The 122,142-nt window shown below is 47.5% G+C and overlaps 2 protein-coding genes and 1 pseudogene across 7 annotated transcripts in view; 2 read left to right on the top strand and 1 right to left on the bottom strand.

The window, feature by feature from the left end:
• Window positions 1–16,134: 16,134 nt before the first annotated feature.
• Window positions 16,135–73,218, top strand: LOC129562505 (choline/ethanolamine transporter FLVCR2). Its single transcript, XM_055435687.2, has 10 exons — window positions 16,135–17,311; window positions 46,714–46,855; window positions 49,569–49,709; window positions 59,622–59,689; window positions 60,918–61,021; window positions 66,947–67,057; window positions 67,800–67,905; window positions 68,056–68,167; window positions 68,729–68,784; window positions 73,001–73,218. Exons 1-10 carry the CDS (start codon window positions 16,535–16,537, stop codon window positions 73,076–73,078), a joined length of 1,695 nt encoding a protein of 564 aa, XP_055291662.2. The 5' UTR covers window positions 16,135–16,534; the 3' UTR covers window positions 73,079–73,218.
• A 16,434-nt stretch (window positions 73,219–89,652) lies between these two features.
• On the top strand, window positions 89,653–104,307 carry LOC129563295 (choline/ethanolamine transporter FLVCR2-like; annotated as a pseudogene). The gene is made up of 6 exons (XR_016038162.1): window positions 89,653–90,598; window positions 95,523–95,663; window positions 98,637–98,704; window positions 99,746–99,855; window positions 101,947–102,058; window positions 103,594–104,307. The product of XR_016038162.1 is annotated as a choline/ethanolamine transporter FLVCR2-like (transcript).
• Window positions 104,308–120,065: 15,758 nt separating this feature from the next.
• LOC129562508 (ergosterol biosynthetic protein 28 homolog) overlaps window positions 120,066–122,142 on the bottom strand; it is a 13,976-nt gene continuing 11,899 nt past the window's right edge. For 2 of the 5 annotated variants that reach the window (XM_055435693.2, XM_088840279.1), the window contains 2 exons: window positions 120,434–120,552; window positions 120,066–120,307 (listed from right to left, as the gene is read on the bottom strand). In XM_055435693.2, the coding sequence (XP_055291668.2) occupies window positions 120,228–120,307; window positions 120,434–120,552 (199 nt within the window). In that variant the 3' untranslated portion in view covers window positions 120,066–120,227. The remainder of the gene's footprint in view (window positions 120,308–120,433; window positions 120,553–122,142) is intronic. The other 3 variants (XM_055435691.2, XM_088840277.1, XM_088840278.1) reach the window with 2 other exon arrangements.

The following is a 122,142-nucleotide window of genomic DNA, read 5'->3' as shown; positions in this document are numbered from 1 at the left end:
CACAAGGCCCCTGCCTACATGAACATCTGTCCCCCACTCTCTTTTTTCTCTCTGTCTGCTTCAGCCACACGACCTCCTTGCTGTGCCTTGAACGTACCAACCAAGTTCCCACCATAGGGCCTTTGCACCTGCCAATCCCTGTGTCTGAGTTTGCTCGATACAGATATCGAGCTTGTGGCTTGTTTCCTCACTTCTGCTGAAACCTCACCTCCTCAGAGAGGCCCTCCACCTCACTGTCTCGCTGCCTTACATAATGTTATGGTCATGGTTTATCCACTGAGTGTCTTCCCCATAGGGCTGAACAGCTCAGCAGTTCAGAGAACTTGTCAGTGTGTTCCCATCACTTCCTCTGTGCTTGGACCAGTGTGTGGCACGTAGTCAGGGTTCTAAATGCACTTGTTGAAGGAAGACATGAGTGAGTGGATATCACCAGCCCCAGACCACCCTCCATCCCTGCCTCCCCAACCTCTCACTGACTTTCACAAAGAAGAGGAAAGGATTCCCGGATCTCTAGACCCCACAGATTCCTTGTGATGTCTCAGACTTTCCCAGGACCCTGGCTGGCTGCTGGGTTTTGATGACTGCGGAAATGCTGGGGACATGTTGGCTTCCAAGGGAGTGAGTGTCTGGGAGACAGAGGGAAGCAAGCTCCGTGACGGGACTTGGGGCCAGACCCTGAGGGGATGCTGAGTCCTGGCTCATGTACCAGGAAGGCTGTGGGGGATAGAAACAGGGTGTGTCAGCCGTTTCATGTGTGGTTACCTGATTCACAGAGAGGACGTGTGCTGGCACTGAAATGACGACCCGGCGTCACTGTGGGCGGCCCCTGGATGTTTCCATCTGGGTTTGCACCCGTCCCTCTGGCTCGGTGTTTCCCACACTGCAGTCACCCAGGCACCATAGCAGCACCCTGTTTCTGCAGCATCCAGGGGCTCTCTACCAGGAGGCGCTGGTGGCAAAGAGCCTGCCTGCCAACGCAGGGGACAATGTGAGAGATGCAGGTTCGATCCCTGGGTTAGGAAGTTCCTCTGGAGGAGGGCAAGGCCACCCACTCCAGTATTCCTGCCGGCAGAATCCCACGGATAGAGGAGACTGGAAGGCCACGGTCCATAGTTCAGTTGGGCACAACTGAAGCTACTTGGCAGAGTTGATTTACAATGTTGTGTTAATTTCTGCTGTACAGCAAACCAATTCAGTTTTACACATATATATGTATGCATATATATACGTTCTTTTAAATAATTTTTCATTATGGTTTATCATAGGATACTGGATATAGTTCTTGGTGCTATACAATAGGACCTTGCTGTTTATCTCTTCTATATATAAACCTTATATCTACTAGCCCCCGCCTCCCACTCCAACCCTCCCCCAAACCCCTCTCCTTTGGCAACCACAAATCTATTCTCTATGAGACTCTTTCTGTTTCATAGATAGGTTCATTTATACCATATTTTAGATTCCACATATAAGAGATCCAATACGGCATTTGTCTTCCCTTTTCTGACTTACTTTACTCAGTATGATAATCTCTAGTTGCGTCCATGTTGCTGCAAATGGCATTATTTCATTCCTTTTCGTCACTGAGTAGTATTCCATTACGTGTATGTACCAATCTTTATCCATTCTTCTGTTGATGGGCATTTAGGTTGTTTCCATGTCTTGGCTTCTGTGAATAGTGCACTATGAACATAGAGGCACATGTATCTTTCTGAATTAGAGTATAATCTGGTTATATGCCCAGGATGGAATTGCTGGATCATATAGTAGTAAAAGGCAATGACTACCCACTCCAGTACCCTTATCTGGAAAATCCCATGGACGGAGGAGCCTGGTAGGCTGCAGTCCATGGGGTCGCTAAGAGTCGGACACGACTGAGCGACTTCACTTTCACTTTTCACTTTCATGCATTGGACAAGGAAATGGCAACCCACTCCAGTGTTCTTGCCTGGAGAATCCCAGGGATGGGGGAGCCTGGTGGGCTTCCGTCTATGGGGTTGCACAGAGTCGGACACGACTGAAGCGACTTAGCAGCAGCAGCAGCTCTATTTTTAGTTTTCTGAGGAACCTCCATACTGTTTTCTATAGCAGCTGCACCAATTTACATTCCTACCAACAGTGTTAAGAGAGTTCCCTTTTTTCCACACCCACTTCAGCATTTGTTATTTGCAGACTTTTATGATAGCCATTCTGGTGTGAGGTGGTACCTCATTGCAGTTTCGATTTGCATTTCTCTAATAGTTAAGGATGTTGAGCATCTTTTCGTGTGCCTTTGTATTTCTCCTTTGGAGAGATGTTTAACTAGGTCTTCTGCTCCTTTTTCCATTGTTTTTGTTGTTTTGCTGTTTTTGTTGTTGAGCTCTATAAGCTATTTGTATGTTTTGGAAATTGAGCCCTTGTCTGTTAGACCATTTGCAAATATCTTCTCCCATTCTGTAGGTTGTCTTTTCATTTTTGTCTATGATTTCCTTTATTGTGCGAAAGCTTGTATGTTTAATTGGGTCCCATTTGTTTATTTTTGTTTTAATTTCAATTGCCTTTGGAGACTCACCTAAAAAAAAAAAAAGTATGATTTATGTCATGGGAATTCCCAAGTGGCTCAATGGTAAAGAATCTGCCTGCCAATGCAGGAGATGTAGGAAATTCGCGTATGATCCCTTGTTGGGGGGTGCGGGGAGAGGGAGATCCCCTTGAGGAGGAAATGGAAATCCACTCCAGTATTCTTGCCTGGAAAATTCCATGGACAGAAGAACCTGGTGGGCTCTTTATTGGTTTACATGCAGGTGTCCAGCTATCCCAATACCACTTCCCGAAGAGACGGTGTGACTTTAATTTTAAAAATCCACTCGCTTTTCTTGAATCCATGGATCTGAAAAGGAGACTCGCAGACAAGGGAGGCCAACAGGAAAGGTGGGAGCAGCCTGCTGGCAGGAGGAGCTGTCTGCCCCGTGGAGGCAGAGGGGCCTTGGCAGGGCAGACAGGGAGGGGCTGGGGGGTGGGGAGCTGGTCCCAGGGGCTGAGCAGAGTCGGGGGGAGGTGGAAGTGGGGGGCGTGGGTGGGGGGCAGGGGTGGAAGGGGAGGGGCCCGGGACCCTGGGAGGAGGGGCAGGAGGAGGGGGCGCCCTGGGACTGGGAGACAGGGTGGGGAGGCCGCTGGGGAAGCTGAGGGGCAGGGAGGTGGGGGCTGACTTTGAAGTGCTGTGGTTGTGGGGTTGCGGGGTGAGATGTGAGTGAGAGATGGGGTGGAGCTGCGGGGGAGCCTGGGCAGGGTGTTGGTGTGGGGGAGCCTGTGGGGGAGGCTGAGACAAGAGCAGGCAGAGGAAGGGGCTGCAGAGAGGGGGCCCTAAGAGTTAAGGGGGGAATGCAGAGGAGCATGTTGCAGGTAAGGGATCAAGTGGGGTAGGCCGGAAAAGGGGCTGGAAGAAGGGCAGTGATGGGGAGAGACGGGGCTGGGTGTCCCCTTCCCAATGAGCCTGGCTGCTGGCCTCGGCTGGGCCGCTGCCTTTGTATCGCTCCTGTCTGAAATGAGCTCAGTCACCCCTAGTACACGGCTCCTGCTTGTCCCTTCCCTGGTGGCTCAGATGGTAAAGAATCTGCCTGCAATGCTGGAGACCTGGGTTCAATCCCTGGGTTGGGAAGATCCCCTGGAGAAGGCAATGGCAACCCACTCCAGTACTCTTGCCTGGAAAATCCCATGGATGGAGGAGCCTGGCAGGCTACAGTCCATGGGGTCACAAAGAGTCGGACACGACTGAGCACTCTACTTTTACTTTCACTCTAAAGGAGATCAGTCAGCGAGTTTGTGCTCTCCCGCCGGGCAGGTAAAGGAGGTCTTGGGAGCACTGGGGACTAAGAAGCAGGTTAAGGAGGGAGAAAGGAGAGGGGAGGGACCAGGAAGGTGAGCTGTCACAGGGACAACTGTAGCAGCAGAGACACGGGGCTGTGCCTGGGCTCTGGAGGTGTCTGCAGTGTCCACAAGGCATCGTGCGTGAGAAACTGACACAGGCAGCCTCCAGTGTGGTTGTGGTCCTGGTCATTGCTCTGGAGTTTGTATTTAGTCAGAAGACCAGGGCAGCCTTTCTCAGGCAGCTCAAGAGGTTAAGGGGTAAAACAGCCCAAGGCAGAGAACTAGTCTTCAGGAAGAGAGACAGAGAAAGCCAATGCGCAGGATGCTGTGAACTTTGTGTCTCCCAAATGTCCATGCTGGAACCTAAACCAGAATGTGATGGTGTTGGGAGCTGGGCCCTTTAGCGGGTACCTGTGACATGAGGGTGGCACCTCCAGTAATGGGATTAGTACCCTTATTAAAAAAAAAAAAAGACCCCAGAGACACAGCAAGAGAAGCCTTCTAGGAACAGGAATTCCGTTCCGTTCCGTTCCGTTCAGTCGCTCAGTCGTGTCCGACTCTTTGCGACCCCGTGGACTGTAGCCTACCAGGCTTCTCCGTCCATGGGATTCTCCAGGCAAGAATACTGGAGTGGGTTACCATTTCCTTCAGGAACAGGAATTAGGCCTCAGCAAACATCGATTCTGCTGGCACCTAGAACCTGGGACTTCCCAGCCTGTAGAACTAACTGTGAGAAATAAGTTTCGGCCATGTGTAAGGTGTATTGGTTACGGCAGCTCAGAGGGACTGAGACACAGGGAGACGGAGAGAAGGAAAGAGTCCTGAGTGCGGTCCAGCCCTGGCTGGGGCAGTTCCCTGGGCATCAGCAGGTCTGACCTTCCTGCCACTTGCCTGGTCACCTCCTCCTTGAAGTCTGTGATCTCCCCTACTGCAGCTGAAACACATTCTCCTTGGGCCTAACCTGGTTCAAGTTGGGTGTTTGTCACTTGCCGTCAACGTAACAGTAAGAGAAAAAGGTGATTGGAAAAAGTGAGGTGCAGTCAGCATTCTTGGTCTCCATGCTTGAGACACTAGGAGGCACTTTCAAGGCTACTCGGAGCTCAGGGCAGCTGATGGCATCAACTGCAGGGATCTCACCCAGCTATTGACATGGGAGAACTGCGGGGAATCCATAAATCCTTGGGTTTCTTCTTGGACTTGCTTGTCTCTTTCTAATTATTCATTTACTCACAGAATTAAAGTGAACCTGAGCCAAGCGTCCCACCCTGAAGCCTTGAGGGCGTGTGACACTAAAGAGTGAAAAAGGAGAGGATTTACTTTCCATAAAATTTGATTATTGGCTTTTCATGGAAATTATACTCTGAACTTAGAGCAGCTGCAGAAAGGGGTGGGAGACCCAGTAGGGAAGCAGGAGAAACAGTAGGCACGGGGGTGTAATGCAGGCGCTTTTCCTATACAGCTTGTCTCTGCAAGATTTCCAGGAGGAGACCATCCCCTGCCTCCAAGGGCATCACCCTGAGTCCTCCCTGTGCCCCCCTTCCTGTCCAATCCCGTCCAGCCCTTACTCTCACTGCCCACTGCTCCCCACCCTCCTGCCGTTGCCCGTGCTCAGTTCACAAACTCCATTCTCACCTGGGTCACTCAGCAGCCCCGTGAGAGATCTCTCTGTCCCTTTGCACACAACCCGCCCCCCCCCCCGCCCAAACTGGCTTCTCCAGGAAGCAGCCAGAGAAGCCTCTCCCAGTGACAAATCTGACCCTCCTCTGCTTGAATACTCTCAAGCAGAGCTCCCCTCTGCTCTCAGGATAAAATGAAAAGCCTGTGATGGCTCCTGGACCACGAGCTACTGCCTCTCTCTCCAGCCTTATCTTCACCCTCTCTCTACTCCAGACACAGACTTTGTTTAACTCCTTGAAAGGCCCTGCTCCTTCCTGCCTCAGGGCCTTTGCATGTACTGTTCCTTCTGCCTGGAATGCCTTTCCTCTCTCTTTCTCTTACTTAGTTCCCACTCTTTCTTAAGACCTGCTTTAAGATCTAGCTCATTCATTCTTTATAAAGTCTTACAAATAACCCTCATAGTACTTATCCTAGTTTTACTTACAGGCATGACTGTTTGACTGATGGCTGTCCTCCCAGCTAGACCGTCAACTCTGTGCAGAAAGGCAGGCAACACATGTGTTTTGCTATCACTGAACCCCAAGTCTGCTAAGAGTTCGGCCAAGTCCTACCTGCCCCTCAAGATTCTGTTGGAACATCTCTCTGAGAAGCCTCCTTCCAGCTCCCTGTTTTGTCAACTGTGAACCAGCATGGATCTCCACCACACGTTCACGGCATTGCCCTGCAATGGTGGGTTCACAAATCTGTCTCGTGAGTCTGTGGATTCCCCGAGGGTAAGTACCACAGTCTTTTTGTTGTTGTTCATTTGTTTTGTTTTCTTTAAAGACTTTTTTTTTGATGAGAACCATTTTTAAAGTCCTGTCCGACTCTTTGCAACTCCATGGACTGTACAGGCCAGAATACTGGAGTGGGTAGATTTCTCCTTTCTCCAGCAGACCTTACCAACCCTGGCGAAGGGATAGGCCACCCACTTCAGTATTCTTGGACTTCCCTTGTGGCTCAGTTGGTAAAGAATCTGTCTCCAATGCAGGAGACCTGGGTTTGATATCTGGCTTGGGAAGATCCGCTGGAGAAGCGAAAGTCTATCCACTCTGGTATTCTGGCCAGGAGGGCCACAAAGAGTCGGACATGACTGAGTGACATAAGCATCACTTTTAAAGTCTTTACTGATTTTATTGCCATATTGCTTCTGTTTTATGCTTTAGTTTCTTGGCTGTGAGGCATATGGGATCTTAACTCCCTGACCGGGGATTGAACCCACACCCTCTGCATTGGAAGGCGAAATCTTAACCACTGGGCCCCTGGGAAGTCCCCTAGAACCATGGGCTTTGTTGTGTTGGTTTCCCTGACACCCAGCACAGCACTGGGTCTGTGGTGATGACTGTGAAAGTGAATGAAGGGCTGTGAAGACAGCTCCACAAGCCTGAGAGGATCTCTCTACAGCACGGGGATGGACCAGATGATTCCCTCTCTTGTCTACACTGAGGTTCCAACATCACAGAACACTGCCAGGTCAGCACCCCTCTGCTTTGTCACCCACGGGCTGTTAACTGTTGCCAGGCAGCGACAATTCTCACTGCTAATACAGTTCCTCTATTTCATTATGCAAAGAAAGCTTCACACCTCTGGGTTTTCTATAGATTATGCAAAAAAAAAAAAAAAAAAGCCATTTTAATATCTCCTTCCTCTTTGACTGATGTTTTTTTAGTTAGGGCTTTCCATGTTTGCGGAGTCATTTTTTTTGGTTTTCTAACTATTAGGAAGCACTCAGGACATAAAGAGGTATGAGGAACAACAGGGTGGATGCCCATGGACACAACCCAGTTGGTGCAGCTGAAAATAAAATGGGCACAAGGGCCTTCCCTTCAAGAAGGGCTGATACCATTTGCAGCCCCTCGAGGTGTAGCCTTGTGTTTCCAAGGAACTGAAAAATAGATTTCAAGCCTTGCGTCCAGGTCAGAGCCTGGTATCTCCACATCCAGACATGAAGCTCTCATGCCGTCCTCTTCTAAGGAGACGGCATCTCCCTCCTGCCTTGGGCCTCAGCAGGTTCTGCCTACATCCCCTTCGAGGATGGACTTGGAGACTCTCTGAACGGAAGGAAGAGGGGAAGGAATTCAGATTCTCCATCGGCGTTGGTGTGCCCCCCAATCATCCTGACCATGGGCTTCATGAGATTTGGGGTGCCGGGGCGCAGGATGGACCACACCCATGGGGGAGGCGCTTTAGGAAAGAAATGAGCAAACGAAGCGAACAGAGGAGATGGGACGATTCAGAACAACCTGGACCTACTTTCATTCATGCCAAAGCCTCTGGAGGGGGATTCGTCAGGAACTGCCTCTCAGAAGTCACTTCAGTTATGCCGTCATGTCCCTTCTAGGTCAGGACAGCAAGCTAGAGGTTGCAGTTTGAACATGAATAGGCTGCTAAGTCACGTAAGTCGTGTCCGACTCTGTGTGACCCCATAGACGGAAGCCCACCAGGCTTCCCCGTCCCTGGGATTCTCCAGGCAAGAACACTGGAGTGGGTTGCCATTTCCTTCTCCAATGTGTGAAAGTGAAAAGTGAAAGTGAAGTCGCTCAGTCGTGTCCGACCCTTAGCGACCCCACGGACTGCAGCCCACCAGGCTCCTCCATCCATGAGATTTTCCAGGCAAGAGTACTGGAGTGGCTTGCCATTGCCTTCTCCGATGAATAGGCTACTAACGCATATATATGGAATTTAGAAAGAGGATAACGATAACCCTGTATACGAGATAGCAGAAGAGACACGGTGTATAGAACAGTCTTTTGGACTCTGTGGGAGAGGTGAGGGTGGGATGATTTGGGAGAATGGCATTGAAACATGTATATTATCATATGTGAAACAAATCGCCAGTCCAGGTTCGATGCACGATACAGGATGCTCGGGGCTGGTGCACGGGGATGAACCAGAGGGATGGGATGGGGAGGAAGGTGGGAGGGGGGTTCAAGATGGGGAACACATGTACACCCGGGGCAGATTCATGTCAATGTATGGCAAAACCAATACAAAAATGTAAAGTAATTAGCCTCCAATTAAAATAAATAAATTTTTTAAAAAAGTAAAGATAGACATGTAGATTGAGAACTGTTAAAAAAAAAAGCAGAAATAAAGGACAAGTCTTCCTCCAAAAAAAAAAAAATGAACACGAATAGGCAAGATTCCTATGGAGGGACTTTGAGGGATTCAAGTAAGTGGATGACTTACTGAAGAAAGTAAACACTCATGCTACAGTAAGACAGGAGCTATCACAAAGGGGAATGTACAAGACATAAGGGAAGCCTCTGAACCACACTTGGGTGCTGAGGAAGGCTTCCTGGAGGAGGTGATGCTTGTCCTGCAGTGAGGCAAGTCACATGCTAGGCGTGATGAGTTCATAATGCTCACTGGGAATTACAAGCGGGCCCACCCTCCTGGAGCAAAAGGTGGGAGTGGGTGGTGGTGGGAGAGGTGGCCAGAGCAACATCACAAAGACCTGTGTGCTAAGCCAAGGAGTGAGAACCTTCTGCAAGCTAGGGGCAGCCACTGGAGGACTCAAGGCAGACCCGAGGCAGGGCGGAGGCCTGGAGAGAGGTGGAGAGCCCCGTGGAGCTGCGGGGTGGGGCCCAGGAGGCATAAGAACCACGAGGAGGGCATCACAGGACCAAGGGGAGAAGCCATGAGAATCCGAACCAAGATGGTGAGGAGGTCAGCTCCCAGTGGAAAGACTGACGGTGCTTCGCAGGGATGGGATTTGGCTGACTGGGAGCTGGCGGAGCTACTCATTGACTCAAGGGTTCAGGGCAGAGCAGACCTGGGCTTGGCCTTTGGATGCTGGAGCGGCAGAGGAGTCATAAATATTATAGAAGGCATCAGACCCCCATAGAGTCTACAAGCCCGGAAGTCACTAGAAACAGACAGAAAGTCAGAGAAGGGTCAAGACTTGAGTGCAGGTAACAGGGCCTCTGACCACACACCTGCTTTTTTGAGGTGACACCCAGCACAGGCTTCCCTGAGTCTCCGGGGCTGCAGCCTAGGTATTCGTTTTAGTCCCAACATTATAAAGTCCAGGATGGAATTGACCTCACCCCTGGACACACCTGTGGGCCTCAGTGAAGCAGCTCAATCTCTATTTAATTTGGTTCTATTTTAAAATTCTGTAGTTTTTTTTTTTTTAAACCAAAGTTATACATGGTTTGAAAATCAGTTATGTATCAAAAATATCACTGCTTACCCTGCTTTCCTGGTCCTCTGAGTCAACTATTTGCAGCACTAGCAGATGATTTTTTGTTTGTTTGGTATTTACCTTCCTAGCTCTAAACAACATCGGTATATAGACACTTCCTGGTTTTGTCCCCATCAGGCATCATCCATTGACTTTCCAGTGCGGCACACAGGGATTCAGCTCTGTTCTCCCCACCCTCATCTCCACCACACACATGTGCCCACTTCCCGTCCCTCCATCCTCCCAGTACAGTTGTCATATTTGGTTATATCAGTGTTCAGTCCTTGCATTATTATGGTTGGGTTCACGCTGTTCACAACTGAGTCACTTCAAGTAACCATGACTTTGTTCCTCCATAGCATTTTATATCCCACCAGAGTTCAAAATTGGGGCACTTAATTTGTGCTTATAAATACTCCAACCCCCCCCAGTTCTTTCCCAATTCTGTAAACCCTTCTCAGTATTTTCAGACACAGTCCTTGATACGTCATCTTTTTGACCAATCTTTCCTAGAGTCTTTGATCAGCTTCCATCAGAACAGGCCGTTTCTCTGACTGGCTCATAGCTGTCCACCCGGGATGTTCCTTTATCACAATCTTGGTGATTCCCATCACTTGCCGTCATGTTCCAGTTTCCTGGATCTTATGTCTTAATCTGTCTAGGTTTTCCTCCCTTGTTTTGGTGGAGCACTTCCTTTAGCAGCTTCCTGAGAAAGAGGATATGCAACTATCTTTTAAAAAACTATTCATGTGTGAAAATGTTTGATTCTTTTCCAATACTTTTTTGTGGATAGTTTTGAGTATAGGATTCTAGGCAGGAAATGATTCTCCAGAAGGCATTGTTCTACTGACCTCTAGTTTTCCAGGCTTGAGAATAACCTGGTGACATTCTATACCTGTTTTCTTTAAAATGTTTTTTTTTTTCTTTAAAATGTTTTGAGAAACCTATTCTTACTGCTCGGAAAACTCATTGGATCTCCTCTTTGTCCCAGTTTTCTGAAATTCTGTAGTGATGTGGAATTCAACTCAACTCCACCCATAGATATCAAGACAGTCCTGTGCAGTGGAGCTTCCCTCACTCAGGGTTTCAGGCTGAACAGAGACGTGCCCAAGAGTTTAGCGCTGGAATATATGGGTGCTGAGAGAGGTGAGGCAGACAGGGTGTGGGTGAGTGTGCTGTGTTACACATAGACGTTACTCATACAAGATGTGTAAGGGCAACATTTTTATAAATTCCACATGTCAGTACTTTTTAAGGGAGACTCATCCAGGGTCAACTTTGCCCTTGTGGCACAGTGGTAAAAAAAAATCTGCCTGCATGCAGGAGGCCTGGGTTCTATCCCTGGGTTGGGAAGATCACCTGGAAAAGGGCATGGCAACCTAATCAAGTATTCTTGCCTGTAGAATTCCGTGGACACAGGGACCTGGAGAACTACAGTCCATGGGGTCGCAGAGTCGGACACGACTGAGCTACTAACATTTTCGTTTTCATCCAGGATCACAACCTGATTCATTAGCCATTTAGTTTTCTCATGCCCTCTGCATGCTCCACATTTCCACATCTACAGCTCCAGTGGAGATGCTAGTAAGCTATCAAAAAAGATGCCACAGCTTGACTTCAAGTCCAGGAGTAGTTGCTGGCCTCTAGGGAGCAGGCTTCCCAGGTGGCGCTAGTGGTAAAGAACATGCCTGCCAAAGCAGAAGACAAAGAGATGCAGGTTCAATCCCTGGGTTGGGAAGATGCCCTGGAGAAGGGCATGGCAACCCACTCCAGTATTCTTGCCTGGAGAATCCCATGGACAGAGGATCTTGGTGGGCTACAGTCCATGGGGTTGCAAAGAGTTGGATATGACTGAAGTGACTTAGCATGCACGCAGAGGGATCAGACATTGCTAATTTTCTGTAGAAAGCCAGAAAGGCTTCAGTTCCAGGCCAGTGTGTCCCAAACCTCCTGGGGGTGTCAGCTGAAATAGAACCAGGACCCTTTTCAGGAAGCAATCCCTAAAATGTTCTTCTCCTTCACCCTGAAGGTGTACCTGTTGATACCGATAGGTAGATATACTGATAAATAGAACATATGGTAAGCTGCTCGGTTAATGTCTCCCCAGTGGATACATACAGAACAGTTCAATGTGAAATCTACCTGACATTTGTATACCTGTCCTCTCCCTGGTGGGAATCAGCCAAGAGACAGCACTACCCTGGAAGCTGCCAGAATATCATTATTGAAAACCATTGATACATTATCTTAATTATATCCCATAACAACCCTATGAGGCAAGTAGTTTTAATCCTCGTTTTACACGTTCAGACACTTAGCGCTAAAGAGGTAAAATAACTTGCCCAGGATCCCAAAGCTCATCGTTGTTCAGTCACTCAGTTGTGTCCGATTCTTTGCAACCCCAAGGGTTGTGGCACGCCAGGCTTCCCTGTCCTTCACCATCTCCTAAACCTTGTTCAAACTCACGCCCATTGAGTTGGTGATGCCATCTAGCCATCTCGTCCTCTGCTGTCCCCAGCTCCTCTTGCCTTCAATCTTTCCCAGCATCAGGATCTTTTCTAATGAGTTGGCTCTTTGCATGTTTCACTTCAGCATCAGTCCTTCCAATGAGTATTCAGGGTTGATTTCATTTCAGATTAACTGGTTTGATCTCCTTGCAGTCCAAGGGACTCCCGAGAGTAACTTGATAATAACAACTCTCAAGTTGTTATTCTCTAACACCACAGTTCAAAAGCATCGATTCTTCAGCACTCAGCCTTTTTTATGATCCAACACTCATATCCATGTGTGACTATTGGAAAAAACACAGCTTTGACTATATGGACCTTTTTGAAAAGTAATGTCTCGTCTTTTTAATACGCTGTTTAGGTTGGTCATAGGTTTTCTTCCAAGGAGCAAGCATCTTTTAAAGCTCATAATGCAGAACAAATCTTGAGTACACTGAATCCACAGTTCACAGTAGATCTGACTCCTTCCACACAAAAAGCAACCCCAAATATCACTTGAATCCCGGGTGAGATCCCCTGGGAATTCTCAGCAAACTGAAGCATTGCCCCAAGGAGCATGTGGGAGAGATATGTGGAAATGAACACAGGAAACCTATCTCATTGTTACTGGTTCTGATGCTAATCAGCTGTGGGACTGTGACAGCACTTTCTGACTCTGGACTTCAGTTTCCAGATCTGTTAAATGAAGTTAAGGCTGTATCTGTGGAGTTTGGGGAGAGGACCATGATAACCTAGGGCAAGGAACAGAGATCTCAGAAGGCTTTCCAAGAGAACAGTTCTGTGTTCCCTGGAGAAAGATGGGAAACACTATTGGAAAACTGAGAATAGTGAAAGTGAATTTAATGTATTAATACAAATTCTTAAATGGGTATGAGTTCTCCTTTCAAATACTGCATTATAATCCCAAGACTCCATGATTTCTACCCCCAAAATTGGGTGCCTTCAATGAGAACCAGTGGTTCTAAAACCACAAGAGTGCTCGAACTTGGCTGCACATTAAGATCACCTGGGCATCTTCAACCATACGGATGCTTAGGTTCCCTCTCACAGATCCTATGGAGAAGGAAATGGCAACCCATTCCAGTATTCTTGCCTAGAGAATCCCGTGGGCAGAGGAGCCTGATGGGTTGCTGTCCATAGGGTTGCACAGAGTCGGACATGACTGAAGCGACTTAGTATGCATGCACTGGAGAAGGAAACTGCAACCCACTCCAGTATTTTTGCCTGGAGAATCCCAGGGACAGGGGAGCCTGGTGGGCTGCCATCTATGGGGTCACACGGAGTGTGACATGACTGAAGTCACTTAGCAGCAGCAGCAGCAGCACAGATCCTAATCTGAGATGTGGTTCAGGTTTTAGGAACGTAGAGAGTTCCCCATAGGATTTTAACGTGCAGACCAAGCTGAGAATCTCAGCTCCAGAGCTTTAAATTGTTCATTTTGGGGGTGAAGATTAAAAGAGAAAACAAGGAAGCACAGGTACCCAATGGCCTTTTAATGTGCAAACAAATCACCTAGATGTCTTTTATTTATTTATTTATTTTTACTGGAGGCTAATTACTTTACAATAGTGTATTTTTTTTGCCATACATTGACATGAATCCACCCCAGGTGTACATGTGTTCCCCTTCTTGAATCCCCCTCCCACCTCCCTCCCCATTCCATCCCTCCAGGTCATCCCCGTGCCCCAGCCCCGAGCATCCTGTATCATGGGTCGAACCTGGACTGGCGATTCATTTCACATATGATAATATACATGTTTCAATGCCATTCTCCCAAATCACCCCGCTCTCGCCCTCTCCCACAGAGTCCAAAAGACTGTTCTATACATCTGTGTCTCTTTTGCTGTCTCGGAGAAGGCAATGGCAAGCCACTCCAGTACTCTTGCCTGGAAAATCCCATGGATGGAGGAGCCTGGTAGCCTGCAGTCCGTGGGGTCGCTAAGGGTCAGACATGACTGAGCGACTTCACTTTCACTTTTCACTTTCACACATTGGAGAAGGAAATGGCAACCCACTCCAGTGTTCTTGCCTGGAGAATCCCAGGGATGGGGGAGCCTGGTGGGCTTCCGTCTATGGGGTCACACAGAGTCGGACACGACTGAAGTGACTTAGCAGCAGCATACAGGGTTATCATTACCATCTTTCTAAACTCCACATATATGCGTTAGTATACTGCGTCGGTGTTTTTCTTTCTGGTTGACTTCACTCTGTATAATAGGCTCCAATTTCATCCACCTCATTAGAACGATTCAAATGTATTCTTTTTAATGGCTGAGTAATACTCCACTGTGTATATGTACCAAAGCTTTCTCATCCATTCGTCTGCAGATGGACATCTAGGTTGCTTCCATTAAAATGCACCCTCTAGTCTTCCCTGGTGGCTCAGACGGTAAAGCGTCTGTCTGCAATGCAGGAGACCCGGGTTCGATCCCTGGGTTGGGAAGATCACCTGGAGAAGGAAATGGCAGCCCACTCCAGTATTCTTGCCTGGAAAATCCCATGGACGGTGGAGCCTGGTAGGCTACTGTCCATGGGGTCTCCAAAGAGTTGGATACGACTGAGCGACTTCACTTTCACTTTCTAGTTCAGTAGGTCCAGGGTGAGCCTGGGCTTTGTAACAAGCTCCCAGGGCATGCCCACACTGCTCTCCCCAGACTCTGCCTGAGGAGCTAGGCTGTAGCTTGGATGAATATGAGATGAGAATTATGGCTCTTTAGGTCAGCTGAGACTTTACTTCTATGAGGGTCAGTTCTCTGATCTACAAAATGCCGACAAGCAGTAGCACTTACATCATAGAATTCTTGGATGCTTAAATGAGATAACATAGTATACATTTCTAGCACAATAGAAATGTTCAATTTTTTTAGGATATCTGACACTCTGGGAAGGCTTATCATCTGCCAGGAATGTTTCAAGTGCTTCAAACCTTAACTTATCCAAGCCTCAAAACAACACTGTGAGGTAGGTACTATTATTTCATCATCCCTGTTTTACTGATTTTCCAAGCTACTGAGGCACAAGAGGTGGGGTGTCTTAGTCTACTAAGCAGGCCTGGGAGCAGCTAAGTCGGTGTTTGAACCCAGGGAGGATCTGGGCCCTTATTCCTCCCAGGGCTGCAATCACCGCGGGCCTGACCTCCTAGAGGCCCTGACTTGAGGCTTCTCTGCAGAATGGGCTGTGCACCAGCAGGGGGCAGCATAGGGCTACATGCGTGCAGAGACCCCTTAACACCGTGCGCTGTGCTGGGCACCTCACCACAGAAAAGACTCTGAGCTGGATCTTCAGCGTCCCAGAACTCCCCTCTCTTTTCCGGCCTCGAGCTGTCGCCCAGGAGGCCGCCCCGAGGATCAATCGAGGAAGAAGAGTCCTACCGAACAGGTTCAAATCTGAGTTCCCAATGTAAGGCCAGGTTCGCAGGGAAAGCAAAGAGGGGAAGTGAGTTTGCGCTTCTCGCCTTTACCCCAGGAGCGCAACCAGCGCGGGAAATCTACAAATCTGTCTTTATTCCGAAAGTCCAGCAAGGTCTGGGGAGCCCAGCCAAGTGGGCAAAAGTCGAGAATCCGTCTTGGATACCACAGAGCCGTTTGGAGGCGCCGGGCATCCGTGTGGGCGCGCGGGGAATGCGAACTGACAGCGAGGAGACTCTCTTTAGAGGATTACCTTCGCAAAGGCGGAGGGCACTTTCTTGCAGAGTGCCCCGGGAGGGGGCAAATGAATTTGAGAAAGCAGTGCCAGGGTAGGGGGGTTAACCGGGAGGTTTCCACGGTGCCTGGGGCGTGGGGGCAAGGAATGCACCCGCAAGCGGTGGCGAAACAACTGCACTGTCCGGCCAGCGGCTAGAGAAGGCTGGAGGCTGTGGGGGCGGGCGGGGTGGGGTGGGAGGGTCGTGGGGGAGGGGAGCCGCGCGCGGCGGGGGCGGGGCGGTCACGTGTGCGGAGGGGGCGAGGCCGCAAGCCGCCGGGGAGCAATCGGAGTTCCAGCCGAGTGGCTGCACCGCCGGGAGAAAACTGTGACCAGGACCGAGGGGCTGAAGGTGGGCAGGACGCCTCCGAGGCACTCAAGGCACCAGCGGCCAGGACCTTGCTCAGGCCGGTCTGCAGCCGGTCTGGGGGACAGCTGTCAGGGACAGAGGACGCCAAGGAAAAGTGAGAGCCAAAGCTTGGGGCTCAGCGGAAGAGCCCCACTCACTGGCTTTTAAGCAGGCTGGGGACTCAGTTTATTCCTCCGGGGCAGGTTGGGCAAGTGCCACGTCAGCTCTAGCTGACCAGCCGACACCACTGTCCTTTAAGTCGACTCAAGTTGTCAGCACCTGCTTAGAGAGCCGGGAGAGGCTGCGGTCATGGTGAGTGAAGAGCCTAACCAACAGGACCAGGATGGCACCCCTTCGCAAACTTCGGCGCTCCAGGAGCACCCCAATCTCTCAGTCCACCCCAGCATCTCGATCCACCCCAGCGTCTCGGCCCACCCCAGCGTCTCGATCCACCCCAGCGTCTCGGCTCACCCCAGCGTCTCGGCTCACCCCAGCGTCTCGATCCACCCCAGCGTCTCGGCTCACCCCAGCGTCTCGATCCACCCCAGTGTCTCAGTATACCCTAGTAGTTCGGCCCACCACAGTACCTTGGCTCAACCCAGTGGCTTGATCCAACCCAGTAGCTCGGGCCCTGAAGATCTTAGCATGATCAAGGTGAGCAAACGCCGGTGGGCTGTGGTCCTGGTGTTCAGCTGCTACTCCATGTGCAATGCCTTCCAGTGGATCCAGTACAGCTCCATCAATAACATCTTCATGAACTTCTACGGGGTCAGTGCCTTTGCCATCGACTGGCTGTCCATGTGCTACATGCTGATCTACATCCCTCTGCTCCTGCCGGTGGCCTGGCTCTTAGAGAAGTTCGGCCTGCGGACCATCGCCCTTGCTGGCTCCGCTCTCAACTGCCTGGGGGCCTGGGTGAAGCTGGGCAGCCTGAAGCCACATCTCTTCCCAGTCACCGTGCTGGGCCAGGTCATCTGCTCCGTGGCCCAGGTCTTCATCCTGGGTATGCCCTCCCGCATTGCTTCCGTCTGGTTCGGGGCTAATGAGGTGTCAACCGCCTGCTCCATAGCTGTCTTTGGCAATCAGGTGGGTAGAGGAGTGGGTGGTGGTCACTGTGGGACTGAGGGTGTTCCTTGTACCGAACTGCTTCACTGTGTGAAGACTAGCTTTCTGACTTCAACAGTGTTTGTGACTCTGGCTGACTGTGGCTGGGTGTGACTGACTATGTAAGAGAAGTGGGGAAACGAAAGAAAGGGCCTTTGCTGTCACCCGCAGTTTCTCTTCCTCCAGCAGAAAGTGTGCTTCTGGAACACATGTTGTCTTTATGATCTCATTTCTGAACTTACTTCACCAGCTTGAACAGGAAAGCTCTTCTTTCTCAGGGAATAGCCCCTGGGCGTTGGACTATTCTGTGTCATCGGAGGTTGGAGGGTGTTTTTTGTCTGTCCAACCAGCTTTCTCAGAGTGCAGCATCTCCTGCACCACGTGGAAAGGCAGAGCAATGTTGGCGCTGCGCTCACCTGCTTTATACACAGCTGGAGCCAGGACAGTGGAAGCAGTGCTTGGTGTCAAATGCCTACCCTGAGGGTTAGAGTCGAGTCCAACAGGATGGAATGAAATTCTTGCTCTGAATTTCCAAGGCCTAGAAGCCGTGGGAAGGCCTGGAAAGTTCATATCTTAATTCTTTCTCTTTCCTCCTTTGGGGATTGAGAATATCAAATTCTTTGCATCTCTGTCTGAATATGACCCAGAAAGGTGGTCTTGTTGTGAGTCTGATCACTGTGTCCGAAAGGCTGAGGCAGCTATTTACGGGGTCCTTCTTTATCTGGACCACTGCCTGGGGGTGGTCCACTTCTTGCAAAGCACATGCAGCTGTGGCTACACATCTAACAAATGACCAGGAACCCTTAGTTCTTGAAGGCTTGTTTTCTCTTCCCTGTTTATTACATTTGGAACAGGGGTCTTCAACTTTTTGGCCATGGACAGGTACCTCCTGTCAGATCAGCGGTGGCGTTAGATGAGAAATAAAGTGCACAGTAAATATCATGTGCTTGAATTATCCCCAAAGCGTCCACCCCTTCCCAGTCTGTGCAAAAATTGTCTTTCACGAAACCTGTCCTTGGTGCCAAAAGGTTGGGAACCGCTGATTTAGAATGTTTAAGCTTTCATTTAGAAAGTTCTTATTTGGGTCAGAAATTTCCAAACTTCTGTAAAGGTAAATTGTCATTCTGTTCATCTTTACCACCAGAAAGGTAACTTGAGCTAATTTTTTTCAGGCCAGTGAGTCCTGCCATTTGCGTAATAGTGTAAGCAATCAGTGGAAGCAACAGACTGGCCTTCTCAGCACAAGCAGGCAATGTAAAACCTCTACGTGGTTTTCTTTAACCCGTGGGTTTGACCATTCAGAAGACTGAATGGACTTGAGGGCTGGGGGAGAAACCAGTTGGATTTTTTTGTTCAGGACAATTAAAAACTAGGCACTGAGGGTGACATTTTCAACTCCCTGTACTTAAAGGTGGTGTGACCACGGATTTGAACATCTCCATTGCAGCGTTGTTGGTGGGGTTGACGTTACTGGATGTTTTCTTTATCCGAGGGTGAAGCTGGGGAGTTGGGGGGCAGGATCTTTCATGTCTCCAGAGGGTTAAAGCTGTCTATTTGCAGCCCCAACAGGATTCAGACAAGGTCACTGCAGTCCCAAACCCATTGTTCGGGGAGGGCAGGAGAGAGATGCACCCTCAGGTGGCCTGCTGATATCAGAGAACCCAACACTTTTTTGGTTAACCATGGAGCAAAAGCTAGTTGGTTTTCAGACTTCTCCACACACACCTGTGAGGGAAAAGTTTAAGTGTTAGTCACTCAGTCATGTCTGACTCTTTGCAACCCCATAGATGGCAGCCCACCAGGCTCCTCTGTACATGGGATTCTCCAGGCAAGAATACTGGAGTGGGTAGCCATTCCCTTATCCAGTGGATCATCCAGACCCAGGGATCAAACCCAGGTCTCCTGCATTGCAGGCAGATTCTTTACCATCTGAGCCACCAGGGAAGCCCTAACTTAAAGCCAAATATATCTTTAAAATTTAGTATGAATGGTTAGCCATTCCCTACCACTACTCCTCACCAAGGTCAGAAAATGCTAAGAATTTCACACTGAAAGACACCCTAACAATCTTGTCATGGAGCCATCAATTTAGTGTGTTCTTTTAGGCTTAACCTACCTGCTAAGTTAAAAAAAAATTATGAAAAGCTGAATTGCTAATGCTTCCTCATGTAGAGGTGCCTTTGTTTGGCTCTTGACATGTGTTTTAACCTTTTTTCCTAACTAAAGCATGATGGAATGGTGGAGAAATATTAATAGAACACCTTGAGCTCTTTTTTTAGGGGAAAAAAAAAATTCCACGAAGCTGCCTAAACAGACTATAAGCGTCTTTTCAAAGAGTTACTCTTCGTGGCCACAGACTTCACACTGATCAGCCAAACTCCTGTTCCCTGGTAATTCTGACCTCATTCATTCCTTGACTCAATAGGCATTTACCCAGAACATGCACTGGCTCAGTTGGTAAAGAATCTGCCTGCAATGCACGAGACCTGCATTTGATCCCTGGGTGGGGAAGATCCCCTGGAGGAGAAAATGGCAACCCACTCCAGTATTCTTGCCTAGGAAATCCCATGGATAGAGGAGCCTGGCGGGCTACAGTCCTTGGGGTCACAAGAGTTGGAAACGACTTAGTGACTAAACTACCACCACCATGGTTGGTGTATTAGAATAGAAATGGATGCCTTAGCCAGGTGCTGTGCTGGGGCTACAGAGAATCCCTTGCCTTCAGAGTTCTCCTCCCAGGCTTTTAAATTGTACCAGGCACCAACATCCAGATTTTTAAAAAAACACACAAGAAGCAACCAGATGAGAGTATAGAGGATTTGTTTTCAGTTCTTCGCGAGGTTTTTACTGTCTTCTTGTCATTGCTAAGGGAAGATTGAAGGAGAAAGAAGCCAATATCTATCAAACACCTATGATAATACAAGGCACTCTTTCATCCATATGCTTTTTTTTTTTAGCCTCTGAGGTGGGTGGGATTGTCTCTGTTGTTACAGGTGAGAAACTTCAGACGCAATTAAATGGAGCAACCTTTTCCAGGGTCCTACAGGCCCTGAATGATAAAAAGGAGGTTTGAAGCCAGTTGCATTTCCACAGCCCCTGTCAGTGAGCCATTACTGGGTCTTCATGGGGGACAAAGCATATGTTTAAAAATAAAAAAGGCAAGATTCCAAGTTTCAAATTTTGTCCCTGTGTCTCGAGGTTTGCTGGTGGTGACACAGTATCTAGCAGTTTGTCTAGAATTTGTAAGCCAGCCCCTGCCTTCTATTCTGATGTTCCAGGCATTAGCATTGCCTCCTCAACTGATGGATTTCCCAGGTGGCTCAGTGGTAAAAGAATCCACCTGCCAATGCAGGAGACACAGGAGATGTGGGTTCAATCCCTGGGTTGGGAAGATCCCCTGGAAGAGGAAATGGCAACCCACTCCAGCATTCTTGTCTGGGAGATTCCATGGACTGAGGAGCCCAGCGGGCTATGGTCTGTGGAGTCGCAGAGTTGGACGTGACTGAGCAGGTACACTTCACCAGCTGCCGGCGGAGGGGCTGTTTCTGCCTCCCTGAGCCTCAGGAAGGGGAGTCCAGGCTCCAGGGCGAAGAAACCAGTGGCTCTGAGCTGGGGTGAGAGTGGACTGGGAGGTGTGGACCGCAGCTGAGGCACTTGCTGTGACCCTTGCACAGGTGGTAGCAGTCCCGCAGCGTTCGCAACACTGGTTCCATTGTCTCCAGGGAGAACCATCTGTGTGGGGTTTTGAGTGATGTGGACACATTGTTATTGAGCCAGGCAGGGAGGAAAACCTTGTGTGAGATCTGGTGACCCCTTGGTGGCATGGGGGCGAGGGAGATGTGGGAGCAGAATTAGATCTTCAAGGCGGCCCCAATCCCAATGAGGAGCCTCCAGCGCTGAGACCAGAAGGGATTTCCTCCGGCGCCCACCCGGAAAAAGACTAGAGAGAATCAGTTTGCTTTTCAACGTGAAGAAAATACAGTCACCTTACAGTTCTACAGCAGCCTTGGCTGTGGGTTATGGAGAATAGCCCTGTCCAATAGAAATATAATCTAAGTCACAAGCACAGCCACGTACATGACCAAATTTTCTAGGAGCCACATGAAAAACAGGTAAAATATAATTTTGTTTACAAAAGTAAACAGAACAGTGAAATTAGTTTTCGAACTATATTTTATTTAACTCGGTATATTCCACGTAGTATTTTGACATGTAATCAATATAATAAAATTACTGAGAGGCTGTTTTACATTCTTTTTCCATGGTGAGTCTTAGAAGTTGGCATGTATTTTAGACCTCCAGACTAGCAACATTTTCCACTATGTCTGGAATGATGATGCTAATTGTAGGGGAGGAAACTGTTTTCCTTGACTGTCTTAGAGTCCCCAGCTAAAAATTAAATGGAGAAAGTCAGATTAATAAAAGCAAATTATGCATAATTATTTACTATAAATATTAGGTGACACGGGAGTGTTTGTGAGGAAATGAAGCAATAGTTAGACCTATGCACTTCTTTTTTTTTTTAAAAAAAAAAAAGGTTTTATTTATTTTTGGTTGTGCTGGGTCTTCATTGTTGCATGGACTTTTCTCTAGTTGCAGCAAGCAGGGGCTGCTCTCTAGTTGTGTGTGGGCTTCTCGTTGCGGAGGTTTCTCTTATTGCAGAACACGTACCTTAGAGTGTGTGGGCTTCAGCAGTCATGGCTCCCAGGCTCTGGAGCACAGGCTCAGCAGTTGTGGCCCACAGGCTTAATTGCTCTGCTGTATGTGGGATCTTCCTGGATCAGGGATTGAACCTGTGTCTCCTGCACTGGCAGGCTAACTCTTTACCACTGAGTCACCAGGGAAGTCCAGATTTGTGCACTTCTGTGCCAGGTTTGATAAGAGTGGACACTCAGAGGAGTGTGATAGGATAGGTCTGAGATCATTGTAGATTGGGAGCACTGTCCCCCTGTCATCGTCAGGATTCTTTTCTGCAGTGTCCCTTTATCTTCAGAGACAAGGATGCTCCGTTTCTCTGGGTGCCAGGAGGGTACCTCCTACAGGAGAGTTTTAAGGCTTGTTTTGGAGAAGAATGGGGAGGAGGGGGAGGAGGTCAGAGTGACCTTCCTGCTTTGCAGTTCTCAAACTCCTTCAGCTTAAAATATTCACTATGCCAAGGTCCCATATTCAGGGGCATTGGGTCCTGAATCTCATCATATTTCAAGCATTTGGAAATCAGGCTCTCGTGGATAAATGTGTGCTCTAGGAAAGTGAGTCCCATTTTGAGGAGGTGGTGTTCACTGGACTGGCTGGTCATCTGTTGCCCAGGGAAACTGGGTGTTCCTGAGGCTGACTCAGGGATCAAGGTCGGAGAGGTGGCTGGCCAGCCTAGTCTTGTTCCAGACTCCCGAGTACATGGGTGGGTGAAAGTTCAGGCTTATCAGTCTGGCTGTTGCCATGTCAGAGAAACTCTCAAGGTCTGAGTGATGTCTGGGGGAGGTGAAGGCGAGCACCTGTGTGCTTCTGTTTGTGGTCATTGTCAAGGCATGTGACGCACCTGCCCACGTGGCTGGCTTCTTGCTGACCTCCCCTTCTGGTTGGGAGAGAGGCTGGGGCTGGGAGAGCCAGGGCAAGGCTTGTGGAGACTGACATGAGAAGGGGTAGGGCCAGGACCAACCCTCTAATGCTCATAGGGGCAGCCAGGTCATGGAAGGAAAAGTGACACAGGAGGGGGGTCACGGCATGTGTCCCAACTGAACTGGCAGCTGCTTCAGCCTCTGCCAACCATTCGTATACACGGCATGACCATCTCATGTTATCAGACTATCTCACTTATTGTTGCCTTTAAAGAAGCCAGAAACCAGATTTTTACTTTAAAAAAATTTTAATTGTGGTAAAATTATAACTTATTCATAATTTTAACCATTCATAAGTATACAGTCCAACGGCATTAAGTAGCTTCACAATGTTGTTTAAGAATTACCAGTATCTTTACCCAAACATTTCTTTTATCACTCCCAACAACTCTGTACTCGTTAAACAGTAACGCCTCCATAATCTCTGCTCTACTGCTACTCTGTTCCACTTTTTGTCTCCATTAATGTGCCTATTCTAGGTGCTGCCTGTAACCAAAATCATGCAATATTTTGTCTTTGGAGTCTGGCTGATGAAATCTGTTTTTTTTTTTAATTCTGATAAACTCAAAAATTATGCTGTTGTTGTTACTGTCCATGTTTTGAGATTGTGGGTCATATAAGACTTCTAGGGTGAGACTTCTAGGGAAGGTTAAGAGGAACTGAATTCCAGTTCTGGTTTCTCCTTTATCACAAAGTGCTCAGCAAAGATACAGGCAGGTGGGTGAGCTCAGAGGCTGGCCACTCCGGGAAGGAAACTAGACCAGTGCTCCCTCAAATGGTGCCCATTTACCTCACCTGTGGGTCCAGGACAAATATAGATGCCTGGGCCCTCACCTGGACTTCCTGATCAGATCCTCTAGGGAAGAGGCCAGGCGCCTGTGTTTCCACCTGGCTTCCCAGGTGAGGTTTGTGATCAGATGTGAAATCACCAGGAGAGAGGAGCACTGTGCCCTGGGAAGGCGCCCTGCTGCCTGGAGCCGGGGTCATGTCAGGGCCGGTGTGTCTGTGCTGCCTTAGGATGGGTCCAGTTCCCAGGTGGAGGAGGTGGGATCTCATTCACTCTCCAGATTGAGACAGGACGGTGGGCTTGGGTGGGGCTTATACTTCTGATTCACTTAAAGTTCTGAAAGTAAACAAAGCCTTGGGGGTTTGAGGGGGTGGGGAGGCCCTGCAGGCCTATGAGGTGGAACCACAGCAGAAGCTCCTAATCCTGCTTCTTTGACATTCAGCTCAGTGCACTGCTTGGGAGGAGGCTCTGGTAGCCTGGCCTGACTTCTGACTTGGCCGTGTTGTGTTGGCAGGCAGTCTTGAGGGTCTGATGATTCTGTGGAATCAAGTCTACATCTTCAGTTTAGCGTCCAGAGCCCCTCCTTCCTTGCCTTTCCTAGCCAGTGTGTCTCTTGTTCCCTCCCAGTTTTTCCCCTGCTCTGACCAGTCTGGCTTCTTAGTTCTGTCCTTGAAAATACATTGCTTAGAGATTAAGCCTAAAGCCTTGGAGAGTGACATCAGTAGCTGGTGGACCAGGAAGATCCACACGCTTCTTCTCCCACAGAAACATTAAGTAAATGAGAAATTGGCTAAAATAACCTTCCCTACGGGATTTCTGTACATCAGAGATCTACAGCAACCAAGGAAACACCCAACTGAAGAAAAAGTCACATTCAAAACGGTAGAAAGTTTCATGGCCATTTTGCTCAAGTTTGCCCTGCCCCTCTCCCTTCTCCTGTGCCTCCCTGCAAACAGCAGAGCACAAAGCAGACCAAACTTGCAACATTTTACATCAATTGTTTCTATACACTAACAATGAACAATCCCCAAAGGAAAGTAAGAAAACAATTCCAATTACAGTAGCATTGAAGAAAATACTTGAGTCATTTAACCAACAAAATGAAAGACTTGTGCACTGAAAACTGTAAAGTGTTACTGAAAAAAATTAAGTCACAAATAAATGTAAAAACATCCTGTGTTCATGGATTGGAAGACCTTAATATTGTTAAGATGTCAATACTACACAAAGCAGTAATATAAATCTATAAAGTCAGCACAATCACTATCAAAATCCTGATTTTTTTTTTTACAGATGAAGGAAAAAAATGCATCCTAAAATTCATATGGGGAAGTTTAAGGGACACTGAGTAGTCAAAGCAATCTTGGAAAAGAATCACAAAGTTGGAGATCTGACACTTCTTGATGTGTCTAATAAAAATAACAAAACTAATAACAAAGCTATAGTAATCATGACAGTGTAGTATCAGCGTGAAGACAGACTTACAGACCAAAGGAGTCCAGAGTCCAGATATGAACCCTCACATATATATGGTCAAATGATTTTCAAGAGTGTCAGGACCGTTTAAGAGGAAAAGGACAGCCTTTTTTTTTTTTTTTTAATAGACTTTGTTTTCTAGAGCAGTTCTAGGGTCACAGCAAAATCAAGAGGAAAATAGAGATTTCCCGTATGTTCCCTGCACCTGCTTCTTGCGTAGCCTCTCACACTGTCAACAACCCCCACTAGAGTGGGGCATTGGTTACAACTGATGAACCTACACAGACACGTGATCGTCACCAGTCTTTTCAACAAATGGTATTGTAAAAAGCTGTAAAACCCTTAGAAGAAAACGGGGAAAATCTTCACGATAACTGGATTTGGTAATGATGGCCGTGATTTCTTGGATGTGACCCTAAAAGCGTCTATAACAACAGTAGCATAAATTGGACTACATCAAAATGGAAAATTTTCATGGAAAAAGGACTCTCTCAATAGAATGAAAAGGCAAGCCGTGGAATGGAAGAAAATATCTGCAAATGTGTATCTGATATGCAGTTCATAGCCAGCACATGTAAAGAACTCCTGCAGTTGAATAACATCGAACACACAACCCAATTTAAAAATGAGCCAAAGACTTGAATAGAAATTTCTCTCCCCCAAAAGATGCATGGATGGTCAATAAGTATATGAAAAAAAGCTCAACATTAGGGAAATACAAATCAAAACGGCAATGAGATGCCAGTTCATTACCCCTTAAGATGATTGTCAAAAAGAAAAAAGTAATAAATGTAGGCAAAAATGTGGAGAAATTGGAACACTTGTGCATTGCTGATGGAAATGTAAAATGGTGCAGTCACATGGAAGACAGTATGGCACTTCCTCAAAAAATTAAAAATAGAATTACCATAGGATTTAGCAATTCTACTTCTGGGTATATACCCAAAAGAATTCAAAGCAGGAATTTGAACAGATATTTGTACCCATGTTTATGGCATCATTCTGCACAATCGCTAAAAGGTGGAAGCAACCCAACTGTTCTTCTATGGCTGATTGTTAAAATATGCAGTATACATATGATGGAATATTGTTCATTCTTAAAAAGAAAGGAAATTCTGATATGCTACACATGAATGGACCTTAAAGACATTGTGGCTGAGTTAAATACGGTAGTCACAAAAATAGATATTCTGGAATTCTACTTATGTGAGGTATTGAGCTGTCTTTTATTTCCTGACACTAACCAATTCTGACTTTCTCCAATACCAACTGGGTGTCCTGCAATTCAGTTCAACTCTGACACTAACTACTTGGAGTTAGTGTAGACCCCAGAAGTTAAGGGCTTGGACCCACTAGACTGTCTCCATTTGCAAGTCCTAGGGACCTCCTATAAGGTGGCGTCCTGTGAGCCCTGCTCAGGATCTGTAATTTGCTAGAATGGTTCAGGGAACTCAGATAAGCAGTTTACTTAACTGTTTTTCCTGGTTTATTATAAAGGGTACAAGTCAGGAAAAGCCAAGTGGAGGAGATTCCAGAGCTTCTGTGGGGTGCCGCCCTCTTAGCACTTTGATGTCAAGTGTTCACCAGCCTCCCGGAACTTTCCTGGTTCAAGAGTTTTTCTAGAGCTCAATTCCCAGCTGCCCTCCTATTCTCAAAGAGGGGGAGGGGTTTGCTGCTGCTGCTGCTGCTAAGTCACATCAGTCGTGTCCGACTCTGTGCAACCCCATAGACGGAAGCCCACCAGGCTCCCCCGTCCCTGGGATTCTCCAGGCAAGAATACTGGAGTTGTTTGCCATTTCTTTCTCCAATGCATGAAAGTGAAAAGTGAAAGTGAAGTCTCTCAGTCGTATCCGACTCTTCACGACCCCATGGACTGCAGCCTACCAGGCTCCTCCGTCCATGGGATTTCCCAGACAAGAGTACTGGAGTGGGCTGCCATTGCCTTCTCCGGGGATTTGCTGAAAGTTCCCACTCTAATCACTTGAGCTTCTGGGAACCAGCTCCATCCCAAGGTTCTAGAAGGGCCCCAGGCTAAGTCACCTTATAGCATAAGCTCCGGTGTGATGGAAACAGGATCCTTATGAATCACAAAGGATACTCCTATCACTCAGAAAAGCCCTGGGTTTAGAGCTCCATGCCAGGAACCAGAGATAAAGACTAAATAAATTTTTATTATGCCACAGGTACTGCGAGTAATCAAATTCATAGAGGCAAAATGTAGAATGGTGGTTTTGGGGGGCTGGGGCAGGAGGGTGTGAGGAGCTCATGTTTAATGGATACAGAGATTCAGTTTGGAGCTGAAAAGTATTGGCGATGGATGGAGGCGATGGCGGCACAATAATACGGATGCACTTAATGCCGCTGAACTGTGCAGTTAGAAACAGTGAAAATAGTACAGGTTAGGCCGTGTGTGTGTGTGTGTGTGTGTGTGTGTGTGTACTCTGCTGCCAAAGAAACAAGACGCACACTGCTTGGGAGGTGTTTCCTGTGGTTGGGCCTGATGCCTGCTCACCCCTGCCGCCACCTTGTCAGTCTCTGTGCTGGAGGCAGGTGGTCCTCGCCCTTCTGTGTAACTGCTGAGTGTCCATGGATACTGGCCTCTGTTTTCCCATGGTCTGTGCTTCCCTGCTTCCTTAATTTTCTCCTGTCCCCTTCCCCTATCCCTCCATCTCTCTAAATGGGAAACTTGCCCAAGGACTGGAACCTTGACTAATACATCTCTCCCGTGTCTCAGGGCTCTGGGCAGAACAGGCACTTATGAATGGTCAGACTTATTAGTAAACAAGTATTCTTTCCCTGACGGGACATGAAGTGACCACTCAGGTAGCTGAGAGCTCAGGTGGTTGTCGAAAGGGACTCTCATGCCTGGATTATCTTCCTGACATGACTCAATCTTATTCTTTCAGTGGAAAAATCTATTCAGTCCTTACAGGGCACCTTGAGCTCTGCTGGGCCCACAGTGGTTAGAACACCATCTTTAGCCTTGCTGTGTACACTCTTGGACAAGACCTTAACTTTTCTAACTTTTGGCATCTGCTTTTGTAAGATGGAAATGATATTGAAAGAAAGCATTGGTTACTCAGTTGTATCCGATTCTTTGTTACCCCGTGGACTGTAGCCCACCAAGCTCTGTCCATGGAATTCTCCAGGCAAGAATACTGGAGTGGGTTGCCATTCTTTTCTCCAGGGATTTCCCCGGCCCAGGGATCGAACCCAGGTCTCCTATATTGTGGGCAGATTCTTTACCATCTGAGCCATCTGGGAGCCCACAGGAGATAGTACTAGCTAATGGACATAACTTGGGAAAAGTTGGGGAGACAGTGAGGAACAGGGGAGGCCTGGAGTGCTGTAGTTTATGGGGTCACAAAGAGTCTGGGCAACTGAACAGCAACTGCAAAAGGTGGATGAGAGGAGTAATGAGGGCATTTAGTGAGCAGAGTTTATCTGCTCAATGAAGAACAGATGCTGTCACTATTATATCCTCAGCACAGATAATTGGCTGCTGATCTGGAAAGAGAGCTGCTGCTGCTGCTGCTAAGTCACTTCAGTCGTGTCCGACTCTGTGTGACCCCATAGACGGAAGCCCACCAGGCTCCCCCGTCCCCAGGATTCTCCAGGCAAGAACACTGGAGTGGGTTGCCATTTCCTTCTCCAATGTGTGAAAGTGAAAAGTGAAAGTGAAGTCGCTCAGTCGTGTCCGACCCCTAGCGACCCCATGGACTGCAGCCTACCAGGCTCCTCCATCCATGGGATTTTCTAGGCAGGAGTACTGGAGTGGCTTGCCATTGCCTTCTCCACTGGAAAGACAGACCAACTCTTAAATGCTCGTTATACCACTGTGTGGCAGGCTTAGGGGACCATGTCTACAGGACATTCAGGGCTCTCTCTGTGGGAGGACATGCTCCAGAGTGAATGTCCGGTGGACCCAGCTGGACAGCATCCCCAAGGAGGTGATGGTTATGAGCTGATTCTCCATGAATGAAGTGACCAGGAATTGGGTCAACAGGGAAGAGTGGGCCTTTCTAGAAGTTTCCAGGCAGTATCCTGACGGGGACTTGGTCCTCTTGAGAATTACTCAGACTAAAAGCTGTGCTGGTGCTGGGAGATGGTGTTAACCTTCCCATTGTGTGGTTGATGGAACCTGGAATCTGTGGTGACGATTTTAGGGTCTCGGGGATGATACAGGTACTGGGCCGGCTCCCACACATCAGACCTCAGGCTTGCAAACCTAAAACCCTACTGAAGGAGGGCTGGTGCCCAGGCTTATCAGGTGGACGCAGCCATTTTCCACTGCCTGATTCTTGATGTTTATCCAACAAAGCTGTTAACAGGATGTCCTTCCCTTGTCTTCACCTCCCCCCACCCCCGACATCAAACAGCCCTGTGTGAATTGGTTGGATCCCTATCAGAGATCCCTATCAGGGCTTTTTCCCCTCGGATAGTAAAGAATCTGCCTGCAAATCAGGAGACCTGGGTTTGATCGCTGGGTTGGGAAGAGCCCCCTGGAGAAGGAAATTAAAACCCACGCCAGTATTCTTGCCTGGAGATTTCCATGGAGAGAGAAGCCTGGTGGGCTATACAGTCCAGGGGGTCGCCAAGAGTCGGACACAACTAGGTGACTAACACTATCAGAGATGATAAAGAGCTATAGGGTTAAGGTGCAAGCGGGCGTTTGCTCCTCTTTCTTCTCTGTCTCTTGACTTCTGTCTAGCACCATCCCAAACTTAACCCAAGGGAGCATGTCCCCTCTCGTGGTTCTTCAGGACTAAGGGCCTTTGTCTTTGCTGAGTTATTCAGGGGAGGGAGGTATCCTGCAGGTTCTGGAGGCCCATCCGGACTCCTCTGCCTCTCCCCGCTTTTCCAAGCATCTCTCCTTTTCTCTGCTGGTGAAATCTGTAGCTTGACCTCTGAGCCCCACACGGTTGGAGATGAGGCCTTTCCCCAGCATGAGGACAGAGAGTACCAGGGCATTGTGTATTTGCAGGAGGGCATTGGGAGGTAGGGTTGGCTTCCCCTTGCTCATCAACTTCTCAGGATTAGACAGAGTGTCCCCGAACCATGAGTGGAGTGATGTTTGCTTTGGCTCCTGTCCGACTCTTTCTCTAGAGAGGAGGTGAACACAAACCCCTTTCGGTACCAGATCACTCTTGATTGGACAACTCTGCTGACTCCAGGAAGGAGGGGGATAGGAGCCGGAGCAAGGTTGGGGGTTATTTTTCTTCCTCTTCCTCTTCTTCTCCCCTGGACATTCCTGATCTCTACCCCCACGTTGCTGTGCTGGCATGGCTGTGTCTGCCCTGCTGGCTCTGGACGCAGCTGTCTCTGCTCAGGGCCATTTGCTGTGCCCACCAACTCAGAAATGTAGGAAGTGAGGTGCCATGAGTCATGGCCTTAAAGCAGCTGTTTGTTTGGGGTGGCGGCTCCCCCTTGAGCAATCCTCGCCTCCTCAGACCTTTGACCTGGGATCCTGTTTGTGGAGTCACTCAATGAACTCAGAGGCCCGTTTCTTCTCTGTCAAGGAGCTAGGCAGGAGCACGTCATGGTCCCACCATCCACCCCTGCCTGGGACTCCAAGGGAGGCAGCAGCTGAGAAGTAGCTCTTGATTTCTGTCCTTGGGGGGGTGCTAAGTCACTTCAGTCATGTCCGACTCTGTGCAACTCTATGGGCCATAGCCCATCAAGCTCCTCTGTCCATGGGATTTCTCAGGCAAGAATACTGGAGTGGGTTGCCATGCCCTCCTCCAGGGGATCTCCCCGACCCAGGGATCAAACCCTCATCTCCTTTGTCTCCTGCATTGGCAGGTGGGTTCTTTACCACTAGTGCCACCTGGGGAGTCCTTGGGGCAGTGAAGGGCCATTGTTTCTAAGTGAGCTCCTGGAATCTCCAGCATCAGCATCACATGGGTGGGGGGTGAGGAGTGGTGGTGGTGGGGTGTTTGTTAGATATGCAGATTGCCAGGCTTAGGGGGCCAGATCCAAGGAATTACCCTCTCTGGGGTGGGACTTTACAATCTGTGGTTTTGATTTTCCACCAGGGACTGTGGTATGCCCTGAAATTTAAGAACTCCTGAGATAGGAGCCTTGGGACCCTGACCCGGCTCTGCCAGCCCCCGTCTTTGGGGCCTCTGATTGGACACCTGCCCTCTTGGGGCATCAGCTTCCTTATCTGTAACGAGGAAGCCAGCCTCACAGGTGGACACCCATGTTAAACAAGGTGTGAAAGTTCCACAGACATTCATTGAGTGCACATCCATCTTCTCCCTCCCCACCAAACTCCGGTTCACAGCACTCCTTCAGGTGTCTCTGAATCTAGGCCTTTCTTTCGTTTCAGCTGCTGTCCCAGGAATACCACTCTCCAATCCTCCTCCCTGATGCCATAGGTCAGGGAGGAACTTAAGCAAACCTGCCTGTCCACTCCCTCCACCGATGCATTAGGTTGGTGCTGGCATCACCACCTTTCTAGGAATCGGTCACCCCCCATAAGACCTTGTTTATAGAAAAGAGGCCAGGAGAGGCCCTGGTGGGCACACGGTGGGGACTGAGAACGTGCAGATGGAAAGATGGATGGCTGGTGTTATGGTTTTACACTTTATCTTTGGGGCATTGTCTTCTCATTGCTGAAGGGAGATTCCAGAGCATATATTTGCCATCGAATAACATGTCACCCAGGGCCTCAAGGGCAGGGAAGTGGTGGGTGGAGCAAAAATACAGCTTGGCCCAGCACTCATACTAACCTTTTCCACTTCTTATGTGTCAGTGGGCCGCCTGAGAAAATCCCCTCCACCTGCTTCCTCAGCAGCTCTGGAAGCTGGTCCCGGGAAGAGTGGCAGGTGGGAAAACTCCTCCTTCTTTGAGACTGGCTGACTTGGGGGGTGAGGCCTGGGAAGACCTGGCTGCCAAGAGACATTCTCAGCCTCTAGCCTTGGGACAGGCATCTCGATAATGCCTTGTTTTATTTGTGGAGTAAAGACAGCCCTAGGGCTTCCTTGGTGTCTCAGTGGTAAAGAATCTGCCTGCCAAGCAGGAGATGCGGGTTTGATCCCTGGGTCAGGAAGATCCCCTGGAGCAGGGAATGCAATCCACTCCAGTATTCTTGTCCAGAGAATTCCACGGACAGAGGGGCCTGGTGGGTTACAGTCTATGGGATCGCAAAAGAGGGAGCAACTATACAATGACAATTACAGTCCTCCTTGGAAATGTTTGGTTCTCTCAAGGCTTCTGTGAGGGAAAGGAAGCTGTGTTTGCAGGGATCAGATCACCACTGTAATTTTGTTGAGAGACACCCAGAGATATTGACATTTTCTCTGTACTGCCTCTGACTCACTGTCCAGAAAGAACTTGAAGAAGAAAGTTATTTATTTACTTGGCTGCTTCAGGTCTTAATTGGGGCATGTGGGATCTAGTTCCCTGACCAGGGATCAAACCCAGGTCCCCCTACATTGGGAACATGGGCTCTTAGCCACTGGATCACCAGGGATGCCCCTAGAAAGAACTTTGATAAGAGGTAAAGAGTAATTGTTAGCCATTTTATAATGACCCAAACACATTCTTTAGTTATGTAACAAACCCCATTGCAAAGGACCCCTTTGGTCCCTGGCTCATCTTGGGTCTCAGGCCACATGTTCCTGGGCTGTGTGGCTGCTTGAAGCCTGGCTCAGCGAGGCTCTGTGGAAAGAGAGCAGGGCTGGGAGTGGACCAACGGAAGTCCTGATGTTACCTCACTACTGATCAGCTCTGTGACTTCAGTGACTTGCGCCAACTCAGTTATGAAATGGAGAGAAGGGCAGGTCCCTCCCAGGGCTCTGTGTCTCATCTGTGCCATGGGCTTCCTGCTGTTCACCTCACTGGATGGTTTTGATGCTGTTTGTATGCTGGATGTGCAGGCGCCTTGAAAATTGTGAAATTCTGTGCAAAGGTGAGCTTTTGAAAGTGAAAATGAAAGTCGCTCAGTCATGCCCGACTCTTCGTGATCCGATGGACTTATACAGTCCATGGAATTCTCCAGGCCAGAATACTGGAGAGGGTAGCCTATCCCTTCTTCAGGGGATCTTCCCAACCTAGGGATCAAACCCAGGTCTCCCATATTGTAGGTGCATTCTTTACCAACTGAGTCACAAGGGAAGCCCAAGAATACTGGAGTGGGTAGCCTATCCCTTCTCCAGGGCATGTTCCTGACCCAGGAATTGAACCAGTGTCCCCTGCATTGTAGGTGGATTCTTTACCAACTGAGCTATCAGGGAAGCCCCTTGCTACTGCTACTGCTAAATCACTTCAGTCGTGTCCGACTCTGTGCGACCCCATAGATGGCAGCCCACCAGGCTCCCCCATCCCTGGTATTCTCCAGGCAAGAACTCTGGAATGGGTTGCCATGTCCTTCTCCAGGGGAAACCCCTTTGGTGCCCTTAAAAAAATGTCTCTAGACTTGCCCATGACACTCAGAAAGTAAAAGGCTTCCTGTATATAGATCAGGTCCTGGCCATCTGGTAAAGAGCCACTTTGGATTAGGGGCCACACCCTTGGTTTACAGGGCTCGCCATTCTTGATTTTGGAGTCAGCTGTTGATTTCAGAAAAAGTTCCAGTTATTCTGGTTGTTGGGGCCTCTCCCAGAGCTCCTGGGTTTCAGAGCATCCCTGCTGATTTGGTCTTTTTGACTTGAGCCATGATGAAACTCCTGAGGTCCTATGGACCATTCTAACTCCTTTTTGATTCCAAGAAGGGCCTTTTGCCAGGGGTTGGCACAGAGCAGCTTTTCAATCTCTGTATGCCCTGGATGGCTCCTGTCTTCAATGTAGGCAGTAGCCTTGGTGGCAGAACACAGAACTGACTTAGTCCTCATTGTCAGGAGATGGGTCCCAGGAATAAGAAGTCTTCTCCTCAGGGCCTAGGGGTCCTGGTGTGACCGCATTTTCTCCCAGGCCCCTTACAGTTGGGCTTTCCTGGTGGCTCAGTCGGTAAAGAATCTGCCTGCAATGCAGAAGACCCGAGTTTGACCCCTGGGTCAGGAAGATCCCCTGGAAAAGGAAATGGCAACCTACTCTGGTATTCTGGCCCAGGAAATCCCATGGACAGAGAAGCCTGGTGGACTACAGTCCATGGGGTCGGAAAGAGTTGGACACGACTGAATGACTAAACCACCACCAATAGCCACCGAAGGGTGATGCTGATCCACGGACTGGTGGGGCTCAGACCATCCATGTGACTGTGGTAACTGACTTTTCTCTCTCCAGAATTCTTCTCTCTCCTTGAGGAAGAGAGGACCCCATTATTTGCCCCAGGAGTGCTAGCCTTGTGTTCTTATGCTAGTCCACAAAAATCTACCTCCTTTACTAGGGTGTCCCCTCTGTGGGCCAGATCTCTGTCCCTTGCAAGTAACCGACACAGGCCCCTGGCCATCAGTCTTTGCTGCTCTTTGAATTCTGTCAATACTGGATTGCATCCATTCTGGCCAGACTCTGGGTGTTTTCCCAGTTGACAGACCACAGGTAATGTGACAAATGAGAGTCAGTGCATGAAGGCTCTAACCCCCTCGGCTGTCTATCTCAGGTGGTACAACCTTGGATTAAGGGTTTCATTGGCTCGTTGGTTTGTCATTATGTCTGACTCTTTGTGACCCTATGGACTGTATGTGGCGTGCCAGGCACCTCCATCCATGGAATTTCCCAAGCAGGAATACTGGAGCGGGTTGCCATTTCCTTCTCCAGGAAATCTTCCCAACCCAGGGATTGAACCCATGTCTCCTGCTTGGCGGGAGGATTCTTTACCACCGAGCCACCTGGAAAGCCATTAAGGCCTATGTGTATGGTGCTGAGTCTCTTTGGTGGTGTCTGACTCTTTGAAACCCTGTGGATCGTAGCCCACCAGGCTCCCCTGTCTATGGGATTCTCCAGGGAAAACTACTGGAGTGAATTGCCGTGCCCTCCTCCAGGGGATCTTCCTGACCCAGGGATCGAACCCACATCTCTTCCATCTCCTGCATTAGCAGGCAGGTTCTTTACCACTAGAGCCGCTCAGGAATCCTATTAAGGGCTATATTCTCCATTTATAGGGCCAAGCACTCTCATGTCAGTTCTTGGGAGCTATGGTTTCTTTGAGACAATGCACCACAGCCTTTATTTACTGACTGAACAAACATTTCTTGAATTTCTACTCTGTGCCAACCCACATTCTGAGCTCTGAGGAAAGAGTTGTTCAGTTGCTCGGTCATGTCTGACTCTTTGAGACCCCATGGACTTTAGCAATAGAAAAGAAAAGTTCCTGAATTCATATCTAAGAGAAGAGGGATTAGACTCTAAGGCTGATGGAGTGACTAGTGGTGGAAGTGTCGGGCCAAGTAGGAGGGGAGCTGAGCTCATGTAAGTAGGTCCTGAGTAACTCCCTAAATCCCAGGCCAGAGTTCATCGTATTACTTTCCGGGGATGATGGTAGATATGGGTTATTAATAGTTTTTCTGGTGCAAGGTTTAGATTTCTTTTTCTTTCCAGATCTCTCTGCGACTATGTGGCAGGGCTAGTTACCTTATGAAGTTGGCATCTTAGGAAAAAACTACCTAGGGCCCAGCCTATCTCTTTTTGGAGGCTCACCCTGAAGTGGGAAGAACTGGATCTGGCTCGTGGCAGCCTGTTAAGAAACCACTCTTCCAGGGCCTGCCTGTGAGTAAACTCTCTGGTTTGAGTTTCACCTCTGAGAGTCAGAAGTGGGGTTCTTTCAACAAAGAAAGCCCAGTCAGACTCGGAAGAAAACTTGGGAGTATTAGAAACATGTATGGTCACTTGAGGGGCTTCCCTGGTGGCTCAGATGGTAAAGAATCCGCCTGCAATACAGAAGACCCGGGTTCGATCCCTGGGTTGGGAAGATCCCCTGGAGGAAAGCATGGCAACCCACTCCAGTATTCTTGCCAGGAGAATTCCATAAACAGAGGAGCCTGGCGGGCTAATGGGGTCACAGAGTCAGACATGACTGAGTGACTAAGCATGCACACATGGTCACAGGAACTGCTTTCAGGAATGACAGCATGTGACATATCAGACAAAGGAAAGAGTTCGTCTGCTTTGTGCTATTTCACCATCTGTCACCAGGCAGGGAGTGGTGAGGTTGAGCACGGGAATAGTACACGAGATGTGTGAGTCCAACTGTTGGCTGCTGTGGCCTGGTGTCTGATTGGGGGTCGGTGGAAGTGCCCAACCTCTCAATGGAGCTTTTTATTTTCTCCAAGAGTTGGAGAAAGTGAGGTCTGGACTATGGGAAACTGTGACTGAGTCCCTTTCCTGGACTGGTGGTTAGAAGGATGTCCCTTTTCTTTCCTCTTCCCCGACTGAGTCACTGGGGAAGTTCTAGGAGCCTGTGGCGTTGGCTGTCTGCTCTGTCATGAGAGGGACCTTTGGGTGGAGAAGTCGGCCATGAGTCGGGCACTTGGGGAAAGGGAAGCAGAGGCTGGAAAGGGCGGCAAAGGCTGCTCTCACCTAAAGCAGGACTGAGTCTTCGCTGATGTCACCACAAGCACAATTTCAGGAGCAACACCTACCCTTAAAAGGAGGCATGTGTGCTCCAGGAGCCTCCCAAGGTGATGACTGAGAGCAGCACAAATACGAAGCTGAGCTTAAAAAAAAAAATAGCAAGCCCTGTGTCAAAAAATTAATCAAAATTTCCCTGTAGAACTCAGACCCCTCCCCTAAGCTTAGCACCTTCTCTGTTTAGAGCCCAGGGTACCTCTGCCACCTGCACCCTCTCGATAATGAGGAGGAAACCCATCCCCAAGGCTGTAGGTCAAGATCAAGGTGTGTTGGCTGCTTAGAAGCTTGGTAATGTTCTTCATCTTGCATTTATCTCCTCCCCTGCCTTTTAGTGTGGTGCTTCATATCAGTGGGTGTTCAGTAAATCTTAAGTGTAGGTTTGAGGGTGGGTGGTTGATCAGCCTACATTCCAGTGACCCCCGTGTCTGATCTTGGGAAGCTCCAAATTGGGGGTCTTCACTGCATCATTCCACCTTGCATCTGCTTTCTTTTGGTGGTCAACTCTTGCAGCTCAGCAAATTGCTACTCTGCCCAGCTTCTTTGCTATAGCAGAGACTGGCAGTACTTGATTTAGGTTTGAGCTGTGGAGTTCTGAAAGTCTTCTCTATTCAGAAGATATTTCCTGAGGCTCATCTCTGTTCTTGGCAGAGTAGTGGGCGCGGCATGGGGAGGGGTCACACAAGGAAAGGTTGGCCAATGTCCCTGTCCTCGTGGTGCTAAAATCTAGCTGGAGAGATGACAAATAGCCTACATGGAAGACAATCAGAAATCAAGCATATGAGAACGAGAAACCCCATCAGTTCAGTTCAGTTCAGTCGCTCAGTCATGTCCGACTCCTCACGACCCCATGAATCATAGCACGCCAGGCCTCCCTGTCCATCACCAACTCCCAGAGTTCATAGGGGTTGACTAAGTGGTCAACAGTCAGACTATAGCTGGAACCATATCTGCTGATTACTTCCTCCAATAGCTAGACTCATGGGAGGCACTTGAATGGTAGCGTCGCACCTGTAAGACTGGAGATGTTATCAGGTCTCTGAGGCAGTTACTTCCGCGAAATTTGCCCAGTTTGTCAAGGGAATCAGATTGCCATGGGCTCACATCTCATTTCTGCCATTAGAAGCTGGGTGACCTTGGGCAAGTTATAGTTTTCTCTTCTGTAAAAACCAAACCAGAGATAACCTTTCTGACTTTAGGGAGCTGTTGTAAGGAATTAAATGAGGCGTGCTCCGTGCACGTCTCATCAAAGAGCTTACGCTCAATGTCGATGTAGTGGGACCAGTACTTGCTTTTAAGGAAGGCGGCCTGTGTGAAGCAGGGCCGCACAGAGCGCACGACAAATGCCAGCAGTGTGGTCAGCAGCACGAAGGACCAGCCCAGGGCCTGAGACGAGAGAAGACAGAGTCAGCCGGGCACTGTCCTCCGGCCTCCCGAGCCTGTCCAAGCCCCCAAACCACACTCTGTGTCAGGGCCTTTAGGGAAAAGAGCACTGACTACAAACAGCAAATGACAGCACCTCATGGCCTCCACTTCCTCTTCTGTACAATGGGCACAGATATTCCATCTCATGGAAATGAGACCACGTGAGTAAAATGCCCTGTATGTAGGCCTGGATCTCAATACATAGGACTTAGCTGGGCAGACCTTGGAACTAGAATGCCTGGGTTTGCCTATTTGTGCCACAGGCATATTCCAGAGATATGGTGGGATCTGCTCCAGGCTGTTACATTAAAGCCATCATGGCAATAAAGTGAGTCACACCATGTTTTTGGGTGCCCAGTGCATGTAAAAGTTATGTTTACACTAACATAGCATGTGCAATAGCATTATGTATAAAAACCAATGTATACAACTTAATTAAAAAATACTTCATTGCTGTAAAAAAAAAAAAAGGAATTAAATGAAATAGTGTGAAAAATCATTTAGCAACTGCCCAGCACACAGTGGGTGCTCACTGTGTATTTATTTATTTCCTTCCTTCTGCTTTGAATAACAGCTAGGACTGGAATGTTGGGCCAAATGGTTAAGGCTACGGACTCTAGTACCCATGGCCTGAACTTGAAGCCTAGCATAGAACACTTGCTGTTCTTTGACCTTGGACAAGCTACTTAAATGCTAGTTTTCTCAGTTTTAAAATAGAGATTTGGGGACTTCCTTGGTGGTCAAGTGGTTAAGAACTCGCCTTCCAATGCAAGGAACATGTTCAATCCCTGGTCAGGGAATTAGGATCCCACATACCATGGGGCAACCAAGTCTACATGCCACAATGAAAACCCAGCACAGCCAAAACAGAATAAAAAGCAAAACAACAACAAAAAATAGGGATTAAAAGAGGGTGTGTGTGCATATAGGTGCAGTATTTAGTAGCACCTAGGCAATGGCAAACCACTCCAGTACTGTTGCCTAGAAAATCACATGGACAGAGGAGCCTGCTTGGGCTATAGTCCATGGGGTGGCTACTAGTCGGACAAAACTGAGTGACTTCACTTTCACTTTTTACTTTCACACATTGGAGAAGGAAATGGCAACCCACTCCAGTGTTCTTGCCTGGAGAATTCCAGGGATGGCAGAGCCTGGTGGGCTGCCGTCTATGGGGTCGCACAGAGTCGGACACGACTGTAGCAACTTAGCAGCAGCAGCAGCAGCAGCAGGCCGGCAGCTGTGGCGTGGCAAGCACAGTGAGTCAGCCTTGATGGGGTTTCTGACCTTCCCTGGGAGGCAAGTCTTACAGGCCATCCTGGTTCCCCTGGCGCTCCTCCTGCCTTCACCTAGCCTCTTCTCCTCAGGTGCCTGCTAAGTTGCTTCAGTTGTGTCCGACTCTTGGCCTGCTAGGCTCCTCTGTCCATTGGATTCTCCAGACAAGAATACTGGAGTAGGTTACCATGCCCTCCTCCAGGGGAACTTCCTAGCCCAGATATCAAACCCGTATCTCGTACGTGCCCTGTATTGGCAGGCAGTTCTTTATCACTAGCGCCACCTGCAGGACTGAGGAAGTCCAAGAGTGTCCAGGTTATGCAAGCCACCAGCGCAATCGCAGATTTGAGGACAAACCCTGTGATTAGGGGAGGGGATTCTAAGGGAGTCTAGAGCCTGACCAGCTGTGACACCGCTTCTCAAGTTCTTAGGGACCTAAGCGTAGCCTTTTAAATCCATAAACCTCTTTCATGGGCGATTTGTCCCCAAATCAATGAGATTGTTTTTGTTCCTGAAGGTCTGCTCCATCCTTAATCCCGAGTTGGCTTTTTCAGAAGAAGCCAGGGGCTTGGATTTGGGAATTTAAAAAATACAGTCATGTGAGCAGGCTTTGCCTGCACATTATTGCTGACTGTGATGTGTTCCTAGGAGCTGCCAGGTGGTCCTGGGTGGCTCGTCCTCATGATTAAACTGTTGTTCGAGTTGTGTTGCAGTGCCCAGAAGCTGCCTCGCTCCTTTCCGGGGCATCCAAGACTCAGTCCCAGGACCGCCAGACTCAGTCTCAGACTGCTCACATTCCAAGGTGGCTTTCCTGCAGCGTGCCATCCTGCCCTGGGGACCCAGAGCCTTTTTTGTGGGTCATTTTGCCCAGATCAGTTATGCCTTGATTGCTGAGGTGTAGTGCTTTCACTGAGGTGTAAGCAATGGTCTGAGTGACCCTGGCTGAGGAGGGAGAGAGGTATTCGTAGTAGTGGAATTTTGCATTGAGTGGGCCAGCTTGTCCCTGCAGCACCACTTTGTGGTCTTTAAATGCACACAGCAGTGTGTAGGGATGGACTTTGAGTGCTGAAGTCACTTCTGGGTTTTGTCCAGACAGGGTGGAGTGGTGGCCTCCCTGTGGGTGGCCCTGCTGTCCATGTCTGAGCTGCCAGAGTCCAGATATGCAGCCCAGGAGTGGGTGGCTTTGTGTGTATGGGATGGAAATTTGACATGCTGCTTTTTGTAGTACCTTTTGGTGCTTCCCTGTTGGCTCAGATGGTAAAGAATCTGCCTGCAGTGTGGGAGGCCCGGGTTGGATCCTTGGGTGAGGAAAATTCCCTGGAGAAGGAAACTACAGCCCACTCCAGTATTCTTGCTTGGAATATTCCATGGATAGAGGAGCCTGGTGGGCTACAGTCCATAGGGTGGCAAAGAGTCGGATACAACTGAACAGCTAACACTTTCGCTGTAGTGCCCGTAAACTCTGTATGGACTTAAATAACCCTTTAAGAAAGAACATTTCCGTATGTTTGTCTATGTATATTCTTCTCAACTGTTGTTCTCCGTGACCTTTAGTTTCTGATTAATCTGTAATGATTAATAGATCATTAAGATCATTGCTAATGTATATAGACGTGTGTTTGTGGTCACCGATCTCATGAAAACAGCCTTGTGGGGGTGACATCGTGCTGTGTGCTTTAAGACTGCTCGTAGGGGTTGATCCGTTCCGTCGCTCAGTCGTGTCCAACTCTTTGCGACCCCATGGACTGTAGCCTACCAGGCTTCTTCGTCCATGGGATTCTCCAGGCAAGAAGGGGTTGATCAGCTTTAAGCAAACCTGGTGTATGGAAATCTAGATTGAACCCAGATTTATCTTTCATGTGGTGCTAATTTAGAAGGAACCTTCAATTTTGTTATTTTAAAAATCACACTTTCTCTAAGAGCCTTGTCTAGACAATTTTAAGTTTCCAACCACATCATTCCCCAGGTCTGGGTTCACAGCTAGTCTGGAAGGGAAGTGATGTTTCCTGACGTCCCAGTAAACTGCAGCCCTTTCGTTTAATGCCCATTTATCAAATAAACCCCTGTCCTGTTTACCAAGCAGCAGACTAATGTCAGAAGAAAGGGTGAAATTTAAAGGATTCAAGGGGTTAGGTCAAGGAAATCAGGCCTCCCTGAAATAATCAAGGACTCAGAGAAGGAACTGAGGGTAAGATGGGCCTTAAAAGGTTCAAGGAGGAAGACCTTTGCAAGCAATGAATCTGCTGGGGTAGAGATGATGAAGTGTTGGACTTGTGGACCATCCAATCTGGGGACATCCAGAGAAGCAGATGGAGATGAGACTGGAGGTGAAGAAAGACAGGAATATCAGGCTGAGGGGTGTGGACGTGGTCCTCCCTGGAAGAGGGCTGGCTCCTTGAGGGTCCTTGAGCTGGACCCCGTGGTCAGAACAGTGCTGAGGAAGGTGCTTCTGAACACACTGTGCAAGCTGGTGGGGGAGAGGTGACATCACCTGAAAGAGACACAGGCAAAGTGGGCGTCCCAGGGAGGCTGGGGAGGGTCTAGACAGCATGGATGTGAGGAGGCAGAGGCCAGGGCAACCGAGAGATGAGAGAGGCAGAGAGGAGGAGCAGAGAAGCGTGAGGAGGAGAACCAGGGTCGCTGGCTGACTGCTGCATCAGTCAACTGAGCACGTCTTGTTTGTCCAGGTGGCCTCTCCTCCCAGGCCTGTCGCCCGTGCCATGGGAGAGCGTGGTGGGTGGGAAGGCAGTGAACCCTCCTGACATAAAGCATCCTGCTGGGAAGTCCCTTCAGATGGGCTGAGCTAGGGGGTATGAACTAGGCAGCACAGTGCCTTCCTGTGGGCTAGGAGACAGGCAAAATGAAGGGAAATAGCATGTCAACGTCAGCCTTCTGGTGACTGGCAGAGCTGGGGTGTGAACTCAGACCTTTCTGACCCCGGAACCCAAGCCCTTAACCACTGTGTAGAGTGATGACAAGTCAGAGGGACATTGGGGTAGAAAGGAGGAAGGGGGAGCGGTTTGCTTTGAAATGAATAACGTTCACTCTTAAAATGAGCCTCATGGGTGTGAGCTCCTTGAGGAGCAAGGTGATTCCTGGTGAGGACATAATGAGATCAAGTTGGAAGGGAGCCTTCAAGCCTGGGCCTTCTGCTGCAGGGAAACTGCTGACCCAGTAAGGGGACATCTCTAATCCTTGGTCCCAGGGAGCTGGCTCTTGGGAGCCCTGAAATCCACGAGATATGTTGTCCTGATCTGGTGACTGTGGCCAAAGGGGAGGAATGAGGCAGCAGTGGGGGCCTGGCCGTGGGGCTGAGAGGGGGCCCGGCTTTCTCTGATCAGCTGGTCTGCCTGGGGGAGGAAAGGGCCGAGGAGGAATGAGGTTCGGTGGGTGAGAAGCTGCTTGCTGATGTGGTTGCCTCCTACCAAGAGGAGCAGCACCCTCCTGGCCGATACTGGGTCTGGAGGATGCCTGCGACCCTGGCAGAGGTTTCAGGTGGGCACCAGTGGTCTGTCCTGGTTCCGGTAGGACTGAGCCCTCACCATGGTGTTGACACAGAGCTCCCTGCCTTTTGCAAAAGCCCCAGGATCCTCCTTGGATGGTCCGGGCATGTTCATGACCAGGCAGCTTTGAGAAGCAGCTTTGTGCCTGGGTTCTGATTCAGTCTGACTTGGGGCCCATGTGGATAGTGATGGGGACAGTGGTTCTGTGGGTCTCAGAGCAAACATAACACATGTTGGGCTGTGCTGTGTAGTGGGTTAAGTGTGGCCGTCTTACCCCAGATGCAGCCTCGTGGTTTCTGGATTAATATTTGCTCTGCCAAGTGCGTGAGCCGGAATGACAAGTGATGCATTACGCAAGTACGGCTTCCTCCTGTCCCCCGAAGCCCTCGGGCTGCACAGGCGTGTTTTTAACTGGGACATTTGCTCTGCAAGTGCTCGTGATCACAGCTCTTGCAACAGTGTTTAGATGTCACCCTTGCGTTTGCAGAAAGGGTGAAATCAAATCAAAGACAGAGTGTCTTCCCAGCCTGCGTCTCCATCTTTCATTCACCCCATTTGGATTAAGCGTCTTCTTTTGGGGCAAAGTGCACCACTGTAATTAGGCTCTTAGGCTCTGAAGGGTGGAGGGTGTGACTGGGTTTGTCTGTGTGTTGTGTACTTTGCCCGTGACTATTTGGCTGAGGAGGATAAAACTAGAACAAGTGCTGGGGCAAAGGGCAAGTCAGAACCGGTGAGAAGTGATTTTTTTTTTTCTTTTTTAAGCAGTGATTTTTGATCCTTTACATTCATAGTGTGGGTCGGCTTTTTTGGTGAGCATGGAAAAGGTGAGGATCCTACCCTTGGGAGCAGCATTCTCTCAATTCTTCACATTTTTCTTGGCCTCACTTGGGCTGCAGGTCTCTGGTTTTTACTCTGGTGGGTGTCCTATCGAATGTGTGACAGAACTCAGAGGAGTGAAAATATAGGCTTCTGTGCTGACTGATGTCACACCAGCAACATTTCCTGGGAGGCAGGAGGTGAGCTGGGGCCCAGAGTCAGACAGAATTGGTTTGGGAGCCCAACTCTTATGCTACCAGCCAGTGTGATGTTGGCGGTGTAATGACCAGTTTTTCTCATTTTTACCTTTGTTGTAAGAGCTCATGGACTAAGTGAAAAAGATAAGCTGTATTGCATGCCCGGTGCCTAGTAGATGCTCAAAAGCTAGTCAGGATCCTACCCTCTTCCCATCCACACCCCCATGCCGTTTTCTTCCCTTACCACTGGAGATACAGCCCGGTTTGTAGAAAGAACATGGTCATTAGTGGGCAGACCTGTGTGATTCTACCAGCTTTGTGTAGATAAGACCTTCTACCAATATCCATCTGTCCATTCACCCAGCCAGCCAAAATGACTGAGTTCCTGCTGAGGCACAGACTCGGAATCTAGGAGCTAGGTATAGGGCTCTGCACACTCCCTGAGCACGGCTTTCAAGAGGCAGGAAAAAAGTATGTTCTGAAAAACAGAAGAGGCAGCAGCTTGCAGTGCAATCCCTGTGTTTTAATTTTCACAGTGGGTGTGAAAGTACCGCCAAAGCCAACATCCTCCTGGGGAAAGGTCCCTGTGGGACAGCCTTGCTACCTGGCCAGGGCTGCCTCAGGCCCTTAAGCTGATTGCCCCATCCTGAGGCTGGAAGAGCACTCATTCAGGCTTAGAGTGTGGACGGTGGACAGAGGATGGAGTGGGGCCTCTGAGGGCTCAAGTGTGCAGCGTGGACCCAGCTGGGAGGACCTCCCTCTCAAGGCAGAAGATCACTGAGCATTAGGTCCCCCTCCATCAAAGTCCTTTTGAGAGTGAGAGAATCCCAGAACCTTGAGTGATGTCCCATATCTTCCCTCATTCTTGCAAAAGGGGCCCTTTGGCTTCCTGTTTGACCGCTAGATCTGCAACTTCAGAGCACTTAGGAAACCAGAGAGGGTGTGCAATGGCACAGCTTCCCAGCTGTGAAGGGTGCATTTGCCCCTGTGTCTTTGGCTGGTTTTTACCCTCAACATCTTGACCAGCAGTTAAGAAATGGGACTCAACTCTGATAGATTAATGTCAGCGAGGATCCGATAAAGCTCGAAGGACATGGAATACCTTCTCTCATGGAAGAGCCTGCTCGCTTGGACTTTTCTCATGACTTTTAGCCCTGAAAGGCAATCTAGGCCCCATGAAGGAGGCACTTCTTAGAGATGCCAGGAGATCTGGTTTCTTCACTCTGTGTGACCCTGAACAAGTCACTGAACCTCTATTTGGTCCTCTAATAATGGGTTTGTAATAGAGGATGGTAAAGGAACTCTGGAACTATCGTTCAATCATTTCAGCCCACAAATGTCTCCACTTGTGTTACCCTTTTTATCTTTCTTTTCATTCCCCTGCCCCCACTAGATTATAAAGCTCCTTGAAGCAGTCCTCTGCCATATACGTCTCTGTACTCCCTCAGAAATCTAGCAGAACACGTTTCAAAAAGCAGGTGCTTAAAAGATCAGTTTGACTTGTTGATTGTATACAGTATACCCTGGAAGAATGCTACTCTGAACCTGTTGATGGTGACTTTTGAGACTATTTCAGAGCTAAGAATCACTAGTGACTACCTGGAGTGGCTATAATTGACAGGCTAGAAAACCAACTGGGATGATGAGTGCATTGGCAATTGATGATGTTATAATTGGCCTGAAAGCAAAGTGCTCCTCTCCCTGCAGTTGCTTTCAAATTCAATAAAGGAGAAGTGGTACCTTAACACAAAAGAGTTAGCTTCTGTCAATTCTAGAATTTGAATCTTGCATGAGTTTTCAGGCTATTTTCCAATTTCCACCTTGGTATTTCATGTGGCAGAAGGGTTTGGGGGCATTGCATCACAGCTGGTCACTCCTGAATCACAGTGTTTCTGCTTCAGAAATACCCAACTGTTAGGTCCCTGAAGTTAGAACTGCAGTGCTGATATGAGCTGTTTCAATTTGTTGGGGTATGTGAGTGTGTGTGTGTGTGTGTGTGTGTTTATAGCCAGTTTGCATGTGCCTATGTCCTGTGTATATAAATTTATGCAGTTCTGTGAATTCACACTACAGATGCTTTCTAAATGACAAAGTTACAGAGTGAGCTTAAACATTTACGTTTGTCAGTGTGGTCACAATGTTTGGCTTCCATCTCTCACTGAATGGAAGTTCTTGGGGTTGCAGTGTATAGAAATATCCCTCAGCTGGTCTCTCAGCCTTAGGTTAACAGATTCAGTGAAATCAAGAATTTAACTGGAACCAAAAGCAAAGCTAGCATTGTTTTACTTTACCATAGAGATGGGAGTATAAAAACTGTTCTTCATTAATTTGTTGTTAGAAAAAAAAATAGCCTGCAGTGAGAATCCCAACTACAATCTTTTTCAGTGGTTCCCTCATAGCTCAGTCAGTAAAGAATCTGCCTGCAATGCAGGAGACCTGGGTCTGATTCCTGGGTCGGGAAGATCCCTTGGAGAAGGAAAAGGCAACCCACTCCAGTATTCTTGCTTGGAGAATCCCATGGCCAGAGGAGCCTGGCGGGCTACAGTCCATGGGATCACAAGAGTCGGACACAACTTAGCGACTAAACCACCATTGATAGTGACGGTGGTCAAGGGTGTGTGTGCGTTGAGCTGTCAGTCAAAAGAAAGATCTCTGGTGTCTTGAGTGGGGAAACAACCCGTTTGGGTTTTAAGGACTGGAAGTTGAGGATTGTTTCTTATTAAGAGTCTCTTAAATGTGTGCCTCTTGGCTGTTGATACTACAATTGACTGTCTGTCTTCTATAGCTTGGAATTGCCATTGGGTTCTTAGTCCCTCCCGTCTTGGTACCCAACGTCAAAGACCAGGACAAGCTTGCCTACCACATCAGCATCATGTTCTACATAATAGCAGGCGTGGCCACTCTGCTTTTCATCCTTGTCGTCATAGGTAAGGTCACTGATAAACCCATGGCGGGCAGGGAGGCAGGGAGGTCCTGCTGACTTGGGGGAGGACCTTGTGAATATGGCCCTAGAACACCATGCTAGGTATCATGTGTTTTATAAAACACGTCTATAGAAACTGGAAGCCAAGCTTCCAGTGGTCTTCAAATGTTTTAGCTGGAGTAGTTGCTGCCCATACAATATTAACTGGTCCTGTGTGCTTTGTTAGATGCTCAGTCAAGATTAGTTCTAATTACCAGTTCCTCAGTATGACCTTATTAGAATTAATGGGCAGCCTTGATTCCCTTCATGCAACTCTGCTGAGCACTCATGATATCACAGGCCCTGTGCTGAGTGTACCTGTTCTCACTGACTTCTTTAGGGGAGGTCCTAGTATCAGGGTCTCTCAACCAAGAGAAAACAGTGACTTAAGAGGAGATAAGGAAATTATTCAAGATTAGATAGTAAGTGGCAGAGACTGAATTCCAGCCTAAGCTGCTAACTCCATAATCTACATTTCTGAAATAAAACAGGATTGACCCGCAAACACTAAAATGCTCATATATTCACCTGAGAATGCCTGGGGCCCACATTTTTTAAATTTTTGAAAAAATGTGTATAGAATAATGCTCATTATGAAAAAATCCAGAAGATACAAAAAAGCATACACAAAAGGATAACCATTAACTTAGCCTAGAATTAGTTAATCCCAAGCACCAGCCCCAGAGAACTACTATTACTCCATGTATACATATTTAATCATTGAGATGTTTGGTTAATATAATTTATATCATCTTTTATTATCTGAGTAATATCAGATGGGCTGTGATAAAGAGTGTAGAAGAAGTTTTCATTTTCAGTGAGTCAATTGTCTTTAGAGGTTAACCAGCTTTCGTTTAATATTTGAAAATTCCACCATACACGTTAAAAGTTTCCTTCCCGCCTGCCGGCCTCACCTCCAGAGTCAAACACTATTATGATCATGGACCTCACCCATCCGATCTCACTATGTCATTCCCTCCCTGGGGTCCACACTGAGAGGAAGGGCTTTTCAGAGTTCACAGAATCTCCTGGACGGAGGACCTGGTGTTCCTGGAAAGGTGAGAAAGGTGTTCCTTTGAAGCTGTGGTTGAGAACAGGAAAGAACATCCTCAGACAGCCTTGAAGTTTCGAATTATAATGTGCTCAGTTCCAAATTCTTGTGTTTGTAGCGGGTGAGGGCCTGGTCCTTTGCAGAGATCCTGGAGTTGGGACCTTTCTTCGCTTTACATTTTACTAGCGAGCACTGACCATTGCTCACTGAATAAAGAACTGAAAAATCTTATCCAAATTGTGGTTTGTGGTTGCCCAATCCTTGAGCAAACAGCTATTGTTGCCAAGATTAAAAAAAAAAAAAAAATCTCTTGCCTTGATTTCTTTCCCCTGATAGAAGGGGAGGTGAACAGGTCAGACAATGATTGAGAGGTTCCCAGTGGGTGGAGGAAGTTGGCCAGGACTATTTCCGGAAAGGAAGAAGCAAGGCTCTGAAGTCTGGGCTGGAGATTTATCTGGGTGGAGCGGGAAGGCCTTTGATGTTCAAGAGAGTAAACCTCCTTTCCAAAGCTTCCTCTAACTGGAGACCATCTCCTGACCTTTCAGAAGCATTCTCATGGAGGCTGGGGGTGAAGATGTTGCCTCATCTAAGGGACCAATTTAGGCAGACAGCTGGTTAAACTGGCGCCCAGAGAACTGAACAGCAGTCAGTGCAGTGAAATGGACTGTACCAGCTGTGAAACTAGAACATAAAGAGAATGGTTTTCTCGCTGTCCCTCCCCGGTCCTTCCTATCAGAGGCCCAGTCCGACAGGAGCATGTGTTAGTCCTCTGGTTTCTCAGGAGGCAGATGTCTGATTCACACTCTGGGAAACTAGGGATGGACTTGCTGCTGCTGCTGCTGCTAAGTCACTTCAGTCGTGTCCGACTCTGTGTGACCCCATAGATGGAAGCCCACCAGGCTTCCCTGTCCCTGGGATTCTCCAAGCAAGAACACTGGAGTGGGTTGCCATTTCCTTCTCCAGTGTGTGAAAGTGAAAAGTGAAAGTGAAGTCGCTCAGTCGTGTCCCACCCTTAGCGACCCCACGGACTGCAGCCTACCAGGCTCCTCCATCCATGGGATTTTCTAGGCAAGAGTACTGGAATGGCTTGCCATTGCCTTCTCCGGGGATAGACTTGAGGTCTCTCCAATAGGAGCAGACCCTTCCCTTACTCAGGGAGTGTTTATTGGCAGCATGTGCCAGGCTCTGTGCCCAGCCCTTTCCCTGGGAAGAGCTCTGGGGCTGAGTCCTCATCTGGGCCCACTAATCCCAGAGCCTCAGCTCTCACTTCCTTTCTGTCCACTGTTTACTATGGGATTCTTCAGTGCTCTGCCATTTGGTATTTGCCATTTATTACAGGACTCCTTTATCCTTGAGCACTGCCTAGAAAGTCCAATGATCGCAGCTGTCCAAAGGTCATTAAGAGAAAGTAATCAAAGGACCAGCCCCTCAGCCACAGATAGTGAGATGCAGCTTCAAGAGAGGAGGTTATAGAAGATTTAATCAAAGAATTAATATTTCCTTTTGGAGTCTGAGCCCCTTCTCAGATGAGGGAGTCAACTCTCACAACTCTCATCCATGTGTCAGCTCTGCAGGAGTGGGACCAAGGGATTTGCAATGATCTCTCTTTTTTTTTTTTTCCTTTCAGTGTTCAAGGAGAAGCCTAAACATCCCCCCAGCAGGGCCCAGTCCCTGAGCTATGCCTTGGCGTCCACTGATGCTTCGTACTTAAGTTCCATCATCCGACTCTTCAAAAACCTGAACTTTGTGCTGCTAGTCATCACCTATGGTATGATGCACGTGTGTCTGGGGTGTACTGGAACTGGGCATGTGAGACAAGAGACCTGACGTTTCTGTGCATCTTACTGTTTCCAGATCCCAAATGTATATGTAAAGTCGTCGTTTAGGGTTAAATTGAAGAGCCAGGTGTGCCTCAGAGTCTTCCCTGTTCCTTTAAGTTTACCTAGGAGACCATTCCTTCCCCTGTCAAGTCACCCGGCAACATGCCTGCTGATCCTCCAAGTCTCATCCTAGTATGTCTGCTGCAAAGCAGTATTAGGTGATTATTGTGCTGTTCTTAAGTACATCTTTGGAGAAGGAAATGGCAATCCACTCCAGTACTCTTGCCTGGAAAATTCCATGGACGGAGGAGCCTGGTGGGCTACAGTCCATGGGGTCGCAAAGAGTCAGATAGGACAAGTCATTTCCAGATCTCTTTTCCCACAAACTAGGAACTCCCTGAGAGTAGAGATTTGTGTCTTTTTACCTGTATATTTCCTCAGTAATAGGAGGAATTATAGCCTGGAGTAGGTTCTCCAACCTGACAGTTGTTAGATGAGTGATTGAATGAGTGTATGGATGGATGGTTACATGAGTCTTACTATGTGAATCATTCCCCAACCAATCCTTCATCTTCTAACTTGGCTTCTTTTTTACCTGAATGGAAGACAACATCCAAATTTCATGTAATTTTCTTGGCTTTGGTAAGATAAATGTCAGTCTTTCTGGTGGCATATTGGCTTACCTTTGCAGCAAGGTGTTTGCAGCACTTTCTTCTAATGATTAATGGCAATGTTGTCCTGGAGCTGGGCAAGGACACAACCTCAGGGCATTCCATTAAAGGTGTCTTTACCGATCCACCCAACTCTACTGCTATCCACTCTGCCCATTTAGCCCTCCAGCTTGGTGTGATTAAGATCGTGAGAGTATATCATGCTCAATGATCGGAAGAAAAAAGATGCGAGATTGGTTTGCCATGACTTATTCTTCGTGAAACCCCAGTTGGCTATTTGTCGTTCAGTCGCTCAGTCGTGTCCGACTCTTTGCAACCCCGTGGACTGCATCACGCCAGGCTTCCCTGTCCTTCACTGTCTCCTGGAGCCTGCTCAGACTCATGTCCATTGAGTCGGTGATGCCATCCAACCATCTCATCCTCTGTCATCCCCTTCTCCTCCTCTTTCCCAGCATCAGGGTCTTTTCCAATGACTTGGCTATAACCTTAGGTTTTCTCTAGGCTCCCAAACCGTGTGTCTTTCAACAATAATAACATTTACTGTGTGCCAAGATTTTTTTTTAATTTAACTCCCACCAGGTAAGTGGTATCATTTTTCCCATTTTAACAGATGAGGAAAAAACTCAGAGAGATTAAGTAATACGTCAAAAACACACCCTGGTGGCTCAGAGGTTAAAGCATCTGCCTGCAATGCGGGAGACCCGGGTTCAATCCCTGGGTTGGGAAGATCCCCTAGAGAAGGAAATGGCAACCCACTCCAGTACTCTTGCCTGGAGAATCCCATGGATGGAGGAGCCTAGTGGGCTACAGTCCATGGGGTCGCAAAGAGTCGGACATGACTGAGCGACTTTCACTTTCAAGAACACACAGCTTTTAAAGGGCAGAGCCAGGATTCAAACACAGATTTGTCAGACTCCAAAACCTGATCCATGATTGCCTGTACTCCTTCCCTGAATTTTGCCAGCCTTCATTTTATGATTATCAACGTCCTTTACCTGAATTAAAGTGTTTACCTGCTCAGGCATTAGATAAGAAGTGTTATCATCCACAGCAGAGAGGCACACCTGGTTTTCAGGCATATGAATAGGTTAGGTGAAATAGCCCCAGGTATCCACGTTGGTCTTCAAGCTCTGTGGTCTCCAATCCTCCTCTCTCCACCTTCTCGGTTCTGAGTGTGTCTCTGCATTCATTAACAAAACAAAGTTTCTGATTCTCAGGGTGGCCAACTAAAGATAAACATGGTGATAAAGTGATAAAAATGGTGATAAAGTGGTCCATGCTGCCACTGAGAGATATTCAGGTGTGGGTGGAGCCAACCACCTAGTGGGGATATTGTGGGGAATATCAGCCTATAGATGGATGGTGAAGCGTGATAGTGAAACTTTGGCCACCTGATGCGAAGAGCTGACTCAGAAAAGATCCTGATGCTGGGAGAGATTGAAGGCAGGAGGAGAAGGGGACAGCAGAGGATGAGATGGTTGGATGGCATCACCGACTCAATGGACATGTGTTTGGGTGAACTCCGGGAGTTGGTGATGGACAGGGAGGCCTGATGTGCTGCAGTTCACGGGGTTGCAAAGAGTCGGACACGACTGAGCGACTGAACTGAACTGAACTGAAATGTGATGATCTTTCGGTTCCCTTCTAGACTCAGGATTCCATGCTTCTAAGAACTTTCCCTTTTCCCTAGAATTAAACGTCTTGAATGCATCAGCCTTTGACCACCATAAGCCTTATTGCATCTGATGACAGGGCATTTGAGACCTACCGTGGAATTCTAGGGCAGATAACCGCTTAATAAATATCTCCTGGGAGTGAGAATGGTGATGGTAGTATTAACCAGGCAGTGGCCTCATTACAGAGGTTTCAGTCTTCAGTGCTAGAGGCTGTTGATGGCAGGGTCAGGTCACAGACCCGTTAAAGTAAGAAATAAGGAAACGTAAGAGGAGCAGCACTGTTTGATATGGGCTCGGCTCTGGGACATGCCGTGGGGCAAAGCGGCTCCTATTCCTTCCATCTTGCACAGCTGGTTGCATCTATGGTCTTCAGTCTGGCAGAATGGTAATTCTGTGATTCTGGATACTCTTCCTTATCTATCTGGTAAAGTGATAACACAGAGAATAAGTGGGTTAACACTTCTGGGATGGTGAAGTGAGGACTGTAGATCTTCGGATCCTCCGTGAAAACAAAAACATGGGCAGACATTATCAACATCAGTTATTTCAGGGTTCTTGACTAAAGGCTTAACCCAGCGAACATCTGTTCAAAACAAATGGCTAAATAATGGCAAAAGTGGGAAAACGCTATGTCCAGGGTATTTATTAAAAGCAGTCACTGTTTAACATCACAACTGCCTGAGGTTGCAATACCGGTTGGGGTCATCAAGAGGCTGGCCAAAGATCTTGAAAATATGGAGAATAAGATAACCAGGGGGCTTTGGAAACCTCTGACATATTCTTAGCAGTCTAGAAATCTGCATGCCCAGAGTTGTGCACATCTCTGGCTGCACGTGAAGCTCCATGTAAGCAGAAAGTGAAGGCTAGGGCAGAGTTGGCACCACCCTGCTGAAGATTCGCAGGCGAATCCCAATGAATATCCTCAGCAAAGTGGGGAGACTTATGGGCTTACGGTATTTAAGGAAATCTCTGTCTAATCATTAGTTCTAAACTAAGTTAGTAGAGCAGAAACCAGTGGTTGCACATGACGAAGGACACAGGTGTTACAAAATGAGTCCAAGAAAGTTACTGAACAAAAGCAACGGCAACAAATCTGGGGGAAAGAGAAGAATCTCATTTGTAGGGATGACATTATATTAAAAATGTCCAGTTTCAATTAAAAAAATAGAATTTCTTAACATTTTTCTCAAAAGCCTGGGGCAATCCCAGTGAGAAGGAGTTGCACTAATCTGGTTGTTTGCACACATTTCGTTATAGTCAGAAAAACACAAGCCTTATTTTCTTGATAGAGAGTTGAACTTGGTGACAGGGCTCTTTGCCAACTAGGAAATGATTCTTAGACTTGATCACAGATTTGGGAAAAAATGTTATCGAGCCGTTACTGTGTGTCAGGCACCGTGTAAAGTGCTTTATATACGCATTATCTCATTTAATCTTCAAAAGAAATCCATGACTTAGGTGCTTAACTGCTCCATTTTATACCTAAGGAAACTGAGGCTCTGATTTAATTCCTTGCCTGTGATTAAACAGTAATAAGCAAGAGAGCTTAGTATAAACTTCTGTCTGTCTAAGACCAAAGCCTGTCTTCCTAACCACCACACCACTTTGTCTCCCCATGCAGAAGGGAGCCTCTTGGAGACAGAACCAGGGATCTGTTTTCAGCCTCAGTTCCCTGAGTGACCTCTGAATCTGTCTGGCAGGGGTGGTGTTGATGGATGGTCCTTCCTGAGATTCAGTCTTCAGACTGTTTCCCTGGGGCTTGCTTTCTTTGAAGATGAGGATGTGGAGTTCTGGGGGTTAGAAGCAGGACCTACCTTCACTGACCAGCCATCTTTGGGACATGGGGATGATAAGGTTTCAATCTTAATGTGTCTTTCTAAGGGTTACAGGTCATGTAAAGGCACTGTTTGACACTCAATCTGCCTGAGAATCCCTGCTTTCTTCTCCTACAATCTTTGCTCCAAATTGAAAAGGCACACACAACCAAAAAAGAAAAAAAAAGACTCTCTACAAATTCAACTAATGCTTTGAGACCACCCAGAATCCCTCAGGTTAAGTTTTGAAAAGGGAAATGGTTCACACTTTAATTATATACATATATAACCATCTAGTGTAGGGCTTCCCAGGTAGCTCAGTGGTAAAGAATCTGCCTGCCAATATAGGAGATGCAGGAACTCGAATTTGATCCCTGTGTCAGGAAGATCCCCTGGTGTACCCTGGGGTAAGAAATGGCAATGTACTCCAGTATTTTTGTCCAGAAAATTCCATGGACAGAGGAGCCTGGTGGGCTATAGTCCATGGGGTCATAAAGAGTCAGACAGTGTTATAGCCATGCGTTCCGGGAAACAAACTCATTCAGAAGGATAACGCAGATAGTGGAGTGCAGTTTGTTACACCAGCAGGCCCAAGGCAGAGTCTTCTCTTAGCCAAGGACCCCGACCACCATTTGTGAAAATCTTTCATACTCTATGTGTACGTTGAACCCACCACCCCAATTTCCTTGAGACTTACATAAAACAAAGGAAGGGTAAATACAATCACAATAACCCTATCATTCAGTTAATAATCAATAAGCCTGTGGTTACATTCCGACAGACACGGAAAGTGTTTATAACCTGTCCGGAGGCAGGGGTGATTAGAGTATGTTTTCTCTTAGGCAATGAGTAACCTGGATGTGATCTTCAAGATTCCCCTGTCCAGAGGGGGACTTATCTTTCTATTGTAGTTTCCATAGGCACTAAGCACAGAGTTCAGAGTCCATTGGAGAGGTGGCCGAGCATGATCAGCATGAACAGCCTAAGATAGAGTCCAGGCCCTATGAATTCTCTCTTCAACACAACTGAGCGACTGAGGACACACATAACCATATGATACATAATGTTTATATTTTCCTCTGAATTATAAACACTTAAGATCATGTCGTTGACAATACAGTATACTAACACATATATATGGAATTTAGAAAGATGGAAATATAACCCTGTATATGAGACAGCAAAAGAGACACAGTTGTATCGAACAGTCTTTGGGACTTTGTGGGAGAGGGTGAGGGTGGGATGATTTGAGCGAATGACATTGAAACATGTATGTTGTCATATGTGAAATGAATCAGCAGTTCAGGGTCAATGCATGTTACAGGATACTCGGGGCTGGTGTGCGGGGATGACCAAGAGGGAGGATAAAGGGAGGAGGGAGGTGAGAGGGGGATTCAGGAGGGGGAACTCATGTACACCTGGGGCGAATTCATGTCAATGTATGGCAAAACCAACCAATATAATATTGTAAAAAAAAAAAAAAGATCATGTCGTTGGGAATCAAGCAGTTGATAGAATTTCGTGGACAAATGTGCTGGATCTGGGTGGACATGTCTTGGAGTAACAGCCTTGATTGATGGGCCAGTGAATTCAGAGTTGGTACATAAGGAATATAAGGTCTGAGTTTTTGATGTCAGCTCTGCTAATTACTGAGTGTACCACCTTCACCCATCCTGGGCCCCTCCTTTGTCTCTCTAAGAACCACCCCTCAGAAAAGAATAATAACCTTTGCTTCCCATTTGAGTTCCCTGGAACTCAAGCTATGCTTGTGAAGAATCTGTGCAGGGTTGGGCATCTGAACTCAGCCTCAACCCGTGTCCAAGGACACCTGTCCTTGGGGCTCTCAAGGCCTTTACACCACCCTACATGGGCCTTGGAGGAGCTGTGTGACCCCTCAAGATGCTGGGTGGTAGCAAATCCTTCTGGGATTCCCTGGAGCTTTGCTGAGGTCAGGCCGGCCCTTTAAACCAACAGTTTACTCCAGGTTTAGGAAGAACAAAAGGGAAATGAGCAGAGAGTTCCCAGAACCCAGAGATGAGGTCTGGGATCAGAGTTTCCCACTCTGGCCTGATGGTAGAGTCCCCTGGGTTGTGAGTGGTGTGTGCCTGGATTCCCTGCCTCTCTTCTGGAAAGTCAGATTCAGATAGTCTGTGAGGGCCTGGGAATCTGCCTTTGCAAGCATTCCAGGAGATTCTAGCCTGCAGCAGAGTTGAGAACCTCTAATATGGGTGTGTCACTGGTGATTCTCAGGGTCTTGGAGCCCCTTCCCCTCCCAGCTGCCTCCATGTGAATCCCAGCCTCTCAGAGCCTGGGCCTGCTCTGTGATCTTCCTGTGCCCAAGGCCATTTAGTCACCTTTTCAGTGAGTTTAAGAAATGCTGGGGTGGGGGGGCGGGGGGGGTGGGTTGTTGTTGTTAAAATGCAGATTCCTAGCTTCATTCCAGGAGAATCAGATTAAGTAGGTCCCGGGTAGAGCTCAGAAATCTGCATTTTAAAAATCTGAGCCCTTCTAATGCCAGTGATCTCTAGACTTCTATTTGAATAATTTGGTCTTGACACAAGACAGAAACTCAGAGTCTTTTCTGCCTTCCTAAAGCCCACCCCCTCAGGGACCCGCACCTCTCCCAGGTGGCTGATACAGGAATGACCTGGCCTTTCAGGGGCGATCACATTGCACTGACCTGGCAGGCTTACATTGTTGAGGGACAATCATATCCAAATATAACACGGTCACCTGCATTCCTGTGAGAGGTACTCATGCACAGGACAGAGCATGAATTTCATTCCTGCCCTTCAGTGTGGACGCCGGACCCCTTGGTTCGGTCAGTGGAGTGGAAAGAAAGTGAAGTTGCTCAGTCGTGTCCGACTCTTTGTGACTCCATGGATTGTAGCCTACCAGGCTTCTCCATCCATGGGATTTTCCAGGCAAGAGTACTGGAGTGGGTTGCCATTTCTTTCTCCAGGGGATCTTCCCAACTCAGGGATCGAGCCCAGGGCCCCCGCACTGCAGGCAGACGCTTTTATCGTCTGAGCCAGCAGGGAAGTCAGTGGAGTAGACTCGCGCCATTTAACTGTATCTAACCCACTCCAGTACTCTTGCCTAGAAAATCACGTGGACAGAGGAGACTGGTGGGCTGCAGTCCATGGGGTCGCTACTAGTTGGACATGACTGAATGAATTCACTTTCACTTTTCACTTTCACACATTGGAGAAGGAAATGGCAACCCACTCCAGTGTTCTTGCCTGGAGAATCCCAGGGACGGCGGAGCCTGGTCGGCTGCCGTCTGTGGGGTCGCACAGAGTCGGACATGACTGAAGCGACTTTTAGCAGCAGCAGCAGCAGCAACCTTTGGCAATATGGGGAGGGCCATCTAGATTCAAAAGGGATTCAAAATTTCTAATTCCTTTAGGGTTGGAGTGTAGAAAGAATTGGAAAGAATGGCAGCCTTCCAGGGTTAACCCCTGCTCCCCTCCACACCCTCCCCGCCTTAGCCCTGATTTTCGTCTCCTGTCTGGCTGGGAGCCGGGGATGGTTATTGGCAGATCACACTAGTCTAGCCGAGCCAGTGGGTCTCATACTCGAGCTTTATCAGGATTACCTGGAGGACTTGTTCACACAGACCGCCCAAAACCCCACTCCCAGTTTCTACAGCAGGAAGTCTGGGTAGGGTCACGATTTGCATCTCTAACGAGCTCCCAGGGGTTGTTGATCTGGAAGAGATTTTCCTAAACCTTTGAGCCTCACCAAGCTGCTCAACCTCCTGGATCAGCCTTCTCTGCACTGTTTCTGTCTCTGTTTTTTGGGGTCACGAAAGTGCTGGTGTTTAGAGTTTTTTGCTCCCAGTCCTCTTGGATAACTTCTCAGTTGCCTGGGGATTCTGCCCTCCTTGTTCAGCCCAAGTGGCCCAAGCTGAACATGACCTGGCATGTTCTCTGCCCCCTGGTCTTGTTAAACCTGAGGGGCAGGAAGGGGGCTGGTTTCATCCTCCTTGCACACCCCGTCCCCCCCTCCCATTTCGGGAATGTGTCTCTTGACCTGGGAATGGAATTTCCAAGTGGCTGGGTATGTGGTGAGAAGGTGAGGTGTAGGTATGCTTGTTATCTGAGAAGTTGCTGAGAGCCTGAGTGTGGCAGCTGCAGTGATATTTAACGGCATGTCTGGGGCACTGACTGTGACCCTGTGCCCTCAGGAGGTGGCACTGAGCTCAGCCTTGTTGCATCCCTGAGGTGATCTGCTTGGAGAGTCTGGGCAGGAAACTACCAGTGAGCTGAGCTGGGGGAATCTTTGCGGATCGGTTCAGTAAGGATGTAAAACCGAGTGTTTAAGATAGAGGACCTGGCACCCTGCAGTCTGGGTTTGAATGCAGTCCGGGTTTGAATGCAGCCCTGCCTCTTACCACCAAATGTGATGGTGTGGAGGGCAAACCAAACTCCCCCATTTTGCAGGAGAATTTGACTTTTGCTTAACTTTGTATCTCATTCCTCTGGGAACCTGATCAAGAATGGATATCAACCGCAGTTAGGCGACGTTACTTCTGATGAAAATGACTGCAGGTGGGCTAGGCGATCTACTCACCCTTGTTGGGAAGCCATTCTTTGTGTTTCTCTGAGCACAGCAACTCTTTCCACTGGCCTGTCCTTTATGGGGATCCTGGCAACCATGCCTGTGCATGAGTTACAAACAACAGTGGCTCCTGGGAGGGGTTAAGGCAGGGTGGGGGCCATGCCCACCTTTCCCTGCGCTGAGCCATCAGCTAGGGGGTGAAAGAGAATGGTTTCTGAGTGGCTCTGCGGCCTGGGGTCCTGTAGACTGGCTCCAGTGAAGAGGAGTGTCTGAGGCTGCCGTGCCTGGGCCCCCTGTCCTGTCTTATGTCCTTCTAAGTGGACCTAATGCCAGGTGTGCCAGTGGCAATCTGTGAGCCTCATCACCATCACCACCACTACCATCTCACCATCACCACCACCACCACCACTGTCGTCATCATGACATCACCACGATCACCACCACCATCGTCACCGCCATTGTTATTATGAAAGGAGGGCAGGAGGTCCTTCTCCTTTGGATTCATTTTAGTCTCATATTAGTTACAAAGTCACTGTACGGCTTTGAACAAAATGACTTCATCCCCTGAGGAAATTGATGCTTACAGAATGTTCTAAGTATTCCATTTATTTGTTGGATAAATTTTTGAATCAGGAGAGTCATCTAAATGTTCTTTAGGGTCCTTTCTGGTTTCAAATATAAGACTTTGTGTGGTGTTGAATCTGAGAAGAAAAGTTGGAGAGACGTGAAAACAGGTGAGAATGGGAGTGTTGTCAGCGGTCAGAGGTCTGGAGCATTCTGGAGAGGGCATAGGTCATCAGGAGGAGGTGGAGAAGTGTCCAGTAGTTTCACTGAGCCCTTAGGCCAGGCCAGTGCTTAAGAGGGATGTAGACGGATCTGACCTAGGAGTAATGTGTACTTCCTGGAGCCTGTGTTTTTAGGACAGGATAAAGGGATGAGAGGGCAATGGTGTGTGACTAAAAAGAGGTTAAAATGGTTACCTTTGGTTGTTCTGGAGTATTTCTTCTTCTCTGAGGGCACCACTCCCAGTGGCAACCAGGAGGAGGGTTTCTGACCGCCCTCACTGCTAGGGGGAGAGCTAGCAGCGGCCCCGCCAGGACAACGCCCCTAATGCCGTGTCTCCCTCCCTCCTTCAGGTCTGAATGCTGGTGCGTTTTATGCCTTGTCCACTCTGCTGACTCGCATGGTGATCTTCCACTACCCGGTAAGGGGTTCCCTACGCTGACCAGTGACGGAGAGAAGGAGATTTCTAGTGTCTGGGCAGGAGCTGGGGAGGCAGCAAGGGATGGTGTGTGCTCCAGGATTTGGAGGGAGGCGGCCCTGGGTCTCAGCCCCAGGTTCGGTGGTTCTCAGCAGTGTGAGAGCTGGTTAGCATCTCTGAGCTCTCATTCTCTTTTCTCAAAAGAAGTCTAGTTATTTATTGAAAGATTAATTTTATATTTTTTAAAAGACTGATTTTAGAATTAGAAAGTAAATCATAAGATTTATATGTGTAAAGTACATAGCACGGTGCCTGGCAACATAGTAGGTAAACGTGTATACACATAGAATCACCTGTGAAATCAATTAAGTTGTCAAATGTGGGCAAGATTTAATTTTAAAGTCTTAGTTGCTCAACGGAAAGCAGGTTGCAAATGTCTCCAGAACTAGGGAGGGTTAAATACAGGGAACTGGACAGAGTATCCTGGAGTTGGGATGTCAGGCCCAACCCTCTTTTGGAAGGTCAAGGGTCTCAGCTTGGGAACAGTGGGCCACCATGGGTGAGTGAGTATTCCAGTGTTGGAGGTTGACAGGTCTGAGTTCAAATCCTGCCTCTGCACTTAATAAAGGCCTCATGACTTTTGGCTAGTAGGCTAATTTCATGTGCCTTGATGTCTTCATCTGTAAAATGGGGAGTATTGATTCTTAACCTCCCGGTGGGCAACCAGGAGAATTAAATGAGATGATGATATAAAATCCTCAGCATGGTGTCTGGCTCTTAATAAACACACAAACATATGTAATGTCTTCCTACCTCTAAGACAGTGATAACTGGAAAAAAAAATAGCCTAAGTATGAAATGTTTGGATATACATATTTCAGTTTTTCCATCTGTGAAATGGGAATAATGCTAAAGGGTTCCTATGAGGATTATATTTTTGAAAAATCTACCTAAAAGTGGTTTCTAAGGATAGAATTTGTTTTCCCCCAGCATCCAGTATCATGCACCCACACCCAGGGTTATATTATATTAGGAGGAGCAATTATTCTAGGATTTCCTCCCCTAGAATTACTGGCAGCTTTTTACAGCTTGTCTTGTTCTGTTACTTTCTGAGAATTGGCTGTAGTAGCGCCCCAGTTACTTGCCTTTACCCCTTTGCCTGCTGGTGACTGCGCCCCATCAGATGTCTTGTTCCATCCTTGAGTGGTCCTTGGGGCTATGGTTTCCCCAGGGAGAAGAAGTGAATGCTGGAAGAATCGGCCTGACCATCATCCTTGCAGGAATGCTTGGGGCTGTGATCTCAGGCATCTGGCTGGATAGGACCAAAACCTACAAGTAAGTGACTCTTCCGCTTGGACTGAATTGGAGACCCATGTTTTGAAATGATATGTTCATCGGGAACATGGCTGCAAGGATGTGATTGCAGCAGCTGGGGTCTGAGCGGTCAAGGAGGCAGTTCAGATGTATTGTCTCTGGGGATGAGGAGGTGGTTCCATTGTCAAATTCCCATGGCTTGCTCATGAACCTCCTGGGGTTAAGCAGGGTGCTCTGTGCTTCCAACAATTTTCAGTGTATTACCTTGCAGTTGCTTCCACATCGTTGGTAAATATTGTGATATGGTTTAGCCCTGATTGCCCGGTGCATTTCTAAGAGCAACTAAGATTTTAGTGGATTGCAGGCTAATCCAGCATGCTTACTAAAAATACAGATCCCTGGGCCCCACCCCTCATGGATGTCAATTCAGTAGGGGAGTCTGCATTTAGAAATCAACCCAGATGCCTTGATTCAGTAGCCAGCCTTGGACAAAGTGCTCTGGAAACAGAGGCTCAACTTGTTGCGTGTGTCCCGTGCTCCGCATCCACTGGGTGCTCAGTTAATGCTGCTCAGAGGGGCAGCTGCCTGGGCTGTCCTGCGCTGGGCAGGACAGTATTCTGGGCTGCTTTGTCAAGACATCCAAAGTTCCCAGTGTCTGGAGGTGACAGACAGCGGCAGACCTGTTCTCTGCACACAAACCCGCTTCTGTGAGGCTCTGGTCAGACCAGGGCTCCCTCTGGCTGCCCTCAGCAAAGGCCAATTGAGGCCCTCCCTTGGGATGTGGCTGCCTGGCTAGACACGAGGAAGAGCCCGGCTGGACCTAATTACTGCTGGCAGAGCTGGGCTGCAGCCTCGTTTCTGCCATATGCTGGTTGCTGGTTTCAGGCAGTGAGAACTGGCCTCCCTTGAACCAGGGAATAGCAGCATCTCTCTTCCAGGCTTGCTCTGTGGCAACAGAAAGCGGGGATTGGAATGTTGGCGGGGCCGGGATGTGGGCAACCAGATGATTCAGATGAACCAGAAAAGACAGTGAAAGGGCTGGGAGGACACTGCAGAGTCCAGCTGACACGGTTCCTAGTGTCATTTGATATCTGCATCCTGCAATCAGCATGGACATTCTTCTTTCCTCTCTACTACTTGGTCAGAGAAAGGGTGAGGGAGCTCTGTCATCCGGCATTTTGGTGCCTATTCCTTCTCCTTGAGGCTCCCAGGTGTGTCTCCTGTGGTTTGGAGACAGAAATTGGATGGTCAGGTCCATTTATGTCTGGCTGAGGCTACAGAGTTTTGCAGACAGGCTAGTGGTTTAAGAAGAAGCTATGTGTAAAGAAATATGGCAAATGGTGAGCTTGTGGGATCAGTAAGGGAGATGGGTGTCCATGGGCCTGGGTTCTGCAGCAAGAGGTCTTGGATGCGGGGAGCAGGGGGAGAAGAGATGAAGCCCCTCTGACCTCAGCAGCTGCTCTGAAGACCCAGGAGGGAGGGGTGTCCTTCAGAGGCTGTTGCTCATTTCCGAAGATGTAGCCCCATCATGTGTTAGTATTCCTGTGTGTGGGAGCAGAGAGAGCATGGGTTTCTAATCGTGCATTTACCTAGTGGGTGACTTTGGATAAGTAACTTGACTGAACTGAGCTCAGTTTCCACATTTGTCATATTGGAGATAGTCATATGCTTCTTTTTTCCTACCAGTTTTATTGAGATATAATGGACTTAAACTGTATCTGTATACAGCTTATGATTTAATTTACATACATCATGAATCGATATCATAAATAGTTTAATGAACATCCATCATCAGTATGGATACAAAATTAAAGAAATAGAAAAAAATATCATGATGAGGACCTTTAGGACTTTATTAACAACTTGCGTACATAACATATACCATGTTGATTATCATGTTGTACATTACATACTTGTGTGTGCTGGTTGCTCAGTTGTGTCCGACTCTGCGACCCAATTGTCTGTCCCTGGAATTCCCCAGGTGAGAATACTGGAGTAGGTAGCTGTTCCCTTCTCCAGGGGATCTTCTTGACCCAGGGATGGAACCTGGGTCTCCTACACTGCTGGCAGATTCTTTACTATCTGAGCTACCAGGGAAGCCCACATTATATACTTCAGTTCAGTGCAGTTCAGTCGCTCAGTCGTGTCCGACTCTCCGCGACCCCATGAATCACAGCACGCCAGGCCTCCCTGTCCATCACCAACTCCCGGAGTTTACTCAAACTCATGCCCATAGAGTCGGTGATGCCATCCAGCCATCTCATTCTCGGTCGTCCCCTTCTCCTCCTGCCCCCAATCCTTCCCAGCATCAGAGTCCTTTCCAGTGAGTCAACTCGTCGCATGAGGTGGCCAAAGTATTGGAGTTTCAGCTTCAGCATCAGACCTTCCAATGAACACCCAGGACTGATCTCCTTTAGACTTAGTCCTTACTTATTTTACCCTGGAAGTTTTTAACCTTTTGATTGCCTTCCTCCTATTTTCCCTTCCCTTCCCCACCCTCACCTTTGGCACCCACAAATCTGATCTCTTTTTCTGTGAGTTCGCATGCTTGTTTGGTTTTTGGCATATTATTGACCTACTACACTGGTAGGTTAGTTCCTTAACACAACATAACGATTCAATATTTCTAGAAATTTCAAAATGACCCCTAGGTTAAGTCTGGTTATGGTCTGTTACCATACCAGGATGTTATTACTCACTGACTGTATTCCCCACACTGTACATTTCATCCCTTTGATTCATCTGTTTTCCAGCTGGAAGTTTGTACCTCTTAATCTCTTTCGCCTGTTTCTTTCCTCTCCCCCCACCCTCTCCCTTCTGGCAGTCACCTGTGTGTTCTCTGTATCTATGAGTCTGTTCCTGACTTAACGTCTGTTCATTTGTTTTGTTTTTTAGATTCTGCATAGCAATGAAATCATATAGTATTTGTATTTCTCTAACTTATTTCACTTAGCATAAGATCATTTGGGTCCATACATGTCACTGCAAATGGCAAGAGTTCATTCCTTTTTATGGCTGAAATACATATGTGTGCATACCACATCTTTTTAATCCATTTATCTATTGATGGGCACTTAGATTGCCTCTGTATCTTGGCTTTTGTATATAATATTACAATGAAGATAGGGGTACATACATTGTTTTGAATTAGTGTTTTCATTTTCTTGGGATAAATGCTCAGGAGTGGAGTTGCTGGATCACCCGAGTGTTCTGGTTTCTCATATATGTACATGTAATTTTATTTATTTTTGGCTGAGCTGGGTCTTTGTAGTCTGCAGTCGTTTTTCTAGTTGTGGTGCACGGACTTCTCACTGCAGTGATTTCTCTTGTGGGGGAGTGCAGTCTCTAGAGCGCCTGGGCTTCAGTAGTTGCACTTCCAGAGTTCAGGCTCCATCGATGCGGTGTGCAGGCCTACTTTCTCTGCCCCCTGTGGGATCTTCCCAGACCAGGGATCAAACCCATGTCTCCTGCATTCGCACGTAGAGGCTTTACCACGGAGCCACCAGGGAAGCCCCCTGGGTGTTCTGTTCTGAAACATTTTTTTAGAAATCTCCGTATTGCTTTCTCTAGTGGACGCACCAATTTACAACACCCACCAGCAGTTCACAAGGGTCCCCTTTTTCACATGCTTCTTGGCCATCTGTATGTCTTCTTTGGAAGAATGTCCATACAGATCCTCTGCCCACTTTTCAATTTTTTTTCTTTTGATGTTGGGTTGTATTAAATCTTTGTATATCTTGATATTAACTCCTTATAGACATATCTTCTCCCATTCAATAGATGGCCTTTTAATTTTCTTGGTAGTTTCCTTTCCTGTGCTAAAGCTTTCCAGTTTGATGTAGTCCTATTTTGCTTGTTTTTGCTTTTGGTTCCCTTGCCTGTGGAGACATTTCCTGCCCGCCCCCACGCCCCCCCAAGAAATTACTAAGACTGATGTCAGTGTACTGCCTATAAATTTATTCTAGAATTTTTGTGGTTTCAGTCTTAAATTTAAGTCTTTAATCCATTTTGAGTTTGTTTTTCTGCATAGCGTGAGAGAGCAGTTGAGTTTGATTCTTTTGTATATAGCTGTCCAATTTTCCCAACACCATTTATTGAAGGGTCTGTCTTTTCCCCATTGTATGTTCTTGCCTCTTTCATCATAGGTTAATTGTTCACACAAATGTGGGTTCGTTTTTGAGTCACTATTCAGATCCACTGATCCATGTGTCTGTTTTGTGCCAATACCATACTGGTTTGATTACAATAACTTTGGAGTACAGTTTGAAATCTGGAAGAACTGATACCTCTAGTTTTATACTTTCTCAAGATTGTTTTGGCTGTATGGGGTCTTTTGTATTTCCATACACATTTTAGAATTATTTGTTCTAATTCTGCAAAGTTTCCATTGCTGTTCTGACAGGAATTCCTTTGAATATGCCGACTGCCTTGGATTACACTGTTTAAAGATTTTTCTTGTGTCCTGAGACACGCTTGTGTCACTAAAAACTTGCCTCTTAGAACTGCTTTTCCTGTACCTGTATAGTTTGTATTGTGTTTTTTGTTCATTTGTTTCCAGGTGTTCTTTTTTATTTAATTTTTACTTTGATTTCTTCAGTGGCCTAGTGGTTGCTTGGTAGATAATTGCTTAGCCTCCATGTTTTTGTGTTTTTTGTAGTTTTTTTCACATTGATTTTTTAAAATATTTTTAATTCCTTTTTACATTAAAAAATTTTGCTTTTTTTTAAATTGAAGAATAACTGCTTTACAGAATTTTGTTGTTTTCTTTCAAACATCAACATGAATCAGCCATTCGCATAGTTAATTTCTAATCTCAGTTTTGTGATTAGAAAAGATGCTTGATATGATTTCAGTTTTCTTAAATCAGTCATACTTTTCCTGCAGGGCTTTTGTAAGGGTTAAATGTAATACTAAATATATGTAAAGAGCTTAAGAGAATCTCTGGCATCCAATTACTGCAGTATTAGCTTGACATAAGCAGCATATACACCTGCCGGCCCCACCGTGTTTCTGGCTTCAGCAGAGATGAGGGAAGGCTCTGAGCTTTCATGGTCTGAGTCCTGATGCTCGTGGCCAGGGTGCGCAAGGAGGTGCGAAGTCCCTGACCTCGGTCAGGAGGACAGGGAGAGGGTGCCGGTCCAGTGCAGGAGCCGGGGCCACAGCAGCCCTGAGGGGCAACCTGTGGGGAGCAGTGCGTGGAGGGGCAGGAGCAGGGTGAGCCCGAAGCAGAAACCAGCGCTGATGGGCCTTTCGAGGGACCAACCGCGGGACACGCACCCGGGAGGGGGCGCAGCTTTCTCCCTTGGACTTTGGAGTCAGGGGCTAGTTCAGGGCTGGAGAATGTTCTCTCAGCGGCACTGTCAGGACTGGAGTTCAGACTCAGCGGGAAGAGCTGTGCTGCACGTGAGCAGGTGGCAACAGGGAGGACTCGAAGACGACAGAGGCTCACAGTCAGGGCCCTGCCCGGCACTGTCCGGGGGTCGGGGGCGATGCAGACAAGCAGAGTGGCCTTCTGGGGTTGTCCGCGTGCCACTGACACAGACCACAGCTGATGTGTGTCCTGTTTGTTTGTTTTTTTTTTCCAGTGGAAGGAGAAAAGGAGAGGGCTGTGTCCCTGCTTGTGGGTGGGATGTGCCCAGTTCAGGTGCAGTGTTTACTTGCTGAGAGATTTCTGCAGGAGAACACATGTGCTACAAGATGGCTTCACACTGTCCTGGTCTGACCCTTTGTAGCTCTGAGCACAGTGTGATCATTGGTCCGGTGTCCATCAACCTCATGGACAGAAACTTCTGTGAGAGTAAATAGCACACAGACGTCGGCTTGCTCAGCACTCAGCAGTTGCCCAATAGATAGGAAGTGGGGTGGAGGAAAAGAGAAAGGAAGGATGGGAAAATATCCTGTTAAAGTCAGCAGTTTATGACTCAACTTCATTGCCTCTGCTTGTAGGGAGACAACTTTGGTGGTCTATATCATGACTCTGGTGGGCATGGTGGTTTACACATATACCTTGAACCTGGGACACCTGTGGGTAGTGTTCATCACGGCTGGCGCAATGGGGTAAGTTGTACTTCGAACCTACTTAACTGGAAAGCACCGTCCATGGTTCAGAGACCTGCTGACATCCTAAGATGCAATAGGGATCTGCCGCCTCTCATTGACTTCTACAAACGTGGAAATGGCCAGAGGTCATGTTCACTCATAAGACTTCAAAAGGCTGCCTGGGGCACCCAGGCCCATCCATGCTGTTGGGATGGACTATGTCCTTCATAAATCTCTGGGAGGCTAGGAAATGTTTAGCGTCTTTATAAGCTCTTCCTAGGACAGCGTGGGGTCATACGAAGTACAAAGGCCTGGGGATCAGAAAGGGTGGGTCCTGAGCTCACTGTTGCTGGCTCTTTATTAGATCATAGGCACCTCCCTACTCAATCTGAGGCTCAGTGTCTTCATCCGTAATTGCAGATGAGTGGCCTCCCTTGTGGAATTGTTGGAAAGGAGAGGTTGTAAGAGATCAGAGCTGGCATTTTCTAGACCTGTTGTATGAGAAAGTATAGGAAGTGGAGCCCCTTCCACAGGGATCTCTGCTCAGCTTCTCCTCTTGCTCATTTTCCTATGGACAATGCATGTGAGGGTGTGTGAGCATGTGTGTATAATGGCCACCTGGGTGGTGGCCTGATTTTCAAGGGCTTGGCACGTCTTGATGGGAAGAAACAGAAAAAGGAGTTGTAGGGCAGGAGCTGGGCACCTTTTTTCCTTTTTCTGGACATTCTCCATCACTTCGTTTCTGTGATCTGGGCTTTAGCTTCTTTATGACTGGCTACCTCCCACTGGGATTTGAGTTTGCCGTGGAGCTGACATACCCGGAATCAGAAGGCATGTCGTCTGGCCTCCTCAACGTGTCTGCCCAGGTAGGCCTCTCGTTGGGCGGTGGCCTTGAAGCCGTGGGTCTTTGTTCCCTGCCAGGCTCGGCGGGTGCAGGCGCTGCACAAGGGCAGCTCAGCTCCCCTGTGGGCTGCTTGGCTGGGCCCCTGTTTCCAGTCTTCTCCGTGCCTGTGCAGGTATTCGGGATCATCTTCACCATCGCCCAGGGCCAGATTATCGACAACTACGAAATCATGCCTGGGAACATCTTCCTGTGTGTCTTCCTGACCCTTGGAGCAGTGCTCACTGGTGAGTCAGGGCCTCAGGACGTTGTGATGCTCTGACTGTGCCTGAGTTTAGACTGTTGGCAGTTTAGCACCCAATGTCTGCACTGCAGCAGGGCAGAGGAGAGGGCTCATGAGGAAGTATCTTTGGCAGGCAGTAGCATATTTTGTTGGAATGAGCTTCAGTTTTGGTCCCAAAACGCCCTTGTTGGAACCCTGCACTGTGACACTGACCTCCATAGCTCTTTGACCTTGGGCAAGTGGACCAGCCTCTGGGAGCCCCACTTTCCTAATCTGTAGAATGGAGATTGCTGTGAGGATTGGAGCACTGTGTGCAAACTCTCTGCACATATCAGGGGTCTATGCATGGAGGCCAGTGTCATCACTGGCGTCTTCCTGTCTGGCACGGCAGTGGTCCCCCAGGCTCTGTCAAGCTGGCTCGCGGAACCTCCAGATCCCTGGAAGGTCTGAAGGAGGTGGGATACTCGTGACCCTTAGGAGAGTAAGGGCTCCCTCTTGTGGTTGAACTTGACCATTGCTCTGCTTGATAACTCTGTTGCCCTTCTTCTGTGTCCTTGAATCTCAGCATTCATCAAGGCAGATCTCCGGAGGCAGGATGCAAACAAAGAAACTCCTGAGACTGTGAGTATGTGGGAGCTGCTGGGCTGAGGTGTGGACACAGCCTTTGCTGAAGCTGTGGCATTGGGGAGAAGCGGGGGGAGCGCCCGGGGGACTGGTGGCAGTGAGAGCCGCTCAGTGTCACGCACGTGGAGACAAAGGGTTTCCTCCGCGGGACTCAGCCCTGCTTTTCTGCTGGCCTCTCTGGGTTTTTCTCCCACTTCCTTCCCTGCTCCGGTCCCCAGAGCCAGTCCCTGTGACAGTCTGCCGAGCCACGCCCTCCCCGGGGTCCTGAGACAAGTCCCGAGGCCCGGCTCCTCTCCTTTCAGCCCGGGGTTCGTGAACGGAGAGGAAAGGTGGGGGGCTGGCTCCTTCATCTTGTCATAGCGGTGGTGGCCCCGAGGCAGTGGCTGTCCTGGCATGTGGCAGGCCTTCAGGAGGTGCCAGGGAGGCACCAGAGCTAATAGGTTGCCAGCAGGGCTCTAAAAGTACAAGTCAGGAAGCAGGAGTGGATGGTGGTGGAAGGGGAGAGGGCCAGGAATTGTTAGATTGAGAACAGAAAAGTATTTCCCATCTTTTCTAATTGGCTGGGAACCGTTTTAACCATCGTGCTGTGCTGTGCTTAGTCGTGTCCGACTCTTTGCGGCCCCATGGACTGTAGCCCGCCAGGCTCCTCTGTCCATGGGGATTCTCCAGGCAAGGATACTAAAGTGGGTTGCCATGTTCTCCTCCAGGGGATCTTCCCAACAAAGGGATAAAACCCAGGTGTCCTGCATTGTGCGAGGATTCTTTACTGTCAGAGCCACCAGGGAAGCCCAAGAATACCAGAGTGGATAGCCTATCCCTTCTCCAGGGGATCTTCCTAACCCAGGGATAGAATCCAGGTCTCCCACATTGCACGCAGATTCTTTACCAGCTGAGCCACCAGGGAAGCCCAAGAACACTGGAGCGGGTAGCCTATCCCTTCTCCAGGGATCATCCCTACCCAGGGATTGAACTGGGGTCTCCTGCATTGCAGGTGGAGCCACCAGGGAATCCTTTAACCAATGTGTTAGGTATCAAATCTGAATCAGGATGAAAGGAATTTCAGCTCTCAGGAGCCAGTGGGATATTTCTTAAAAGCAAAACAAAACACCCAAAACCTATTACAGAGGTAATACATATTCTTTGTAGAAAAATTTCAAAATATAGCAAAGTATACAAATTTTTTTGTTTATTTTTTGTTTCTTTTAGAGTGTACAAAGTTTAAAAGGCATCCTATAATAGCATGACCTAGAGATGAGGTCCTGTCTTTTGCATTTACTCACACATGTCTGTGTACACATATAATATATATGTGTAGATATATGTATGTATTTTTTAAACGAAAGTAGGTCTTGTGCTTTTGTCGTTCTGCAAGCTTTCTTGTTCTCTGTGCTTTTGTACTTTCTGCAAGCGCTTTGTCAGGTCATTAGTCTTTTACGACATACTTGACGTCTCAGTGTTCTAATAACTGCACATGGATAGACATGATTAGAGGGACAACTTTTGTGTCCAGGAACACTAAGATTCTTTCTGATTGTTGTTAGGAATGATATTGTGTTTACTGTTCTGGAGCTGACTTTTTGGGCATGTTCTTAAGCACTGTGTTTTCTTGAGAAATGGATCAGTGGTTGTTTCCATTGTTAAGACTTTGATATGTGTTACCAGACTGTCCTGTAGAAAGATGGTACTATCAATACTACTAATATGCATTGCTCTAGCAGTGTATGAGGCCAGCTCTGAGTATTTATCATTTTGAAAATCTTTGCCAGTTATCTAAGGCAAAAATGGTATCTGAAAGAGGTACCTTTAGTGCTCTAAGGATGTGCGCTGAGAGGTGGATGCCAATCTCTTTTCCCTAGTCGTTTGCCCGCTGATCTCACGCTCTGGAGTTGGCAGGTGGCGGCAGGGAGCAGGTGAAGGGGGAGGTGCCTGGGACAGGACATTCAGGGGGACAGAGGGAACACCTGAGACAGGAGCAGTCTTCTCAGCAGCCTGTGAGAAGCGTGGCATCAGCCCTGTGGAGATGGCCTTGTCCCTGTGCCATAGACGAGGAAATGTGGTTCGGGACACTTTGGTGACCATATTGTGAGCCTATGGAAAGGTGCCTATGATAACAGGATGGGTTTCTCATGAAAAACTTTCAATTTGAAATGTGATGCATTGTGTCAAGCGATATGAGATTCTGCTGTTTACTTTGTTATCTCTGTTTCCCTGGGCAAAAGCAAACAGAAGAAAGTAAAGGTTGCCTATAGTCCTACTGCCAGAGATAAACCTCGTAACATTTTAGTCATTTCCCAGTGTTTTTTATGGATATGCTTGTGCCATTGGGTTTTCCCTTTTTGGCCATACCACCCAGCATCCAAACTTCCCTGACCAGGAATAGAACCATGCCCCCTGCAGTGGAAGCACAGAATCTCAACCACTGAACTGCCCGGGCAGCCCTCTCTTTGGGCTTTCTACCCTGCCTGTTTCCTTAGGAGAGACTGACAACCTTTCTACACCTCTCCCCCCAGCCCTGCATCTCCATGTACCATGTCCGTTTCCTCCTGTTCCTGCTTCGGTGGGCCCACATTTCCCTGTCTCACAGGCAGATCCTTGTCCCGTGGCCCAGGGTTGTGATCCGGGAGGCGGTGCGGGCTCAGTCCCATCCGTGTGGACTCCGGGGGCAGCGCGAGTCGGCCCAGGAGGCCAGCGGGCGCAGGCGCTCACGGTGCCATCCTGGACACTCCCCGTGTCCGCAGCTCCCTCGCTCCTGGGGCCGGTGGACGGGGGTCAGAGTCACGCGGGGCTGCTCCCAGGGATGTCAGGGTGGTCAGAGGGCGTCGTGAAGGAACCGTCATTCCCCCACCGAGGTGGCGGGGGTGAGTGGGACCTGCAGACCGTCCCAGGACTTCAGTCTTGGCGCCAGGGGACGACGGGGCAGAGCTGCGCTTTCTCATCAGTGAGGTGGGTCATCGGCAGAAAGAGCCGGAGCTTCCAGGGGGTCAGGACTGACGCTGATGATGAGAATCTGTGTTTGGGTCTCCATTTTTCTCCCAGTTGGTAGCTCTTGGCCCAGAGACATAAGCCTTGTTAGGTTGTGACTTCAGGGTGGTGGCGCTGAAGGAGGCAGGTGTGTGCATGGAGTGTGTCAGACAGGAGGTGGCATGAGTGGTTGAAGGCGGCTGCTGGCTCCTGAGTGAGGGCTCCTCAGGGCTGAGGCTGAGCTGGTGTCAACAAGTTAGCAAGATGGAGACCTGGAAGCGGGATCTCCCGCTGTTGCCTCTGCCATGGGCTGCCCTAGTTGTGGCGAGTGAACCGCCCTTTGTCCAGCTGACGTGGCCTGCATGTGCTCCGCCAGCCTCGATGGTCAGAGCTGTGTGGGGCTCGGCCTGTGCTCGAGGCCTTGTTGGGAACGAGATGAGCCCCTGAGGGAAGAAGCAAGGTGTTCCTAAAACAGCAGACAAATGCCCAAGTTGGCAGCAGCACTTTAGGGGCCTCAGAGCATAATTTTCAGGGCATATTAATCCACCCAGCTAACAAGCGTGACCCTGAATACCTTCTAATTCTGTGCCATCGTCCCCAAGAAATCTGATGACAAACAGCCAAAGTCTCTCTTTCTATGGGGAAACAATATTCATATATAAAGTCTCTCTTTCTATGGGGCAACAATATTCATATATAAAGTCTCTCTTTCTACGGGGCAACAATATTCATATATAAAGTCTCTCTTTCTATGGGGAAACAATATTCATATATAAAGTCTCTTTTTCTATGGTAAAACTACATTAATATATACATATTTTGAGTCATACTGCATCTGGTCTTTATAACAGTTCTATGCTGCATCTGTTCCACACACGTGGTAACCATATTTCTCACCTGGGGGCTGCCCCTGACCAGGGGTAGTCAGCACTCCTGAGTGGGGTGCAGACTTGGCCCTTCCACAGGCACCTGGGGGTCCATCCAGGTGGGGTGAGGCTGTCAGGAGGCGAGGGTGACCGGAGCTCAGTGGCACTCACAGTGAGATGGTCCCTGGAGGCTGTGCTGTCCCGAAAGGCTGACCTTTTTGCTCCTCCTTTGCTCCTGTCGTGACGGTGTGTGTGTCTGGGGAGCCCTGTGCGTGACCGGAGCCCCGGGTTCCCCCCAGATTCCGGACGCACAGGCAGGCAGATACTCAGCACGGTGGAGTCCCTGCCTCCTCACCCCAAGGGCGGTCCCCTTGTCTGTCTTGTAGAAACCCCAGGAGGGGGAGGAGGAGGAGGACAGCAAGAGCAGCAAGGCCCCCACCACTGTCCAGGAGGAGCACTTCTGAGAGAGGGCGGAGAAGCGACTTGGGGGACTCGGAGCGCCCCCACCACTCCAGCCAGCACAACTCTGCCTGCAGCCCCGCGGCCTTCACCCGAGCAGCTGCTGGGGGAACTGGGAGGAACATCTGTGGCTTGGAGGACAGCGCCTCTGCCTCCTGGAACCCACTCCAGAGCTTGCCCCGTCTCCCTGGGGGAGATGCACTCTTCCCCACATGCACGTTGGGGCCCCGCCTTCCCCCTGCAGGTTCTGGGAGCTGGGGAGGCAGAGAGAATGCTGGAGTCGGTCCTGGCTGCTGCCTCATCCCCTGCTCCAGCCCATCCCTCGGGACAAAGCCTGCAAATTATCACGAAACAAAGCTTATTCAGGAGATTAACTTTTTCTAGTGTCTGAAGACCCTTAGGAGCCCAGTTCTCAGGAGCAGCAGCTCCTCTGGACACAGGTCATTCTTGGGCCCCCAGACTGACCACTGACATTCCGTGGGAGAGCAAACACCCTTAGGACACACCCCTCAGGACTCCGGGACCAGGTTCTTCTGGCTTGTGTTGGTGTCTGTCTGCAAACCCTCTCTCCTCAGAGCTGATCAAACCAAACATCAATAAACTTGATAAAAACATTGCTGTGACTGAGAAGAACAAGCCAATTTCAGAGAGTTGACCTCCTTGGGATGTAATGGTGCTAAGAATCTGGGGAGCCTGGTGCCCTGATTCGGGAACAGAAAGGCTCTTTTCTGCAGACGACGTCCTGGCCCAGGGCCTGTGTGCATCACTGTCACCTCTGTGCCTTCCTCCAGATGCCGCTCAGGGTCTCACGTTCTCCTGCCTGTGACCCTCACTGCAAACCCACCTGGGTCCTTCCCCCCTGAGAGCTCCAAAGGTCCCTGAGAGATGAGGGGAAGGGGCAGGGGAGGTGGCCCCTGAATGGGACTCGGATCTGCTGGGTTAGGTAAGCGCGTCCACCTCCGGTGGGGACAGTATTTGCAGCCCCAGCCCCTCTCCCCACCCCCTTCTGTAATAGTAATAATTCTTTCTCAGATATTCTGAATTTAAAGGGACTCCCTTTCAACCAGGGGCTTCTCAGGTATCACCAGTGGTAAAGAATCTGCCTGCCAATGCAAGAGACTCAAGAGACACAGGTCCGATCCCCAGGTCAGGAAGATCTTCTGAAGCAGGAAATGTCAACTCACTCCAGTATTCTTGCCTGGGGAATCCCATGGACAGAGGAGCCTGGCAGGCTGTAGTCTATGGAGTCACAGAGTCAGACATGACAGCGCGCACACACGCACGTGTCCTTTCAACCAGCCCAAGCTGCCCTCTCCTGCCTTACCTGTTGTCTGGCTCTACTCATGGGCTTGGGAAGATCTGCTCAAAATAAGACATTTTGGTTGTTTCTCATGTGCCTTGAGCTCCATGATCACAACCCCGTGTTGTTTTGTTGTGGCCACTGTCCCGGGCTTAGCATATTGGAGCTGCCTGCATGGAAGTGGTGCTGGGTGCTTGGGCCACTGCCCGAGGGCAGCTGGTGTGTGTGTGTGTGTGTGTACAGTACTCTGTACATAAAAGAAGAAGTTCACACTTCTGGTGCAAGGACTGAGTTGTGGTGGAAAGGAGGTGGAAGATGAAGGTGCCTTACTTTTTCATAAGGAGAAAGTGTTTACTCTTGAGTCTCTTAATTTTATAAACAAAATGTTTACTGAAACCATCGTTTTATTTGAAATCATAATTAGTATTTTCTATTTGTAACACCAGATGTTTTAAAGCAATAAAATATCCTCCATGTGGTCTGCCTTGTCTCTTGTTGGGACAGAGATGGCTTTGGTGGTGGGAACAGGCTGGAGGGGTAGGGGCTCGGGGTAGGGGAGGCGCTCCTCCACACAGAAGGAACAGAAGGCGGTCCTCTGTAGACATAGATGTTACCATGCTAGTGGGTTATTTTTTAAAGATGAGGCTGCAGACGTTACTGTCTGTCCACGTGGAGACTACAATTCAAGGCCGAATCTGTGGCTCCAACAACTTTCCATTCAGAGTGATCCTTTTACAGTGCATGTCAGCCACATCAGTCCTCCACTTCAAACCCTCTTCTAGCTTCTTAGCTCAACCACAGCCCAGACCTCACCAGAGCCCACAAGACCCTATGTGCTATGGCCCCCACCTTCCTATCTGACCGTCCGTCCTCCACTGTTCTGTTCAGTCTCTCTGCTCCAGCCACATGACCTCCCTGCGGTGCCTTGAATGTACCAAGCATGTTCCCACCACAGGGCCATTGCACCTGCCAGTCCCTGAGTCTGGGGTTCACTGGCTGCAGGTGTCCATATGACTTGTTTCCTCACTTCAGCTCAAACATCACCCCTCCAGAGAGGCCTTCCCTAGCTGCCACCTCACTCTGGCTTGCTGCCTTGCATGATGTTGTGATTGCTATTTACCCGCCGACTGTCTGCCCCACAGGACTGTAAACTTCACTTTGGGGAGCTTGTCACTGTGTTCACTGTCCCTTCCTCTGTGCTTGGACCAGTGCCAGGCATGTGGTCAGGGCTCCAGACTCACTGTTGGAGGAAGACCTGAAAGAGTGGCTACCACCACCCCCAGGTCATCTCCACTCCTGCCTCCCCACCTCTCAGTGGCCTTCGCAGAGGGAGGGAGGGATTGCACACTGTGAACCAGAGCAGTTTCCGTGGACTCTGGACCTTGCAGAGGCTGAGGCAGCCGCGGGAAAGGGTCGGAGGCCCAGCAGCGAAGCAGGAGAGAGAACCAGGAGACGGGGAGATAATTCAGGCACTTTTCCTTCACAGCTTGCCTCTGCAAGATTTCCAGGAGGAAGGCTGTTAGAATGCTAGATTTCTAATTTAAAAAACAGATACCCCAAAAGCAGCAAAGTTTTACTGTATAGTATGGGGAACTATAGTCAATAACTTGTAATAACCTATAACGGGAAATAATCTGAAAATAGTACATGTACTATCTGTGTATGTGTTTGTGTAACTGAATCACCCTGCTGTGTGCCTGAAACATTGCAAGTCAACTACACAACAATAAAATGTATATATTAAGAAAAAAATTTCCACGGACAGAGGAACCTGGAGGGTTAAAGTCCATAGGGTCACAAAGAGTTGTATAAAACTGAGTGACTGAGCTTCATCATCAACCCACAAAGGACCATCCGGTGATCTCTCAAAATTGCTTGATTTGTACGAAGAATAACCCAAAGACTGCTGTCAGAGCTCCCCGGATGGGGACCTAACACAGAGGCGCCTGCGTCGCTGAGGACCGGCAGATAGACTTGACTTAAATGCCTTGAGCCACAGGAAGTTTCAGATTCATGCTAGTATTGGTGGTCTTTTTCAGGATGGGCGGAGGCACCTGGACTGAAAAAGCCTCCAAAGTGGTGAAAGCCATGTTTAAGGAAAATTTCCCCCAATTTGGATAGTCTAGCACCCTTCAATGCAGTCCATGGGGTTGCACAGAGTTGGACACGACTGAAGCGACTTAGCAGCAGCAGCACCCTTCAAAGGGATAACGGGCCAGCTTTTGTCTCTGACATAACCCAACAGATGTCTAAACCACTGCAGATTAATGGAAAGCTATATTCATCCTGGAGTGCACATTCAATAGGAATAACAGAGAAAATGAATTCTACGTTAAATACCTTTGCTAAAATATGTTAAGTCCAATTTAACTTGTGGTCAGGGCTTGACAGTTGCCCTACTATGGATCAGAGCGGCTTCCAGAAGCAGGCTTAAAATTAGCCTCTTTGAAATATTGTATGGTAGGCCATTCCATGTGTCTGTCAATGTATAAAGACTTTGAAAGATTTAGCAGTTGCCAATTATGTTAAAACTCTAGGTACAGTACAAACCTCTGTTCATGAGTTTGCTTCTAGCAAGTCTTCCTTGCATACTTTCCAACCTGGAGATTGCATCCTCTTAAAACAAGTGGAGAACAGATGCCTGAGCACCAGCTGACTGCAAAGTGGACAGAACCACCTGTGGTATTATCACACACTCATCTGTCAGGTTAGCTGGAGTAAAGCCATGGATACATCACACTCAGGTCAAAACAGCCTCACCATCATCAAAAAAATGACCCCACTCCTGAGAGGCCTAGAGAGCAATGTGTTTGTGAACCCCTAGAAGGCTTAAGGCTGCTCTTCAGAAAGGATAAATATTGAGATTAAAATTTCCTTGCAGAAGGAATTTCATCAGGTTCAAATAGTTGCAGAGAATTGTTTTACTTACTAAAATTATTAAGGAGTATTCCTGACCCAAAGCTGATCGATCCCATTTCATGAGCACCCCCTCATTGCCTCTGTTCAGCGGGAAGTAGCCGGAACAATCATCACCCCTTATTCCCACAAGATTGTGGAGTGGACATTGATAGGAATTGCAGTAGGGGCGGGGCAAGCACATGGCTGTTAGTGAGCGACTGTTAGAGGTCCTGCCCAGCCATTGGTTAGAGTCAGAATGGGTCCCCTACTTCCTCTGTTTAAAAGGAGCTGAATTCGGACTGAGGGAACCTGGGTTGTTTTTTTCTTTATAATGAAACAAAGATGACTATTTTTAATAATAAAAGGTAAAATTCACTAAGAAGATAGACATTATAAAGAAACAAAAAGCAAAAATCAGAAGAAATATAAGGGAAAGAAAATATATATAATCATAGGGAGACATATAAACATTTCTCTGAGAATATTTTATCAAGTGCATCAGTTCAGTTCAGTTCAGTCGCTCAGTCGTGTCCGACTCTGCGACCCCGTGAATCACAGCACTCCAGGCCTCCCTGTCCATCACCAACTCCTGGAGTTCACTCAAACTCACGTCCATTGAGTCGGTGATGCCATCCAGCCATTTCATTCTCTGTCGTCCCCTTCAAGTGCATAAAAAATAAGAATAGGAGCATCTTGAATGATGTCATTAATAATTTAAATGTAATAGATCTGTTTATATTAAATTTATATACTACACAAATATATTTAAAAATTTATATCTCATAAATTATTAGATGTCCACAGGACATTTAGAAAAACTGACAAAAGATAAACATTACTACATTTCAAAAAGTAGAATTCTTTTTTTTGGTGATTCAGTTATACAAATATATATACATTATTTTTGAAATTATTTTCCATCATAGGTTATTACAAGATATTGACTATCATTCCCTATGCTATGCAGTAAACCTATGTTGCTTGTTGCATGTCTCAGTTCAGTTCAGTTGAGTTCAGTCACTCAGTCGTGTCCGACTCTTTGCGACCCCATGAGTCACAGCACGCCAGGCCTCCCTGTCTATCACAAACTCCTGGAGTTCACTCAAACTCATGTCCATCGAGTCGGTGATGCCATCCAGCCATCTCATTCTCTGCTGTCCCCGTCTCCTCCCACCCCCAATCCCTCCCAGCATCAGACTCTTTTCCAGTGAGTCAACTCTTCGCATGAGGTGGCCAAAGTACTGGAGTTTCAGCTTTAGCATCAGTCCTTCCAATGAACACCTAAGATTGATCTCCTTTAGAATGGACTGGTTGGATCTCCTTGCAGTCCAAGGGACTCTCAAGAGTCTTCTCCAGCACCACAGTTCAAAAGCATCAATTCTTCGGCCATCAGCTTTCTTCACAGTCCAACTCTCACATCCATAAATGAGCACGGGAAAAACCATAGCCTTGACTAGACAGACCTTGGTTGGCAAAGTAATGTCTCTGCTTTTTAATATGCTATCTAGGTTGGTCATAACTTTCCTTCCAGGGAGTAAGTGTCTTTTAATTTCATGGCTGCAATCAGCATCTGCAGTGATTTTGGAGCCCAAAAAAATAAAGTCTGACACTGTTTCCACTGTTTCCCCATCTATTTCCCATGAAGTGATGGGACCAGATGCCATGATCTTTGTTTTCTGAATGTTGAGCTTCAAGCCAACCTTTTCACTCTCCTCTTTCACTTTCATCAAGAGGCCTTTGAGTTCCTCTTCACTTTCTGCCATAAGGGTGGTGTCATCTGCATATCTGAGGTTATTGATATTTCTCCCAGCAATCTTGATTCCAGCTTGTGCTTCTTCCAGCCCAGCGTTCCTCATGATGTACTCTGCATATAAGTTAAATAAACAGGGTGACAATATACAACCTTGACGTACTCCTTTTCCTATTTGGAACCAGTCTGTTGTTCCATGTCTAGTTCTAACTGTTGCTTCCTGACCTGCATACAGGTTTCTCAAGAGGCAGGTCAGGTGGTCTGGTATTCCCATCTCTTTCAGAATGTTCCACAGTTGATTGTGATCCACACAGTCAAAGGCTTTGGCATAGTTGATGAAGCAGAAATAGATGTTTTTCTGGAACTCTCTTGCTTTCTCCATGATCCAGTGGATGTTGGCAATTTGATCTCTGGTTCCTCTGCCTTTTCTAAAAGGCACTGGAAAAGGTCAGTCTTCATTCCAATCCCAAAGAAAGGGAATGCCAAAGAATGCTCAAACTACCGCACAATTGCACTCATCTTTGGCAAGCCACTCCAGGACTCTTGCCTAGAAAATCCCATGGATGGAGGAGCCTGGTAGGCTGCAGTCCGTGGGGTCGCTAGGGGTCGGACGCGACTGAGCGACTTCACTTTCAGTTTCACACATTGGAGAAGGAAATGGCAACCCACTCCAGTGTTCTTGCCTGGAGAATCCCCGGGATGGGGGAACCTGGTGGGCTTCCGTCTATGGGGTCACACAGAGTCGGACACGACTGAAGTGACTTAGCAGCAGCAGCACACGCTAGTAAAGTCATGCTCAAAATTCTCCAAGCCAGGCTTCAGCAATATGCGAACCGTGAACTTCCAGATGTTCAAGCAGGTTTTAGAAAAGGCAGAGGAACCAAAGATCAAATTGTTGCATGTCTACTTTTTTAATTAGAAATCTAGCATTCTATTCATGCTAAGTCAAACAAGTAGAATCAAAATGTCATAAATTTTTTCAATTAGGCAAAAATTCATAAGGTTTCTAAAATATATGTAATACATATTATTTATATATATGTATAGAAGAGTTTTTCTACTACACTTGACAAAGAACATCAAAAAAAAAAAAAAAAAGGAAGAGATGGAGAAACCAGAAAGCATAAACTAAATGAAATGGGAGCACTGAATATGAAATAGAAAAAGTGAAACAAAAGTAAAAGATCATCGTAGAGTCCAGTTATTTTTACAATTGAAAGGTTGCGGCTGCAAGCTGTCAGGAAGCATAACAGGAGGCTTCCTGTGTGCTGTTTTGGATCTGTCAGGAATTCTCTGTTCCTTATTGATTCCTGAATATTCAGGAATTAAGAGGAGAGGCAAGCCTCTCCCAGGGGCTGAGGAATCCAGGCATTTCCTTCGTTAGTTTTCTATACGGTGATAAGTACCCTCTTCCTTTTAATGAACCATATGGTGAAAGTGACTATTTACAACTCTCTCTTTGATATGGATAACCTCATGTTTCCTTGATAACTTGTAAGTTTTGATTTTATCTCTTCTGAAAGTAGCTATCTTGTAAGACAGTATAAATACCTACACCATTTTGAAATAAACGCCTTTGCTCCATCAGAGCTCTGGTCCCCGTGTCTTGCTTTCTTTCTCTCTCTCTCGCTCTCTGTCTTTTTCAGGCTAATTCCTGGAGCGCAGAGGCTCTCTGGGTTCACTTTCCTACCCGGGCTTTTAAGACCCTCTCAAGAAGCGCTCTGAGCCTTCACCCCATCAAGAGGGCGCCTGAGGCCTTTGTGAACAGAGCAAGCCCCGTGCCAGGGGCTTTATAGGCTCTCTGCATAAACCAAGGAAGATCATCCTCTTTCTCTCTCCTTTACTTTATCATCAGTCAACTCCAGACCACCAGGTTCTGGTCCATTAAAGGACCAACAGCAAGCCACGTGCTATGCTGGGATTCATGACCTCCAGCAGAGAGGATTTTGATCCAGGGCCAGAGTCGAGACTTGATCACTCGGACATTCTGTGTAGCAAAAGTTTTGTTGTAGGAAGGGGGGCCCCCCCAGGGCCCCGAAAGCAGTCTCTTGTCTAACACTCGGAAAAGAATAGTCTGAGGAGACACATGCTAATGAACAGGGAATTCATAGGGCCTGGACTCCATCTTAGGCTTGTTCATGCTGATCATGTTCAGCCACCTCTCCAAAGGACTCTGAACTCTGTGCTTAGTGCCTATGGAAACTACAATACAAAGATAAGACCCCCCTCAAACAGGGGACTCTTGAAGATCACATCCAGGTTACTCATCGCCTAAGAGAAAACATACTTTAATCACCCCTGCCTCCGGACAGATCATAAATTCTTTCTGTGCTTATCAGAATGTAATCATAGGCTTATTGATTATTAACTGTTTGAACACCTAACACATGAATGATGAATGATAGGGCTATTGTGATTGTATTTACCCTTCGTTTTATTTAAGTCTCAAGGAAATTGGGGTGGTGGGTTTGATGTACACATAGGGTATAAAAGATTTTCACAAATGGTGGTCGGGGTCCTTGGCTAACAGGAGACTCTGCCTTGGGCCCGCCGGTGTAATAAAATGCACTCCACTATCTGCATTGTCCTTCTGAGTGAGTTTGTTTTCCAGAACGCGTGGCTATAACACTGACAAAACAAGAGATTTTATTGGGAAAGGAGCGCCCGGATAGAGAGCAGCAGGGTAAGGGAAACTAGGAGAACTGCTCTGCCACGTGGCTCTCAGTCTCGGGTTTTATGGTGATGGGATTAGTTTCCAGGTTGTCTTTGGCCAAACATTCTGACTCAGAGTCCTTCCTGGTGGCGCACGCACCGCTCAGCCAAGATGGATGCCAGCGAGAGGGATTCTGGGAAGTGGACGGACAAGCAGTGTCCCCTTTTGACCTTTCCCGAACTGTTCCGGTTGGTGGTGGCTTATTAGTTCCGAATTCCTTACCAGGACCTCCTGTCCTAAAACAACTCATGCAAATGGTTACAAGAGAGCCTGGCCAGGGTGGGCAGTTTCAGTCAGTGTGCTTCCCCTAACAGTTTTATTCAAGTATAAAAGGGAAACAGACAGCTTCTGACATAGACATCAGAAGGGGACAGAAAGAGTGCCCCCTTGCTAGTGTTTAGCAAGGAGTTAGCGAGTTGCTAATCAGATAAAAGAAGCACTTCAAAACTGCGAGAGCTGCACCAGGCCCCTGTCCTGCCACAGGCATTTTTGATAGCATTGGCACACGGTGAGTCCTCCCGGGCCATAAAACAATTGACAGGAATCTTGAAAAAAGGCAGATTTCCAAGCAAACACAGAGTTTCATTAGCATAGCTTAAGAAAACACTTCCATGAGTCAGATGTACTGGTTTATTGTGCAATTATCAGTTCAAGGTTTGAGAAAAAGCTTAGTCTTAGGCAGAACCGATTTGAAGAAAGACAGATTCCAAGGCAAATACAGAGTTTCACTAACGTAGCTTCAGAAAAAGATTTCCATAAGAAAAACGCATTGGTTAGTTTAAGGTTTGAGAAAAGTTAAGTTCAGGCAGAAACAGGTGTCGTCATGACAACATAGGATTAGAAAAGAAAAAAAAAAAAATCTGCCATTTGCAGTTTATTTCCTCCTGCCTCTTGGGGACCCCAAGCCTTCCTACCTGTTACCCTTTCATAATCACAATAATGAAAGATGTTTATCAATTTTCACAATCAATAGCCAGACAAAAAATAAAAGATAATTACAATTGCAAGCCATAATGGGAACATGATAACCTAACCCAGAGCAACCTTGGACTGGTTAACAGCCGGATATGCTTTCATGTTGACACCTCTGGAGGGGCATACATCAGGAATTGCCTCTCAGAAGTTACTTCAGTCATACTTTCCTGTCCCTTCTGGGGCCAGTCAGCAAGCTGAGAGATTGGGGGTTTAATATCAAAGAAATGATTCATAACCTTGAAGAACGGTAAATGGAGGACTTAAAGAAGCAAATAAACACTCATGCTGCAGTGAGACAGGAGCTACCAGAAAGGTGGACAGGCAGGATGTGAGGGGAGCCCTGAATCACACTTGGGCTCTAAGGAAGGCTTCCTGGAGGCGGTGATGCTTGTCCTGCAGGGAGACAGGCAGGATGTGTTCATAGCGCTGGTTCATAGCTGCAGGCGGATCCAGCATGTGGAGGGAAAGCTGGGAGTGGGCGGTGGTGGGAGAGGCGGCCAGAGCCACAGCACAACCTCCTGTGTGCTGAGCCAAGGAGTGAGAACCTTCTGGAAGGTAGGGGCAGCCACTGGAGGACTGAAGGCAGGACAGAGGCCCGGACAGAAGTGAAGAGCCCTGTGGGGAGAGTGTGACGGGGAATGAGAGGCGTAAGAACAACGTGGACAGCATCGCAGGATCAAGGTGAGAAGCCGTGAGACTCTGAACTAGAGTGCTGTCCCTGTGGAGGCGGTGAGGAGGTCAGCTCCCAGTGGGCAGAGTGACGGCGCTTCTCAGGGCTTGGGTTTGGCTGACTTGGGAGCTGGCAGAGCTACTCATTGACACACAGGATTCAGGGGAGAGGCAGACCTGGGCTTGGCCTTTGGATGCCGGCAGATGAGCTATAAATAGAAAAGTTTAAACCTCCACAGAGTCTACAAGCCTGAAAGTCACCAGAAGCAGGTGGAAGGCCAGAAAGGGTGAAGACAGAGGTAGCAGAGCCTCTGACCGCACACCTGCCTTTCTGAGGAGACACCAGCACAGCTTCGGAGGACGCAGCTCAACTGAAGAGGTTTCCCTGCAGCTCCAGGGTTGGAGGTTTGGTGTTCATTTTAGCTCTAACATTATAAAGTCCAGGATGGAATTGACCTCACCCCTGGACATCACCTGTGGGCTTCAGTGAAGCAGCACAATCTTCTTTCAACTTGTTCCATTTTTAAATTTTACAGTTTTTTTTTTAACCAAATCTTTATATAGTTTAAAAAATCACATAGTCACGTATCAAAAATGTCATTGTTTACCCTGCTTTCCTGGTCCTCTGAGGTAATAACTTTCAGTTATTAGTAGGTGATTTTTTGGTATTTATCTCCATAGCTCTAAATAACATGGGTATATAGATACTTCCAGGCATCCTTTTGTGGATCAGGTGGTAAAGAATCCACCTGTAATGCAGGAGACCCTGGTTCAATTCCTGGGTTGGGACGATCCTCTGGAGAAGGGAAAGGCTATCCACTCCAGTATTCTTGGGCTTCCCTTGTGGCTCAGCTGGTAAAGAATCTGCCTGCAATGTAGGAGGCCTGGGCTCGATCCCTGGGTTGGGAAGATTACCTGGAGAAGGGAAAGGCTATCCACTCCAGTATTCTGGCCTGGAGAATTCCATGGACGGTCCATGGGGTTGCAAAGAGTCAGACACGACTGAGCAACTTTCGCTTTCTCTACAGATACTTCCTGACTTTGTCCACGTTAGGCGTTGTCTGTTGATTTTCCAACGTGGTAGACAAGGATTTAGCTCTGCCCCCCCCCATCTCCACCTCATACATGTGACCACTTCCCATTCCCCCATCCTCCCAATGTAGTTCTGCCGTATCGGTTTATATCAGCTTTGCTTTCACAGAATTATGGTTGTGTTCACACTGTTCACAACTGAAGTCACTTCAAGTAACTGTGGCTTTGTTCCCCTTTCCGCAATAGCTTTTTATATTCCACTGAAGTTTTAAATTGACTCCCTTCCCCATTTACTTGGCTCTATTTGTGGTTTTTGTCACAAGCCCAGCCCCTGATTTTCTCCAAGTTCTGTTTACCCCACTCTATATTTTAAAATACAACCTCCTCAGTGTCATCTTATTGACAGAATCTTTCCTGGAGTCTTTGATCGGCTTCCATCCAAACAGGCTGTTTTCCTGTCCGACTCGTAGCTGTCCACCTGGGAAGTTCCTTCACTGCAGTCTCAGTGACTCCCATCCCCTGCCCTCATGACCCAGTTTCCTGAATCTTATCTCTTGCTCTCTCTAGGTTTCCTCCTTTGTTTTGGTGGAGCATATCCTTCAGCAGCTTCTGGACATAGAGGGGGACAGTTCATTTTCACAAGTGTGAAGTGTGAAGATGTTTGACTCACACTTTTCTTTGGTAGTTTGTAGGATTCTAGGCAGGAAAGGATTCTCCTTCAGAAGGTACTGTTCAACTAAGCTCCAGTTTCCCAGCTTGAAGACAGCCTGCTGACATTCTGCACCTGTTTTCTTGAAAGTGTTTTATGAGCCTGTGCTTATCTCTCTGAACACTCATTGGATCTCCTCTTTGTCCCAGTTTTGAAATTCCGTGGTGATGTGGAATTCAACTGAAGTATGGACAGGTATCCAGATAGGCATGTGCAGTGAAACTTCTCCAGTTCAGGATTCCAGGCTGTATGGAGATTCTCACAAGACCTTGGAGCTAAGATGTAAGGGAAATGAAGGCGGTGAAGCAGACAGTGTGGGCAAGTGTGCAGTATTACACATGTAAATGACAAATACAAGATGTCCAAGGGCACCATTTCTACAAATTCCAAGTGTCAATGCTTTCTAAGAGGGACTCATCCAGGGTCTCAACCTGATGTGTTAGCATTTAGCCTTCCCATTCCCTCCCCATGCTCCATGCTTCCACATCTACAGCCCGGTGGAAAGAGAGAAAGAGAGAAGTCAATCGTGTCCGACTCTTTGCGACCCCATGGACTGTAGCCTATCAGGCTCCTCCATCCATGGGATTTCCCAGACAAGAATACTGGAGTGGGTTGCCGTTTCCTTCTAGTGGAGGTGATGGTAAACCAGTGCATGACATTTGGACGTTTAATTCCTATTGCTATGAGTAGTTGTTGACCTCTAGGGGGCAGACTGTGCTAGCTTTCTGTAGAAAATCAGGCGCTGGTTCTCTCCACAGGGATGCTCAAACCCAGCTGCAAGTTGACACCACCAGAGGAGTTTTAAACATGCAGATTCTGGGGCCAGTCTCAGAGATCTTGACCTGAGATGTGGTTCAGGTTTTGGGAATGTGAAGAGTTTCCCCATGGGATTTTAATATGCAGCTCAAGTTTAGAACCATAGCCCCAGAACTTTGAATTCTCCATTTTGGGGGTGAAGATTAAAAGAGAAAGCAAGGAAGCACAGGCACCCAATGGCTGTTTAATATGCAAACCAACAAATCACCTAGATGTCTTTTAAAATGCAGCCTCTGTTCAGTAGGTCCAGGGTGAGCCTGGACTTTGTAATAAGCTCCCAGGGAATGCCCACACTGCTGTCCCAGACTCTGCCTGAGGAACTAGGCTGTAGCTTGGATGAATATGAGATGAGAATTATGGCTTTTAGGTCAGCTGAGACTTCATTTCTATGAGGGTCAGTTTTCTGATCTATAAAATGCAGACAAGCAGTAGCACTTGCATCATAGAATTCTTGGATGCTTAAATGAGTTAATATAGCATACATTTCTAGCACAATAGAAATGTTCAGTTTTTAATTGTTAGGCTATCTGACACTCCTGGAATGCTTACTGTCTGCCAGGAATGTTCCAAGTGCTTTCAAGCCTTAACTCATTCAAGTCTCAGAACAGCACTGTGAGGTAGGTACTATTATTTCATCATCCCTGTTTTACTGATTTTCCAAGCTACTGAGGCACAAGAGGTGGGGTGTCTTAGTCTACTAAGCAGGCCTGGGAGCAGCTAAGTCGGTGTTTGAACCCAGGGAGGATCTGGGCCCTTATTCCTCCCAGGGCTGCAATCACCGCGGGCCTGACCTCCTAGAGGCCCTGACTTGAGGGCTTCTCTGCAGAATGGGCTGTGCACCAGCAGGGGGCAGCATAGGGCTACATACGTACAGTTCAGTTCAGTTCAGTCGCTCAGTCATGTCCGACTCTTTGCGACCCCATGAATCACAGCACGCCAGGCCTCCCTGTCCATCACCAACTCCCGGGGTTCACTCAAACTCATGGCCATCGAGTCGGTGATGCCATCCAGCCATCTCATTCTCTGTCGTCCCCGTCTCCTCCCACCCTCAATCCCTCCCAGCATCAGAGTCTTTTCCAGTGAGTCAACTTGTTGCATGAGGTGGCCAAAGTATTGCAGTTTCAGCTTTAGCATCAGTCCCTCCAATGAACACCCAGGACTGATCTCCTTTAGAATGGACTTGTTGGATCTCCTTGCAGTCCAAGGGACTCTCAAGAGTCTTCTCCAGCACCACAGTTCAAAAGCATCAATTCTTCAGCGATCAGCTTTCTTCACAGTCCAACTCTCACATCCATACATGACCACGGGAAAAACCATAGCCTTGACTAGACGGACCTTGGTTGGCAAAGTAATGTCTCTGCTTTTTAATATGCTATCAAGGTTGGTCATAACTTTCCTTCCAAGGAGTAAGTGTCTTTTAATTTCATGGCTGCAATCAGCATCTGCAGTGAGTTTGGAGCCAAAAACAATAAAGTCTGACACTGTTTCCACTGTTTCCCCATCTATTTCCCATGAAGTGATGGGACCAGATGCCATGATCTTTGTTTTCTGAATGTTGAGCTTCAAGCCAAACTTTTCACTCTCCTCTTTCACTTTCATCAAGAGGCCTTTGAGTTCCTCTTCACTTTCTGCCATAAGGGTGGTGTCATCTGCATATCTGAGGTTATTGATATTTCTCCCAGCAATCTTGATTCCAGCTTGTGCTTCTTCCAGCCCAGCGTTCCTCATGATGTACTCTGCATATAAGTTAAATAAACAGGGTGACAATATACAACCCTTGACGTACTCCTTTTCCTATTTGGAACCAGTCTGTTGTTCCATGTCCAGTTCTAACTGTTGCTTCCTGACCTGCATACAGGTTTCTCAAGAGGCAGGTCAGGTGGTCTGGTAGTCCCATCTCTTTCAGAATGTTCCACAGTTTATTGTGATCCATACAGTCAAAGGCTTTGGCATAGTCAATGAAGCAGAAATAGATGTTCTTCTGGAACTCTTACTTTCTCCATGATCCAGCGGATGTTGGCAATTTGGTCTCTGGTGCCTCTTCCTTTTCTAAAACCTGCTTGAACATCTGGAAGTTCACGGTTCACAAATTGCTGAAGCCTGGCTTGGAGAATTTTGAGCATGCCTTTACTAGCGTGTGAGATGAGTACAATTGTGTGGTAGTTTGAGCATTCTTTGGCATTGCCTTTCTTTGGGATTGGAATGAAGACTGACCTTTTCCAGTCCTGGGGCCACTGCTAAGTTTTCCAAATTTGCTGGCATATTGAGTGCAGCACTTTCACAGCATCATTTTTCAGGATTTGATATAGCTCAATTGGAATTCCATCACCTCCACTAGCTTTGTTCGTAGTGATGCTCTCTAAGGCCCACTTGACTTCACATTCCAAGATGTCTGGTTCCAGGTGAGTGATCACGCCATCGTGATTATCTTCGTCGTGAAGATCTTTTTTGTACAGTTCTTCTGTGTATTCTTGACACCTCTTCTTAATATCTTCTGCTTCTGTTAGGTCCATACCATTTCTGTCCTTTATCGAGCCCATCTTTGCATGAAATATTCCCTTGATATCTCTAATTTTCTTGAAGAGAGCTCTTGTTTTTCCTATTCTGTTGTTTTCCTCTATTTCTTTGCATTTTCGCTGAGGAAGGCTTTCTTATCTCTTCTTGCTATTCTTTGGAACAGAGACCACTTAACATCGTGCGCTGTGCTGGGCACCTCACCACAGAAAAGATTCTGAGCTGGATCTTCAGCGTCTCAGAACTCCCCTCTTTTCCACCTTCAAGTCCTTGCCTAGGAGGCCGCCCGGGGATCCATCAAGGAAGAAAAGTCCTACCAAATAGGTTTAAATCTGAGTTCCCCAGTATAAGACCAGGTTTGCAGGGAAAGCATGGAGGGAAGTGAGTTTTCTGCATCTCTTCTTTACCCCAGGAGTGTAACCAGCCCAGGAAATCTACAAATCTATCTTTACACTGAAAGTCCAGCAAAGACTGGGGAGGTAAATTATTAAAAAAAAAAAAAGTAGATAATTATTTTAAAAAATAGGTAAATTATAAAAAAAAAAAATTAGGGTTAGGGTTGCTGCTGCTAAGTCACTTCAGTCGTGTCTGACTCTGTGTGACCCCATAGACGGAAGCCCACCAGTCTCCCCCATCCCTGGGATTCTCCAGGCAAGAACACTGGAGTGGGTTGCCATTTCCTTCTCCAGTGTGTGAAAGTGAAAAGTAAAAGTGAAGTCGCTCAGTCACGTCCTACCCTTAGCGACCCCACGGACTGCAGCCTACCAGGCTCCTCCATCCATGGGATTTTCTAGACAAGAGTACTGGAGTGGCTTGCCATTGGTTAGGCAGGTAAATTCAGGAATTCCTCCTGAGTACCACAGAGCAGTCTGGAGTTTCCAGGCATCCATGTGGGTGCACAGGGCATTCCCACAGGCCCCTAGGAGACTTTATTTAGAGGATTACCTTGGAACAATGGAGAATATTGTTTGTGGAGTCGCCGGAAAGGGGCAAATGAATTTGAGGTGCAGTACATGGATGGGAGTTCAATGGCCCGTCTGTAAGGCATTCTGAGCTTGGAGGAGGAATGTACCCACAAGCAGTGGCAAAACTAGAGTTCTGTGGTGCCAGTGGCTGTAGAAGGTGGGAGGCAGAGTGGGTGGAGGTAGTTGGGGTGGGGGAAGCCATGCGGGGAGGTGGAGTGGCAGTGGGAGCAGCGGGCAAGGCCCTAAGCCCACCCTGGAGATATCATAGTCCTGCAAAGTGCCTACACAAGGAGATAACTCTTTCCAGGATGGAGGTGCTGACCTTGGCCAGAATGCCTTGGGAGGCCTCCAGGCACCAAAAACCTGCTGCCATGACTGGCTTGAAACATTTTTTACCAACCTTGGAGACAGCGGTCTGGGGCAGAGGACATCAAGGCAAAGTAGGAGCAGGAGCTTGGGGGTTAGAGCAGGGAGCCCCACTCAGGGCTTTTAGGCGGGTGCTGGGGATTCTGTTTGTTCTGGAGTGGGTCTGGGGCACGTGCTCTGAAGGCTTCAGAGGACCAGCTGAGACCACTCTCACTTAAGGCTGCGGGAGACTGGAGCACCTGCCCAGGGCTCCAGTCGAGGCTGTGGTCATGGAGGGTGAAGATCCCAAGCAACGGGGGCACGATGGAACCCCTACGCAGACGCCCTCACCTAGGACAGAGGCCAGAGCCTCAGTTCAGGAACTTAGGCAGAGAGGTTGTGATCAAGGTGAGCCAGCGCCGGTGGGCGGTGGTCCTGGTGTTCAGCTGCTATTCCATGTGCAACGCCTTCCAGTGGATCCAGTATGCCACCATCAATACATCTTCATGAACTTCCACGGGGTCAGTGCCTTTGCCATCGACTGGCTGTCCCTGTGCTACATGCTGATCTACATCCCTCTGCTCCTGCCGGTGGCCTGGCTCTTAGAGAAGTTCGGCCTGCAGACCATCGCCCTTGCTGGCTCCGTTCTCAGCTGCCTGGGGGCCTGGGTAAAGCTGAGCAGCCTGAAGCCACATCTCTTCCCAGTCACCGTGCTGGGCCAGGTCGTCTGCTCCGTGGCCCAGGTCTTCATCCTGGGTATGCCCTCCTGCATTGCTTCCGTCTGGTTCGGAGATGATGAGGTGTCAATCGCCTGCTCCACAGCTCTCCTCGGCAATCAGGTGGGTGGAGGACTGGGTTGGACCTGTGATTTCCGAAAAGCTGTTTGTGTCAGACTCTTCTGTGTCACTGGAACTTGGCAGCTGTCGTTTGCCTGTGCAAAGCACAGCATCTCCCATACCCTTTGCAGAGCAGAGCGTGGCCTGGTGGCCCTGGCGTTGCTCTCACCCTCTTTACACACAGCTGAGGCCAGGACAGCGGGCACAGAGCTCAGGGCCCAACTCCTTCCCTGGGGGTTAGAGTTAGATCCAGGAGGATGGAGTAGAATTCTTACTCTTAATATCCAAGGCCTAGAAACCATGGAAAGGGCTGGAAAGCTCATATCTTAATCCTCTGTCTTCCCTTCTGTTTTGGAAGAGAATCTCAAATTCTTTACATTTCAGTATACTGATAGCCCAGACAGGCAGGTTATGAATCTCATCTTTTAAAATTTAAGTAAAACAGATATATTTATAATTTAAGCTAGTGATACATGTACAGTTTTACCAGTTATAAGTCTACAATTCAATGGCGTTAGTTTCGCAGTTTTGTGAATTAGCACTATATGTACCCAAAGCCTTTTTCTTTTATCATCCCCAATAACTCTGTACCTGTTAAATAACTCGTTGTTTCCCCCTCCCTCCAACCTCTGAAAGCAATTCTGCTTTCAGCCCCATCTCCTGAATCAAACAGATTTATAATCATGTACTTCATCTAGCTGTTCTTACTGTGTCTTTTGCTCCCTGGGCTCTAAGCTGAGGAAGGGCTACCTGATGAGTTTTCTTTTCATTTTTGGCCATACTGCATGGAATGTGGGATCTTAGTTCTCCAAGCAGGCATCCAACTTGTGCCCCACGAAGTGGCAGCACAGTGTCTTAATCAATGGACTGCCAGGGAAGTCCTCTGATGGTTTTTTTAGAACTCACAGTATCTCTTGGACAGAGATATTGGTGTTCCTAGAAAGGTGACAAGCTTTGAGTCTGTGGTTGAGAACAGGAAAGACCAATCTGAAAGGGACCCTCTTACTTGGTCAGACTTGAAGTGTCAAATTGCAATCTGCCCAGCTCCAATTTCTCATGTTTTTAGCAGATGAGGGCCGGGTTCTTTTCAGTTAAGATCCTGGAGATAGGACATTTATGCTCTTTGGCATTTTACTCTTAAGCAAATACAGTAGCTGCTTGACAAGAATTGAAAAATCTTACCTGTACCGTTGGCTTGTGGTTGCCAAATCCTTGAGGAAATACATGCTGTTGCAGAGGTTTAAAAATCCTCTTTTCTTGACTTCTTTACCCTGATAGAAGGAGAGATAAACAGGCAAGACACTGGATGAAAGTTTCATAATAGTGGGAAGTTACCCAGGACTATTTCCAGAGAAGAAAGAAGCAGGGCTCTGAAGTCTGGGCGGAAGGTCTTTTAGGGTAAAAATGAGGACTCCTTTCATGTTCAAGAGAGTAAACCCCATTTCTAGAGGTTCCTCTAGCCGGAGACCATTTCCTGACCTTTCAGGAGTATTCTCATGGAGGCTGGATGAGGTGGTATGATGGTTACGTGGACCCAATCAAACAACTAGTTAAACTGATCTGGCCCCCAGAGAACTGAACAGCAGTCAGTGCAGTGAAATGGACTGTACCAGCTGTACTGAAACTAGAACATAAAGAGAATGGTTTTCCCACTGTCCCTCCCCGGTGCTTCCTATCAGAGGCCCAGTCCTGCAGGAGCACGTGTTAGTCCTCTGGTTTCTCAGGCAGATGTCTAATTCACACTCTGAGAAACAATTCGAGGTCTTTCTAATAGGAGCAGATCCTTTCCCTTATTCAGAGAGTGTTTATTGGCAGCATGTGCCAGGCTCTGTGCTCAGCATGGGCAGCCCAGCCCTTTCCCTGGGAGGAGCTCTGGGGCTGAGTCCTCATTTGGGCCCACTAATCCCAGAGCCTCAGCTCTCACTTCCTTTCCATCCCCGTGTTACTACAGAATTTCTTCAGTTCTCTGTGGGACGTTGTTGTTGTTCAGTTGCTAAGCTGTGTCCGACCCTTTGAGACCCCGTGGACTACAGCACACCAGGCTTCCCTGTCCTTCACCATCTCCAGGAGTTTTCTCAAATTCATGTCCATTGAGTCAGTGATGCCATCCAACCATCTCATCCTCTGTCACTCTGTTCGCCTTTTGCCTTCAATCTTTCCCAGCATCGGGATCTTTTCCAATGAGTCAGCTGTTCCCATCAGGTGACCAAAGTATTGGAGATTCAACTTCAGCATCAGTTCTTCCAATGAGTATTGGAAAGGGTTGATTTGCTTTAGAATTGACTGGTTTAATATCCTTGCAGTCCAAGGGACTCTCAAGAGTCTTCTCTTGAACCAGCATTCAAAAGCATCAATTCTTCAGTGATCAGCCTTCTTTAGGGTTCAACTCTCACATCCATACATGACTACTGGAAAAATCATAACTTTGGCTAGATGGACCTTTGTCAGCCAAGTGATGTCTCTGCTTTTTAATATGCTGTCTAGATTTGTCATAGCTTTCCTTCCAAGGAATAAACGTCTTTTAATTTTATGGCTGCAGTCACTGTCTGCAGTGATTTTGGAACCCAAGAAAAGAAAATCTCTCACTGCTTCCCATTTTGCCCTTCTATGCCGTGAAGTGATGGGACCAGATGCCATGATCTTTGTTTTTTGAGTGTTGAGTTTTAAGTCAAATTTTTCATTCTCCTCTTTCACCCTCGTCAAGAGGCTCTCTTATCCTCTTCACTTTCTGCCATTAGAGTGGTATCATCCGCATATGAGGTTATTGATATTTCTCCCAGCTCTCTTGATTCCAACTTGTGATTCCTCCAGCCTGGCATTTCACATGATGCACTCTGTGTATAAGTTAAATAAAAAGGGTGACAATATACAGCCTTGTCTTAATCCTTTTCCAATTTTGAACCAGTCTGTTGTATTAGGTAATGATTTAACTGTTGTTTCTTGACCTGCATACAGGTTTCTCAGGAGACAGGTAAGGTGCTATGGTATTCCCATCTCTTTAAGAATTTTCCACAGTTTGCTGTGATCCACACAGTCAAAGGCTTTAACATAGTCAATGAAGCAGAAGTAGATGTTTTTCTTGAATTCTCTTGCTTTCTCTGTGATCCAATGAATGCTGGCCATTTGATCTCTGGTTCCTCTGCCTTTTCTAAACCTAGCTTGTACCTCTGGAAATTCTCAGTTCAGATACTGCTGAAGCATATCTTGAAGGATTTTGAGTATAACCTTACTAGCATGCCAAATGAGCACAACTGTGCGGCAGTTCGAACATCCTTTGGCGTTGTTGTCCTTTGGGATTGGGATGAAAACTGACCTTTTCCAGTCCTGTGGCCACTGCTGAGTTTTCTAAATTTGCTGACATATTGAGTGTAGCACTCTAACAGCATCACCTTTAGGATTTGAAATAGCTCAGCTAGGGTTCCATAACCTCCACTAGCTTTTTTTATAGTAATTTTTTCTAAGGCCCATTTGACTTCACACTCCAGGATGTCTGGCTGTAGCTGAGTGACCACACCATCATGGTTATCTGGGTCATGAAGACCTTTTCTGTATAGTTCTCATGTGTATCCTTGCCACCTCTCTTAATCTCTTCTGCTTCTGTTAGGGCCTTATGATTTCTGTGCTTTATCACACTCATCCTTACAAGGAATGTTCCCTTGAACTCTCCAATTTTCTTGAAGTTATCTCTAGTCTTTCCTATTCTATTGTTTTCCTCTACTTTGCATTTCAGTTAAATAGGCCTTCTTATCTCTCTTTGCTATTCTCCGGAACTCTGTATGCAGTTGGGTATATCTTTCCCTTTCTCCTTTGCTTTTTCACTTCTCTTCTTCTCTCAGCTATTTGTAAAGCCTCCTCAGACAACCATTTTGGCTTCTTGCATTTCTTTTGTATGGTTTTGTTCACTGCCTCCAAACTATGGACAGTGTTACAAACCTCTGTCCATGGTTATGAACCTCTGTCCATAGTTCTTCATGTAGTCTGTCTACCAGATCTAATCCTTTAAATCTATTCATCACCTCCACTGCATAATCATAAGGGATTTGATTTAGGCCATATCTGTATGATCTAGAGGTTTTCCCTACTTACCTCAATTTAAGCCTCAATTTTGCAATAAGGAGCTGAGCCACAGTTAGCTCCAGGTCTTAGAGTGTATAGAGTTTCTCCATCTTCAGCTGCAAAGAATGTAATCTGACTTCAGTGTTGACCGTTTGGTGATGTCCACATGTAGAGTCATCTCTTGGGTTGTTGGAAAAGGATGTTTGCTATGACTAGTGTGTTTTCTTGACAAAACTCTATTAGACTTTGCCCTGCTTCATTTTGTACTCCACGGCCAAACCTGCCTGTTACTCCAGGCATCTCTTGACTTCCTACGTTTGAGGTACATTATTCCTTGATTCAGGAATAGCTGAATCTATTAGCTATTAGCTCTCATAGCTCAGTTGGTAAAAAATCTGCCTGCAATGCAGAAGACCTGGGTTCGATTCCTGGGTCAGGAAGATTCTCTGGAGAAGGAACTGGCAACCCACTCCAGTATTCTTGCCTGGAGAATCCTGTGGACAGAGGAGCCTGGCAGACTACAGTTCATGGGATTGCAAGAGTCAAATACGACTTAGCAACTAAACCACCACCACCATTCCTTGATTATTTTGGGACTCCTTGATCCTTGGACACTGTCTGGGAGGCTCGATCATCACAGCTATCCAAAGGCCATTAAGAAAAGAGTAGTCAGAGGACCAGTCACTCAGCTACAGGCAGTGAAATGCAGCTTCAACAGAGGAGGCTATAAAGGATTTAATTGAATAAGTAATATTTCCTTATGGAGTCTGAGCCCTTTCTCAGAAGAGGGAATCAGCTCTCGTCCATGTGTCAGCTCTGCAGGAGTGGGACCAAGGGATTTGCAATGATCCCTCTGTTTCTTTCCTTTCAGTGTTCAAGGAGAAGCGTAAACATCTCCCCAGCAGGGCCCAGTCCCTGAGCTATGCCTTGGCATCCCCTGATGCATTGTACTCAAGTTCTATTGTCTGACTCTTCAAAAACCTCAACTTCCTCCTGCTTGTCGTCACCTATGGTAAGACGCAGATGTGTCCAGGGGTGTACTTAAACTGGAAGTGTGAGACAAGAGGTGTGGTGTGTCTATATTAGGGGCATTTTTATGTAATAATTATTTGTTTATCTGAAACTGGAATTTAACTGGGTGCGCTATTTGTTTTTGTTTTATTCTTAATCCGGCAGACTGATTTATAGGGGACGGGGTTTAAAGGTGGTGTTTGTGCTTGATGTTGCTGAAGCATCACAAGAGAAATAAACTGCCTCCTGCTCTAGTAAAATACCTTCCCTCCTCCAAGTTTGGCACTGCAGGAAGACATAGGGCTGGAACCAGTTTCTGTGAGTCTACCAGAGTCTGGGGTTGGGCAGGTCCTGTGGTGAGCATCAGCCATGGCAGGGTGGTTGGTTGAAGTAAGAACCTTCTTTGGCTTCTTCTCTGAGCATCTCCAGGCCTTGCTTTCCCGTGGCTTCCTCTATGTCTTTGCATCAATGGTTACCAACTGCCATGTTAAGGGAGCTGGTGAAAGGCTCCTCTTCTGGGCAGGGTCCTCTCAGGGAATACTTCCCCTGTTACCACCCCAAGCCCACCCTCCAGCTATGCCTCTGAAAAATCTGTGCAGGGTTGGGCATCTGAACTCAGAGCCTCAACCCGTGTTCTGAGGACACCTGTCCCTGGCGCTTTCAAAGCCTTTACACTGCCCTACATGGGCCGTGGAGGGGTTGTGTCCCCCACAAGATGCTGGCTTCAGGGTGGGTAGCAAATCCTTCCGGGATCCCCTGGAGCTTTGCTGAGGTCAGACTGGCCTTTAAAATCAAGAGTTTACTCCTGGTTCAGGAAGGACAAAAGGGAAATGAGCACAGAGTACCCAGAACCCAGAGATGAGATCTGAGATCAGTTTCCCACACTGGCCTGATGGTAGAGTCCCCTGGGTTGTGGGTGGTGTGTGCCTGGATTCCCTGCCTCTCTTCTGGAAAGTCAGATTCAGATAGTCTGTGAGGGCCTGGGAATCTGCTTTCACAAGCATTCTGGGAGATTCTAGCTTGCAGCAAAGTTGAGAAGTTCTAATGCAGGTGGGTTGTAGGTGATTCTAAGGGTCTTGAAGCCCCTTCCCATCTCCGTTGCCTCCACATTAACCCTGGCCTCTCAGAGCTGGGGCTTGCTCAGTGATCTCCCTATCTCTAAGGCCATTCATTCCGAAGGTTAAGAAATGCAAAGGGTTTTGTGTGTGTGTGTGTGTTATTGTTGTTAAAATGTGGATTCTTGGCCTCATTCCAGGAGAATCAGATTTAGTAGGTCCAGGGTAGAGCTTCAGAATATGCCGTTTTAGACTCGAAGACTTTTTAATGCCAGTGGTCTCTGGATCACAGTTTAAAAAAACTGGTTTTCACCAGGAGAGAAAGGGTGATGACAAGCCCCTTCTGCCTTTTTAAAGCCCACCCGCTTAGTGACCTGCAATTTTTCCATGTGACTGATACCAGGAATGACCTAACGGGCAGCCTCTGAGGGGTAATCACATTTTCTCGCAGGAATATGGCCCTGACCTGGCAGGTTTACCTTGTTGGGGATAATCATGTCTGAATATAACACATCACCAGCATTCCTGTAAGAGAGGAGCTTGAGAAGGAGCTAGGACTCAACCACCGTTTCGTGACTGCTTTTCCTTTGTTTCTACATTCCCCCACTTTCCTAGTTAGTAACTGCTCATGCCTGCTCTTTGGAACTCAGCGAAGGTCTAGGAGACAAAGTCTTTTCACTACAAATAAGACACAGAGGACAAGGAAAGGATTTTGTACCCGCGAGAGCCCCAGTTGGGTCCTGCTTGCTATCCTTCACACCATCTTTCTCTTCCCCTTCCTGCCTTAGCCTTGATTCAGTCTCCTGTCTGACTGGGAGTGGGGGGTAGTTATTGATAAACTACAAGAGGAAGGACTGATGCTAAAGCTGAAACCCCAATACTGTGGCCACCTCATGCGAAGAGTTGACTCACTGGAAAAGACTCTGATGCTGGGAGGGATTGGGGGCGGGAGGAGAAGGGGACGACAGAGGATGAGATAGTTGGATGGCATCACCGACTCGATGCACATGAGTCTGAGTGAACTCTGGGAGTTGGTGATGGACAGGGAGGCCTGGCATGCTGTGATTCATGGGGTCGCGGAGAGTCGGACACGATTGAGCAGCTGAACTGAACTATACTGACAAGAGTTTAGTTGAGCCCGTTGGTTCTAAACTTGAGTTCTATAAATAGTATCTACTGCTGCCATCATCCTTACCACCATCGTCATTAACATCATTACCATGAAAGGAGGGTGGGAGGCGCTTCTCCTTGGAATCCGTTTCCGTCCCTTGGTCACTCAGTCACTGTATGACTTTGGACAACTGGCATCATCCTCAAGGAAACAGATTCCTACCGTACAGTCTAGGGGCTCCATTCATTTGCCGGATGAATCGATGTGATTAGGAGAGGCAACTAAATGTTCTTTAGGGTCCCTTTTGGCTTTAAATAGAAGATTTTGTGTGATTTCTGAGTCCAAGAAGAAAGCTGGAGGGATAAGGAAAGAGGTGAGACTCCTCCAGCAGAGGGAACGTTGTCGGAGGTCAGAGCTCTTCTGGGGACTGGATAGGTCATCAGGAGGAGGTGGAAGATGTCCAGTAGTTCCACTGAGCCCTTAGGTTGGGACACCCCTTAAGAGGGATGTGGATGGTTCTGACCTGTAATACTTTAGTGTATAGGCGATACAGTGTACCTTCCAGTAATACTTCCTGGAGCCTATGTTACCTGGACAGGACAAAGGGATCAGAGTCAATGATGTGTGCCTAAAAAGAGGTTAAAATGGTTATCTTGGGTTGTTCTGGAGTATTTCTTCTTCTCTGAGGGCACTACTCCCAGTGGCAACCAGGAGGAGGGTTTCTGACCTCCCTCACTGCTAGGGGGAGAGCTAGCAGTGGCCCCGCCAGGACAACACCCCTAATGCTGTGTCTCCCTGCCCCCTTCAGGTCTGAATGCTGGTGAGCTTTATGCCTTGTCCACTCTGCTGACTCGCATGGTGATCTTCCACTACCCGGTAAGGGGTTCCCTACACTGACCAATGACGGAGAGAAGGAGATTTCTAGTGTCTGGGCAGGAGCTGGGGAGGCAATGTGAGATGGTGTGTGCTCCAGGATTTGGAGGGAGGTGGCTCTGGGTCTCAGCCCCAGGTTCAGTGCTTCTCAGCAGTGTGAGAGCTGGTTAGCATCTCTGAGCTGTCATTCTCTTTTCTCAAAAGAAGCCAAATTACTTATTGAAAGATTAATTTTAGAATTAGAAAGTAAATAATAAGGTTTATATGTGTAAAATGCATAGCATGTTGCCTGGCCACACAGTAGGTAAACTTATATACAAATTGAATCACACGTGAAATATTTAAATTGTGAAATATGGGTAAGGTTTAATTTGAAACTCTTATTTGCTCAACGGAATGCATATTGTAAATATTTCCAGAACCAGTGAGGGCTGGATACTGGGAATGGACCCTGAGTATCCTGGAATCAGGATCCCAGGTCCAACCCTCAAAAGGTTGAAGGTCTCACACTTGTGGGAGGGGTAGGCCACCATAGGTGAGTGTTCCAGTGTTGGAGGTTGACAGATCTGAGTTCAGATCCTGCCTCTGCACTTAATACAGGCCACATGACCTTGGGCTAGTAGGCTAGTCTCACTGTGCCTCAGTGTCTTCATCTGGAAAATGGGTAATATTGATTCCTAACCTTATGGTGGGGAATTAGAATGAAATGCATTGATGATGTAAAATCCTCTGTATGGTGTCCAGCTTCTAATAAGCACTCTAAAATACATAATTTTTGTCTTCCTATGCCTTTTGGCAGTGATAGCTCAAACAATCTAAATATTGAATGTATATCCAGGGTTATTTCATGTTGGGAGGAGCAATTATTCTAGGATTCTCTCCCTACTGGCAGCTTTTACTGGTCATCTTGCCCTGGTACTTTCTGAGAATTGGCTCTAATGGAGCCTGAGTTTCTTGCCTTTGCTCCTTTGCCTCATGGTGACTGTGTTCTGACCAGCGTCTTGCCCCATCACTGAATGATCCTTAAGGCTGTGGTTTCCCCAGGGGGAGGAAGTGAATACTGGAAGAATCGGCCTGACCATCATCACTACAGGAATGTTTGGGGCTGTGATCTCAGGCATCTGGCTGGATAGGACCAAAACTTAAACTTACAAGTAAGTGACTCTTCCTCTTGGACTGATTGGAGACCCATGTTTTGAAATGACATGTTCGTTAGCAACATGGCTCCAAAGGGAAGGTGGGATTGTAGCAGCTGGGGGTCTGAACGGTCAAGGAGGCAGTTCACATGTACCTTCTCTGAGTCTCAGTTTCCTCATTTATAAAATGAGGGAAGCAATGCCTGCCCTGTGGAGATCAAAGGAAGATTAGAGACAGAAGACATCAAGCCAGTCAGAGTTCCATCCCCCAAGAAGATTGTGGAAGGAGCAAAGGAAGGAGAAAAGAAAATAAATATGGAAAAAATCAGCAACTGGAAAGTTTGTGGAAATGCCAAAAGGGGTGATGAGGAGCTGGTTCTATGGCCAGGTTCCCATGGCTCCCTCATGAATCCCGTGGGGTTAACCACGGTGCTCTGTGCTTCCAACAATTTTCAGTGTATTACCTTGCAATTGCTTCCCCTTTATTGGCAAATATTGTGATGTGCTTTAGTCATGATTGCCCAGAGCATTTCTAAGAGGAACTAAGATTTTAGTGGATGCCAGGCTAATCCAGTATACCCATTCAGTGGAGGAGTCTGCATTTGTAAAAGGCAACCAGGGGCCTCAATTCAGTAGCCGGCCTTGGAGAAGGGCAACATTCTGGGCTGCTTAGTCAAGGCCTCCAAAGTTCTGAGTGTCTGGAGATGACAGGCAGTGGCAGACCTGTTCTCTACACTCGGACCTGCTTCTGTGAGGCTCTGGACTGGAAGCAGGGAGCAGGTGGAGGCAGGATGAAGGTCCTCTGCCCTCAGGAGGTACTTTGAAGACCAAGAGGGAAGGGTGTCTTTGGGGGCGTCTTAACCTTTTCCAAAGACACAGGCCCACAGTGTGTTCGTATTTCTGTGTGTGGGAATAGAGAGAGCACAGGTTTTCAATCTCAGTCTGCGTTTACTGCATGAATGACTTTGGACATGTAATCTAACAGGTCTGCGCCTCAGTTTCCTCTTTTGTCCCACAGTAAGTCATAATGCTTTCCTTGCAGGGCTTTTGTAAAGGTTAAATGAAATACTAAGTGCATCTGAAGTTTCCACAGAATCTCTGGCATCCAATCACTGCAATATTAGTTTGACGTAAGCGCCGTATACACCTGCCAGCCCCACCATGTTTCTGGCTTCAGCAGAGATTGAGGGAAGGCTCTGAGCTTTCATGGTCTGAGTCCTGATGCTTGTGGCCAGGGTGCACAAGGAGGTGCGGAGTCCTTGACCTCAGTCAGGAGGACAGGGAGAGGGTGCCGGTCCCAGGGCAGGAGCCGGGGCCACAGCAACCCTGAGGGGCAACCTGTGGGGAGCGGTGCGTGGATGGGCAGGAGCAGGGTGAGCCCGAAGCAGAAACCAGCGCTGATGGGCCTTCCGAGGGACCAACCGTGGGACACGCACCCGGGAGGGGGCGCAGCTTTCTTCCTTGGGCTTTGGAGTCAAGGGCTAGTTCAGGGCTGGAGAATGTTCTCTCAGCGGCACTGTCAGGACTGGAGGAGTTCAGACTCAGCGGGAAGAGCTGTGTTGCACGTGAGCAGGTGGCAACAGGGAGGACTTGGAGACGACAGAGGCTCACAGTCAGGGCCCTGCCCGGCACTGTCTGGGGGTCGGGGGCGATGCAGACAAGCAGAGTGGCCTTCTGGGGTTGTCTGCATGCCACTGACACAGACCACAGCTGATGTGTGTCTTGTTTGTTTGTTTTGATGGGGAAAGAGGAGAGGAAAGCACTGTGCCCTTCTTGTTTGTGGAGCGTGTACCATGTGCAGTGTTGACTCGCTGAGAGGTTTCTGTAGAGAACACTCATGCCACAAGATGGCTTCACACCGTCCTGGTCTTACCCTTCATAGCTCTGAGCTCAGTGTAGTAAAATGAATATTTGTGTAATCATTGGCTTTGTGTCCACAAACCACATGGACAGAATGTTCTATGACAGCAGATGTCCTAGCACATTGCAGAGGACTTGGCCCAGAGCAGGTGCCTCATTGATTGATTGAAGGGATGAGATTGAGGGAGGAAGGAAAAACCTCATTGAAGTTTGAAGTATATGACTCAACTTCTTTGCCTCTGCTTGTAGTGAGACCACTCTGGTTGTTCTATATCATGACTCTGGTGGGCATGGTGGGATTCACATTGACCTTGAACCTGGGACACCTCTGGATAATATCCATCACTGCTACTATCATTGGGTAAGTTTCACCTGTAACCTGTGTAACTGGAAAGCACCATCCCATGGCTCCTAGAGCAGCCTACATCCTAGCAAGCCTATGGATCCCTCTCCCGCCTTCTCACTGACCACTGGAAATTTGGGAATGGTGGCCAGAAGTCATGTTCACTTGTAGCATTTCTAAAGGCTACCTGGGGTCTCCAGGCCCATGTATGCTGTTGGGATGGACTATATCCTTCACAGATCTCTGTCCAATCCAAGTGTTAGCTGCTCAGTTGTGTCTGACTCTTTGTGATCCCATGGACTATAGCCTGAGAGGCTCCTCTGTCTGTAGGATTTCCTAGGCAAGAATACTGGAGTGTGCTGCCATTTCCTTCTCCAGGGGATCTTCCTGACCCAAGGATTGAACCTGGGTCTCCTGCATTGCAAGCGGATTCTTTACCGCCTGAGCCACCAGGGAAGCAAAACAGATAGCTGGGAGGCTAGGAAGTGTTTGGTCTCTAGGAAGCTTTGCCTGGGATAACGTGGGGTCACAGAAAGTATGCAGAGCTTGGAATCAGAAAGTGTGGGTCCTAATGTCAGTTGACTGTTTAAAACCAAAGCAGTTCACTCAGCTGCTGAAACTCAGAAGATAACAGTGGCCTGCCTTGTAGAGTAGGTGGAAGGAATGAGAGAGGTAATCAAAGGGCTAGCGATAGGCAGTGTGGTGCAGAAGTAAGAGACCAGCCCTGACTGGTCTAACATGTTATATAAGAAAGTGTAGGAAACTGTGCCTCTTCCACAGGGATCTCTGCTCAGTGTCACCTCCCACTTATTTTTCTGTTGGTGATACCTGAGTGTACATGTATGAGTTGTTAGAGAGGTATCGAGATTCAGTCCTTCTTAGCTGGCAACTCTCTGGAGGGAAGTAGGGAGGCCTGCGATGCCCTACTTCTGGGCTCCAGAGAGCGATGGAGAGGCTGGTCAATATCCAGGGACTGTGTACCCATCACACAGAAGTTCTCAGCTGAGGACTGAACACTCCAAGCATTCTGACCTCTCCTGTAGATGCTGACTCTGTCTGTAATTGGTGGTTGGAGGTAGAAGAGACAGGGGACCCCAAAAGGGCCCCTGAGCTTACAGCCTGAACTTCCTGGCCTGCAGAGGTCCCACTGTCCTTGCAATGGCCTGGTCTCCAAAAACCTGGCACGTTTTGATGGGAAGAGACAGAAGAGGAAAAGGAGTTGTAGGGCAGGAGCTGGGCGCCTTTTCTCCTTTTTCTGGACGTTCTCCATCACCTCGTTTCTGTGATCTGGCCTTCAGATTTTTATGACCGGCTACCTCCCATCGGGATTTGAATTTGCCATGGAGCTGACATACCTGGAATCAGAAGGCATGTCGTCTGGCCTCCTCAATGTGTCTGCTGAGGTAGGCCTGTCATTTGGTGGTGGCACCGGAGCTGTGGGTCTTTGTTCCCTGTCAAGCTTGGCTGATGCAGACACTGGGTTATGGCAGCTCAGCTCCCCTGTGGGCTGGTTGGCTGGACCCTTGTTTCCAGTCTTCTCCATGTCTTTGCAGGTATTCGGGATCATCTTCACCATCTTCCAGGGCCAGATCATGGACATCTATGGAACCATGCCTGGGAACATCTTCCTGTGTGTCTTCCTGACCCTTGGAACACTGCTCACTGGTGAGTCAGGGCCTCAGGACATTGTGATGCTCTGATGCTCTTGGGTTTCTGTTGTTGCCAATTTGGGATACCAGTGTCTTGATTGATCATACAGATTGGGGTCCCTCTGCAGGAGATAGAATCTTCTTGGGAAGTTTTTTGAGAGGCAGCACCTGTCTTAGTGTTAGGAGTATGGGTTCTGGCCCTTGTTTGAATCATAGACCTCCATAGCTGCTTGACCTTGGGCAAAATGGTCCAACTTTTGGGCATCCCACTTTCCTAATCTGTAGAATGGAGAGTGCTGTGAGAATTGGGGCACTGTGTGCAAACTCCCTGCACATATCAGGGGTCTATGAATGGAGGCCAGTGTCATTCCTGCTTCTGCCTGTTGGGGACACAGTGCTCTCCAGGCTTATCAAGTTGGCTGATGGAACCCCCAGAGCCCTGGAAGATCTGAAGGAGATGGATACCTGTGACCCTTAGAGTTAAGGCTTCCTCTCATGGATGAACTTGACCATTGCTCTGCTGGATAATCATCTCTGTTGCCCTTCCTTCCCCATTCCTGGACCTCACCATTGATTTGGACTTATCTCCGGAGGCAGAAGGCAAACAGAGAAACTTCTGAGAATGTGAGTGTGGGGGAGCTGCTGGCTGACCTATGGGTCCCAGCTTTGCTGAGGCTGTGGCAGCATGGGGAGGGGGGCGGTTTGGGGGTGGGGGCTGAGGGAGGGTGGAAGGAGTTTGCAGAGCGACTACTGGTGGCTGTGAGAGCCGCTCAGCGTCACACACGTGGAGACAAAGGGTTTCCTCCGCGGGGCTCAGCCCTGCTTTTCTGCTGGCCTCTCCGGGTTTTTCTCCCACTTCCTTCCCTGCTCCTGGCCTCCCTGCTCTGGTCCCCAGAGCTGGTCCCTGTGACAGTCTGCCGAGCCACGCCCTCCCCGGGTCCTGAGACAAGTCCCGAGGCCCTGGCTCCTCTCCTTTCAGCCCGGGGTTCGTGAACGGAGAGGAAAGGTGGGCGCTTGGGGCCTCCATCCTGTCATGGTGGGTGATGGCCTCAGGCAGTGGCTCTTCTGGTTTGTGACAGCTCCTCAGATGGTGCCACGGGGTAGAGGGACCAGAGCCAATGGGTTGCCAGCAGGTCTCTAAAAAGGACAAGTTAGGAATGGGAGTGGATGGTGGTTGAAGGGGAGAGGACCAACAGTTGGATGTAGAATAGAAGAGTGCTTCCCATCAGCTCTAATGGGCTGTGGAGTATTTTAATCAAAGTGTTTGGTATAAAATATGAAGCAAAATGAAAGAAAATTTGACTCTGAGAAGGAGTAAAGTGTGATATTTCTTTTTTTTTTTTTTTTTAAGAAAACCATGCCAAATATTGATGGCATTGGTTTTATTTATTTATTTTTTTAAATATTTTATGTACATTTATTTTGATAGTTTTCTTTTTTTTTTCCAATTTTATTTATTTTTTTCAAGTTGAACAGACTAAATTTCTTTAAACAAACTTACTTATACTCCAGAGTCCTTTAAAAACTTAATAGCATTTATACATTGAAGGTATTTGATTTTCTTGTAACTAGCACTTCAAATGCAACAAGCATTTGAAGCAACAAGCATTTGACCCAACAAGTAAAACTTTCTACAGTTCATAACTTTTATAAATAAAATAAATTAAATGTACAGTGAATAAGTTCTCTGAAATATTTCAATATTTCTGCAGGTTTAGTAACATCGTAAAATACATTTCAACTAAAATTCACAAATCTAAAAACCTGTTAGGCATTTTTAGGCGTTTTAAGTTGGAAATGAAGACCAATGTTACATCGTAATATGCCAATTACAAATAGTACTTCAAATAGCAAATACTACAGTTTGCCCCAAACTTTAAAAACTATTCATGAACTCAACACTGAACTATTGATGGCTATCAGAATTGTTTCCTAGCCTTTTTGAAAATTTCAACCCATTTACGTTTAAGGTAATTATTGATAAGTACGATCCCGTAGCCATTTTCTTTATTGCTTTGGGTTCAAGTTTATACACTTTTTCTGTGTATCCTGTCTATAGAAGATCCTTTAGCATTTGTTGGAGAGCTGGTTTGGTGATGCTGAATTCCCTCAGCTTTTGCTTGTCTGTAAAGCTTTTGATTTCTCCTTCATATTTGAATGAGATCCTTGCTGGGTATAGTAATCTGGGCTGTAGGGTATTTTCTTTCATCACTTTAAGTATGTCTTGCCACTCCCTTCTGGCCTGAAGAGTTTCTGTTGAAAGATCAGCTGTTATCCTTATGGGAATCCCCTTATGTGTTATTTGCTGCTTTTCCCTTGCTGCTTTTAATATTTGTTCTTTGTGTTTGATCTTTGTTAATTTGATTAATATGTGTCTTGGAGTATTTCGCCTTGGGTTTATCCTGTTGGGGACTCTCTGGGTTTCTTGGACTTGGGTGATTATTTCTTTCCCCATTTTAGGGAAGTTTTCAACTATTATCTCCTCAAGTATTCTCTCATGGTCTTTCTTTTTGTCTTCTTCTTCTGGGACTCCTATGATTCGAATGTTGGAGCGTTTAACATTGTCCCAGAGGTCTCTAATATTGTCCTCATTTCTTTTAATTCATTTTTCTTTTTTCCTCTCTGTTTCATGTATTTCTACAATTCTATCTTCTAGTTCGCTTATCCTGTCTTCTGCCTCTGTTATTCTACTGTTTGTTCCCTCCAGAGTGTTTCTGATCTCATCTATGGCATTATTCATTGTATATTGACTCTTTTTTATTTCTTCTAAGTCCTTATTAAATCTTTCTTCCATCTTCTCAATCCTTTTCTCCAGGTTATTTATCTGTAACTCCATTTTGCTTTCAAGATTTTGAATCATTTTCACCATCAAAATTTGAAATTCTTTATCAGGTAAATTCCCTATATCTTCTTCTTTTGTTTGTGTTGGTGGGCAATTATCTTGTTCCTTTACTTGCTGGGTATTTCTCTGCCTCTTCATCTTGCTTATATTGCTTTGCTTGGGGTGGCCTTTCCCTCTTCTTGCAGTTTGTGGAGTTCTCTTTATTAGGTAGTTTCTTCGCTGTGTGTGGGGTTGGACGGGTGACTTGTCCAGGTTCCCTGGTTAGGGAAGCATGTGTTGGTGTTCTGGTGGGTGGAGCTGGATTTCTTCTCTCTCCTTTAGAAGACAATGGGCTGCCTTTCTGGGAGCCTGATGTCCTCTGCCAGTATTCAGAAGTTGTTTTGTGGACTTTACTCCGTGTTCAAATGTTCTTTTGATGAATTTGTGGGGGAGAAAGTGGTCTTGCCATCTTATCCCTCCGCCATCTTGTTCCTTCCTCCCCAGAACACTGGATTCTTATATTCCACTTGGTCGTGGAGTATCTCTTCCCAGCTGCTCCAGCAAGGCGCAGCCGCTGTACCTTACCTTGGACGAGGGGTATCTCCTCAAGGCCGCCCCTCCTGCTTTGAATGTAGATCAGCTCCTCTCGGCCCTCCGGTGCCCAAGCAGCCACCGCCTCCTGGACATGGTACAGCTCCTCTCGGCCACCGCCCTAACCCTGGGCGCGGGGCAGCTCCTCTCAGCCACGATTCTGCACGTGGTCGGTTGCGCCGGAGCCGGGCGTCTCCCGCGTCTGCGCCTGCGCCGCCGGAGCCGGGCGTCTCCCCGTGATATTTCTTTAAAAACAAGCCAAACACCCAAAATCTATTACAGAGATAGTATATATTATTTGTAATTAAAAAAATAAAGATAAATACAGACAAATATAGAAAGTTTAAAAGTCACTCTGTAATAGCATCACTTTGAGATGAGATGGTGGTTTTTTGCATTTACTCATTAATGTCTATGTCCACATATAATATGTGTATGGATATACATGTATGTATATTATAAGCAAATGTGGAACCTTGTTTGATCTGTTTTTTAACTTGTTGCTTAAGTTTTATTAGGTCCTTAGGCTCTTACAACATACATTCATGACTGCACTGTGTCTAATGACTGCACATGGATAAACATGGACAGGTTCTCCTGTGTAGGAGCATTAAAGTTGTTTCTAATTATTGTTATGAGTGATATTTTGATTAATGTTCTGGAAGCTGAATTTTGGGGCATTTTAAGTAAAGGATTTCCTTGAGAAACGGATAAGTGGCTGTGCCCAGTTTGTGTGTGTGTGTGTGTGTGTGTGTGTTTTGTTTTCTAGTTCGGTTCAGTTCAGTCGCTCAGTCGTGTCCGACTCTTTGCGACCCAATGAATCACAGCACGCCAGGCCTCCCTGTCCACCACCAATTCCTGGAGTTCACTCAAACTCATGTCCATTGAGTCGGTGATGCCATCCAGCCATCTCATTCTCTGTCGTCCCCGTCTCCTCCCACCCCCAATCCCTCCCAGCATCAGACTCTTTTCCAGTGAGTCAACTCTTCGCATGAGGTGGCCAAAGTACTGCAGTTTCAGCTTTAGCATCAGACCTTCCAATGAACACCCAGGATTGATCTCCTTTAGAATGGACTGGCTGGACCTTCTTGCAGTCCAGGGGACTCTCAAGAGTCTTCTCCAGCACCACAGTTCAAAAGCATCAATTCTTTGGCAATCAGATTTCTTCACAGTCCAACTCTCACATCCATACATGACCACTGGAAAAACCATAGCCTTGACTAGATGGACCTCTGTTGGCAAAGTAATGTCTCTGCTTTTTAATATGCTATCTAGGTTGGTCATAACTTTCCGTCCAAGGAGTAAGCGTCTTTTAATTTCCTGGCTGCAATCAGCATCCGCAGTGATTTTGGAGCCCCCAAAAATAAAGTCTGACACTGTTTCCCCATCTATTTCCCATGAAGTGATGGGACCAGATGCCATGATCTTTGTTTTCTGAATGTTGAGCTTCAAGCCAAACTTTTCACTCTCCTCTTTCACTTTCATCAAGAGGCCTTTGAGTTCCTTTTCAATTTCTGCCATAAGGGTAGTGTCATCTGCATATCTGAGGTTATTGATGTTTCTCCCGGCAATCTTGATTCCAGCTTGTGCTTCTTCCAGCCCAGCGTTCCTCATGATGTACTCTGCATATAAGTTAAATAAGCAAGGTGACAATATACAGCCTTGACGTACACCTTTTCCTATTTGGAACCAGTCTGTTGTTCCATGTACAGTTCTGACTGTTGCTTCCTGATCTGCATACAGGTTTCTCAAGAGGCAGGTCAGGTGGTCTGGGATTCCCATCTCTTTCAGAATGTTCCACAGTTTATTGTGATCCACACAGTCAAAGGCTTTGGCATAGTCAATGAAGCAGAAATAGATGTTTTTCTGGAACTCTCTTGCTTTCTCCATGATCCAGCGGATGTTGGCAATTTGATCTCTGGTTCCTCTGCCTTTTCTAAAATCTGCATGAACATCTGGGAGTTCACGGTTCACATATTGCTGAAGCCTGGCTTGGAGATTTAGTGTAGTAAGCATCAAAAGCAAAAGTCTACAGCCTATAAAGATTGTGTGTGCAGGAGCCTGTGATGCCTGAAGGAGAGGCATGGGGATTTGTTTGGAGATGGGGTGGAAAATCATGGTAGGTAAGCAAAGGCCAGATAATTCAGAGTCTTGGATGACAGTGAACACAGATTGTGTTTTCAGATAAAGTAGGAGCACTGGAAGTTTTTGAGGACCTGAAATTATTGTTTGGAGAAGATAAATCTGAGAGCAGAATAATTCATAATTGGCTGTGATAGAAATAATGTTGCATTGTTAGAGATTTCCTTGGTTATAATTTTCATTTTAGCACTCACTCACTATATAATGATTAGATAGTTCACTTAACTTTTCTGGGCCTCAACAGAATCATTGCAAAAAGTTGGACACGACTGAGCGACTTCAGTTCGCTTCACTTAAACAATGGAATTCCTTAGGTTATATTCTTTCCTATTCACTCCACTTTCCCTCACCCTAATATCTAATCTTTTACCTAATTCTGTTGTTTATCCTGGATAAACACTTGTGCTCATCTAGTTCTCTCCACCCCTCTCATTATCTGGATTACTGCTGCAACCTTTGTGATTAATTGGCAAGGAAACTAAAGGATGATAGAAACAATTTAAGTCAAACTGTTTTCATAATATTTCAAGCAATTTAATACTCAAAATTATTTATGGAAACAGGAGAGTAAGAGAATGATCCAGGCAAGAGAAGCATATTGAATGAGTTAAAGAGTGGATACCATGTCCTAGATACTCTCACAGTTCTTTTCCATGTATAATTTCAGCAATAATAATATAAAATTGTTGATGTATATATAACTGCCATTTTAAGAATAAGAAACCTAGATTTAGAGAGAAATTAACTCACTAGCCTAGGGTTACACCACTGACATGTTGTAGACCTGGGATTTGAAACTTGTTATTTCAGATTCCAACATCCACACATTTGTCAACGCTTGAAACTACTACAGAAAGCAGCTGAAGATGGGAGTCTGAATCTCAAATGAAGGCTTTGGGTTTTAGTGTATATTAAGGACTCTTTAGTTTAAGGTTGATACATATGCTTTAAAACAGAGCTAATTCATTATGGAAAGAAGAATAGAGAGATTGCAGGAGAGGGCTGATAAGTGTACCCCAACAGTTTTCACTGAACCATGGAACTCCGAATTCTTAAAGTCTATTACATAAAGTTACAGTTCCTTGTACTATGCCTTTCATTTCCCATAAAATTTTCCAGAATGGCACACTTTTTCACAAGATCCTGTCACTTTTAAATTATGGTCAAGATAAACTCCAAATAAGCATCTTCTCTTCTATTGCTGGTATTTCTGAGTAGCAGTTTTTTCTAGCAATGCTCCTGCTGCTAAGTCGCTTCAGTCGTGTCCAACTCTGTGCGACCCCCTAGACGGCAGCCCACCAGGCTCCCCAGTCCCTGGGATTCTCCAGGCAAAAACACTGGAGTGGGTTGAAAGTCAAAATAGCCACAGTTTCTATGTAGAGAAGAATATAATTCTAGTCTCTATATTCTAAGTTCTTCTGTAAACTTATTCCATTCCCTTTCATGAAAATAGTATATTTGCTTCATTGGAGGGGTGGTTTTAAAAACTATGCGTGGATCTTCAATTTTCTTGTCTGTCTTTCATAAACTCTTGTTTTACATTATTTTGCATTGCTGTTCATTGTTCTAAATTTAGACTTTATGCATTATCTTTTGCCTGGAGATAGCTACACCCCCGGTACCACTGATGGGGTCTTTATTGCCATCCAAGTGATGAGTGAGCCATCTTCCAGATCTCTTAGTGTTTGCTGTTATGAAACATATCTGGCATAAACTGTCACAGGTTGGATTCCCTGGGAAGCAGACTCCAGTGAATTCTCTGGAGATGAACTTTCTCCTGCAGCCAACTTTGGTTGGTTGATTCCAACAGCTGCTGTTAGAGGTCCACTGACCATGAATCTGAGTTGTTCAATGACAGTCAGTTTGCTGTTCATCCCTGCAGCTACCCGTGATGGAAAGATCCAGGATGGCAATCTCAGCCAGCAAGCCAAGTGTTACTGGAAGTCCAAGTGTCTCAGATGAACACAATTATTTTAATGCACCTGTATGTGACGTTTACTGCTCTTTATTACTGATGATCCATTGTTAGAGCACCGTGTCTACTTTACCTAGAGCTAAAAAGCAAAAAACAAGAAAACCTGCACCCTCTTTTTCCCCCAAGTCAGAAGTGTCTATTGCAGACATTTGGCTAAGTTTCCAGTTCTACGCCCCTGGCTGAGGTTGACTCGGGCTGATTGTGCCATTTTAACACTTTCCTGTGTATGGCCGGATTGTCCTGTAGGAAAGCACTGTCAGTACCTCCAGTGGGCATTGCTTCAGCAATGCATGAGGACAATGCTGAGTATATATAGTTTTCAAAATCCTTGACAATTTCCCCAGGCAAAACGGTGTTTGAAAGAGGTATATTAAGGATATTTGCTGGCTCATGGATGCTAATCTTTAGTTCCTTGTTTGTCCTCTGATCTTATGCTCTGGAGTTGGCAGGGAGCAGGTGGGGGGAGGCGCCTGGGACAGGATGTTCAGTGGGGACACAGGGAAAGCCTGAAACAGGAGCGGTCTTCTCAGGAGTCTGTGAGAACCCTGCCATCACCCCTGTGGAGATGGACTTGTCTCTGAGCCACTGACGAGGGAAACATGTGATTTGGGAATTTTGGTGACTATATCCTGAACCTGGGGAAAAGGTACTTGTGATAACACAGGATAGATTTCTCTTGAAAATATTTCAATTTGGAATGTGATGCACTGTGTCAAGTGATAAGATTTTACTATGTTTAGTTTATAGTCTGTGTTTTCCTGGGCAGATACAGGCAAAGAGACAAAAGTAAAGGTTGCCTATCGTCCTACTGCCAGAGATAACCTTGTAACATTTTAGTCATTTCCCAGTGTTTTCTATGGATATGCTTGTGCCATTGGGTTTTCCCTTTTTGGCCATACCACCCAGCATGCAAACTTCCCTGACCAGGGATAGAACCATGCCCCCTGCAGTGGAAGCACAGAATCTCAACCACTGAACTGCCTGGGCAGCCCTCTCTTTGGGCTTTCTACCCAGCCTGTTTCCTTAGGAGAGTCTGACAAGCTTTCTACACCTCTGCCCCCAGCCCCGCATCTCCATGTACACATGTCCGTTTCCTCCTGTTCCTGCTTCGGTGGGCCCACATTTCCCTGTCTCACAGGCAGATCCTTGTCCCGTGGCCCAGGGTTGTGATCCGGGAGGCGGTGTGGGCTCAGTCCCGTCCGTGTGGACTCTGGGGGCAGCACGAGTCGGCCCAGGAGGCCAGCGGGCGCAGGCGCTCACGGTGCCGTCCTGGACACTTCCCGTGTCCGCAGCTCCCTCGCTCCTGGGGCCGGTGGACGGGGGTCAGAGTCACGCGGGGCTGCTCCCAGGGACGTCAGGGCGGTCAGAGGGCGTCGTGGAGGAGCCGTCATTCCCCACCGAGGTGGCGGGGGTGAGTGGGACCTGCAGACCGTCCCAGGACTTCAGTCTCTGCGCCAGGGGACGACGGGGCAGGGAGCACATCGGGCCAGAGCTGCGCTTTCTCATCAGTGAGGTGGGTCATCGGCAGAAAGAGCCGGAGCTTCTGGCTGGGGACTCATGACTCATCTTGAGGGAGACAATCTGCATCTTCTTCCAGTTGGCAGTTCTCCGCCATAAGAGACATAAGCCTTGTTTGGTTGTGATTTCAACGTGATGGCACTGGAGGAGGCGGGTGTGTTGCATGAGTGTGTCAGAGAGAGGAGATGAACTGAACAGTTGAAATCGGCTGCTTGGTCCTGAACGAGGGCATCTTGGGGTTCTGGCTGAGATTCTCAGCCAAAAAGGTAGCAAGATAGACAGTTGGAAGCTGGATCTCCTCCTGTAGCCTCTGGACAGGCTGCCCTTAGAATGTTCTGGGAAAGAAAGTTTTTCCTCCAGCTGACGTGGCCTGCATGTGCTCTGCCAGCCTCGATGGTCAGAGCTGTGTGGGGCTCGGCTTGTGTGGGGCTCGAGGCCTTGTTGGGAAGGAGATGAGCCCCTGAGGGAAGAAGCAAAGTGTTCCTAAAACAGCAGACAAATGCCCAAGTTGGCAGTTAGTACTTAGGGGCCTCAGAGCATAATCTTCAGGGCATATTAATCCCACCCAGCTAACAAGTGTGACCCTGAAGCACTTATAATTCTAAGCCATTGTCCCAAAGAAACCTGATGACAACTGACCCAAAGTCTCTTTTTCTATGGGAAGCTATATTAATATACACATATTTTGAGTCATACTGCATCCGGTCTTTATAACAGTTCTATGCTGCATCTGTTCCACACACGTGATAACCATATTTCTCACCTGGGGGCTGCCCCTGACCGGGGGTAGTCAGCACTCCTGAGCGGGGTGCAGACCTGGCCCTTCCACAGGCACGTGGGGGTCCATCCAGGTGGGGTGAGGCTGTCAGGAGGGGAGGGTGACCGGAGCTCAGTGGCACTCGCAGTGAGATGGTCCCTGGAGGCTGTGCTGTCCCGGAAGGCTGACCTTTTCGCTCCTCCTTTGCTCCTGTCATGATGGTGTGTGTGTCTGGGGAGCCCTGTGTGTGACCGGAGCCCCGGGTTCCCCCCAGATTCCAGATGCACGGGCAGGCAGATACTCAGCACGGTGGAGTCCCTGCCTCCTCACCCCAAGGGCGGTCCCCTTGTCTGTCTTGTAGAAACCCCAGGAGGGGGAGGAGGTGGAGGACAGCAAGAGCAGCAAGGCCCCCACCACTGTCCGGGAGGAGCACTTCTGAGAGAGGGCGGAGGAGCGACTCGGGGGACTCGGAGCGCCCCCACCCCTCCAGCCTGCACAGCTCTGCCTGCAGCCCGGGGCCTTCACCCGAGCAGCTGCTGGGGGAACTGGGAGGAACATCTGTGGCTTGCAGGACAGCGCCTCTGCCTCCTGGAACCCACTCCAAACTTGCCCCGTCTCCGTGGGGGAGATGCACTTTTCCCCACAGGCAGGTAGGTGCCCTGCCTTCCCCCTGCAGGTTCTGGGAGCTGGGGAGGCAGAGAGAATGCTGGAGTCGGTCCTGGCTGCTGCCTCATCCCCTGCTCCAGCCCCTCTCTAGGGAGATGTTCTCCAGAGGAAGGGCGAGCCCAGCCCACTGCCTGTGTCCTTCACTGCAAACTCACCTGAATCATTCCCCCCGAGAATGATCTCCAAGGGTCTCCCGAGAGATGAAAGGAAAGGAGAGGGGGCCTTGATGGGACTCGGGTCTGCTGGGTTAGGTAAGCGCGTCCACCTCTGGGGGGCAGTGTTTGCAGCCCCAAACCCTCTCCTCATCCCTCTTCCAGCAACAATCCTTTCTCAGGTACCCTGAATTTAAAGGGACTCCTTTCAACCAGCCCAAGCTGACCGCTCCTGTCTTGCCTGCTGTCTGGCCCTACTCATGGGCTTGGAGAGAATCACCTCAAAATAAGACATTGTTGCCAGTTCTCCTGTGCCTTGAGCTCTGCAATCAAGATGCCTGTGCTGTTTTGTTGTGCCCACTGCCTTGGCCTCAGCACCTTGGAGTTGCCTGTGTGGCAGCGGTGCTCGGGCCAGGACCTGAGGTGCGCCCGCGGTGTCTGTGTCTGCATGCACAGATACTCTGTACATAAGAAAAGTCAAACTTCTTGTAGGAGGATCGAGTTGGGGTGGGAGGGAAGTGAAGAGTGATGGTTTTTTACTTTTGATGAGGCCGAAGTGTTTACTCTTCAGTCCCTTAAAATGAATAAACAAAATGTTTATTGAAACCATTGTTTTATTTTAAAGACATAATTAGTTATTTTCTACTTGTTAATATCAGATTTTTCAAGACAGTAATAAATTCTCCATGTGGTCTGCCTTGTCATTTGCTGGGCAGAGATGACTTTGGGTGTTAGAATGGGACGGAGGAATCGGGGCTCCATACCATGAGAGGAGGTCCTCTGCTGACATAGATGTTGCCATCGAGTGGGTTATTATTAAGATGAGGCTGCAGAGGTTACACCTGGCCTATATGGGGAATGCAACTCTGTGCCTAACACATGACTGGGACTGCTTTCCACATAGCGTCCACTCGAGGATGGTTCACCCGAGTGTGCCTGCTGCCAAGAGCCCACTGTGCTTTCTGGCTGTATCTCCCAGGGTGGCTGGAATGACTGTTCTACAAGCACAGCAATCATGCAGCAGGTTGTCTGGGCCAGAATCCAGTTTTGTTTTCTGCAGTTCTGAATTGTTCCCCTTCCTGTCACTCTTCCCTTGGTAATGCATCTACCTTATGTGCGTTACAAGTATGGGCTGCAGTCAAAACTTTCCTGAACATTTCTTCTCTAGCGAACTGCACTGCATCAGGGCACTCTGACATCCTATCTGTCAGCAATCCTTAGGCAGACAAACAACATTAGGATTCCACTTTAAATCACCCAGGAAGGGAGCCAAGTCTGGGCTGTTTGAGAAACCTAATAGCCAGAGTATCTGCCAAATACACTGTATCATTTCTTTAGATCCTTTGGGATCTTGCCTTTATTTATTTGGAATCACATCTCCTCAAGGCACGCCTAGAAGATCCATATCATCTTCTGCTTTCATTCTTTCCTTTCTTCGGTGGGCTCCCTGCAGACCTCCACCCGAACATTAACTCTCTGTAAGATCACTGCTTTTCTTACTGCTTCCTACAATAGCTGGTAAGGGAAAGATAGTTCATACCACGGAGCTATTTTTCTAGGTGGGTACATGAGGCCTGGAATTGCTACAACCACTTTTGGTACCATAAAGGAAGCCAGCCTGTGGATGAAGCCAACACAGGAGGGCAGAGTCAAAAGAACGCCAGAGAAATGGAACTGAGTCCTGATCAAACCATTCCTGAAGCCTGTAATCCTCTTTTCAGTTTTGCCAGCCAATGCTGTCTTTATTGCCTCAGCGAGTTTAAGGAAGGTTTTGTTCCTGTCACCTACAGAGCCCTGACTGACGGGAATGCCCGTCACAGCCCCCTGCTCCCTCTCCCACCTTTCACTTACGAACGTCACCGTTCTGTAGTTCAGTGATCCCAGTCCTTGAAGAAGACTAAGTGCTGCTCCACCTGCCCTAAACACTGCCTCACACATTGACATATGACCTCTGTGATTCAACTCAGACCCCACCTCCTCAGAGAGGCTTTTCCCAGTGATCTAAGCTGTGCATTCCCTCCCTTCCGAATCATGTATATCTAGGGTTCTTATCACTGTCTGGAGTTGTTCTTCCAGGTGTGGGCTTGTTGACAGTCTGTTTCTTGACTACAGGGACATTGCCTGGGTCATTCATTTCTCCTTCCCAAGTGTCTGGCATGGAGTGTTTAATAAACCGTCACTGGAGTCCGAAATGCAGTACTTGGATGCAATCTCAAAAATGACAGAATGATCTCTGTTCATTTCCAAGGCAAACCATTCAATATTACAGTAATCCAAGCCTATGCCCCAACCAGTAATGCTGAAGAAGCCAAAGTTGAACGGTTCTATGAAGACCTGCAAGACCTTTTAGAACTAACACCCAAAAAAGATGTCCTTTTCATTATAGGGGATTGGAATGCAATTGTAGGAAGTCAAGAAACACCTGGGGTAACAGGTAAATTTGGCCTTGGAGCACGGAATGTAGAGGGAAAAGGCTGATAGAGTTTTGCCAACAGAATGCACTGGTCATAACAAAAACCCTCTTCCAACAACACAAGACTCTACACGTGGACATCACCAGATGGTCAACACTGATATCAGATTGATTATATTCTTTGCAGCCAAAGATGGAGAAGCTCTATACAGTCAGCAAAAACAAGACCGGGAGCTGACTGTGGCTCAGATCATGAACTCCTTATTGCCAAATTCAGACTTAAATTGAAGAAAGTAGGGAAAACCACTAGACCATTCAGATATCACCTAAATCAAATCCCTTATGATTATACAGTGGAAGTGAGAAATAGATTTAAGGGACTAGATCTGATAGATAGAGTGCCTGATGAACTATGGACGGAGGTTCGTGACATTGTACAGGTGACAGGGATCAAGACCATCCCCATGGAAAAGAAATGCAAAAAAGCCACATGGCTGTCTGGGGAGGCCTTACAAATATCTGTGAAAAGAAGAGAAGTGAAAAGCAAAGGAGAAAAGGAAAGATATTCCCATTTGAATGCAGAGTTCCAAACAATAGCAAGGAGAGATAAGAAAGCCTTCCTCAGTGATCAATGCAAAGAAATAGAGGAAAACAACAGAATAGGAAAGACTAGAGATCTCTTCAGGAAATCAGAGATACCAAGGGAACATTTCATGCAAAGATGGGCTCAATAAAGGACAGAAATTGTATGGACCTAACAGAAGCAGAAGATATTAAGAAAAGGTGGCAAGAATACACAGAAGAACTGTACAAAAAAGATCTTCATGACCAAGATAATCACAATGGTGTGATCACTCACCTAGAGCCAGACATCCTGGAGTACGAAGTAAGGTAGGCCTTAAGAAGCATCACTACGAACAAAGCTAGTGGAGGTGATGGAATTCCAGTTGAGCTATTTCAAATCCTCAAAGATGATGCTGTGAAAGTGCTGCACTCAATATGTCAGCAAATTTGGAAAACTCAGCAGTGGCCACAGGACTGGAAAAGGTCAGTCTTCATTCCAATCCCAAAGAAAGGCAATGCCAAAGAATGCTCAAACTACCACACAATTGCACTCATCTCACACGCTGGTAAAGTCATGCTCAAAATTCTCCAAGCCAGGCTTCATCAATACGTGATCTGTGAAATTCCAGATGTTCAAGCTGGTTTTAGAAAAGGCAGAGGAAACAGAGATCAAATTGCCAACATCCACTGGATCATGGAAAAAGCAAGAGAGTTCCAGAAAAATAGCTATTTCTGCTTCATTGACCATGCCAAAGCCTTTGACTGTGTGGATCACAGCGAACTGTGGAGAATTCTGAAAGAGATGGGACTACCAGACCACCTGACCTGCCTGTTGAGAAACGTGTATGCAGGTCAGGAAGCAACAGTTAGAACTGGACATGGAACAACAGACTGGTTCCAAATAGGAAAAGGAGTACGTCAAGGCTGTATATTGTCACCCTGCTTATTTAACTTATATGCAGAGTACATCATGAGGAATGCTGGGCTGGAAGAAGCACAGGCTGGAATCAAGATTGCCGGGAGAAATATCAATAACCTCAGATATGCAGATGACACCACCCTTATGGCAGAAAGTGAAGAGGAACTAAAAAGCCTCTTGATGAAAGTGAAAGAGGAGAGTGAAAAAGTTGGCTTAAAGCTCAACATTCAGAAAACGAAGATCATGGCATCTGGTCCCATCACTTCATGGCAAATAGATGGGGAAACAGTGGAAACAGTGTCAGACTTTATATTTTTGGGCTCCAAACTCACTGCAGATGCTGATTGCAGCCATGAAATTAAAAGACGCTTACTCCTTGGAATGAAAGTTATGACCAACCTAGATAGCATATTAAAAAGCAGAGACATTACTTTGCCAACAAAGGTCCATCTAGTCAAGGTTATGGTTTTTCCAGTGGTCATGTATGGATGTGAGAGTTGGACTGTGAAGAAAGCCGATCACTGAAGAATTGATGCTTTTGAACTGTGGTGTTGGAGAAGACTCTTGAGAGTCCCTTGGCCTGCAAGGAGATGCAGCCAGTCCATTCTAAAGGAGATCAGTCCTGGGTGTTCATTGGAAGGACTGATGCAAAACCTGAAACTTCAATACTTTGGCCACCTCATGCGACGAGTTGACTCACTTGAAAAGACTCTGATGCTGGGAGGGATTGGGGGCAGGAGGAGAAGGAGAAGGGGACGACAGAGAATGAGGTGGCTGGATGGCATCACCGACTTGATGGACATGAGTTTGAGTGAACTCCAGGAGTTGGTGATGGACAGGGAGGCCAGGTGTGCTGTGATTCATGGGGTCACAAAGAGTCGGACACGACTGAGTGACTGAACTGAACTGAACTGAAGTAACGAATGTGTTCTCACATCTATACACTGTGTGTGAGGGTCCAGCCAGTGTGGAGGTGCTCAGGGTTGTATTTGGATGGCAGCCATCTGCTCCAGTGCCTTGTCCTTGGGCTCCATTGCTCTTTTCATGCTCATACAGCTGTTTCTTCCATGTTATCTGGTTCTGCTTTCTTAAGAACCTGTTTCTTTTTTGCGAAGAAAACAAGAGAGGCTTCTGTCTGTTCAATTGTGTGCTCAGAATTTGAAAGGTGGGGATAGAGAAGAGGAAGATTTGACTTCATGAGAAATGAACAAGGGACTAAAGGCAGCCAGGTTTGCCTGGGTCTTGCACTGTCCTACTCATTATGGTGTATTTGATCTGCAGAAAGCTGGGATCTTCCTCTGCTAGGCCTCAGAGGAGGGCAGGGGCACTCTGGGCTTAGGGGAGACCAAAGTACCAGGACGGATCAGAGCAGACGGTTTCTCTATTTATCACAAATCTCATTACACAAATGTAGCTGACGCGAGAGTCTAAAAATAGCCCAGACCCTTCCAACCATGATCCACCTGTAGGCGCAAGGACAGGGGCCATGCTCACTGACTGGGGAGCCCTTCTTAGAAGAACTGCTTGTCCTGTGGATGGTTCAGAGTCTTGGGTCCTGCAGCAGAGAGAAGCCCACCCTGGGTGGACAACCCCTCAAGGCAGCCCTTGGTGGCCATGCTCTGGGCAAGGCAGCAGCTTCAGGTTTCACAATTTGAGTGTTAACCACCACACAAGTCAAGTCAACAGTTAAAAATAAAAGGAAAAAGCAGAAGGCTTGAAAAGTGGTCCTGGAAGAGACTCTGTGTGAGAGAAGGGCACACAGTGGGCTTCGGATATACTGGCAGTTTCTTGATTTGGATGGAGGTGCAGAGTACTCATTCTAAAATGATTCTGTACATACATTTAAACGGCACTGACTTTCTGTATGCATGTAATATCTTAAACGTTTTTTAATTAAAGAAAAAAGCCCCAAATGTGAAAGGCATAAGTGGGTGACGGAGCAGAAATGAAACTGAGGCACACAGAGAAGGAGGAGGCGAGCAGAGGCGGGAGGTGACGTCGTGGACGGGGCCTGCTGGCCTCAGTTTCTCTTCTTCTGTCTGGATCCTGGTTCTGCTTCCAGGTGCCGGAGCCCCACTAGCATGCCCAGGATTGAGATACCTTAAACACAGACAGACAGGGTTAGTGGCTGACATAAGCACCGTGCTTTCTTATATTGCTTGTACAGGGCTGGTCCTTATGGCAGGGACGGCTCCTGTGGGAGTTCCAGGGTCACTCCATGCTTACTTGCCACCGTGAGGTAAATCAGGATGACAATTGTGAAAGTCGTGGTTCCAAATACAAAGAACTCACAGAAGAAGTGCCCCAGTACGATGAAGAAGGTCCAGAGCGTGATGTGGTAGAGCCTACAGGGGAGCAGACAGAAATGGGATTGTAGGTACAGCTTGTTCAGTGCGGAGGATTTAGTCAGACTTGAAACACACAAATCAAAACCCAGGAAATGATTATGGCTAAAGAAAAAGGAGACTTGGCACTGTGAAAGACCTGGCTGCTTGATCACATCAATTTTATCCATGACTAGGGCAACCCTGAAGCCTTCAACTGCTAAATCGAGAGGAAAATGACCCAGTCATCCAGAGTGGCTTTGACAGTCTTAGCCAGGTGGTGAAGCCAGTGATAGCAAAGCAGAGTCTCAAGTATGGCAATCCTACGTAGTATAGACAATCTTGGATCAATCACACTTATGTAGTCTATTTACTCAAATTGTCCTGACTCTAGTCCAAGCCCGCTTTGCACGTGTCTGGCCAGGGGCTGGTCAGTGCTCATCTGATGGATGCCACCGAGCGAAGGGCACAAATGCAGAATGGGTGGTAAGGGCATTTCTGGGGCTTTTAGACGCTTTTGCAACACGGGCTGCATCTGAAGATACTCTGCGTCTTAACCCAGCAAAATGGTCAGAGGGAGAGCACAGTGACAACCTCACAGGAAGAGAACTTGTTCCTCAGTTTTGACAAGGAGGCGGGGAAGACAGAAGTTATAGGATGATGGACCACTTAGATTGCTGGTATCTTTTTAAAAAACTATTTGATAATTAATTTATTCAATTAATCAAATTAATTTATTTAATCATAAATTTTAAAATTTGAAATACTTCAAACATACAAAAAAATCATACATAATAGTATTTACCCCTATGCAACCAATACCCTACTTATCAAAACTCAGTATCTTGACATTCTTGCTACAGACACCTTTTTCCTAAGAAAATATTACAGAATTCAGTTAAAGCTTGCTCTGGATCCTCTTTCCACCCTGATTCCATTCTCCTGCCTCCCTTCTTCCCAGAAGGAATTAATATCTTAAAGTTGATTTTTATCATTCCTGTGCATCTTTTTACACACTTAGTAAACATGTATGTAAGGGTTAATTTTTTTAAAGTGAAAGTAGGTGGTTTTTTTAAGAAAAATACACATTAAATGGGCAGAATGCAGACTGTCTCAGAAAGTAAGAACAGCTGGGAATTGATTTCAAGTTTCTGGTTATGGAGGGGATAGAATCAGAGAGCATATCAGAAGCACATGGACCAAACTCCCAGGCTTTAAACAAAAAGTTGGAAATAGAAGTCAGCATTTCCGGCTGTCTTGTGTTGGGTGAAGGGGAAATGAAAGGGTAAGAGAGGTAAAGGTAAGTCTCGGCTGTCTCAGCTCATCCCCAAAGCACAACAAACAAAATATACACCGCTTCTGCTTGTCAGTAATTCTTCCTCATGGTAAAGGTTGTTAAAATGATTATGCAGTCCCTGCTCCCTCCCAGTCACCCTGAGAGGATACACGAGCCTCTATTTATACATGAATGGACTGAGATCCAGAGAAGGTCTATAATAAACCTGCTGCTTCAAATCTAGTTACCAATAGAAATGAGACCAGAGCCTATTTTCCAGTTTTCATTCCTGGGCCTCAGAGTGTTTCCACTAAACCATGCTACTTCCAAAAATA

Source organism: Moschus berezovskii, chromosome 9, assembly GCF_049115385.1.
Source record: "Moschus berezovskii isolate FMDL1 chromosome 9, NW_MosBer_1.0, whole genome shotgun sequence".
NCBI classification, from domain to species: Eukaryota; Metazoa; Chordata; class Mammalia; order Artiodactyla; family Moschidae; genus Moschus; species Moschus berezovskii.
The sequence above is the reverse complement of the archived record's forward strand: the minus strand, read 5'-3'. Positions and strand labels throughout refer to the sequence as shown.

Coding starts and splice junctions, on each gene's coding strand:
- LOC129562505 (XM_055435687.2), top strand. CDS start 16,535: ATGGTGAGTGAAGAGCCTAACCAACAGGACCAGGATGGCACCCCTTCG. Junction 59,690..60,917: donor TGGTGATCTTCCACTACCCG/GTAAGGGGTTCC, acceptor TGGTTTCCCCAG/GGAGAAGAAGTGAATGCTGG. Junction 67,058..67,799: donor ATCACGGCTGGCGCAATGGG/GTAAGTTGTACT, acceptor TCTGGGCTTTAG/CTTCTTTATGACTGGCTACC.